This window comes from Dasypus novemcinctus, chromosome 30 (genome assembly GCF_030445035.2).
Source record: "Dasypus novemcinctus isolate mDasNov1 chromosome 30, mDasNov1.1.hap2, whole genome shotgun sequence".
NCBI classification, from domain to species: Eukaryota; Metazoa; Chordata; class Mammalia; order Cingulata; family Dasypodidae; genus Dasypus; species Dasypus novemcinctus.
This window is the reverse complement of record NC_080702.1, coordinates 7,825,749-7,950,461: the sequence shown is the minus strand read 5'-3', so window position 1 is coordinate 7,950,461 and position 124,713 is coordinate 7,825,749. Positions and strand designations below refer to the sequence as shown.

The 124,713-nt window shown below is 42.3% G+C and overlaps 1 long non-coding RNA gene and 2 other non-coding genes across 4 annotated transcripts; 1 reads left to right on the top strand and 2 right to left on the bottom strand.

Moving 5' to 3' along the window:
* Positions 1 to 3,837: 3,837 nt before the first annotated feature.
* Positions 3,838 to 96,691, top strand: LOC131276913 (uncharacterized). 2 transcript variants are annotated; one of them, XR_009184138.1, is made up of 4 exons: positions 3,838 to 3,966; positions 81,127 to 81,260; positions 89,462 to 90,343; positions 93,837 to 96,691. It is a non-coding gene; the product is annotated as an uncharacterized lncRNA (long non-coding RNA). The 2 variants fall into 2 exon arrangements; XR_011647773.1 differs by lacking the exon at positions 3,838 to 3,966 and adding an exon at positions 58,047 to 58,169.
* LOC131276960 (U7 small nuclear RNA) lies at positions 21,196 to 21,257 on the bottom strand. The gene has a single exon (XR_009184175.1). It is a non-coding gene; the product is annotated as a U7 small nuclear RNA (small nuclear RNA).
* Positions 72,815 to 72,876, bottom strand: LOC131276955 (U7 small nuclear RNA). Its single transcript, XR_009184170.1, has one exon. It is a non-coding gene; the product is annotated as a U7 small nuclear RNA (small nuclear RNA).
* Positions 96,692 to 124,713: the final 28,022 nt, after the last annotated feature.

Genomic DNA, 124,713 nt, shown 5'->3' with positions numbered 1-124,713 from the left:
GCTCATGTGACACAGCAGACCAAATTTGTGGGCCAAAAGCTGAGTCAGCCTTAGGCTGTGTCCCTCTCTCTCCCCTTTCCAGGGGCAGTGGATCTCTGGTGACCTCTTTGTGTAAATTTTTCTCAGAGGCCTGAGAATTCTAAAGTCTTCAGTGTGGGGGAGGGTGCCAGCAGTAGCAGCCTCTGCTTTCAACTCAGGGTTTCGCTGTTAGGATTCCTCTCCTTTGTCCCTCTCTGTTCTGGGTAGTGTCCAGCCTTCACCTGCTGTTCCATGCCTAGAAGATCTTTTTCCAGTCCATTTCAGTGTGTACTCCAGCTGCTTTATTGGAGGAGGAGACAGTCCCATGTCTTCCTAGTCTGCCATCTTCCTGGAAGTCTTCACAGGTGTCTTTTTTTTTTTTTAATAATTAATTAATTTCTCTCCCCTTCCTGCCCCCCCTCCGCCAGTTGTCTGCTCTCTGTGTCCATTCACTGTGTGTTTTTCTGTGACTGCTTCTATCCTTATCAGCGGCACGGGAATCTGTGTTTCTTTTTGTTGTGTCATCTTGTTATGTCAGCTCTCCGTGTGGGCAGCACCATTCCTGGGTAGGCTGCACTTTTTTTCGTGCTGGGCAGCTCTCCTTATGGAGTGCACTCCTTGCGTGTGGGGCTCCCCTACGTGGGGGACAACCCTCTGTGGCAGGGCACTCCTTGTTCGCATCAGCACTGCGCATGTCCAGCTCCACACGGGTCGAGGAGGCCCGGGGTTTGAACTGCAGACCTCCCATGTGGTAGGCGGACGCCCTAATCACTGGGCCAAGTCCGCCGCCTTCACCGGTGTCTTTTGACATCTCCAATGAATTCAGCCTCCATGGATCTGCATAAACTGACACTGCATTTACCAAATATACTGCAGGAGCTTCTGATTGATTAGAGGCAACCTTTTTTGGTGAAATCAATTCAATTCCAGGCAATTCATTGTATCACATTTATTCACTAATCTTTGTGGTAAATATAATTATAGGTATGAACATATTGATATCTTACCATTTAACAATGACCACTTAAAATAGTGTATTTTTCCATCCAGTCTTTCTTTTCTCTCTCATGTTTGTTTATTTCTTGAATTACTGGCCCTTAACAGTGGGACCGTCATTATGGAGGGACGCAGAGGGTCAATGCTGACTCCCTCTAAGGTTGCTGTCTAGTTGGAGTACAACAAAGGTTGTGGACACCAGGTGAAGTACCAAGTGGAATCTGAGTTCATACTTGTCAGAGACCCTACTGTGTGACTCGTAGGCTTTTCTTTAAAATTTATTTTTACTTCTCCTTTCCCCCTTGCTGCTTGCTTGCTGTCTGCTCCCTGTGTCCATTCCTTGTGCATTCTTCTGTGTCTGCTTGTATTCCTTTGTTGTATCATCTTCCTGTGCCAGCTCTCCACGGACGCAGGCTGTCAGCTGTGTGCAGATGCGGGTCAGCTTGCCTTCTCAAGGAGGTCCTGGGAAGCAAACCCAGGGCCTGCCGTATGGTAGACGGGAGCCCAGTTGATTGAGTCTCATCCTCTTCCCTGACTCATAGGATTTTAGCATCTGGAGGGTCCGTGGTAACGGTATAATCCAGTGCACTAACTTTTCTTTCCAGTGCCTATGTTGTCGTGGCAGAGCTCCTGGCTGTGACATCAACGTGAGGGTTGACAGAGGATTCTATGTGATGTCTCACAACTCTCAGGATTTTGATCTAATGCAGAGTCAAAAGGCCTTTCCTTTAGTGTTGGACATCAGAAACTGTGCCAGAGTCTGAGGTTATCTGCACAGCTAGCTTCCCTAGGCCCTGTGATTTGGAGGCCACCTTATAAAGATGGACAGTTTGGTCTCTCTGTAGACTCAGGTAATTGTAAGCACATACACAGATGATGGAACCTCCCTTGCATGGTTTCTTTTTTTTGTTATTTTGGTTGTTTTTTTTTTTTTGGTTCCTTTTTAGTTTTTTTTTTTTTTTTTTTTTTTAAGATTTATGTCCATTTCTTTATTTCACCTACCCCCTCATTGTTTACCTTTTCTGTGTCTGTCTGTCTTTGTTTTTTTAATCAGAAGGACCTCTAATATGACAGGGAGGTGCTTAATCACTTAAGCCACCTCTCTTCCCTGCTTTGTTTTTTCTGTCATTGGTTTTCCTTGTGTCTCTTGTTGCATCATCTTGTTTTGTCAGCTTGCTGTGCCTGCCCGCCGTGCCAGCTTGCTGTCTTCTTCAGGAGGCAATGGAAACCTCTTCTCTCTGCTTTGTTGTGTCTCTTGTTGCATCATCTTATTGTGTCAGCTTCCCGTGTCTGTCCATAGTGCCATCTCACTGTGTTCTTTAGGAGACACTGGGAACCAAACCACGCGTCTCCCGTAAGGTAGGCAGGACCTCAGTCTAATGAGCCTTATCCGCTTCCTTGTGTGGTTTCTCCTGGTCCCATGACTGAGTGATAACTGCAGGTCTGTAGTGCAGAGCATTGGAGCCACATGCCTGGGTTCACATTAAGGCCCCTCCCCTTGGAGCACCAGAGCTTGAGCAGGCCCTGTCACCTGGGGGAAATTCATACAGTCACCCCCCCCCACAAGCTCACACACAATCTCACAGTCACCCCACAGAGACTCTCACATCGATTCTCGTAAGCCTCCTCTCAGCCTAACCTGTAACCCCCAAATGAACCGATCCATCCCTCGGGACTGTGGATGGAAGGACAGAACTCCTTAATGGAAAACCTTTCATCATATCCTCATTCTACTTTGAGCCTGGGACCAGGCTAGGTCTCCAGCCTACAACTTGCAGGAAGCCCCCTATTTTATCTGTTTTTCCTGTTACATGCTTTAATGAGCCTAGAATAGTTACCATTTTCATTTACTTTCAAGGTCTCCTACAATGGCAGAAAAGAAAATACAATAAGGATTGGACCATGTTGTGTTGTGTTTGTTCATGGCTTGGGGATTTTAAAACACAGATAGGAAACAGTGGTAAAGTCAAAGACCCCCTGAATAAGCACGACAGATACTTGTGGGTAGTATTGGTATTAGAATAATATTGAGTCTTACCATCCATGGACAATGGATGTCTAGACATACGTTTAGGTCTTCTAAAATTTCATTCACCTATGTTTGCTAATTGTTGAATTGCTTCACCCTTTCATTAAATTCATTCTTAGGTGTTTTATTTGTTAGAGGCTAAATGAATGGATTTTCTTTAAAAAATCTATTTCTTATTATTTTTGGCTGTATAAACAAAACTGACTTTTGAGTGTATGTGTAGTGCAATTCAAGTTTACTTAATGTCTTCACTTGTTCCAGTAGTGTTGTGGATTCTTTGGGATTGAGTATTTAAAACTCTATGTCATCTGTGTATTAGGACAGTTTACTTCTTCCATTCCAATTTGGATGACTATTTTCTTTTTCTTGCGCATTTGCTCTGGCTATAACTTCCAGTATAATGTTGAATAACAGTGATGAAAGTGAGCTAACATCTTGTTCCTGACCTAATGGGAAAGACTTTCAGTCTTCCACTTTTGAGTGTGTTAACAGTGGGTTATGTCAGTGCAGCTGTGAACAGAGTGGAATGTGTTCCCCCAATGACTGTCCACTCAGAGAGCAGCAGAAAGCCCCCAGGATGTGGGGTGCCTGTGAGTGCATTTCTAAAATCCTGGAATATGAGCTAATTGTCTAAGACCTACATTTTTGTGGTTTTGAATTACATATTTCTTACTAATATGCATGTGTTCAAGTTTTAATAATGAGATAATGATAGTATGCCTGAAATGTTTGTGTTCTTAAACTTTAAAAATTCCAAAAACCCTATTAAATGAACTTTTCTTTCTACAGGTTATTTATAAAATAGCACTTTAACTGGAGCAAGAACCAAGTACTCACTGGAGTCCTTGAGGACCATGAGAAGTATAAAGATTATTTTGCGGGATGTTGGTGTATGTTCCTGATGATAGATATAAAGCCATAAGGTGGTAATATTTTATTCCAGATATTAATGACATTGAACCTATGTGATTGTGAATCTAAAGCAATGGAAATTTTTTAAAAATTTGCTGAATATAAACTGCCGTTGCAAACACTAAGTATGTATGAAAAGACTGATATAAAATTAAATAGAAAATTAATAACTCTGTAGGCAAATGACTCAAAGTATAAAAACAAAACATTTCATCATAAAATAAATATAAGAAACTAAAATCTAATGATTGTAGGAATACAGTACATATATACACAAAGAACATAATTTAGAAATGAAATCCAGTGTAACTTACTGAAATAACTTAGATAATTGATTTTGAAAATATATGGACCTTTAGATTTTGGTGATGTGGTAATGTTCTATTCAAGAGAGGAGTACACATAAAAGAATATTCAGTGTCAGTTGGAGAAAGACAAAATAGATAACAAAGGGTGCAATAGAAGTAATGAGAGTGAGGGCCCGTTTATAAGAATGATAGAAGTACAGAATCCAGAAATATCAGGAAGAAAGCTTTCATCCGTCAAAACCTTTCATGAAAAATCTAGAAAGAGAAATCTGTGTTGTTGAGAAAGCTGTTTTGAATCTCACTTTAATCCACAATTTTTTAAAAGTGTACGAATACCAACAGAAAAAAATGCATGTTACTTTCAAGTACCTGTGTAATACAGGGAGAAAAGGAGTAAGTGAAGAGTATCTTACCGCGAATGAAAGCTCTTCGTCATGACTACATGATGTTCTGAAATATACTTTCTGAAAAGAAGATAAAAGGCATTAAGAAAATGAAACAATATATGATAAGACATCATAAGTTGGAAAAACTCATAGTGAATGAGGATACGATAATAAGAACAATGGGAAAATAGTTCAAAAGTGAAATGTAATCTCTTAGGAAATAGGGTGACAAGATGATGCTTAAGTACAAAGTGAAGGTTAAAAGAGTAGAAAGGGCTAAAAAGAAATTAAATGGAGAATGTTAAAATTCGTAAAAAAAACCTTTCTGAAAAGATGAGGAATGGTACAGATGGTCCAGTGTCTGCACCCTGAAGTGCCTGGACCAGGAGGTGGGTGGGGCCGTCCCAGTCCCTAGGCCCTGGCTGGGCCCTATGGTCTGCGTGGGCCTGCATGTGGGTGGGCCTGGAAGCTGCCCCCCCCCCATGATGCTCAGCTGCAGGCTGCAGGCCTTGGCAGGTGGTGTCCAGGCTTCAGCAGCCAGGCCTTGGGTGATGGCTGTGGCTCCCCAGGTGCCAGGCCACCTTGAGCTCTGCAGCCTGGGGATGTTTGTGGTAGGTGTTAGTCCTGTGCACTGGGGAGGGAGCCGACCCTTCTGCTGAGTTTCATGTCCTTTATTGCACTGAACGTCCTGCGGCTGGAGTGGGAGGTGGTGCATTTGTCTTCTGTGGACCTGAGGAGACTCCAGAGCACCGATTTCTAAATTAACGTGGTATGTTCCTGCTTGTCCAGGGCAGTCCTGGTTTATGTCTGTTGTCCTACCTTTTCATGTCACTCCCTCTCAGTAAGAATATCCTGATGTGACTTTATGTTATATGGTCATGTTATTGGGTGTATAATGAAATTTACTTAAGAAAGTTTGACTTAATGACTGAATAACTTAATAATTTAGGTAAAAGTTTAAAAATGGGATGTACGATCAACCACAGATATATATGCTTGTACCTGGCTGACTTATTCATTCAAGGAGGTAAGAGAAATTGTAAGTGGGTGTCTAGGAGGGGGTAGAACTGAGGGAATGGACTGGAGAGAGGGAGGCTTACCTTTAATTGTGTACCTGTTTCAACATTTGATTTGTTTTTTATTAATATGAGCATGTGTTTCTTTTCCACAAAATATAAAATAATAAATACAGATTATGGGGAGGGGTCACTCCAGGCATTTGAAGTATGTCCTGTTATGTGCATTTTCCTTCCAGGAGGCCCCTAGTCAGCTGAACATTCCTAGACAATAGGACAAAATTTTGGTTTTACGTTCATGTCCTTTGCTTTTTGAAATGTCATTAATTATTGATTCAAAAATTTAATGACTATAGGGTTATTCTAATTATACTTTTGTTCCTGTATGAGTTTTGTTAATTTGTATCTTTCAAGGAGTTTTGGGTCATTACATGTAAGTTATCAAACTCTTGGACATAGGGTTGTTCATAGTCTTGTTTGAGTATCCTTTCAATGTGTGGGGAACTAGTAGTGATGACCCCTCTTCCATTCCTGGTATTGGTAATTTGTATCTTCTCTGTTTTATGTTTGGTTAGCATAGAGGTTTATCAGTTTGATCTTTTCAAAGAACAAACTAATGCTTAATCTGGGCTTAGTTTTCATTTTTTGTGAGTAATGTGCAGGAGTGCACTTGCTGGGCTGTATGATAAGTGTATATTTAGTTTTAACGAAACGGGTAATTTTCAGAGTGACTATCATTTTTGAGCAATAAAGAGAGATCCAACTTCTGTGCATTCGCAACAGCATTTGGTATTGTTACTTTACATTGTCTTAATAATGGTGTAATTTGTATTTCCCTGATTGTTAATTATATCATTGCATCTCTTCATGTACTTATTTCCTATCCGTGTATCTAGTGTGGTGAAATGTTTGTTCATGTATTTTGCCCACTTTCTAATAGTAATGTTTTTATGATTGAATTTTGGAAATTCTTTTATTATATTCTAGATGGGAGTTTTATTTTTTTCCTAGAACCATGTCTGGAGTTTGAACCTGGGATCTCAAAAGTGGGAAGCCAGCATTCAACCACTGAGCCAAATTGGCTCGATCAAGTTGTTTTTTTTGTTTGCTTGCTGGTTCTATGCTGTTTTTTTTTTTTTAAAGAGGTATTGGAACTGAAGCTGGAACCTCCCATATGGGAAACAAGCACTCTCGCTTGAGCCATATCCACTCCCAATTTTCTAGATATCTGTTCCAGATATCAGCTCTAGATTTCCTAGATATGTGTTCTTTCTTTGTCATAAGTTTGCAAATATTTTTGCCCGTCAGTAGTTTGCCTTTATAATTTATCATTTGCAGATCAGTATTTTAAAGTTTGTTGAAGACCGACATGTCATTTTTGTTTTTTTATGGATCTCTCATTCAGTGCACTCTTCCTTAGGATTCTGTCTCCATGTTTTCAAATATCAAATAGTTTTGATGATGCCCCAGTATTTCTATTGCCTATTCTGACCACTCCACTGATTCTTCTGCTTCTGTGTAAAAATTAAAAAAAAAAATTTTTTTTTGTTTTTAAAGTAGCTTTAAATGACATAAATGTTCCATCAGAAATATAGGGGATTCCCGTATACTCTACTCCTTCCCCCTACCACACTTTCCCCCATGAACAACATCTTTCATTAGTGTGGTCCATTTCTTACGCAGCTACTGCTTTGTCTAATCCACCATGTATCTTGCTTGGACTACTGTGATAGTTGCCACCTGGTCTGCATTTTTTTTTTTTTTAAAGATTTATTTATTTAATTTCCCCCCCTCCCCTGGTTGTCTGTTCTTGGTGTCTATTTGCTGCGTCTTGTTGCTTTGTCCGCTTCTGTTGTCGTCAGCGACACGGGAAGTGTGGGTGGCGCCATTCCTGGGCAGGCTGCTCTTTCTTTTCACGCTGGGCGGCTCTCCTCACGGGCGCACTCCTTGCGCGTGGGGCTCCCCCACGCGGGGGACACCCTTGTGTGGCACGGCACTCCTTGCGCGCATCAGCGCTGTGCATGGCCAGCTCCACACGGGTCAAGGAGGCCCGGGGTTTGAACCGTGGACCTCCCATATGGTAGACGGACGCCCTAACCACTGGGCCAAAGTCCATTTCCCCCTGGTCTGCATTTTGCTCTGCTCGCCACTGTGTTCCGTTCTTATCTTGTAGCCCGAATGAGCCTGTTAAAGCCTGAGTCAGGTCCTGTCCCTTGTTATTCTTTACTGAACCCCTCATATATTCCCAGCTACAGTAAAATATGAAGCTCTTATACTGGACTACAATGTGTGCACCAAGTTTTACAAACAGTTTTATTGAGATAGATTCACATACCATACAATCTGTGAAAAGTGTCCACAGTTACTTTTAGTATGATCAAAGAGCTGTGCACTCATCACCACAATCAGGTTTAGAACATTTTCTCACTCCAAGAAGTAAAGCCCCATACCCCTTAGCAGTCACCTCTCAATCCCTGTCATCCCTCAACCCCAGCCTTAGCTAACAACTAATCTTACTCCATCTCTATAAATTTATTTATCCTGACATTTTATATTAATGAAATAGTAGAATATGTTAGTACTTTATATCTGGTTTCTTTCACTTAGCCTATTGCTTTCTTAAATTGTTGAAAATTTTTAATAGTGAAGTTGTATGTTTATAGAAAATTCATGTAAAAAATACAGTGTTCCCATGTATCTCTCTATTGACACTTTGCATTAGTGTGGTACCTTTTTTAGGATTGATGAAGGAAAATAAGATATTACTGATACCTATAGTCCATAGTTTTCATTAGGTGTTTTTTTCCATATACCATCCTATTATTAACAACATATAATAGTTTCATACATTTGTTACAATTCATGAAAAAATAGCCTTGTATTTGTACTATTAACCCTAGTCCATCATCCACAACAGTGTTCACTTAAACAATCCCGTGTTTTGGCTTCTAACTTTCCCTTCTAGTAAAGTACATGACCTTAAACTCCTCCTTTCAATCTTATTCATAAACATAATTCTGCACAGTTAACTACATTCCCAATAATGTGCTACCATCATCACTATCCTAAATAGAAATTGTGCACAATTCAAGCATCAACTCTACATTTGCTCCACCCATTCTGTCCCTTGGTAAGTTATATTCTAGAATATTTTCTTATTAAATATTCTTATTTATTATATCTAGATTTATTATATCTAGTTTGTGAGATCATACATTATTTGTCCTTTAGTGTCTGGCTTATTTCAATGAATATAATATCCTCAGGGTTCATCCATGTTGTCACACGCATCTGGACTTCATTCTTTCATAAAGCTGGATAATATTGTGTTGTATGTATTTACCACATTTTGTTTATCCATTCCTCTCTCGGTGGGTATTTGCTGTTACCTTTTGTATTTTGTGCGTTAACATTGGTACACAAATACTTGTCTTAAATCCTGCTTTCATTTGTTTTGGATGTATATCTAGAAGTGGGATTGCCAGGTCATATGTTAATTCCAATTTAACTTTTTGAGTTACTGCCCAACTGTTTTCCATACTTGGCTCCATTATTTATATTCCTGTCACCAGTGTATAAGGTTTGCTATTTATATACATCGTCACTAGCACTTGATATTTTCCAATTTTTACAATAATAGCCATTGTAATGGGTGTGATGTGATAACTCATCATACTTTTAATGTGCCTTTCCCTAATGGCTGATGAATTTGAGCATCTTTTCATATGCTTATTGGCCTTGGAGGTTAGCTGGTGACTGTCTTCCTTGTCCACTTGTCACTGGCTAATTCTTTGATGTGGAAATACCTCCTCACCACTTGGCTGCTTCCTCCTCCTTTGATCCCCAGCTCCAATCTCGTCTCCTCTGACTTGGGTAAAATAATTTTTTTGGGGATTCCAGGGCTGGACATTGAATCTGGGACCTTGTTTGTGGGAAGCTGGCACTGAACCACTGAGTCACTTGGTTTATTCATTTGCTTGTTTGTTTTTAGGAGGCACCAGGAACGAAACTTGGGCCATCCCGTATGGGAAGCAGGTGTTCAACTGTTTGAACCACATCCACTGCCAACATCTTTCTTACCTGCTCTGTTATCCTACCACTGACCCCTCATGTTGTATTTGCTGATTCTTTAGCTTTTGCTCCCTGGATTGTAAATGACTCCTATAAGGTTTACATTCCTCTCTCCCTGCCCTGGGCCTAGCACAGGGTCACATATACAGTCATCACTCACTCACCATTTCATAGAATGAAAAGAGTAGAGGACAGTGCCTGGTGCCTGGCTCTTTCCACCATCTGTACGATGCCTCTCCTGGCAGGGGAGGTGCTTTCAGACCATCACATTTGCAGGACTTGGATGTAGTTGAGACTCGCTGTGGGCTATGAGGTCATCCCAGCTAGGGTGGAATTGTGACTCCTGTGAAGTCATGTTCACAGGGTGTAGCCTAACGTTAGACTTCCCTGTACCTAGATCCTGACATGTACTTGCTGGGTCTCTTCAGGGAGAGTACTTGAGATCTTTGTGCCTGTCGCTCATCTGTAAAATGGTGATTCATAAACATACCCAAGTTTTAGACTTTGTTTTATAATTAAAATCTAATGTTAGCTTGCCTGCCTCCTCAAGCAGTCTCCTTCCATCCTTTATTCCTCCGAAAGGAGAGTCATGGACTCAGTGGGTCCTATGCGTATTTTAAGATAAATTGTCCAGAAATATGTCATATCTTAGGTATATGCATTTTACTATTTACAGAGCAGAGGTGACTTTTCATCCTTTGTTCACTCTGGTCCTAGGGCCTTGATGTCAGTCCCACACTCTCTAGGTGAGATGTGATTTGTCTAAACCTTAATTAAAAGCAAAAATAATCACCAGCTTCAAAACACTAGCTATATCAGATGTGTTTTATTGTGTGTACTAGTGATGACCCAGCCTGTTCCACTGTCAGACTCCCCTTCCCTGGGCCCACTCTCTTCACCCCAGGCTCCCCATCTACCAGTACCTTCCCCCAGGCTGCTTTTACCCTGGGCACCCCATCTGTCCTTTCCCTGGATCCACTATATCTTTTTTCTTTTTTTTAAGATTTACATTTTATTTCTCTCCCCTTCCCTCCCACCCTTGTTGTCTGCTCTCTGTGTCCATTCACTGTGTGTTCTTCTGTGTCCGCTTGCATTCTTGTCAGTAGCACCAGGAATCTGTGTCTCTTTGTGTTGAATCATCTTGCTGTGTCAGCTCTCTGTGTGTGTGGTGCCGCTCCTGGGCAGGCTGCGCTTTTTTCATGCGGGGCAGCTCTCCTTGCAGGGTCGTACTCCTTGTCCATGGGGCTTCCCTACACGGGGGACAACCTGTGTGGCAGGGCACTCCTTGCATGCATCAGCACTGCGCGTGGGCCACCTCCACATGGGTCAGGAGACCCTGGGTTTGAACCATGGACCTCCCGTGTGGTAGGCGGGTGCTCTGTCAGTTGAGCTAAATCCCTTCCCAATCTTGAATTCCCATCCCTTAAAGTCAAAACACATTTTAGGTTTCATCTGTCGTGCTGCTTTCCCCACCATATTAACTGGGACATCAAAACTTTAAAGAGTTAAGTCTGGCTTCATCTGTCTCCAGTTCTACACATCAGTGGCTTCTCTATACTTGATTTACAGAGGATAGATAAATTATATAAAAGAAAAAGAACCAGGTTTTTAAAATTTATTTCTCTCCCCTACCCCCCCACCCTGTAATCTGCTCTGTTTCCATTAATTGTGTGTGCTTCTGTGACCACTTATATCCTTATCAGCAGCACCGGGAATCTGTGTTTCTTTTTGTTGAGTCATCTTGCTGTGTCAGCTCTCCGTGTGTGTGGCGCCATTCTTGGGCAGGCTCCACTTTCTTACGCGCTGGATGGCTCTCCTTAATGGGCACACTCCTTGCGCGTGGGGCTCCCCTACGCCAGGGACACCCCTGCGTGGCAGGGCATTCCTTAGGCGCATTAGCACTGCGTGTGGGCCATCTCCACACGGGTTAGGGAGACCTGGGGTTTGAACTGTGGACCTCCCATGTAGTAGGCGGATGCCCTATCCATTAGGCCAAGTCCACTTCCCAGAACCAGGTTTTATTTCTAAAACGTCTGGAAGACTGACAAGAAAAATGGGAAGGGCAGGAGGCACCTGTGGGCAGCAGTGGGCTCTACTGGCTCCACGTCTGGAGGGGATGGTCCCAGGCTTCCGCTCCTGTCTCAGTAATCTGACTCCTCGGATTCTACCAGATGACAGCCCCAACCCCCAACTTCTGGAGCAAAACTGCAGGAAACATAGAGGAAATGGAAACCTTTGTCTTTGGGGCTCCATTTGGCTCTAGGAGTGCAGAGAACAGGCGTTGATTTGTATAACACTTTTAAAGTTGACAATCCCGGGTCCAGCCTGCAGGAAAGTGGACAAAGCTGCTTCTTGAGGTTCCGTTGGCGCAGGCCAGCATTTGCCTCTTAAAACTTGTCATGGTGGAGCCACACCTGGAGAGAAGTGAACGGGCTGAGGGCCCAAACAGTTGTGTCTCCTGCAAAGCCCTGACTCGTGGTGACAGAACCCTGAAGGCAAGGCTCCTCCTAGTGGGTTCATGAAATTAAAGGCTGGGATGGACGTGAATGTAAATCCAGTATGTCTCTGAGAGGTGCCAGGTCCTCCACAGGAAATAAGGGGGTATGTGGGGCATCAGTACCTTCATACACAGGGTTACTCTTAGGGGTGCTGACCCCTCTGTTGGCCATAGGGTGTTTTGGCTCCAGGGCCCCAGGTCTTTAGGCCTAAGCTTACCCCAAAGTGATATGTGGTGTGGGGGCCCCACTCCTTTCTCCTCTTATACGGAGTGCATCAGTGTTGGAGCTCAGATCTGTGACCTCCACTTGGCTCCCAAAGCTCTTATGTGCTGCTGAAACCTGACCTGGAGACGACTGGGGTGGTGCTGCTGAATGTTGAGCATCGCTGCCTCATGCTGGGGTTGAAATTGGTCACAGCACAGGGTGCGTTGGTGGTGGCTGCAAAGCCAGAGGCATTGCCTGTGCTGGAGGAGAACACGGCGGGGGTGGACCCAAAGGCCAGCTGGAGCCTGGCGTGGCTGCCCAAGGTGAAACCTCTAGGTATCAACCCACCAAAGCTAGCAGTGGTGATGTGCAGGGGTGCCTGGCCTTCAGCAGAGGTTGAGGTGGAAGTTGCCAGGTTTTCAAATTGGAAAGAATGGTCAAAGCCGAGGTTTCCAGGAAGCTGCCCACCAGGGACTCCAAATAGGAACTGGGGCGCTGCTACAGTGTTAAAGGGGAGTTTACACTTTGGGGTCGGGCTGCAGAACCCAAGTGTGTGCAGGCTGGGGGTGTCTGTTGCTGAGGCAGCGCTGCCGCTGGATGTGCCTGAAAGGCCTGGTCAGATGGGAAGAAGCTGGCACTGGAGCCAGCAGGAGGCCCACAGAGCAGTGGAGGGGGGAGGGATGTGGTATTCATCGGGGTGACCCGACGGTCAGAGGAAGGTGGGAAGTCAAGGCTGCAGGTGTGCTGGTTGAGGGGCTGGAAGTGGCTGCAGAAGCAGCCTCTGGAAGGCCCGTGGAGTGAGGGTCCCCAAGGCCCAGTGGTGGGAGGGGTGTCCATGAGAAGGAGTGAGGAGAGTCCACACACACCGGAATTGCTGAGCTCATTCTGAATGTGATGGGATACCTGCAGAGGGAGGAGGTGCTGGGAGCTGTGTGGAACTCAGAACTGGCATCAGTTGCAGCTGTCACAGACTCTGGGATGCACAGGGACTCCTGTCAGGGGTCTCCCCGAAATTGGCTTGACCATGCAGCAGCTGCAGGAGCAGGCTCTGGGCTTCTTTCACAGTTCCCACCTTCTGTGGTGCCGGGATCCAGGGCAGAAGAGGGCCTAGCACACAGCCCAGTCTGGTTGGTATCTGATGGTGGGGTGGCAGCAGGGCTCAGCGAGGTGAAAGAGGCTGAGGGGAGAGGGTGTGCCAGCATGTCAGGTGGGGCTGGGACAGTGAGGAGAGGATGGGTCTGCAGAGTAGCATTTCTTCTGAGGCAAAGGACCCACCGAGGTGGCCACTGCAGTGGATCCCAGGATGAGCCCTGGGCCTGGGGAGTCCTTCCCACACCTCCTCAGCTGTGAATTATTGTGGGGGATGCAGAGGCAGCTGGTTGAGGAGCAGTCCAGGGGCAGGCCAGGGGATGTACTAGAAGGCTCTGAGGTGCTGCATTCTGGGGTGCTTCAGTCTTACCACCCGGGGAACTGTTGATTCATCCAGCGCACTGCTTCCTTTTCCTGGGTCTAGATCCTCAGCAGTGACTCAGTACCCTAGCTGGTGTGTGTGTTTGTGTGTGTGTGTGAGAGTGTGATGGCAGCCTCAGGTGGGCCCGTCACCTGTGTGACAGCAGAGGAATTTTACATTAATGGTGCCTGGACTGTCGAATATGGGTGAGCCATCCCCTAACTTTTTCTGCTCTGAGGTGACCAAAGCCTGATTGATCTGGATATTTCTCGGGGTTTTCATGGAGGCCAAGGAGATAGGAAGATGCCCATCCTCACTCACATTCTTTGTTTATCTGTAGAGCAGCTGGGAGACAGACAGGGCTGGATCTCTCCTCTTCTCAGGGGCGGCAAACCTGGAATGGAGCTCTCTGAGTTCCTGACAGCATTTCCTATGTGCATGGTTCAGAGAGATCCAGGAGTTGTGGGTGGAGCTGCTTTCTGTGCTTTGGCAGGGAGTTTTCTCTTAAGGCCCAGGTCTGGGCAGGAGGGAGGCCAGACCTCCCCTGACTCTCAAAGGCCTAACTCAGACTCTGCAGTCCCAGAGCCATCGGAACCCTTTTTTCATTGTCTTGATAGGTCTTTGGCCTTGTTAGGAGCACAGCTTGCCCAGGGAACTGCACCCCTAGGATTAGGAATGCCTGGTAATTCAAACTAGGGGGCCGTGAAATGGAAAGTCATACGTAGGTTCCTCCAAGAAACCAGACCCCAGTGACGACCACAACCAAAAATGCTGTAAGTTGTGTCTAGTTCAGGGACATCATTTGTTTGTCATTGGTTAGAATTCCTCTCTAGGCCACTAGAATTAGCAACACATATTCAACCATAGCTATTTATGTTCTTTTTCTTTTTTATAAACTTTAACCTCTGAATACTTAGTGTGTGATTTCAAAATGTGTTCTGTGACTGAAAGTACAAAAAGAAAAAACAAAACCAATGTCATGCTCTAGCCAAGAGAAATGAATATTTTTGTTCGCCTAAAATCCCTGTGTGCCACTCTTTTAGCTGCTTAATTGTATGTCCTAGATAGAGGCCATTATGGTTCTCCTGTTTTTGACTTTGTTTGGAATTGTTTTTAGTGTTTGCTCTGGGGATAACTTCTCACATACTAATCAGTTAATTTTTTAACAATTCAAATAAAACGTAGATCCCTCAGAGTCATATAGAATATTTAAACCCTTCCTCTTGGTTATACTTGTCATATGCATTGGCCATCTACTCCCAAAATGGTCTAATTTCTGCCAAATACTCATTCATATATTCATTTAATGGTATCTGTTCCTGAAGTTCAAAATTTTCCTCTTATAATTATTTTTATTCTTCCTGGAGATGTTTCTTTTGCATCTTTATAGAAGCAGGTTGTCTAGTGATGAATTTAGATTTCTCTGTCCTCTCCGTTTTCTTTTTTGCCTTGAATCCTTGGACAGTTTTTGGTGTATGTAGTATTCTGGGTTGATATTATTTTATTTCAGCACTTCAAAGATCCTGTTTTACTCTCTTCTGGCCTCTGTTGGGTCTGAGGAGAAATGACAGGCCTTCAAATTGTTTTTCTCCTCTAATGTGTTATTTTTCTTAGGGTCCTTCAGAATTTTTCATCTTTGATTGTCAGCCGATATTTTAAATGATGTGTCAGGGTGTGATTTTCTGAGCTTCTCAGATCTGTGTATCACAAGGTTGGGTAGTGTTCAGGCTGTTTTAGCCCATATTTATTCTGAACCATTCTGTGTCTTCTCCCTTCAGCATTTAGCGTGAATATTGACTGTCCTACAGGTTTCTGAGGTTCTGTTAACTTTAGTTTAACCTTTTTGCCCTCTCTGTGTTCTTCATTATATCACGTTACTGCTCTAAGTTCCATGTCACTGATTCTTCCCTCTGTTACCTCCATTCTCTTATTTATCCCACCCAGGGAACTTCTGAATTGTGGGTTGTTGTGAACTTAGAAAATGAACATACATAGCATCATACAGGGCTCTCAACCTCACCCTACCACCAATGCCTTACAATGTCAAACATTTTTAATCATTAAAGAGCATCCTCAAAATATTACTAGTAATCAAAATACCTCATGATGGTGTATTTTTCCCCAAACCCACCCTATTATCATTATTTTTATATGATTTATATGTGAATATGCATAAACAATAGTGTGTAGTGGAAGTTGTGAACTTAACAAAGCAAACATGCATAACATCATAAAGGGGTCCCATACATCAGCCCACCGCCAACAGTGTTCATTGTTACGTGACATTTATAACAAAATATGAAAGAATGTAATCAAAATCTTACTACTAACTATAGTCCTTATCTTACATTTGGTGTATTTTTCCTCCAACCTATCCTATTATTGCTTTTAAAATATTTTTTTTGACAGAAGTTGTAAACTTAGGAAACAATCATACACATGTGTAGAATTCCCATACAACACCCCTCTATCAACATACCACTGTGTGATGGCACATTTGTTAAAGATTATGAAATAATATTGGGTTATTATCAGGTTTATAGCTTACATTTGGCACATTTTTTCCATACTCTCACATTATCAACACAGTACATCTTTGGCATATAAGCATGAATATTACGCCATTATTGTTAACCACAGTCCGTAGGTCATTTCAGTTGTATTTATCTCATGGTTCTCCATATTCCCACCCCCCCCTGCAACAGTGATGTATATCTCCTCTAGATCACAAAGGACACGCTGTCCTCTGTACCATCAACCGAAATTCTCATCCACCTCTGTGTTTACTGTGTTAGCCCCTAGATTATTCCCTAGCTGTCTGTCAATTTGCCTTTATATCCCTAGACTACACTTTTCAGTCACATTCCCATTTATATAACAGATGTTAATCACTATAATATATTACCATCAGCTATATATGTTTTCACCCTTTTACAGTACTCTTAATTAAAACGTCTACATAAATTAAATATCAGTAGTCCATGTCAGTCCTGCTCTTATCTCCTTGAAGCATCCACTACCTACTACTGAGTCTTCAAGATACTTTACTACATTTTTTTCCAGAAGCTTTATGGTTTTTGCTTTTGTATTTAGGATTTGGTTCTATTTTGAATTAATTTTTGTATAAGATGTGAGGTAGGGGTCCTTTTTCTTTCTTCTGGCTGTGGATATCCAGTTCTCCCAGCACCATTTGTTGAATGGACTGTTCTCCCTGAACTGGGTGCATCTGACAGGCTTGTCAAAAATCTCTTGACCCTTGATGTGAAGAACTGTTTGTGTTCCTTGAGAGAATCAGTCGATCTCAATAGTTTGGGTAGTCTCGTATTCATGCCCTCAGCATTGTTGCAAGTATCTGTAAATCTGGGCCCTGAAGTAGTGAAGATTGATTGTCACTATGGGCCATGAGGGGAGGAGGGGAGAGGTATAGAATAGATGGAAGCAGGGTAACTAGGGGGCAATGAAATTGCTCCACAAGATCATGTAACGATGGATATAGGACATGTTAATGTACACCAAAAATGTATGCAAGTCTATAAACTAAAGTGTAAACCATAATGTAAACACAGGGAAACTAAAAATTTAGAAATTTTACAGTCTGAAATACAAACCGTAATGTAAACCAAAATGGAACCAGGTTTGGAAGCTATGTTTCAAAATCTATACATCAGCTGCAGCAAATGTAACATGAACATGTAAAAAGATCGTTGCTGGGGAAGGGGGAAAGGGTTTGATATTGGATATATGGGAGTCCCCTCTATTGTGTATGTGAATTACTGTGATCTAAAACTTTTTTGAAGACAAGGTTAAAAATTAGAAAAAAAAATTAAAAAAAGAGGAATGAATGTAGACACTGAGGAGATGAAAGAAAGTGCCTTGCCACTGTACATACAGGGCAACACCTATTACAGTGATGAAAGGCAAAAAGTTAAAAACAAAGCTTTATGATATTTCTTATTTTTATTAATACACCAGTTCATTTTTTCTTTATCTTAATATTTCTAAATTAGTATGTGTATTTCTAATCTTTAAACCCATCAGTTTATTTCATTTTCCTATTAAGTGCATTTGGCAATATATTAGACTTCATTGTTGAAGACATTTTGGACCACAGAGAGTTTCACCTATGGGGAGGGGAGGAGCACTGTTGTGGGTTGTTATTGATGTGGGTAGCATGATTGGGAGGGTGTTCTCCAGGGCATGTATATAGGGGCCATAAAAATGTTCTGATATATGTTGGGTATTTTTATAGTAGTTACAGTTACAAACGACAACTGAGGGAGTACGGAGTTCCTACTCAGGAGAGCTCTGTAACATTCCCCGATGGAACAGCAGTAATCCCCCAAGTGCAACAGCAAAGACCAACAAGGAAGGATGGTCCAACGATGAGCCCTTGATAATGATGACTATGCTTATGAGGCTGTGTGCCTGAAATGTGAACTAGGCCTAGAGCTGCAGGGTGCCTAAGAATTACCTCTTGAGAGCCTCCATGTTGCTCAAATGTGGCCAATATCTAAACTAAACTCAGCACGTAATGCAATACCTTCCCCCCAGTGTGAGACATGACTCCCAGGGATGAGCCTCCCGGGCACTGATGGATTATTACCAGTCACCAACTGGTGATGCAGCTAGAAAGAGACCTTGAATAAAAGGTCAACTCAGACCAACAGAGTATCTCAGCCTTCATATAGGATGTGTTAAAAACTGCTGTTTTACCTTGTATAAAAGGGGGAAATGGCAAAGAGAAATGAGTATATATGGATGACAGTCTTCAAAAAAGAGTTGGGGGGGGGTCATCAGAGTGGTCGTGCTTACGCACACCTCAGCAGGACCCCAGAAACAGCTTCAGGAGATACAACCCTAGGTACTGGTTCTCCTGAAGGCTATGGAGACCCACAGAGTATATGGTCATGGCAGATGGATTTTGAGTTCTTTGCCATGTCAATAGGCCCTACTTTGGAATTTGTGCTCCTGAGAGTGATGGAGCTGGACTCAGATATGACATGTCTACACATGCCTCTTGTGTCACTTTTACTGAGCCTGGGGTTCATATTATGTATGGTGTGTACTCAGGGGACTTGAATCTCTGAACGGCCCTTGTACCAGCTGGGCCCTGAGCCTCAGCAGAGTTGCAATCCCTACTCTCTGTTTCATTGGACTTACCCAGGTCAGCTAACAGGGAGGTTAAGATGGTCAACCACCACACCAGGGAACAAAGAGTGCCTACAACTGCAAGCAGGAGAATTGCAGCCATCAGTCATGAGGAATCTATGCCTCTTCTTTATAAAGAGGTAGAGTGGACATCACCATCCCCAGGGTCCACGGAATGGAGGAATAAAACATGGGTTAGAGTGGACTTAAGTGATATTGTACTATGAAACTATTGTGACTAGTAATAGAAGAAATGGTATCATTGACGTGAAGAATGTGGCCACAGTAGATGCTGTGGGCAGGGAGAGGGAAGAGAGATGTGATGAGCGGGTATTTTTGGGACTTGGGATTTTCTTAAGTGATATTGCAGGGTCAGATGGTGGACATTATATATCCTGCCATAACCCACTGAATATACTGGGGGAGAGTGTGAACTACAGGGTAAACTATTATCCACGTGGTGCAACAGTGCTCCAAAATGTGTTCGCCAAGTGCAGTGAGTGTGCCACAATAATGGGGGAGATTGTTTGTGTGGGAGGAGTGGGGTGGGGGGATGGGGGGTATATGGGAACCTGTTTTTTAATAATATAACCTTTTTTGTGATGTATTTATCTTCAGAAAAATACAGATTACAAAAATGATGGAGGTGGGAGTTGGGGACTAGGTTATATGGGCACCTCTTATGTTTTTTTAATGTAACATTCTGTGTCATCTATTAACTTTAATAAAAAGAAATGTGTTAATAAAATAAAAACCGATCGTTTGTGAAACCATCACTTCATTTCCATTAGTCTGTGTGTCTGTCTTTATTTCAGTGCCATGGTGTTTTCACCAGTATACCTTGGTAATAAGATTTTAAGTCCAGAAGTGAGAGTCCTCCAACTTCAGTTTTCTTCTTTAAAGTGTTCCTGGTATTTAGGATCCCTTAACCTTCCAAATAAATTTGATAATCATGCTTTCCAATTATTTTAAAAATGCTGTTGGAGTTCTATCAGAATTGCATAGAATCTGTATATCAATTTGAGTAGAATTTACATCTTAATGATATTTAGTCTTCTAATATGTGAGCATGGCATTTTCTTCCAGTTATTTACATCTTTTTAAATTTCTTTTAACAATGAGTTGTAGTTTTCTGAATACAAGTGATTTACAATGTTAGGTTGATTCTTAAATATTGGTGTTTTATCTGTCATTTTATTTTACCACTCTTTTGACACTTTTGGTTACTTTTTCTTATATACTCTATATTTCTAGACTCTCCTGATTTTTCTTTTCAGGCTGTAACATATCCTTTAATATTTCCTGCAAAGCTGGTCTCTTGGTTATAAACTCTCTCAATTTCTGTTTATCTGTGAATGTTCTAAACTCACCCTCAATTTTGAAAGACTGTCTTACTGGGTATAAGATTCTTAACTGGAAATTTTTCCTTCACAGTATCTTAAATATATCATACCAATGTTGTCTTCTTTTTATGTTTTTTAAGAATACCCAGTTTACTAGGCGAACTTAACTTTATTGTTAAATATGGGGAATGTGGGAAGCACATGTGACTCATGTGATAGGGTCTCTGCCTACCATAGGAGAAGTCCCAGGTTTGGTCCCTAGTGTCTCCTGGTGAAAAAGAAGAGAAAGTGTGCCTGTATGGCAAGCCATTGTCAGCGTGACGAGCCAAATGTTTGCACTAAGCCAAGTGCCCGTATGGTGAGCCGAGTGTCCTTATGGTGAGCTGAGTGTCCACATGGCAAACTGAGTCCCCACTTGGTGAGCCAAGTGCACATGTGAGTGTCTGGGTGGCATACTGAATGCCCACACGAGTGCCTGTATGGCGAGCCAGTGCCTGCATGTTGAGCTGAGTGCCCACACAATGAGTCAGCACCTGTGTGAGTCATGCAGCAAGATGATGACACATTAAAAAAGAGACAAGGGAAGAGTCAAGGTGAAGCGCAGCAAGAGACCAGGAACTGAGGTAGTAGAATTGACAGGGAACTTCTCTCCAGATTAGAGTTCCCCAGGATGGAATCCTGGTGAATCTTAAAGGACAAAGATGAGAAGAGAATACAAAAAAGAGAAATTGATAAAGAAGATCACACAGCAAATGGACACAGACAGCAATAACAGCAGGGCAGGGGATGGAAAGAAAAAAAAAATATGGGGAAAGTAAGGGTCTTCCAGCAAGAGCCAGAAGACCTACTGAACAAATTCTAAAAGACCTGTAACACTCACCACTCTCTCTTGCCTCCATGGGAACTCTGTACTTAATCTTATTGGGTGTCCCTTATATGTTATGCATTGGTTCTCTCTTGCTCAGAATTCTCTGTCTTTGGTATTTGACATTATAATTAATATGTCTTGGGGTTGTACTCTTTGAAATTATACATAAGAGAGTGCGTTGTGCTTCTTAGATATGTGTATCTATGTCCTTTAATAGGGTTGTGAAATTTTCTACCGTTATTTCTTAAAACATTCCTATTACCCTTTCCCCTTTTCTCCTTCTTGGACACCTGTTACACATATGTTTGCACATCTTTTGTTATCATTTAGTTCCCTGAGACCTTGTTCAATTTTTTCCATTCTTTCTTCCACTGTTCTTTTTTACTTTTGCTTTCAGAAGCTATTTCTTCCAGCTCACCAGTCCTTTTTTCTGCCTCAAATCTGTTATATGAGTCCAGTATTTTTAAAATTTCATTTATTGCACCTTTAATTCCCATAAGATCTCCAGTTTTTCTGTATGTACTTTGAAATTTGTGCTCTTCCAGTGCCATCTTTTTTTAATTTTTTATTAAGTTGTCTTCTCTTTTTAAAAGATACATAGATCACAAAAAATGTTACATTAAAAAATGTAAGAGGTTCCCACATATATCGACTGTCGCACATTCATTGCTTTTGGTGAATACATTTTGGAGGACTGCTGCACCACATAGATAATGGTTTACATTGTAGTTAACACTCTCCCCAGGCCATTCAGTGGGTTATGGTAAGATATATAATGTCCAGCATCTGTCCCTGCAATATCATTTAGGATAATTCCAAGTCCTGAAAATGTCCCCACATCTCATCTGCTCTTCCCTCTTCCTACCCTCAGCAACTACCGTGGCCACTTTCTCCAGATCAATGCTCCAGTTTCGACCATTAGTAGTCACAGTAGTTCTATAGTAGAATACCTGTAAATTCACTGTAATCTGTATTTTATTCCTCCATGCTGTGGACCCTGGTTTGGTGATGTCCACTCCACCTCTGTATCGAGAAGGAGGTTAGAGCCCACATGGTTGATGGATGTGATTCTCCTGCTTGGAGTTATAGGCACTCTCAGCTCCCTGGCATGGTGGTTGACCATCTTTACCTCCTAGCTGACCTGTGTAGTAAGTTCAACAAACCGGAGAGTAGGATTTGCAGCTCTGCTGAGGCTCAGGCACATCCCCAGTCCAGAGATTTAAGTTCCTTGGTATATACCAACCCCAACCAACCACAGGTTCAGTAAAAGTGACATAAGAGGCATGTGTAGAAAGGTCACATCTGAGTCCCAATCCATTAGACTCAGGAACACAAATTCCAAAGTAGGGCCCGTTGGCAAGGCAATGGATATATTAGGCTTCATTTTTGAAGTAGTTTTGTACCATAAGGGGGTTCAAGTATCGCAGGCGAGGAGCATCAGTGTTGTCTTAATATACCTAATCTCTTTAGTCATCTCGTTGAATTTGTTAAGGTGATTTGTTTGAACATCTATGATTAGTTGTCTCAACTCCTTTATGTCATCAGAAGGCTTACCTTGTTCCTTTACCTGGGTGATATCTTCCTGTTTCTTTGTATGGATTGCAGTTTTTGTTGGTATCTTGCCATCTGGCTTACTAGATGTATTTATTCTGGGTGCAGTTTCTCTCCTTAGTTTAGGGTTTTTTTGCCCTTTCTCCCTTGCCAGTTGTGTAGTGGGAGCCAAGGGTATAACTGGTGTTGAACGCAGTGGAGACTCAAGCTGCCCTTGTTTCCCAAGGACTGATGATTCTCCTCCCTTCTTTCTCCTTTGCAGGGTATGGATAGTGCCACAGCTGTGTGGAATGATCCAGGGTGCGCAGACCTAGACTGTAGTCACCTAGAGAGACTGAGGAAGCTTAAAGTCCCCTCCCCTGCGTTGGCAGGGATAGAGCTGCAGGTGTGGGCAACATGCTATGCTGTGCATGTGCAAAATGACCATAGTTGCCCTGGTAGTCTTCCCAGTATTCAGTCTGCCAGCCGAATGTTCCCGCAGTTCTCCAGAGAGGCTGGTGCAGGGCCCGCCAGCTTCCTCCCTGGTAGAGGTGGGGCTGATGCCTAGGCTAGGGCTGCAGGCTGATCTCGGTACAAGAAGCCAGTCCCTACGATCACTATGATTTTCAGCCAGCCCAGCTTCCCCTCATGCTGGGGGCAAAGTCAAAATGGTGTCCACTGGCCTCTTTCTTACTTGGACAGGTTCAAACTTTACCTGTTCTTAGGGTTCTATTTCAGCCAGCCATATTTACTAATCACTAGCTGCAGTTGATGGCCAACCATCCCTTCCTTCTCTGTTTTTTGGAAAGGGAGCTTCCAATTCCAGAATAGCCCCTGAAGCAGTCAGAGTAGAATGATTGTAGTCCTCTGAGGCATTGTCATTATTTTCCTGGAGAGGCTGGTGAAGGGCCCCACAGCCTCCTCCCTGCTGGAGGTGGGGCTGGGGCTTAGCCTAGAGCTACAATCTGCTAAGGATGGAAAGAAGGCTGTCCTTACATCACTGGAATTTTCTCCTTGTGCCAGGGGCAGAGTTAAAATAGTGATTACCAGCCTTGTTGCCGCCAGTGTGCACTGAGGAGCGGCCTGGGGGCCTCCCGAGGTGCCACTCCCGAGGTAAGGAGGAACAGAGCACAATAACACACAGTAACCGCTCTGGAGAGGCAGGCTGGTGGCACAGGTCTGATTTATTAGGGAAGTGCAATAGCTTATAAGGGCTAGGGTGGGGGTTGAGGGGAGTGTGGCATGCGCTGATTGGCTGGGCAAAGGGGACGGAGTGTATAGGTTGCTCGCTCTTGTTGCTGGGGGAAGAAGCAGCTTTCAGATGGGCGAGCCAGCTAGCGCTGGGGGCCATCTCGGTACAAACTGAGCCATTTTGCTAGGCTGAGATGTGCTGCCTACAACACAGCCTCTTTCTGACTTGGATAGGTTCAAATTTTAGCCATTCTAAACATTATACTTCAGACTGCCTAATTTACTTTACTAATCAGTATCTGAAGCTGGTGCCCAGTCTTCTCTTCCTCTGCCTTTTTTGGGAAGTGGAACTTCTGATTGCAGCTGAGGAATAGCTCCGAGATGTCTTATGCTGCCTCTGGAAGATGGGCGCCAGCCTCTAGGGTGCGGAGTGTTCTACTTATAAATCTTCTCTGCAGATGGGCAGTGTCCTCCTTTCATGCTTTCAGAGATGTTGCAGGATGCTCTTCTGGTCTCCTGGAGCCCCCAAACAGGTGCTTTAGTAGATAGCTCAGTGTGATTACTAACTGTCCTGTAGCATGAACTGACTCTCGGAACTCCTTAGATGTTTTATATCTAGCTCTAAAGTTTCCCTTTTACATCTTTTTGTTGTTCGTTTCTTTGTTTTGAACTATTTTTTCTTTCACTCCAAGAAGAGTATTTACCTTTCTCATTGAGCAGAGACTTAATAACTGCTTTGTTTCATCATTCTTTCTGTGGTTCCTTTGGGGCTGTATCTGCTGATTGTTTTTTTTCCCCTGGAGAACAGACCAGATTTTTCTAGTTCTTTATATGTCATGTATGATATGGCATGATATCCTGGTTGCATGTGCTTGTTATATAGTTGTGAGACTTCTGAAAGATTGATTTTGCTAGTTGGAGCCTCTTGCTATTCCATATGAATTTGAGGATCAACTGTTTCCATTTCTCCAAAAAAAAAGACTGTAGAGATTTTGAGAAGTATTGCATTTAATACGTAGATCGTTTTAGGTAATATCTTGCCATTTATTAGGTCCTCTTTAATTTTTTTCAGTAGTGTTTTGTAGTTTTCATTGTACAGATCATTCATCTCTTAGTTTAAATTTATTCTCAGGTATTTTTTTCTCTTTTAGGTGCTGTAGTGAATAGAATAGTTTTTTTTTTTAATATATTTTTTATTTTGTTAGAAGATAAATAGATTACACAAAATTTTATACAGAAACGTAAGGGGAACCCAAATGCCCCACTCTCCACACCCCCCACCCTTCTCCACATTTAACAACTTCTTTCATTAGTATGGTAAATTCACTGCAGTTGATGAACACATTTGGAGCATTGCCACTAAGCATGGTTTACCGTTTACATTTAGTTTACACTCTCTGCCACTCAATTCTGTAGGTTATGGCAGGGAATTAATGTCCTATATGTGTCGTTGCAATGTGATTCAGGACTATTTCATGTCCCAACAATGACCCCATATTTTACACCTCCTTTTCCCTCTCCCTGCCTTCTGCTCCTCTAGTGGCCAGTGTTTCCACATCAATGATAAAATTTCTTCCATTGCTTGAATACCAGTATGTCTGTAGTAGAATACCAGTAAGTCCCCTCAATTCCATATTTTATTCCCCAATCCTGAAGATTCTGGGATGGGTGATGACCAGTCGACCTCTAACTGAGGGGTGGCTTCAATCCTATATGGCCAGTGAACTGGAGAGTAGGTGTTGGAATTAATGGAAATGGTGGTTTTTTTCCTTAATTTTTAAAAAATTTATTGAAGTGTATCACTCATACAGAAACATATGTAAACAATAAGTTTATATTAATAATTTTGAGCTTACAAAGGAAACATATATAACATCATACAGGACTCTTATACCTCACCCTACCACCAATACCTTGCTTTCTTGTTAAACATTTTTCAGTAATGGTTAAAGGGCAACATCAAAATATTTCTACTAACCAAAGCATTTTTTCCCCAACCAACCTTATTTTGTTATCTTTATCTCATTTATGTATAAACATACATAATAAGTGTATAATAAAAACTGTGAACCTATAAAGCAAACATGCATGACATATGTATGGGATCCCATATATCGGCCCTCCATCAATACCTTTCATTATCGTGAGACATTTTTTATAGATTATGAAAGAATATCGAGGAAATTTTACTACTAATTATCCTTTTCTTATATTTGGTAGGTTTTTCCCCAACCCACCCTATTACTATTTTTTAATGTATTTTTATGACAGAAGTTGTAAATTTAGAAAATAATTGTGCACATGTGCAGAATTCCCAAACAAATCCCTCTATCAGCATACCACACTGTGGTGGAATATTGTTACAGATTATATGATGATATCATCCAGTTGTTACCATATCCATAGTGTACATATGGCACATATTTTCCATACTGCACCATTACCTACACAGTACATCTTTGGCGTAAATGCAGGAATACTACATTATCATTAACTAATCAATCCATCTGCCGCTCCAGTTGTGCTTTTCCCATGTTTTCCTCTCCCACCATATTGTATATGATCAAATAGTGATGTGCATTTGCTCCTTCTGACAAAGGATACTTGAATCTGTACCGTCAACCACAATTCTCATCCACCTCTTGGTTTTCTGCGCAATTCAGTTCCTAGGTTATTCTTTAGGCATTTACAAGTGTAGACTGTTGAACGAGGGGCTCATTGGGGTAAGGATGACGGAGACAGACTCACTCCGGAGACGGGTTCATGATGCATGTCTGCTTTATTGAGGAAGTTGCAGCGTTTATATAGCAGTTTGGCTTATGGGGCATAGCTGACAGATGGAGGGCTCACGGGAGGAGGGCGAGGTGGGGCTGGAGACATTTGGCTCAGTGCCGGTGCACCATCTTTTGGGTGTGCCCAAAAGCGTGTGGACTAGAGAGAGTGCTCCTCTAGTTGCTCGCAACACAGCTAGGCTGAATGTCTCTGCCTCTCTACCTACATCTCCCCCTCTGTTATTAACTAGAGCCTACTATACTAATTTCCTTTCTTCAGTTTTTTGGGATAAAGCTTGAAGGCTTTTGTTGATACATCAATAGACAATACATATGACAACAATTAAGATTCCTATTATAAGCCATAGCAGAAGGTTGGGAGGTGATAGGAGGGACTGTACGTGCTCTAGCATTGCAGCTAGTAAAGAGGTGTCTACTCCAGAGGCTCGGGTGTTGTTAATCTATAAGATTTGGGATGTTAATAGTTGGGTAAGGCTGAGGAACTGTGGAGCGTCTGTGTCCACGGGCATAAGAAGAGGCGAATGTCGTACTGCGGTGCAGAGCAGCTGTCCGCGAGTGGAGTTTGCTGTGAAGATCAAGCAAATGAGGAGGAAGAGGGTTTCGGGTGTTGCAGGGGTAGGTGCCATACGTTGGACTTCTGTGCATAATGATTTTATGTTTCCCCATGTGATGCGACACGTGGGATGGGCAGGAGTACGGTGTTGATGGCGTCGTCTCACAGGGCCGCCTTCTTCTCGCCTTTCTTCCAGGGACAGGTTATTTATGTCGCCTGCGAGTTGAGTGACTGTCTGGGGGGTCATCTTCGGCGGCGGAGGATCGGCCATCTCGTTTTTCGGTGGGCAGGGCGAGCTGTATCAATATGCTGGGGACCCAGATGGGCTGGTCTGCGTTTTCTGGAAGGACACAAGCAGACCCTCATCCCTGTACTAGCAGGGGATGGGGCCCATTCCATTGTTGCGTCAGGGGGTCTTTCCAGCGCACCAAGGGCACTGGTGTGGGTATAGAGTGGAGTCCTCCCCAGTGCTTGTTGGCGGGAGATAGACCTTCAGAATTGAAAGAAAAGTAATTTAATGTAATTAGGGCTTTTGTTATGATGTTTTTGAGTATATCCCTAGGGTCCTCCCCCTTTTGTTTTATTATATGTTGTTTCAGGGTGGCATGGGCGTGTTCAACGATGGCTTGACCCTGTGGGTTGTGTGGGATGCCTGTAGAGTGTTTGACCCGCCATTCAGAACAGAAGGATTGGAAGGATTGGGAGGTCTAACAGGGTCTGTTGTCTGTTTTTAAGGCCCATGGCACCCCCGTTTGTAGAATGGCCTGCAACAAGACAGAAGTAGCATGACGGGTACGCTCACGAGAGAGAGCGGTGGCAAACACAAATCCAGAATATGTGTCAATAATTACATGGACATATTTCAGTGTCCCAAAAGAGGAGACGTGGGTGACGTCCATTTGCCATAAGCTGTTATGATGTAACCCCCTTGGGTTGACTCCTTGTGGTTGAAGTGGTCCTAGTGGTAACAGGGGACACACTGCGCGCAGGCGCGAGTTAGATGTTTGCATTGTTGGTGAGAGAGCGAATGAAACAGCCGCTTGAGGGCATGTGCAGACATATGGAATTTGGCGTGTAAAGTGGGTGCTTGATCAATAGCAGGTGCAGTGAGTATTAATGGATTCGTCGGCTTGCTGGTTCCCTCGTGCTAGAGGGCCAGGCAAACCAGTATGTACTCTAATATGTTGTATGTACCATGGCTGTGCTCTATTTTCAAGGATAGCCTTAGTTTGGGTTAACAGGTCATCTAGTTGGGTTTTTCTTAAGCGGAAGACTGCATGTGGAAGGCTATGTAGGGTTTGTGCCGCATATGCACTGCTGGAGAAGATATTTATAGGGATATTCTGACAATGATTTAGCACAAGGAAGAGTGCATATAGTTCTCCGAACTGTTCTGAGCCGTCATGGGGCATTTTGTAATCCGATCCATTTGTTTTTGTTGTTTTAGGAGTACTACATGGAATGACTTATTGGCGTCTGTAAAGACAGGGGTTTCATTTGGGAGTGGCTTGGATGGTGGGTAAGCGTTCTCATGGAAACTGTACGGCAATTGCTCGAGGGTGGAGAGAAGTTTGTGAGCGGGCCAATGATGATCTATTTGCCAAGGAAATCCTGCTACAAGTGTTTGTATTTCGAGGTTGGTTTGGAGGAAGTGGGTGATATGCTCTCCTGTAAGACGCAAGATCAATTTGTCTGGCTCCTGGCCGTAGATGCTTTTTGCTGTGTATCGTAATTTTCTCCCCAGTAGGTAAAAGGCTGTTGTGCGTTAATTGGGGTGTGATTTTGCTGAGACTGTTAAAGGAGAGGTGCACCCAGTATAGGGGCTCATTTTGACATAGAACTCCAGTGGGCGTTCCTTGGGTTGCTAATGCTATGGCAAGGAGAGGTTTATGAGGATTAAATTTGGCCAGTTCTGTGTTTTGCATTTGGGAATTGATATATTTTATGACGTCTTCAGCTTCAGAAGTGAAGACACGACGACTCGTGGGATTGGGGTCTCCCCCTAAAAGGGAAAAGGGGGGGGCTAATTTATGCGATGATAGGGATAGATGTGGTCTGATCCAGTTTATGTCCCTGCAGATTTTCTGCAGTTCACTTAATGTGCAGTTTTGTGTTATTGTTAGAGATGGGGACAAGGGCTTGATGCCCGTATTGATACGACATCCTAGAAAGCTGAAGGGCGATTTAGTTTGCACCTTTTCAGGGTGATTTGCAGTCCCAACTGTTTTAGATTATGGAGTAACACCTTAAAACAGTTTGTTAGATGATCCTGATCAGGGTGTGCTGTGAGAATACCATCTATGTAGTGGATGATTTGGCAGTAAGTTTGCAGTGGTAACGTGGCATTGCCTACGAAATTTTGACATATTGTGGGACTGTTTTTTCATGCCTTGGGGGAGGCCTTTCCATTGGTACCGCTCAGCTGGCAGAGCATGGTTAATTGCCGGAACTATGAAGGCGAAATATGGGCGGTCTTGTTTATGCAATGGGATGGAAAAGAAACAATCTTTTATGCCTATTATAAAAATATAACTATTTTCGTGTATAGCTGAGGGATGAGGGACACCTGGTTGTGGTGAGCCTATCTTTTCCATATGAGAGTTGGTGGCCCGTGGGTCATGAAGGAAGCGCCATTTGCCTGTTGCTTTCTTTTGTATAACAAATACAGGGGTATTAAGGGGGCTGGTAGTGGGCTCTAGGTGCCCGAGGTCTAGCTGTTGTTGGACAAGGATTTTGAGTTGAGTGAGTTTTTCACGAGGCAGGGCCACTGGTCCACCCAGATGGGTTGTTTAGTATCCCATTTTAGGGTGACTGGTAGGGGTTTCATGATTGTCATTAGTGGTGGAGCAGTGGCCTTTCGGATTGGGGGAACTGGTCAGTTGTTAGGACGGTTCCGAGCTGAGGCATTTTGTCTCTGCCCCATAGGGTATTAGGGAGTTGTGTCAACACCAAGGGTTGGAATTGTCCTGCAGTACCATCTGGGTCTGCCCAAGTTAAGGGTTTTGAAACTTGGCGGGAAGTTTTTAAGCCATCCACTCCCTGAATAATGGGCCCGATCTGTAGGGGCCATTCTGGGTCTAGCTCTTTACTACTTAGGACGGAGATATCTGCCCCTGTATCAAGCTGCCCTACTATGGATTTTCCATTGATATCTAGGGTTAACCACGCTTTGTTTTGGGTGATGGGGACCGTCCAATAAATGCCTGGATTTAATGGAGTTTCCTCCCTTACTGGTGGGGCTGAGAGGTGCCCCGCTTCTCATTTAAAGGCAGTAGGGTTTCTCCACAGGCGTTGGTGTGAGACCTACAGTCGCGTTTCCAGTGGAGCCCCTTGTGGCACCTAGGACAGATTGGATTTGGCTTGCCAGGAAAGGATTTTTGTGACTGTTTTTGCGGGCATTCTCTCACAAAATGTCTAGTAGAGTGACAATGGAAACAATTGCCTGAGTTTGATTTGGGGGATACCTTGAGATGCTGGGCTAGGGTGGCCACCAACATGCTTGTGGATAGCGAGCCGACGTCACGACAAGCTAGCACCCAGTCTTCCGGTGTGCCCTTGCACAACGGAGCGATCGCTCTATGGCATTCGCCCTTGGCCCCCTCCCATTAAAGGTCCTTTACTAGCATGTCCGCTGCTGTGGCATGGGTGACTTTTCTCTCTACCGCTTCCTTAACTCGGCCAAAAAAGTTAACAAAGCCTTCATTAGTGCCTTGTACAAGGTTAGACATTTGAAGGGGTTTACCTTTTGGATTTATTTCTTTGAATGCTCTCATAGTGCATAAACGGCATTGACCAAAATATTGGAGGACCCTGTCGCCTGGACAGTAGGAGATGCATATTGGCCCTCTCCTTGTAGGGATTCTGTGGGAATATTAACTCCAGCAGCCACATTTCTTTCTCCCAGTATTTCAGCCTCATCATAATAGAGTGCTTTCCATTGGATATAATCCCCAGTGGGTAATAGAGCGCATGCTAGGTTTTTCCCGTCAGTGGCACAATTAAGGTCTACATTGAGGTTTTCTAATAACATTTGTGCACATGGACTGTTAAGGCCATCCTCTTGCATGACACGGCGTAAAGTGGTGATTGTTTTTTGTTTATGGGGATACCGTTGTGCTGGGCGGGCAGCAGTGGGGTTTACAATAACAGGATAGAAGTGGGGTCATGATTCTGCTCCTGTGTTAGAATGGGCATCTCGTTGCTGGCAAAGCTGGGAGAAGTTAGTTAACCATGGACTGCTGGTAGGAGAGTCTGAGGTTTCACAGGGAGTGCCCATAGCCCAGGCTTCCTGGGAAGCTGGGTTCTGTGGAGGGGGAAGTTGCGAAGTGGGAAGTGCTGACATGGGGAGTTTTGCCGCAGAGAGTTCCTTTGGCGTGGGGACTCCCATAGCAGAAAGTTCCTCGGTAGTGAGTCTCTTTTTTTATTTTATTTTATTTTATTTTATTTATTCATTTTTTAAAAAGTATTCCATTCAAAAAATATGAGGTCCCCATTCACCCCCAGTGCCCCCACCCCACCACTCCCCGCACAGTAACACTCTCCCCCATCATCATGACACATCCATTGCATCTGGTGAGTACATCTCTGGGCATCGCTGCACCCCATGGCCTGTAGACCACACCATAGCCCACACTCTCCCACGTTCCATCTAGTGGGCCATGGGAGGACATACAATGTCCAGCAATTGTCCCTGCAGCACCACTCAGGACAACTCCAAGTCCCGAAAATGCCTCCACATCTCATCTCTTCCTCCCATTCCTCACACCCAGCAGCCACCATGGCCACTTTCTCCACACCAATGCCACATTTTCTTAATTATTAACCACAGTAGTTCATGAATAGAATATCATTAAGTCCACTCTAATCCTTACTATATTCCTCCTTTCTGTGGACCTAGGCTTGGTTGTGTCCATTCCACATCTATGTCAAGAGGGACCTTAGATTCCACATGAATACTGGCTACAGTCCTCCTGCTTTCAGTTGTAGGCACTCTAGGCTCCATGGTGTGGTGGCTGACCTTCTTCAACTCCATGTTAGCTGAGTGGGGTAAGTCCAATAAACCAGAGTGTAGGAGCTGAAGTCTGTTGAGGCTCAGGGCCTGGCTATCATATTGTCAGTCCAGAGATTCAAATCCCCTAGACATATCTTAAACCCCAGCACCAACTACAGTTCCAGTAAAGTAGCATGAAAGGCTTGTGAAAAGAGTCCAGCTCCATCACGCAGAAACACCAGCTCCAAAGAAGGGCCAACGGACATGGCAGTGAACTCCATCTGCCATGACCATAGAACCTGTGGGTCTCTTTAGCCCTCAAAAGAACCAATACCTGGGGTTGTATCTACTTTATCTGTCTCTGAGACTCTGCTCAGGTGTGCATAAGGGCAATCCTTCTGACAACCTCCAGACTCTTTTTTAGAGACTCATTGCCATATAAATTCATTTGTCCTTTCCATTTCCCCCTTACTTTAGGTCAGACAGCATTTTTAACTCCTATTATTATATGTAGACAGGGATGGTAGTGAGTCTCTTATTGGGTGGCTCTGCCTCTTCTTAGCGTCAGGTGGTGCTGGGGGGCCAGTAGCATTGGTGTCTGAGCTGATGGCCCCCACAAATTCCAATAGAGGAGAGTATAGGGCATTAGTATAGGGCGGTGTAGTCGAGCCCCACAACTGTGTGGGGGTTAAGGTCTAAGGCGGCGCTGCTGGGGAGCAGTCTGCAGGCATTATATCAGAGATAGGGGCTGGTTCGTCTTCCGGAGCCCCCGTAAGGCAAGCATGAATGGCTAGGAGCACAGGGATAAGGCTGAGAGGGAATCTTTTGTTTTCATGACCCTCTGCAGAGTGCTCGTGCTTTAACAGTTTAGCCCAGGTCTGAGGGTCCCATAGAGACGCAGTCGAGAGCCAGGGATTGAAGTGGACTATCATATCCCAGAACTGGTTAAGTTCTTTTTCTGATATTTTAATATGCCTATTTGCCAAGAGAGTGTGCAGGGCTCGAGCCTGCGGAGTCCGAGGGGAGGAGGGGAGGTTACCCATGGCAAGGATCACTTACCCAAGTCATAGACAGCAGGAGCATTGGCTGCAACGAGTCCCTGTTCAGGCGCCACTTGTTGAACGAGGGGCTTGTTGGGGTAAGGATGACGGAGACAGACTCACTCCGGAGACGGGTTCGTGATGCACATCTGCTTTATTGAGGAAGTTGCATCGTTTATATAGTGGTTTGGCTTACGGGGCATAGCTGATAGGTGGAGGGCTCACGGGAGGAGGGTGAGGCAGGACTGGAGACATTTGGCTCAGTGCTGGTGCGCCATCTTTTGGGTGTGCCCAAAAGCGTGTGGACTAGAGAGAGTGCTCATCTAGTTGCTCGCAACACAGCCAGGCTGAATGTCTCTGCCGCTTTACCTATAGTAGACTACCGTTTTCAGCCACATCCCCATTTATGAACTGGCTGTTACTAGCTATGTGTTACTATCCACTCTATACATTTCCACACTTTTACAGTAAAGCTAATTAAAACTTCTATATACAGTAAGTATCGGTAGGCCATCTTAGTCCTACTCTTGTCTCCTTTAAGAAACCACCACCTAGTATTTATAGTAAATATTACCAGAGGAATCATGTGAGATCTAGGAGAAAGCATATTAGACTCCTGTAAGCTCTGTAGAGTTATAACAGTAAGAAAAGTAGAGTACCTATAATGAGACAGTAAATTGAATATGGGGAGGAATATAGTGTGAAATAAAAGGCTAGTGTGTTCAGGAGAGAGGGAAAGAGAAAAGAAAGGACAATAACATAAAGAGTCAATATAAGACAAACCAGAACAAAGGTATTAGAAATAAAAAGTCAGAAAAATAGGGGGCCAAACAAAGAGAGGTGTAATGTAAGAGAAACAATAAATGATGGAGGATAGAAAGATGTAGAGGAAAGGGGATAATATTGGTGGCCAAAATCAGTACACACAGAAAAGAGGAAATGGAGGATGAGGAAATACAGCAAATGTGAAGTGCTCCCTGCAGAACCTAATATAAAAAAAGTTTAAAGGAAGAGAAAGGAAAAAAAAAAGGGATGGAGGGAGCAAGTAAGGGAAAAAAAAAGAAAGAAAAAAAAAGGGCCTTGGGGGGATAAAGAGGAAGGAAAAACAAGAAGACAAACCAACAAAATACCAGACAAAATTTCGAGCAAGGAATCCTCTTTGCAGTTAAATAAAATGCTTGGGAATCTGACATTCCCACTTTCTCCCTTCCTCACTTCCCTCTCTCCCAAGGCAGCAGGACAGCTGCCTGAGAGGTCCAGTAGGAGATTCAAGTGGGTCCTCGTTGAACCAGCTCAGCACAGAAAACAATGTCTCTTTAATTTCCAGAGAGAGAGCACCCACACCTGATCAGGAACCCCAAGTATGCTATTGGAATATTTTCTGAATGTAACATTTAAAAAAAAATATGAGGAAAAAGTATATATATAGGGATCAGGGAAGCGGCTGTACCTCAATCGATTGGGCTGCTGTCTACCATATGAGAGGCCTTGGGTTCGTGTCCTGGGGCCTCCTTGTGAAGGCAAGCTGGCCTGCTCCTGTGGAGAACTGATGGCTGGCATCCATGGAGAGCTGGCGCAGCAAGATGATGCAACAAATGGAGACAAGCAGTGAATGGACAGAGAGAGCAGACAGGAAGCAAGATGCAAGGCGGGGGGGATAAAATAAATGATAACAAGTATACACGCACACACACACAAAATAACACCTATCACCAGGTCTTGCAGATATTTTCCTTCATTTTCTTACAGAAGCTTTATGGTTTTTGCTTTTATATTTAGGTGTTTGAATCATATTTAGTAAATTTTTGGATCAGGTGTGAGATAGGGATCCTCTTTCCTTCTTTTGGCTATTGATACTCAGTTTTTTCTGTGCCATTTGTAGAATGGGCTGTTCTCCCAGAGCTGAGTGGGTTTGACAGGCTAGTCAAAAGTCGCTTTTGTGACATGTAAGGGTATGTTTCTGAAACATCAGTTTGGTTTCATTGGTCTATGTGTCTGTCTTTAGGCCAGTACCATGTTGTTTTTACCACCCCAGCTAGGTAATATGATCTAAAGTCTGGCCATGAGAGTAAGCCTCTGGCTTATTATTTATTCTGCATGCAGTTTTTCTCTTTAAATTAGGGTTTCCTGCCCTTTCTCCCTTGCTGGTTGTGCAGTAGGAACCAAGAATGTAGTTGATGTAAGTTGTGGAAGCTCAAGTTTCCCTTTTAACCCCAAGAACCAATGAAGCTTCTTCAAACTTTGTCCTTTGCCAGGGATAGGGACCAAGTCACGGGTGTGTGAAATAATCCAAGTCATGCAGGCCTGGACTGTATTTGCCCAGAGAGCCTGATGAAGCTTCATGCCCCCTTCTCCCCTGCTTGGGGCAGGCATGGAGCTGCATGTGTGGGCAGCAATCTATGCATTACAGGCCCAAGATGACCGCAGTTGCCCTAGCATATTCCCAGTTATTCATTCTGTGCCAACCAAAGGTACCTGCAGTTACCTGGATAGGTGGGGCAGTACCACCAGTTGCCACCCTGACAGAGGTGGAACTGAAGCCTAGCCTAGGGCTGCAGGTTGATCTGAGTGAAAGAAACTATTTTATACCTTCACTGTGATTTTCAGTCAGGCTGGTTTCCCCTCATGCCAGGAGCAGAGTCAAAATGGAGGCGGCTGACCTCTGTCCGACTTGGCAGGTTGATACTTTAGCTGTTCTTAATATTATACTTTAGCCCACCGAATTTACTCATCAATAGCTGATGTTAATGCACAATGTCTCTTCCTCCCCCGGTTTTGGGAAGTGGAGCTTTTGATACCAGCCACGGAATAGCTCCGAGGTGGCTTGTGCCTCCAGTGGAGGACGGGCACCAGCCTCCGTGACGTGGAGTGCTCTATTTAAGAATCTTTTCTGCAGAGGGACAGTCTCCTCCCTCCATTCCTTCCAAGGATGTTGCAGGATGTTCTTCTCGTCTCCTGGAGCCCCAAACAGGTGCTTTAGATAGCTGTGTGATTACTAACTGCCCTTAGCAGGAGCTGACTCTTGGTGCTTACTCTGCTGCCATCCTGCTGGTTGTCCTTGAATTAGATATTTTATATCTAGGTCTAAAGTTTCCTTTCATATCTTTTTTGTTGTTTGTTTCTTTGTTGTGAACTATCTCTTCTTTCATTCCAAGGGTATTTACCTTTCTCACTGAGCAGAGATTTAATAACTGCTTTGTCTGATAATTCCTTCTGTGGTTCTTTTGGGACTGATCTGCTTGATTGTTTTTTCCCCTGGAGAATAGATGAGGTTTTTCTAGTTCTTTATATGGTATGTTATACAATTTGGGATGATATTCTGGTTGCATGTGCTTATTATATAGTTACAAACTTCTGAAAGATTGTTTTGACTAGTTGTGGCCTCTTGGTATTCCATATGAATTTGAGGATCGACTTTTTTCATTTCTACAAAAAAATGCTGCAGAAATTTTGATAGGTATCGTATTTAATCTGTAGATCGTTTTAAGTAGTAATGGTATTGTAACAATATTAAATGTGAAATGTGGACACACTATATCTTGACATTTACTTAGGTTTTTAATTTCTTTCTGTAGTGTTTTGCAGTTTTCATTGTATAGTTCATTCTTTTAATTTAAATTTATTTTCAGGTTTTTTTTTCTTTTAGATGCTATAGTGAATGGAACTAAGAAAATTTTTTTTTCAAAATACTTAGGTTTCACAAAATGTTAAAAAATATAAGGAATTCCCAAATGCCCCATTCCCCCACACCTCACACCCTTCCCCACAATAACACCTTCTTTCATTAATGTGGCACATTCATTGCAATTGATGAGCACATTTGGAACTTTGCCACTTAGCATGGATTATAGTTTAGATTGTAGTTTACATTCAATTCTGTAGGTGGTGGAAGGTATATAATGGCTTGTATTTGTCATAGCAGTGTCATTCAGGACAACTCCATGTCCCAGAAATGCCCCCATATTGTACCTCTTTTTCCTTCTCCCTGCCTTCAGCACCTCCAGTAGCCACTACCTCCACATCAATGATATAATTTCTTCCATTGCTAGAATACCAATAAGTCTATAGCAGAATACCAGTAAGTCCTCTCTGTTCCGTATTTTATTTCCCAGTCCTGAGGGTTCTGGGGTGAGGATATGTATTTCATCTCTAATTGAGAGGTGGCTTCAGTCCCATATGAGTGATGGATGGAACTGTGATGCTTGCAGTTGTAGACTCTCAGTTCCTCTGAGTGGTGGTTGTCCATCCTCACCTCCCTGTTTGTTGTCCAGGGTGAGGCCAATGAACTGGACAGCAGATGTTGCACTAATGGAATTAGTTTTTAATGCTCTTTTCAGATTGTTCTTTCCTGGTATGAAAAAACAAAACTGATTTTTTAAGAGTTTATCTTGTACCCTGCACCTTCACTAAATTTATTTTCTGTAGTAGTTTTCTTATCACTCCTTTGGGATTTTCATTATGGAAGGACATATCATCAGAGAGAAGTGTTAGTTTTACTTTTTCATTTCTGATTTCAATGCCTTTTTCTTTTTTTGCCTAATTACCCTGCCAGGAACTTTGAGTATAATTTTGAATAGAAGTGATAAAAGTGGGCAACCTTGCCTTGTTCCTGATCACAGGTTTCAGTCTTTCATTGCAAGCTTTCATTCTTTCTCATATTGACTACGATGCTCACTGTGAGTTTTTTGTGTTTGTCATGTTTTGGTTGTTACCTTTTTCTATTTTTCTGAGTGATATTATTATGAAATCATGGTAGATATCATCAGAAGCTTTCTTTGTGCTATTAAAGTGATCATATGGATTTTTTCTTAAGTCACCCTTGGTCATGCGGTATAATCCTTCTAATTTATGTTGTTGGATTTGATTTTCCAGTGTTTTGTTGTGATTTTGCTTCATTAGAGAAGTTGTTCTGTTACTTTCTTTTGATGTCTCTGTCTGGTTTGGGTATCACAGTAGTACTAGCCTCATAGAATGAATTAGGAAGAATCCTGACCTCTTCGTTTCTTTTGGAAGGCTTTGTGAAGGATTTGTGTAAATTCTTGTTTGAGTGCTTGGTACAATTCTCTCTAAAGCCATCTGGTCTTGGACGTTTCCTTGTTGGGAGGTTTTTGATTATTCAATCTTTTTGCTTTTATAGGTCTCTTAAGATCTTTTATTTCTTCTTGAATCAGTGCAGGTTATTTTTATGTTTCTAGGAATTTGTTCATGTCCTCTAGGTTATCTAGTTTGTTGGCATATGAATGTTCATAATATTCTCTTATAACCCTTTTAATTTCTGGTAGATCAGTGATAATATTCCCACTTTCACTCCTTAAGTAGTTATTTGCATTTTCTTTCATTTTTCTTCGTTTGGATAAAGCTTTGTCAATTTTATTAATCTTTTCAAAGAACTAAATTTCGGTTTCATTGATCCTCTCAATTGTTTTTCTGTTCTTTATCTCACTTATCTCTACTGTAATCTTTATTATTTCCTTCCTCCTAGTAATATTAAGTTTGACTTATTCTTCTTTCTTCAAGATAGGAAGTTAGGTTATTGGTTTGATACCATTCATTCTTAATGTAGCAATTTATAGCTATAAGTTTCCCTTATAGCTATAAGGGGCAGTGCCTTGCTCCTTCCCATAGGTTTTTGCATGTTTTTTTTTTTTGTAAGAATTTTCTGATTTCTCTTGTAGGTGGGTTTCAGAAAATTATCCTGTTGGATATTTAAAAATGGGTTGTATATTTTTCACTTATTTTTATAATTCCAGTTTTCCTTCTGTTACTGATTTTTTTCTTTAAATATTTCTCCCCCCATACACACTTTGCAGCATTGTTGCTTGCTGTCTACTCTGTGTGTCCTTTCACTGTGCATTTTTCTGTGCTGTGCCTGTATTTATTTTTAAAATTTATTTCCATACACACCCCCCTTGTGGCTTGCTTATTGTCTGCTCTCTGTGTCCATTCACTGTGGGCTCTTCTGTAGTTTTTGCTTGTCTCCCTTTTTGTTGCCTCACCCTGCTGACTCTGGCTCTCCGCTGCTCTTGCGGGTCTGCGGCATTATGCAGCGCTTGCCGATGAGCCTGCCTTCACAAGGAGGCCCCGGCACGTGAACCCAGGACCTCCCATTTGGTAGATGGGAGCCCAACTGATTGAGCCACAGCCGCTTCCCCGTTACTGATTTTTATATAAATCAATTGTGGTAGAAGAGAAGCTTTGTGTCTTATGTCTTATGTCTTAACATACGGTCTAGCCTGGAGAATGATACAAGGATAGTTTAGAAGAATGTGTATTCTTCTGTTGTTGGGAGGCATTCTATATATGTTTGTTAAGTGCAGTTTATTTATAATATTGTTGACTTCCTCAGTTTCCTTTCTGATACTCTGTCTTGATGGTTGATTCATTCTTGAAAGTGGTATTTTGAAGTCTCCTAGTATTATTGTATAACTATTTATTCTTTCAGTTTTGCCAATGTTGTTTCATGTATTTTGCGGCTCCTGTGCATATATGTTGATGATTGTTGCACCTTCTTGTTGGATTGACCCTTTTCTTAGTATATAGTACTCTCCATTTTCTTTTGTTCTGAGTTTGGACTTCGAGGCTGTTTTTTTCTGATAGTAGTATAGCCTCCCTTCTTGTTACTCTTTGTACATAATATTTTTATTCATCTCAGAACTTTCAGAGTATTCGTTTCTTTGGATCTAAAGTGAGTCTCTTCAAAATAACAGGGTGTTTGAAGTATTTTTTTAAAATACATTCTGCCAATATGTGTCTTTTAATTGGTGAGTTTATTGTTTTTCTTATTTTTTGAAGATACTTAGATTACATAAATGTTATATAAAAAATAGTATGGGTTGGAGGAAAAAGACATCAAATGTAAGAGAAGGAATATAGTTGGTAATAATATTTTGACGATGCTCTTGAATAGTTTGTAATAAATGTTTGACACCAATGCAGAGAATTTGTGGAGGGGTGATGTATGAGACCCCTGTCTGATGTTATGTGTGTTTATTTTTTAAGTTCGCAATCTTTACTATACACTTATTGTGTATATGTGTATGAGTGATATACTTCAATAAAAAATATACCTACAAAAAATGTATACGTACAAAAAGTATTGGAAAATACTTTGGTAGTAATATTTTGACAGTGCTCTTTAATCCTTAGTTTAAAAGGTTTAACAAATATGTAAGGTGTTGGTGGTAGGGTGACTTATGAGAGTCCTGTATGATGTTATATACATTTGTTTTGTAAGTTCACAACTATTACTATACACTTCCTGTTTATGTATGTTTGTGGGTGTGTGATATACTTCAGTAAATATACTTTTAAAAATACAGGGTTTTCCCATATATCCCACTCCCTATACCGCTCACGTTTCCCCCCATTAACAACATTCTTCATTAGTATGGTATATTTGTTACAATTGATGAATATATTTTAGAGCATTGCCTCTAAGCATGGTTTATAGTTGACATTGTCATTTATACTTTCTCTCAAACAATTTTAAAGATTATATCAAGATATATAATGGCCTATAACTGTGATTGTGATGTCATTCAGGGCAATTTCCAAGTCCCAAGTATAACCCTATATTGAACCTGTTTTTCCCTCTCCCTGACCTCAGAAACTCCAATGGCCACTGCTTCCAAATCAAGGATATAAATTTTTCTATTGCTAGAATCACAAATAGTCTATAGTAGGATACCTGGAAGTCTACGTTAGTCCATAGTTCTATTCCCATTCCTGAAGATTCTGGGATGGTGATGCCCATTCCACCTCTAATTGAGAGGGGGCTTCACTCCCATGAAGCAGATGAATGGAACTATCTTGTTTACAGTTGTAAACTCTGTGTTCCTTGAGATGTTTGTTGTCCATCTTCATCTCCTTTTTAGTTGTACTGTGTGAGTCCAATGAGCTGTGAGTAGGTGTTTGCAACTCTGTTGTGATTCAAAGCCCAGGTTGGACATGGACAGCCCAAAAAAACTTAGGTCTCTTGCAAGTACACCTTATAATCTATTTATTTTGAAGCAATTACTTTGAAAAGCAGGATTTATTTAGGCATTGTAAATTCATTTCTTTTACATCTTATACCTTTTACCCCTCATTTCCTCCATTGCTGCCGCCTTTTGTGTGTAGTTGATCTTTTGTAGTGAAACAATTTGATCCCATTCTTTTTTTTTTTCTGTATATTTTTTAGATATTTTCTTTGTGGGGTTATGTTGGAGTTTATATTTAACATCAGAAATTGATGATAATCCTTGAATTGACTTGAACTTACTTTCATTTGCAACAGTAATAATAAGAAACTAAAAGTTAATAATTCTTAGATAAAATGCTTATATATATGTATTTAAGAAATAAATTACATTTTGAGACATTTAACTGAAAATACCTTTGAAGCTAATTGATTCTGAAAATATATGCCCATTTAAAGGTAACGACTAGATTTTGGCATGATGACAGTATTTGTTCCCTTTCAGAACAAGAACTTACTATAGGGGTGAAAATCAGTAATCAGATACAGAATGAAATAGAATAGGACAGGTGCAATAGAGGTAGTGAGAACAAAGACCCATATTTAAGACTGGGAGAAATATGGAGCCAGGAAATACCAATGTTAGCTGCCATATTTATGAGCATTTTATAGAAACAACAGGCTGGACAGCTCTGTGAAGTTGGGAAAGGTATTCTGAATCATACTACCTACAGTTTCAAAGAAAAAAACACGTGAAATGACCAATAATAAAAATACCTCATGTCGCTTGACATGCAAAAGGAAATATAGGGCAAAAAAGGAATAAGTGCAGAGAAACAACAGTACAAAGAAATGAAATATCTTCATTTTTGTGTACTTTATGATGTACTTTTTCAAAAACAAGGTATAAGGCATTAAGAAAATGAAGTAAGATATGAAAAGACATCAGATAAATACTCAAAAAATAAAGGGTCATAAATGAGGAAAGAACATAAAAAAAAGGAAAAATTACTTTAAAATGTAATGTAAGCTAGAAGAAATACAGTGAATGATAATGCTTTATAAGAAATAGAAGTTGAAAAGAGAAAAACATATTCAAGAGTAATTAACAGAAATTGTAAAAGATTTGAGAAAAAGTGTCAAAAGTGAATGCTAAGTAAAGAAGAGCCAATATGTGAAGTCCATGAAAAGACAAAACCAAAGCAGAGTCCTGAAACAAGTAAAAACTCTATCATTTTTTTTTTTTTTTTTGGAAATAGAAGGAATGCTTTGAAGCTGCTTATTAAAAGTGTATACTGAGCAGTGAATGAGAATTATGGCAATATGTATTCCATTAAAATTTATGGGCTTCAAGGAAAAAAAATTTTGTGCATTTAGGAAAAAGCCAGTGGCATAATAGAAAGAAAATTACAATCTCATAAAGGTTTTGGAAAACAGTGCATTGTGTCAGTCTTCGTCTCCAAAAAAGCCATTGGATGGATGGCTCAGCAACCTAAGGGCTTGTGTGGAAAGGGTTGCTGTCCCCGGGTAGAAGTTCTCAGAACATCCTTCAATTCCTGTGCCTATTTTGACCAGGTAGTTCTTCTTTTTTTATTTTTTATTTTTTATTGACTTTGTAATAATATTACATTAAAAATATATATGTGAGGTCCCATTCAACCCCACCCCCCACCCCACCTCTCCCCCCTGCCCAGCAACACTCCCTCCCATCATCATGACACATCCATTGGATTTGGTAAGTACATCTTTGGGCACCTCTGCACCTCATAGTCAATGGTCCACATCATGGCCCATACTCTCCCCCATTCCATCCAGTGGGCCCTGTGAGGATATACAATGTCCGGTGATTGCCTCTGAAGCACCATCCAGGGCAGCTCCATGTCCCAAAGACGCCTCCACCTCTCATCTCTTCCTGCCTTTCCCCATACCCATCAGCCACCATGTCCACTTTTCCCAATCCAATGCCACCTCTTCTATGTGGACATTGGATTGGTTGTGTCCATTGCACCTCTATGTCAAGAGGAGGCTCAGATTCCACATGGATGCCGGATGCAATCCTCCACTTTCAGTTGTAGTCACTCTAGGCTCCATGGTGTGGTGGTTGTCCTTCTTCAACTCCATCTTAGCTGAGTGTGGTAAGTCCAATAAAACAGATTGTAGGTGCTGGAGTCTGTTGAGGCTCAGGACCTGGCTATCACATTGTCAGTCCAGAGATTCAAATCCCCTAAATATATCTTAAACCCCAACATTAACTGCACCTCCAGCACATTAGCATGAAAGTCTTATGAAGGGAGATCCCATCTGAGTCCAGATTCATCACACATAAACACCATTTCCAAAGAGGGGCCATCTGCCCTGGTAGTTAACCCCATCGGCCATGACCATAACTCCCATGGGTCTCTTTAGCCCTCAAAGGAACCACTATCTGGGGGTTGTATCTGCTTTATCTGTCTCTCTGACTCTGCTCAGTTGTGCATGAGGGCAATCCTTCTGCCAGACTCCAGACTCTTTTTTAGAAACTCATAGCCATATAAACTCATTTCTCCTTTCCATTTCCCCCTTACTTTAGGTCAAACAGCATTTTAAAGTCATGTTATTTTATGTAGACAGGGATATTCTGCTGATCCGCATTGAACCTTCCGTATAAGGTCATTTTCCAGTTGCATCATCAGTTGGTAGTTGATAGTGGTCCCTCGTTGCCAGGGAGGCTCATCCCCGGGTGTCATGTCCCACGCTGGGGGGAAGGCATTGCATTTACATGCTGAGTTTGGCTTCGAGACTGGCCACATTTGAGTAACATGAAGGCTGACAGGAGGAAATTCCCAGGCACAATGTTGCTCTAGGCCTTGTTCTAATTTTAGACTTATCAGCTCACAAGCATAGTCATTAGCATCAGGGGCTCACTGTTGAACCCTCACTCCCTCCCGGTCCCCGCCGCTGCACCTGGGAGACTGTCGCTGCTCCCCTAGGGACCACGACAGAGCACCACTGGCCAGGAACCCAGTACCCCCCTTGCTGTGGTTTTTAATTGTTACCACTATGAGTATATCCAAACATTACCATGCACCCTGGACATATGTTCTGTACAGCTCCCTGTCAGCCATATATCACCTGTCAATGGCATCCCATACCAGTATCCCTCCATTGCCATTGTTGAAACACTCTGTGATCCAGAACGCCCCGAAATTTGAAGCCCAATATAATGTCAGGGTCCCTTACTAGGGAATGGCATATAGCGATGGGTTTAAAGGTTAGATAAAGAACACGTGTTTACTTGGAAAAAATTCTACATCCTATCTTTTTTTTTATTCCCCCCTAATTATTCAGCTTCTCTTCACAGGAGCCCTAGACCACAGCAATGCATATATATAATGTACAGCACTCCCATACATCCACCACAAAACCTTTTCCCTTCCACAGTGCTACTCTTACACCCTATTCACATCATATTTACTTAACGTGATGTATAGAGTCTGAGACACTAGCTTTCTAACAAGGTGACATCTGTGCTTACATTATGGTGCAATCTTTAGGATACAGGTTTTTACATTCTTAGTTATCCTATGTTTTACAGTATGGTTTACATTATCAGTCTGTTATCTCCTATATGTTATGGTGTAATATTACATGTTTTATATCCATCCTTATGTACTCTCAAGAAACTCCTCTCTTACCCCCCATTTACCTTGGTTCCACACATTTAACGTCCATTTTCCCTTCCACCTTGGTGCCCCCACAGTGACAGCCAACCTCCGTTTCCTGAGGAGCCACTTCCAGATATAGATGGAATAGTGTTCAGGGCCTAACTTGCTCAACTGCCCCAATGCCCTGGGAGCCACCCTTTCTCTCGAGGGATACGGTTCCCTCTATTTGATGGCATTAGTCCTCCCCAGGATGTGGGTCCACCCCCACTCTCACTACTTGGGTTTCTACCCCATGGTGTCACCCACTCTGGCAGAATGAGCATTTAGACATTCCCCACGAGCCCGTCCTGCATCAGACCCTCCCCTCCGAGCATTCTAAACAGGTAACCCTCTTTATTATATTTTGATATGATTTTCTCAGCATTTTACTCTCCACCAATACCTGACCCTCTCCTGTGTTCATATGCTACCCCTCTCTCCCCCCACTTTGGGGCAATGTTACCCATCCGTCCCTCCCCAGCCATCCTCAAACCCGCAAAGCCCCAACCAAAGGCAACCCCTTGCCCCCCTTTTATCTCTTCTTTGTGTTCATACTTACCACCATCTCGTCTTAAATTCCACCCCTGCAGACATCGGCTCACATCCTTCCTCCACCCTCCGATTTCCTGTAAGCCTATCGTTCAGTCTCTTGCTATCTAGGGCAGCTTGGTTATTCCATATCATTGAGGTCATGTAGTATTTGTCCTTCAATGTCTGGGTTGCTTCACTCAACATAAGGTTCTCAAGATTCATCCATGTTATCACATGTGTTTGTAGTGTGTTTGTTCTTACAGCCGAGTAGTATTCCATTGTGTGTATATACCACATTTTATTGATCCACTCATCTGTTGATGGGCATTTGGGTTGATTCCAACTTTTGGCAATAGTGAACAATGCTGCTATGAACATTGGTGTACATATATCGGTTTGTGTCCTTGTTTTCAGTTCTGCTGGGTATATACCCAGCAGTGGTATTGCTGGGTCATATGGCAAATCTATGGCTAGTTTTTTGAGAAACCGCCATACTGTCCTCCAGAATGGTTGGATCCTTCTGCATTCCCACCAGCAGTGGATGAGTGTTCCCCTTCCTTCACATCCTTTCCAGCACTTGTATTCTTCTGTTTTTTTCATAGCTGCCAATCTTATGGGTGTAAGATGGTATCTCATTGCAGTTTTGATTTGCATTTCCCTGATAGCTAGAGATTTGGAACATTTTTTCATGTGCTTTCTTGCCATTTGTATTTCTTCTTCGGAGAAGTGTCTGTTTAAGTCTTTTTCCCATTTTTTAAATGGGTTGTTTATCTTTTTATTTTCAAGATATAGGAGTTCTTTATATATGCAAGTTATAAGTTTCTTATCAGATATATGATTGCCAAATATTTTCTCCCACTGTGTGGGCTCCCTTTTTACTTTCTTGACAAACTCCTTTGAGGTGCAGAAGGCTTTAATTTTGAGGAAGTCCCATTTATCTATTAGTTCTTTTGCTGCTCGTGCTTTTGGTGAGATATTCATAAATCCAAGGAAATGGAGATCTTTACTACCTCTACCTGCATATCAGAGGAAAACAGAGATGGAAACCTTCACTATTTACATATCCTTTAATCCCTTCGGATGAAAAGAAACGTCTTCTCCTGCAGCATCCCAAGAAGCCGTAAACTCCCTCAACCCCCTACCAGTACCTTACTCAGACCCTCAACTCCCTCCTACTATCATTTCCCTGCCTAGGAAAGTTCTTATAAATTGAAGTCCCCCATTCCCCCTTCCAGGAGTGGGCTGAAGTCTGTCTTCAGATCCCGACTATGCTGGTGGGGGGACTGAAGCCTGTTCTTCAGTCCCCCTCCATTGGGAGAGCTTCTCAAGAAATACATATTCTGCCTGTGGTCATTCAGTCTCTGTGTCCTAGCCGGTTTTTCTCCAACAGAGACTTTCTAGTTTTCTTATGAATTTTATTGGTCACTAGTGATGTTGAATGAAGTGTCATACCCTTGCTTATGCTTAACTCACTGCAGATCCTATGATTTAGGATATACAGGGGAGGGGAGATGGTCAATTATTTGTTCTTTCAGAGACCTCTACTTCCTTCTGAGAACGCAAGACTGTACCCAGCCTGAGTGAAAATCCTCCAAAGGAGAGACACGGCACTGCTGTTAGAGATATTCCACATCCTTGCCTCTGAGTCCCCAGGAGACTTCCAGAAAATAGTGACCCTCCATTAACAGGGAGAATTACAACCTAAATTTCTGTGAACCCCAATATCCCTGAGGATTCCACAAATTCCTACCTGAGCCACATCTCAGTGAAAACCCTTCTATTATAAATTAATCTTTCCCAGTCTCACAAAGGAGAAAGGTGATTGTTTTGTCTATTCAAGTCTGATGCCATATAAATTTGAGAATTGGTTTTTCCATTCCTGTAAAAAAAAAAAAAATGGCTCCTGGGAGTTTTTTTTTTTTAAGACTGATTTATTCCCCCCCACATTGTTTGCTCATCTTGTTTTAGGAACCAAACCTGGGCCTACCATATAGCAGGCAGGAGCCTAATCACTTGAGCCACCTCTGCACCCTGCTGTGATTTTTATAACTATTTTGAATCTGTAGTTCCTTCTGGGTAGTATTGATAGTAGAACAAGCAGTCTTATCATCCTTGAACAATGAATGTCTTGCTATATGTTTAGGTCTTCTTCAGTTTCATTCAGAAATGTTTGCTTAGTGTTCCAGTATTTCTATCCTTTCATCACATTCATTCTTAGGTATTTTATTTGTTAGCCTGCTAATTGAATGGACTTTGAAAAGAAGTCCATTTCAGGTTTTTTATTTTGCTGTACTATATAAACAAAACGACTTTTTTGTGTGTATCTCATACGATCCAAGTTTGCTTAAAGTCTATATTGTTGCATTAGTTATGTTGAATCTTTTGAAATTATGTATTTAAAAGCTTATGTCAGCAGTGTATACAGATAGCTTTACTTCTTCCATTCCAATTTGGATGACTTTATTTCTTTTTCTTACCCATTTGCTTGGCAAGAGCTTTAGATCCAGTGTTGAAAAGCAGTGATAAAAGTGAGCTAACTTACCTTGTTTGTGACCTGATGGGAAAGATTTTCAGTATTTCACTATTGAGTAGGATGTTAGCCATGGGTTTTTTAGATGAGTTGTGAACATAGAAGAATGACTTCCACAGATGACTTAGGCAGCAGCAGAAAGTCCCCAGGTTGTTGGCATCCTGCAAGTGCATTTCTGAAATCCTGGAATGTGAGTTAATTGTAGGATACCTACATTTTTATGGTTGAAGAACTTAATTCTTACTAATATCCATATGTTCAAGTTTTAGTAATAAGATCATGGTAGACAATACCTGAGATATTTTGATGTGTTCTTAAATTTTAAAAATTCAGTGAAACCAATTAAATGAACTTTTCTTTTAGAGGGTATTTATAAAATAGTACTTTTTTTTTTTACAGTCTATGTAAATATTTTTTTTAATATTTATTTATTATTATTATTTTTAATTACATTAAAAAATATATATGAGGTCCCATTCAACCCCACCGCCCCCGCCCCCCACTCCCCCCACAGCAACACTTTCTCCCATCATCGTGATACATCCATTGCACCTGGTAAGTTCATCTCTGAGCATCACTGCTCCCCATAGTCAATGGTCCACATCATAGCCCAAACTCTCTCACGTTCCATCCAGTGGGCCCTGGGGGGATCTACAGTGTCCCGTAATTGTCCGTGAAGCACTATCCAGGACAACTCCACGTCCCGAAAACACCTCCATATCTCATCTCTTCCTCCCGTTCCCCACACCCAGCAGCCCCCATGGCTACCGTTCCCACACCCATTCCACATTTTCTCTGTGGACATTGGATTGGTTGTGTCCATTGCACACCTATGTCGAGTGAGGGCTTAGATTCCACATGGGTACTGGATGCACTCTTCCCGCTTCTAGTTGTAGACACTCTAGGCTCCATGTTGTGGTGGTTGACCTTCTTCAACTCCATGTTATCTGAGTGGAGTAAGTCCAATAAGTCAAAGTGTAGGAGCTGAAGTCTGTTGAGGCTCTGGGCCTGGGTGTCTTATTATCAGTCCAGAGATTCAAATCCCCTACATATATCTTAAACCCAGCACCAACTACAATTCCAATAAAGTAGCATGCAAGTCTTGTGAAAAGAGATCCCCTCTGAGTCCATTTCCATCACGCAGAAACACCAGCTCCAAAGAAGGGCCATCTGTCATGGCAGTGAACCCCTTCTGCCATGACCATAGAACCCGTGGGTCTCTTTATCCCTCAAAAGAACCAATACCTGGGGTTGTATCTACCTTATCTGTCTCTTAGACTCTGTTCAGTTGTACATAGGGCTATTCCTTCTGACAACCTCCAGACTCTTTTTTAGAGACTCACAGCCTTATAATCTCATTTCTCCTTTCCATTTCCCCCTTACATTAGGTCAAACCGCTTCCCGAAGTCATGTTATTATATGTAGACAGGTTAAAATAGTACTTTTAATGGAGCAAGGGCACATATTAAGCACAATCCTTGGGGATCATGGGAAATATAAAGATTACTTTGGGGGGTGTTGGTGTGTGTGCCTGATGATACATGTTATGCCATATGGTGGTAATATTGTAGTCCAAATATAAATGACTCTGAACCTATGTGATTGTGAATCAAAAGCAGTAGAAATTTTAAAGAATTTGCTGAATTTGAACTGTGATTGCTAACACGAAATGTGTAAAAAAAATAGATTGATATAAAACATAGAAAGTTGATAACTCTTTAGTTATTATAAAATACGAGAAACTAAAACTAAAATCTAATGATTGTAGGGATACAATAAATATAAATATAAAAATTAAGGTAATTCACAAATGAAATACAGCATAAGTTATTCAAGTAACATAGATAATTGATTTTTAAAATATATAGACATTTATGGTTAAATGATTTTGAGAATATATAGACATTTATAGGGATTGACTAGATTTTGGCAATGTGGTAATTTTTCTCTTCAGTAGAGGAGTACATATAACAGGAATATTTGGTAGCCAAATGGAGAAAGAAAATAGGGAACAAAAGGTTCAATAGAAGTAATGAGAGTGAAGACCTGGTTTTAAGAGTAGTAGAAGTACAGAATCCAGAAATGTCAGCAAGAAAGATTTCTTACTTTAAAACATTTCATGAAAAATGTAGAGAGAGAAACAGATCGGTATTGTTGGGAAAGCTGTTTTCAATCTCCTTTCTGTCTATATAATTTTTTTAACTATATAAATACTAACCAAAAAATCCACATTATTTTATTTTCAAGTACCAAGGTAATAATAGTGAGAAAAGGAGTAAGGGCAGAGAAATGCACAACAAATGGTGATCTACATTATGTGCTGAAATGTACTTTCTGAAAAGTAGATAAAAGGCATGAAGAAAATGGCCAGTATATGACAAGATATAAATTTTATAAAAACTCAGAAAATGAATGAGAAGAAATAAGAAAATTGGAAAAATACTTCAACCTGAAATGTAATCTCTAAGAAATAGGGTGACAAGATAATGCTTAAGTACAAAGAGAAAATGAAATGCCAAAAGAGCTGATAACACACTAAGTGGAGAACGTTAAGGAGTTGGGAAAAAAACCTGAAAAGGTGAGGAATGGTACAGATGGTCCAGTGTCTGCACCCTGGAGTGCCTGAACCAGTCCCTAGGCCCTGGCTGGGCCCTGTGGTCTGGGTGGGCCTGCATGTGGGTGGTCCTGGAAGCTGCCCCCCCTCCCATGATGCTCAGCTGCAGGCTGCAGGCCTTGGCAGTTGGTGGGTGGTCCTGGAAACTGCCCTGCCTCCTCCCATGATGCTCAGCTCCAGGCTGCAGGCCTTGGCAGTGGTGGGTAGCCCTGGAAGCTGCCGCCCTCCTCCCATGATGCTCAACTGCAGGCTACAGGCCTTGGCAGTTGGTGGGTGGCCCTGGAAGCTGCCCTGCCTCCTCCTATGATGCTCAGCTCCAGGCTGCAGGCCTTGGCAGTTGGTGGGTGGTCCTGGAAACTGCCCTGCCTCCTCCCATGATGCTCAGCTGCAGGCTGCAGGCCTTGGCAGTTGGTTGGTGGCCCTGGAAGCTGCCCCCCCTCCTCCCATGATGCTCAGCTGCAGGCTGCAGGCCTTGGCAGTTGGTGGGTGGCCCTGGAAGCTGCCCTGTCTCTTCCCATGATGCTCAGCTGCAGGCCTTGGCAGTTGGTGGGTGGCCCTGGAAGCTGCCCCCCTCTTCCCATGATGCTCAGCTGCAGGCTGCAGGCCTTGGCAGTTGGTGGGTGGTCCTGGAAACTGCCCTGCCTCCTCCCATGATGCTTAGCTGCAGGCTGCAGGCCTTGGCAGTTGGTGGTGGCCCTGGAAGCTGCCCTGCCTCCTCCCATGATGCTCAGCTCCAGGCTAGGCTGCAGGCCTTGGCAGTTGGTGTCCAGGCTTCAGCAGCCAGGCCTTGGGTGATGGCTGTGGCTCCCCAGGTGCCAGGCCACCTTGAGCTCTGCAGCCTGGGGATGTTTGTGGTAGGTGTTAGTCCTGTGCACTGGGGAGGGAGCCGACCCTTCTGCATTAACGTAGTGTGCTCCCACTTGTCCAGAGCAGTCCTGGTTTATGTCTGTTGTCCTACCTTTTCATGTCCCCCCTCTCACTAAGAGTGTCCTGATGTGACTTTATGTTATATGGTCACGCTATTCCGTCTGTTATGGAAATTTCTTTAAGAAAGGTTGACTTAATGACTGAATAACTTAAAAATGTAAGTTAAAAAAAATCGTGCAAAAAATAGGCTGTAATATCAGACACAAGCATTTTTGTGCCCAGTCGGCCTGTCCAGCAAGGAGGTGAGAGAGATTGGTAGGTGGGTGTCTGGGAGGGGGAAGAGCTGAGGGAGTAGGGGCTAGATGAGAGGCAGGCTTACCTGTCATTGTGTAGCTTTTTAAACAATTGATTTTTCTTAAAATGGGTGTGTTTTTTTCCCACAAAATATGCAATAATAATAAAGATTATGGAAGGGGTCAAGACAGGCATTTGAATATGTCTTGTTTCGTGAATTTTCCTTCCAGGAGGCCCCTAATTAGCTGCGTATTCTCATACAGTGTGACTAAGTTTTGCTTTTATAGTCATGAGAAATATTGGTATGTGTTTTCCATTCCTTTAATATCTTTATCTGGTTTTGCCATTAGGCTAATGTTGGCCTCATAGAGTGAGTTAGGAAATGTTCCCTCTGCTTTGTTTTCTGAAAGAGATTGTGGAGAATTGGTTTCATTTTTCCTTAAATGTTTGGTAGAATTTGCCAGTGTCTGAACCTGGTCCTTTCTTTTTTGGAATGTTATTAATTATTGATTCCAACTTTTAATGGCTCTAGGACTGTTCTGATTATATATATATTCTTGTGTGAGTTTTGATAGTTTGCATCTCTCAAGGAATTTTGAGCCATTACATCTAAGTTATAAAATTATTGGACATAGGGATGTTCATATCTTGTTTGAGTTATCCTTTTAACGTCTGTGAAACCAGTAATAATGATCCCTCTTCCCTTCCTGGTATTGGTAATTTGTATCTTCTCTATTTTATGTTTGGTTAGCCTAGAGGTTTATCTGTTTGATTAAATCTTTTCAAAGAAAAAACCGATGCTTTAGTTTGGGCATAAGTTTTCATTTCTATGTGATTAATGTGCAGGAGTACACTTGCTGGGCTGTATGATAAGTATATATTTAGTTTTATAAGAAACTGCTACCTAGTTTGGCTTTTTTTATGCCCCCCCCCCTTGTGGCATTTTGCTTGCTGTCTGCTCTCTGTGTCCATTCACTGTACGTTCTTCTGTGTATTTATTTTTATTTTATTTCCCTTCCCCGCCGCCTTGCGGCTTGCTTGTTGTCTATTCTCTCTGTCCATTCACTGCATGCACTTCTGTGTTTTTGCTTGTCTCCCTTTTATTTTGTTGTGTCACCTTGCTGAGTTGGCACTCAGCTGTGCTTGCGGGCTCGGTGGCACTCCACAGTGCCTGGGCTGGAGGCTCTCCGCAGCGTGCAGGCAAGCCTGCCTTCACAAGGAGGCCCCGGGTTGCAAACCCAGGGCCTCCCATATGGTAGATGGGAGCCCAACTAACTGAGCCACAGCCGCTTCCCTGCTAACTAGTTTTTCAGAGTGACTGTACCATTTTACATTCCCTTAAGCAATGTATGAGAGAGTCAGTTTCTCTGTAATTTCACCAGCATTTGGTATATCACTTTTTATTTTAGTTGTTTTCATAGTGTATAGTTATGTATGATAATAGTGTAGGCTGCATGTCTCTAATAGCTAATTATATCAAGCATCTCTTCATGTACTTATTTCCCATCCATATATCTACTATGGTGAAAAGTTTGTTCATATGCATTGCCCATTTTCTAATAGAATTGTTTTCTCATGGTTGAATTTTGAGAATTTTGACATTCTTTTAATTTATTCTAGATATCTATATTGTTTTGTGTGTGTGTTTGGTACTATGGCCAGGAATTGAACCCAGGACCTTGTAAGTGGGAAGCTGGTACTCTACCACTAAGCCATGTTTTTTTCTTTGTTTGCTTGTTTTTGTTTAGCAGATATTTGGAACTGAACCCAAAACCTCCCTTGTGAGAAACAGGCACTCAACCACTTCAGCCACATCCAGTCCCAATATTCTAGATACCTGTTCCATCTATTCTAGATATCCATTCTTTCTTTGTCGTAGTTAAATTTCCAAATATTATTCCCTGTCGGTAGTTTGCCTTTATAGTTCTTTTGCAGATCAGTAGTTTAAAGTTTGGTGAAGACCCATGTATCAATTTTTTTTTTTACGATTTCGGTCAGTGCACTCTCCCTTTGGAATCTGTTTCCATGTGTTCAAATATCAAATAGTTTTGATGATGCCCCAGTCTTTCCCTTGCCTAGCATGACAACTCCATTGATATTCTGCTTCAGTGTCATAATTTGAAGCAAAAAAAAAATTTTTCTCTATTTTTAAAGGAGCTTTAGATGACATTGATGTTGCTTCAAATATGGGGAATTCCCATATATCCTACTCCTTCCCCTTAACACCCTTTCCCCGTGAATATCTTTCATTAGTGTGGTCCATTTGTTTCACGTGATGACCACATATTGAAGCATTGCTACTAAGCATGGTCTGTAGTTTACATTATATTTTACACTTTGCACAGCACATTATTATAAGTTTTGAGAAAATGTATGAGTTGTGTCTGTTATTGCTGTATTATGCAAAATTATTCCAGTGTTTCAAAAATGCCCCATGTTAACTCTTCTTCCCTCTCCCTCCCCTCAGAACCTCTTGTGTCCACTGTCTTTCTATCAGTGTTACAAGTTCTTCCATTATTAGAATAATAATGGTCTAATTTAGTCCATAGTTGCATTCCTCCTGTTTGTTTATTCTTCTGTCTTTTGGATTTTGTGATTGTGTCACTTTTTATTTTTTTATTTTATTTTATTTTAAGATTTTATTTATTTTATTTATTTCTCTCCCCTTCCCTCCCTACGTGTTCTTCTTTGTCCGCTTTTGTTGTCAGCGGCATGGGAATCTGTGTTTCTTTATGTTGCATCATCTTATTGTGTCAGCTCTCCGTGTGTCCCCCTTGGGAAATCCCCAAGCATTCCCAGCTTACAGTAAAATGCAAAGTTATTATACTGGACTACAAGGAACTCCAGAATGTGTGTCCAAGTCTTTAAGCAGTTTTATTGAGATACAGTCACATACCATAAATCTATCCAAAGTGTGCAGTGACTTTAGTATAATCACAGGAGTTGTGCATTCATCACCACAATCAAGTTTAGAACATTTTCATCATTCCAAGAAGAAAAGCCCCATACCCCTTAGCAGTGACCTCTCAATCCCTCTATCATTCCCCAGGCCTACATAACCACTAATCTAATTCCATCTTTATAAATTTATTTTTACATTTTATATTAATGAAATCATGGAATATGTAGTACTTTGTGCCTAGATTCTTTCACTTACCATAATGCTTTCTTAAATTATTGTAATTTTTTTAATTTAGGAAAGTTGTATGTTTACAGAAAATTCATGTAAGAACAGTTTACATTAGGTGTATTTTTCCATATACCTTCGTATTATTAACAACATGTAATAGTGTCATAGATTTGCTATAATTCATGAAAGAACAATCTCATGTTTGTACTATTACCTGCAGTCCATCATCCACAGCATTGTACATGTAGTTAAACAATCCCATGTTTTGCCTTCTAACTTTTCTTCTAGTAATGTATATGACCTTAAAAACTTCTTCCCTTAACCACATTCACAAACATGCTCCATAGTAAGGTCCTACCATGACCACAATCCATTTCTAAACATTTACAATCAACCTAAATAGAAATTATGCACAATTTAAGCATCAATTTTCCATTCTCTACCCCCATTCTATCCCTCGGTGATTTATATTCTGGATTATAAGTCTATGAGTTTGATTATTATAATTAGTTTTTACCAGTGAAATCATACAATATTTGTCCTTTTGTGTTTGGTTTATTTCACTGAACGTAATGTCTTCATGATTCATCCATGTTTTCGCATGCATCAGAACTTCATTGCTTCTTACAGCTGAATCATGTTCCATTGTATATATTTACCACCTTTTGTTTATCCATTCATCTGCTGGTGGTTATTTGACTTCTACCTTTTGTCTATTATGCTCTGAACATTGGCATACAAATACCTGTCTGAATCTCTGCTTTCATTTCTTTTGGATATATGTCCAGAAATGGGATTGCCAGGTTATATGGTAATTCTAAGTTTTTACTGCCAAACTGTTTTTCACAACCAATGCATTACATTTACATTCAGACCAACAGTTTATAAGGTTTCCTGTTTATATGCATTCTCATCAGCACTTCCTAATTTACAATTTAACATAATAGCCATTTAAATGGGTGTGAAATGATAACCCATCATGCTTTTCATGTGCCTTTCCCTAATGGCTAATGGACTTGAGACTTTTCATATGATTATTTCCCATTTGTGTATCTTCTTTGAAGAAATGTCTATCTAAATACTGTACCTACTTTTAATGGGTTTGTTTGTCATGCCCAACTACCTTGGAGGTTACCCAGTGAGCCATGCTCTCTCTTCCTTCTCCACTTGTCACTGGCCGTTTCCTTGATGTGGAAATAGCCTCTAACCCCTTGTCTGCTTCCTTCTCCTCCTTTGATCCCCAGCTCCAGTCTTGTCTCCTCTGATTTAGGTAGAAATTTTTTTTGTTCTCGTGGTACCAGGGCTGGGCATTGAACCTGGGACCTTGTATGTGGGAAGCTGGCACTGAACCACTGAGCCACATAGGCTCCCTTGAGTTGATTTATTCATGTTTGCTTTTTTGTTTTTAGGAGGCACCAGGAACCAAACTTGGGACATCCCATGTGGGCAGCAGGTGCTCAACTGCTTGAACCACATGCACTCCAATATCTTTCTTACCTGCTATTACCCTAACAGTGACCCCTCAAGTTGTATTTGCTGATTCCTTATCTCTTGTTCACTGGATTGTCAATCACTCCCAAAAGGTTTACATTCATCTCTCCCTGCCCTGGGCCTAGCACAGGGTCGCATATACAGTCATCACTCACTCACCATTTAATAGAGTGTAAAGAGTGGAGAACAGTGCCTGGTGCTTGGCTCTTTCCACCATGTGTACAGTGACTCTCCTGGCAGGGGAGGGGCTTCCAGACTCACATTTGCAGCACTTAGATATAGTTGAAACTTGTCAGGGGCTTTGAGGTCAGCCCAACTTGGGTGGAATTTTGACTCTTGTGAATTCATACTCACAGTGGTATGCCTAAAGTCAGACTGCTTCCCTATACTTAGATCCTGATATATGCTTGGTGGTCACTTCAGGGAAAGTACTTGAGATCTTTATGCCTATCCCTCATCTGTAAAATGGTGATAATAAAACATCCCTAATTTTTAGACTTTGTTGTATAATTAAAATCTAATTTTAGCTTGTCTGCCTCCCCATATAGCCTCCTTCCATCCCTATTCGTCTGAAAGGAGAGTGATGGACTCAGTGGGTCCTATGCTTATTTTAAGATAAATCGTCTAGGAATATGTCATATCTTAGACATATGCATTTCAGTGTTTACAGTGCAGAGGTGACTTTTCATCCCTTGTTCACTCTGGTCCTAGGGCCTTGATGTCAGACACACACTCTATAGGTGAGCTGTGATTTGTCTAAACTTAATTAAAAGTAAAAATAATCACCAGCTTCATAACACTTAATATATCCCATGTATTTTATTGTGTGTAGTACTGATGACCCAACGCATTCCACAGTCCGAGTCCCCTCCCCTGGGCCCACTGTCTTGGGCCTCCACCTGTCTCTCCCCCTCCCCAGGGCCCTCTTCACCCCAGGCTCCCCATCTACCAATCCCTTCCCCCAGGCCCCTTTTACCCTGGGCACCCCACCTTTCCTTTCCCTGGATCCACTATATCACGAGCTCTCATCTCTTAAAGTCTTAAACACATTTTTAATATTTATGGGTCAGGTTTCTACTCAGGTTCCATCTGTTGTGCTGCTTTCCCTACCCCATTAGCTGAGACATCAGAAACTTGAAAGAGTTAATCCTGCCTTCATCTGTCTCCAATTCTACAAGTCAATGGCTTCTCTATACTCGATTTACAGAGGATAGATAAATTATGTAAAAGAACCAGGTTTTATTTATAAAAGATCTGGAAGACTGACAAGGAAAATGGGAAGGGCAGGAGGTACCTGTGGGCAGCAGTGGGCTCTGCCAGCTCCACATCTGGAGGGGACGGGCCAAGGGCTCCTCTCCTGTCCGAGTAATCTGACTGCTGGGATCCTACCAGATGACAGCACAAACCCTCAACTTGAGGAGCAAAACTGCAGGAAACACAGAGGAAATGGAAACCTTTGTCTGTGGGGCTCCAGCTAGCTCTAGGAGTGAAGAGAACAGGGTCTATTTATGTAACATTTTTAAACTGGGCAACCCCAGATCCAGCCTGCAGGAAAGTGGACAAGGGTGCTTCTTGAGGTTCCCTGCCTCAGGCCAATATTTGCCTCTTTAGACCCTGAGATGGTGGAAGCCCACCTGGAGAGGAGTGAATGGGCTGAGGGCCCACCAGTTCTGTCTTCTGCAAAGCCCTAACTCATAATGAGAGAACCCTGAAGGCCAAGCTGCTCTTGGTAAGTTTGGTGGGAATAAAGGTTGGGATGGACATGCATGGAAATGCAACAGGCCTCTGAGAGGTTCTGGACCCTCCACTGGAGGTAAGGGGGCCCTGCCAGGGCAGGCCCCTGGGTATTAGGCAGCATGTAGGGGCATCAGTGCCTCCAAACACAGGGATACTCTTAGGGGTGCTGGCCCCCATGTTGGCCATAGGGTGCTCTGGCTCCAGATTCCCACAGCTTCAGGCCTCATATTACCCCACAGTGATTCGTGGTGTGGGGGGCCCCACTCCTTTCTGCTCTTACACTGAGTGCATCAATGTTGGAGCTCACATCTGTGACCTCCACTTGGCTCCCAAAACTCTTAGGTGCTGCTAAAACCCCCAACCTGGAGACGACTGGGGTGGTGCTGCCAAATGTTGAGCATCGCTGCCTCATGTTGGGCTTGAATTGGTCACAGCAACAGGGCATGGTGGTGGCTGCAAAGCCAGAGGCACTGACTGTGTCAGAGAACACTGCGGGGGTGGACCCAAAGACCAGCTGGAGCCTGGCGTGGCTGCCCAAGGTGGAACTTATGTGTATCATTCCCCTAAAGCGCCACACAGTTGTGCGGTGCTGACCGGGGTTGGCTAGCCATGAGGAGAGGTTGAATTGGGAGCTGCGAGGTTTGCAAACTGAAAATGGTTAGAGCTGATGGCTCCATGAGGCTGCCCACCAGGAACTCCAAATAGAGATGGTGGGTGGCTCTAGGGGTAAAGGGGAGTTTACACTTCGGGGTAGGGCTGCAGAAGCCAAGTGTGTGCAGGCTGAGGCAGTGCTGCCACTGTGTATGTCTGAAGGGCCTGGTCAGATGGGAAGGTAGTCATACTGCAGCCAGCAGGAGGTCCACAGAGCAGTAGGGGTGAAGGGATGTGGTATTCATCAGGGTCCCCCAAAGTTTGGAAGAAGGTGGGAAGCCAAGCCTGCAGGTGTCCTGGTTGAGGGGTTGGAAGTGGTATAGAAACAACCCTTGGAAGGCCCTTGGAGTGAGGGTCCCCGGGCGAGGTGGTGGGAGGGGTGGCCATGAGGAGGAGTCAGGAGAGACCACACACACCGGGATCACTGACCCCATTCTGAATATGATGGGATAACTGGGGAGGGAGGAGGTGCTGGGAGCTGTGGGGAAGGCAGAACCGGCATCAGCTGCAGCCATCACAGAGACTCGGGGAGGCAGAGGAACTCCTCTCTTCCCTTTCAGGTCTCCCCGAAATGGGTTTTACCATGAAGGAGGAGGACCCTCGGCAGCAGCTGCAGGAGCAGGCTCTGGGCTTCTCCTTTCACAGTTCCCACCTCCTGTGGGGCCGGGATCCAGGGCAGAGGAGGGCCTAGCACACAGCCCAGTCTGGTTGGTATCTGATGATGGGGTGGCAGCAGGGCTCAGCGAGGTGAAAGAGGCTGAGGGGAGAGGTGTGCCAGCACGTCAGGTGGGGCTGGGACAGTGAGGAGAGGACGGGTCTGCTGAGCAGCATTTCTTCTGAGGCAAAGGACCCACCGAGGTGGCCACTGCAGTGGATCCCAGGATGAGCCCTGGGCCTGGGGAGTCCTTCCCACACCTCCTCAGGTGTGAATTATTGTGGGACACTGCAGGGGCAGCTGGTGGAGGAGCAGGCCAGGGAAAGTACAGGAAGGTTGTGAGGTGCTGCATTCCGGGGTCCCTCAGTCTTGCCACCCGGGGAACTGTTGAATCATCAGTGCACTGCTTCCTTCTCCTGGGTCTAGATCCTCAGCAGCGACTCAGTACCCTAGCTGGGGTATGTGTGTGTGTGTGCACACATGATGTCAGCCTCAGGTGGGCCCCTCACCTGTGTGACAGCAGAGAAATCTCATGTTAATGGTGCCTGGAACTATCAGATGTGGATGGGCCATCTCTTAACTTCTTTCTGCTCTGAGGTGACTGGAAGCCTGATTAATCTGGATCTTTCTCGGGGTTATCATGGAGGCTGAGGAGATAGGAAGATGCCCATCCTCACTCACATTCTCTGTGTATCTGTAGAGCGGCTGGGAGACAGACAGGGCTGGACCTCTCGCTTTCTCAGGGGCAGCAAACCTGGAATGGAGCTCTCTGAGTTCCTGACAGCATTTCCTATGTGCATGGTTCAGAAAGATCCAGGAGTTCTGGGTGGAGCTGCTTTCTCTGCCTTTGGAAGGGAATTTTCTCTTAAGGCCCAGGTCTGGGCAGGAGGGAGGCCAGGCCTCCCCTGACCCTCAAAGGCCTAATGCAGACTCTGCACTCCCAGAGCCATCGGAGCCCTTTTTTCATTGTCCTGAGAGGTCTTTTGCCTTGTGAGGAGCACATCTTGCCCAGGAAACTGCACCTCTAGAGTTAGGAATGCCTGAGAATTCAAACTAGGGGGCCATGAAATGGAAAGTCATAGGTAGGTTCCTCCAAGAAACCCAGACACCAGTGACGACAACAACAAGAAACTCTGTTTCTACTTCAGGGACATCATTTGTTTGGCATTGGTTAGAATTCCATTTGGCCACTAGAATTAGCACACGTTGTCAACCATAGCTATTTATGTTCTCTTTGTTTTTTGTTTTATGAACTTTTATTTCTGAGTACTTAGTATTGATTTAGAAATAAAGTTCTGTGCCTTAAAGTAAAAAAAAAAAAAGTCATCCTCTAGCCAATAGAAATGAATATTTTTGTTCACATAAAAACCCTTTGTGCCACTCTTTTAGCTGCTTAATCGTATCTCCTAGCTAAAGGCCAGTCTGGTTCTCCAGTTTTTTTTACTTTGTTTGGAATTGTTCACAGTGGGTGCTCTGGGGATAACTTCTCACATACTAATCAGTTAATGCTTTAACAGTAGATGCCTCATAGTTATATAGAGTATTTAAACCCTACTCTTGGTTATAATTGTCATATGCATTCCATGTACATGCAGTTTGGCCATCTACCCCCAAAATCGTCCAATTTCTGCTCACTATTCATTCGTATATTGAATTTCTGTTCCTGAGTGTGATGGCATTGGACTCAGATGTGAACTTTCTACATAAGCCTCTTCTATCACTTTTACTGAACCTGTGGTTAGCACTGGGGTTGGTGTAGGCCCTGGAGACTTCAATCTCTGAACTGGCCATGTTCCAGCCAGGCCCTGAGCAGAGTTGCAGTTCCTACTCTCCAGTTTGTTGGACTTGCACAGGTTGTTGGACTTGTACACGTTGGCTAACAGGACGGTAAAGATGATCAAGCACCATACCAGGGAACTGAGAGTGCCTACAACTCCAAGCAAGAGAATCGCATCCATCAACCATGTGGGATCTAAGCCCCATCTCAATAGAGTGGTGGAGTGGACATCACCAACCCAGGGTCCAACAAGAGAGAGGATTAAATATGGATTAGTGTGGACTTACTGGTATTCTACTATAGAACTATTGTGACTAGTAATGGAAGAAACTGTAGCATTTATCTGGAGAAAGTGGCCACTGTAGTTGATGAGAGCAGGGAGAGGAAAGAAGTGATGTGATGTGGGGGCATTTTTGGGACTTGGAGTTATCCTAAATGATATTGCTGAGACAGATGCTGGACATTATATACCCTGCCATAACCCACTGAATGTACTGGGGAAGAGTGTAAACTTCAATGTAAACTATAATCCACGCAGTACAGCAGTGCTCCAAAATGTATTCACCAAATGCAGTGAATGTGCCCCAATGATGAAAGAGGTTGTTGATGTGGGAGGAGTTGGGGGAGTGGGTTGTGGGGTGTGTGGGAACCTCATTTTTAATGTAACATTTATGGTCATCTGTGTATCTTTAAGAAAAACAATTTAATTTAAAAAAATTAACAGTTGTGAAATACATTATCATATATACCCAAGATACTCACCATCTCTGGTCCTGAAGTCCGAAGTTGTCCTCTTATAATTATTTCTCTTCTATCTGAAGATGTTCCTTTCACACCTTTGTAGAGCAAGTTGTCAAGTGATGAATTTATATTTCTCTGTCCTCTCCATCTGTCTTCTTTTTTGTCTTCAATCCTGGGACAGATTTTGCTGTATGTAGTATTCTGGGTTGATTTTTTTTAATTTCAGCACTTTAAAGATCCTGTTTTACCCTCTTCTGACGTCTTACTGGACCTGAGGAAAAATGACAGACCTTCAAATTGTTATTCTCCTATAATGTGTCATTTTTCTTAGGTTCCTTTCAGAATTTTTCATCTTTGATTATCAGCTGTTCTTTTCAAATGATGTTTCAGTGTGTGATTTTCTTAGCTTCTCCAATCTGTGTGTCACAAGGTTGGGTAGTGTTCAGTCTGTCTTAGCCCATATTTATTGTGAACCATTCTTCTCCCTTCAGCATTTAGCATGAATGTTAACTGTCCTACAGCTTTCTGACGTTCTATTATTTTTTTAAGATTTTTTATTTCTCTCTCCCTTTCCCCTCCCCCCAGTTGTCTGCTCTCTGTGTCCATTCGCTGTGTGTTCTTCTGTGACTGCTTCTATCCTTATCAGCGGCACCAGGAATCTGTTTTGTTGTTGTTGTTGTTGTTGTTTTCTCTTTTTTTCTTTATTTTTTTAATGTTACATTCAAAAAATATGAGGTCCCTGTATACACCCTACCCCTTGCACCCCTCTCCTCCCCCCATAACAATCTCCTCCATCATCATGAGACATTCATTGCACTTGGTGAATACATCTCTGAGCACCACTGCACCTCATGGTCAATGGTCCACACCATAGCCCACACTCTCCCACAGTCCACCCAGTGGACCATGGGAGGACATAGAATGTCTGGTAACTGTCCCCACAGCACCACCCAGGACAACTCCAAGTTCCGAAAATGCCCCCACATCACATCTCTTCCACTTGCTACCCCCAGCAGCCACCATGGCCACTTTCTCCACACCAATGCCACATTTCTTAAATCACAATAGTTCATGAATAGAATATCAGTAAGACCACTCTAATCCATACTTTATTCCTCCTTTATGTGGACCCTGGAATGGTTCTGTCCACTCCACATCTATATCTAGAGGGGGCTTAGATTCCACATGGATGCTGGATACAATTCTCCTGCTTTCAGTTGTAGGCATTTTGGCTCCCTGGTGTGGTGGTTGACCTTCTTCACCTCCATGTTAGCTGAGTGGGGTAAGTCCAATAAACTAGAGTGTAGGAGTTGCAAGTCCATTGAGGCTCAGGGCCTGGCTATCACATGGTCAGTCCAGAGATTCAGGTCCCCTGGGTATACATTGAACCCCAGTGCCAACTACAGATCCAGTAAAGTAACAGGAGAGGCTTATGGACAAAGATCATATCTGAGTCCAGCTCCATCACACAGAAACACAAACTCCAAAGTAGGACCAACTGACATGGCACTGAACTCCATCTGCCATGACCTTAGAACCTGTGGGTCTCTGTAGCCCTCAGGAGAACCAGTATGTGGGATTGTATCTGCTTTATCTGTCTGTGGGACTCTTCTGAGGTATGCATAAGGGCTACCCCTCTGATAACCTCCCGGCTCTTTTTGGAGACTCATAGCCTTATAAACTCATTTGTCCTTTCCATTTCCCCCTTTTATTCAGGTCAAAAAGCATTTTTAACTCCTGGTATTATATGTAGACTGAGATATTCTGCTGGTCTGAGTTGACCCTTTTATTCAAGGTCATTTTCTAGTTACATCATCAGCTGGTATTTGGTAGTAATCCCTCAGTGCCAGGGAGTCATGACCCACACTAGGGGGAAGGCAATGCATTTACATGCTGAGTATGGCTTCGAGACTGGCCACATTTGAGCAACATGGAGGCTCTCAAGAGGTAACTCTTAGGCACCCTGCAGCTCTAGGCCTTGTTCTTATTTCAGGTGCACAGGCTCACAAGCATAGTTATTAGTATCAAGGGCTCATTGTTGGACCTTCCTTCTTTTTTGGTCTTTGCCATTGCACTTGGGGGATTGTTGCTGTTCCTTTAGGGACTGTGATAGAGCTCCCCTGGCTAGGAACTCAGCACTCCCTCTGTTGTTGTTTTTAATTGTAACCACTATGAAAATATTTTTATGTACCCTGGATATATGCCCTGGAGAACTCCCTACCAACCATGTGTCCCCTGTCAAAAACATCCCACACCGGTATTCCTCCCCTGCCATTGTTGAACTTCTCTGTGATCCAAAACATCTTCAAAAATGAAGCCCAATATATTGCCAGGTTCCATTAATAGTAAAATGGAATATAGTGATGGGTTTAAAGGTTAGATATAGAATACATATTAATTTAGAAAAATTAAGGTAAAAATAATTTGAGATATCAAAAAATTAAGAGATGCAATAGCTTTGATTTTCATGTTTTGCCTTCCATCACTGCAATAAGTGTTGTCCTGTATGCAAATTGGCAAGGCAACTTCTTCCATCTTTTTCTCAGTGTCTATGTCCATTCTTTTTTTTTCTTAATTATTAAGCTTGTCTTCATAAAAGTTTCATATATACAATATACAGTACTCCCAGATATCCAACATAAAAGCTTTTTCCCTTCCTCAGCAATAATCTTTTTACATATTTATATTTACTGAAACTGTTGTACAGATATTGAGACAATAGCTTTCAAACAAGGTAACATTTGGGTTTACACTGTGGTTTATATTTTAGACTATACAATTCTCTAAATTTTTAGTTATCTTATGTTTTATGTTATGATTTACATTTTAGCCTATCAGCCCCTATACATTTTTGGTGTAATTTAACATGTCTTATATCCATCCTTGTGTAATATTGTGGAACACTTCTATTGCCCACACAATTACATTGATTCCATCTATTCAATACCTCTTTCCCCCTCCCCTCAGGGCCTACAATGACAGTCAATCCTCATTGCTTCAAGGGCCATGTTCAGAGATACTTGCATCAATGTTGAGGGCTTGACATGCTCGACTGCCCTAACACACTGGGAGCCACCATTTCTCTCAAGAGATACAATTCCCTCTATTTGAGAATATCAGTCCTCCCCAGGATGTGGGTATACCTTCATTCTTATTATATGGGTCTCTATCCAATGATATAATCAACTATGACAAAATGAGCACTCACACACTCCCTAGAAGCCTGTCCTGTGTCAGATTATCCCCTTTAAGCATCTAAAACAAGTACCCTTCCTTATTATATTTTTGAAAAAGTTTTCTCAGCATTATGCTCTCAACCAAATCTCTGACAATCTCCTATGTTCATATGTTTGTCCACTCTCCCCCCAATTTCTTGGGCAATATTACCAATCCTCCTATCCCTGGCACCCCTCAACCCCGCAGAGCCCCCATTTTATCCCTTCCCTGTACAAATACTCCTGTACAAATACTGACCTCCAGCTTATCATAGATTTCATCCATGTAGGTGTCAGCTTACATCCTTCCTCTACCCCCAATTTCCTGTAAGTCTATCATCCAATCTCTAGCTCTCTGAAGCAGCTTGGTTTACTTATTTCATATCATGAGGTCATGTAGTATTTGTCCTTCAATGCCTGGGTTGCTTCGCTCAACATAAGGTTCTCAAGATTCATCCATGTTATCACATGTGTTTGTAGTATATTCATTCTTGAAGCTGAGTAGTATTCCATTGTATGTATATACCACATTTTATTGATCCATTCATCTGTTGATGGGCATTTGGGTTGATTCCTACTTCTGGCAATAGTGAACAATGCTGCTATGAACATTGGTGTTCATATATTGGTTTGTGTCCTTGTTTTCAGTTCTACTGGGCATATACACAGCAGTGGAATTGCTGGGTCATATGGCAAATCTATAGCTAGTTTTTTGAGAAACTGTCCTCCAGAATGATTAGATCCTTCTGCATTCCCACCAGCAGTGGATGAGTGTTCCCATTTCTCCACATCATCTCCAGCATTTGCAGTCTTCTGTTTTTTTCATAGCTGCCAATCTTATCGGAGTGAGATGGTATCTCATTGTAGTTTTCATTTGAATTGCCCTAATAGCTGGAGATTTGGAGCATTTTTTCATGTGCTTTATAGCCATTTGTATTTCTTCTTTGGAGAAGTGTCTGTTTAAATCTTTGCCCATTTTTAAAATGGGTTGTTTATCTTTTTATTTTCAAGATACAGGAGTTCTTTATATATATAGGTTATAAGTCTCCTATCAGATACATGGTTACCAAATATTTTCTCCCATTGTGTAGGTTCTCTTTTCACTTTCTTGACAAACTCCTTTCAGGTGCAGAAGGCTTTAATTTTGAGGAAGTCCCATTTATCTATTTGTTCCTTTGTTGCTCGTGCTTTGGGTGTGAAGTTCATGAAGCCATTTCCTATTACAAGGTCCTGTAGATGGTTCCCAGCATTGCTTTCCAAAGTCTTTATGGGCTTACCTCTTATTTTTATGTCTTTATGAGTTGGTAATCCTCTTTCACTCTTTTACAAATGGATATCCAGTTCTCCAGGCACCATATTTTTCTTTTTTATTTATTTGTTTATTTATTTACTTACTTAATTTCTCTCCCTTCCTCCCCCCCCCCCAAGTAATTGTTCTGTCTATTTGCTGCTTCTTTGTCCGCTTCTATTGTTTTCAGTGGCACGGGAATCTGTGTTTCTTGTTGTTGAGTCATTTTGTTGTGTCAGCTCTCCGTGTGTGCGGCGCCATTCCTGAGCAGGCTGCACTTTCATGCTGGGCGGCTCTCCTTACAGGGTGCACTCCGTGTGCATGGGGCTCCCCTACATGGGAGACAACCCTCTGTAGCACGGCACTCCTTGTGCACATCAGCACTGTGCATGGGCCAGCATGGGCCAGGTCCACACGGGTCAAGGATGCCCAGGGTTTGAACTGCGGACTCCCACATGGTAGACGGATGCCCTAACCACTGGTCCAAGTCGGCCACCGAGGCACCATTTGTTGAAGATGCCATTCTTTCCCAGTTGAGAAGGTTTGGTGGCCTTATCGACTCTTATATGACTATATATATGAGGATCTATATCAGAACTCTCAATTTGGTTCAATTGGTCAGTGTGTCTATCCTTGTGCCAATACCATGCTGTTTTCACTACTGTAGCTTTGTAGTATGTTTTAAAGTCAGGTAGTGTGATTCCTCCCATTTCATTTTTTTTTTTCAATATGTCTTTGGCTATTTGGGGCCTCTTTCCTTTCCAAATAAATTTCATAGCTAGTTTTTATAGTTCATTAAAAATGCTGTGTTGATTTTTATTAGGAATGCATTGAATCTGTAGTTGTGTTTTGGTAGGATAGACATCATAATAATATTTCGTCTTCCTATCCATGAACAGGGAGTATTCTTCCATTTATTTAGGTCTTCTTTGATTTCCTTGAACAGTGTTGTGTAGTCTCTGTGTATAAGTTTTTTACATCATTAGTTAAATTTATTCCTAGGTACTTTATTTTTTTTATTTACTCTTGTAAATGGTATTCCTTGATTCCCTCCTGAGCTTTCTCATTATTGGTGTAGAGAAATGCCAGTGATTTTTGTGCAGTGATCTTATAACCTGCGACTTTACTAAACTCATTTATGAGTTCTAGAAGTTTTCTTGTAGATTTCTCAAGGTTTTCTATGTAGAGGATCATGTCATCTGTAAATAATGAAATTTTGACTTCTTCTTTTCCTATTTGGATGCCTTTTATATCTGGTTCTTGCCTCAGTGCTCAAGCAAGTACTTCTAAGACAATGTTAAATAGAAGAGGTGATAGTGGACATCCTTGTCTTGTTCCTGATCTTAGAAGAAAAGAATTTAGGATTTCACCATTGGAAATGATGTTGGCTGTGGGTTTTTCATATATACGCTTTATCATGTTCAGAAAATTTCCTTGTATTCCGATCTTTTGCAGTGTTTTTACCAAGAAAGGGTGCTGTATTTTGTCAAATACTTTTTCTGCATCTATAGATATAATCATGGGAATTTTTCCCTTCACTCTGTTTATATGGTGTATTACATTGATTGATTTTCTTATGTCGAACCATCCTTGCATACCCAGAATGAATCCCACTTGGTCATGGTGTATAATTCTTTTAAGGTGTTGTTGAATACAGTTAGCAAGTATTTTGTTGAGGAGTTTTGCGTCTAGGTTCATTAGAGAAATTGGTCTGTAATTTTCCTTTCTTGTGGTGTCTTTGTTTGGCTTTGGTACTAGGGTACTGTTGGCATCATAGAATGAGTTAGGCAATGTTCCTTCTGTTTCGATTTTTTGGAAGAGTTTCAGCAGGATTGGTGTTAGTTCTTTCCGAAATGTTTTGTAGAATTCACCTGTGAAGCCGTCTGGCCCTGGGCTCTTCTTATTTGGTAGGTTTTTAATGACCGATTCTATCTCTTTACTTGTGATTGGTTTGTTGAGATCATCAATTTCTTCTTTCATCAATATAGGCTGCTTATATGTTTCTAGAAATTTGTCCATTTCCTCTGAATTGTCATTTTTATTGGAATGTAGTTTTTAAAAGTGTCCTCTTATGATAGTCTTTATTTCTGTAGGGTGAGTGGTGATATCTCCTTTCTCATTTCTTATTTTGAGTATTTGCATCTTCTCTTTTTCTTTGTTAGTCTAGCTCAGGGTTTGTCGATTTTTTTGATCTTCTCAAAGAACCAGTTCTTGGTTTTGTTTATCTTTTCAGGTGCTTTCTTATTTTCTATTTCATTTAGTTCTGCTCTTATCTTTGTTATTTCTTTCTTTCTTCTTCCTGTTGGGTTACTTTGTTGTTTTTTTTACCTAATTCCTTCAAATGTGCAGTTATTTCTTCAATTTTAGCTCTTCTGTTTTGATGTATGAATTTATGGCTATAAATTTCACTCTCAGTACTGCTTTTGCTGCATCCCACTAGTTTTGGTATGTTGTGTTACCATTTTCATTAGTTTCAAGGTAGTTATTAATTTCTTTGGAGATTTCCTCTTTGACCTACTCTTTTTCTAACTGTTTGCTGTTTAATTTTCATATCTTGGTGTGAAATCTGGGCCTGTGGCCCTTGTAGATTTCCAGCTTTGCTCCACTGTGATCAGAGAAATTATTTTGTATAATTTTCGATCTTTCTGAATTCATTAAGCCTCTCTTTCTGGCCTAGCATATGGTCTATCTTAGAGAATGACCCATGTGCACTTGAGAAAAATGTATATCCTGCTGTATTCAGGTGTAATGATCTGTATATGTCTATTAGGTCTAGCTCCTCTAATATACTGTACAAAGTTTTTGTTTCATTATTGATTCTCTTTTGAGATATTCTGTCCCAAAGTTGATAGTGGTTTATTAAAGCCCCCCACTATAATTGTGAGGCATCTATTCTTTTACTTAGTTTTTCCAGTGTTTGCCTCGTGTATTTGGAGGTACCCTTGTTAGGAGCATAAATATTTATGATTGTTCATTCTTCTTGAAAGATTATCCCTTTCATTTATATGTAGTATCCATATTTGTCTCTCACAACTATTTTGCATTTAAAGTCTATTTTTTCTGATACTAATATAGCTACTTCTGCCTTTTTTTGGTTATTGTTTGCTTGTAAGATTGTTTTCCAGCCATTCACTTTCAACCTCCTTGAATCCCTGGGTCTTGGATGTGTTTCTTGTAGGCAGCATATAGATGGGTCATATTTCCTTATCCAATCTTCCAGTCTTAATCTTTTGATAGGTGAGTTTAATCCATTGACATTCAGTGTTATTACTTTCAAGGAATTATTTATGTTAGCCGTATTTTCTTTGGACTTGTGTTTTTCAACTTTGCTTGGTTTTTTTTTCTTCTCTTTTTATTGTTTTTGTTGCTCTTACACTCTCTTCCAACTCTGCCTCTCTTGTTTTTTTCTTTCTTCCTGCAGAACTCCTTTTAGTATTTCTTCAAGGGTAGGGTTCTTGTTGGCATAGTCTTTTAATTTCTGTTTATCTGTGAATATTTTGAACTCTCCCTCATTTTTGAATGCTAGCTTAGCTGGGTAGAGTATTCTTGGTTGGAAATTTTTTTCTTTTAGTGCCTTGACTATATCATACCACTGTCTTCTTGCCTCCATGGTTTCAGATGAGAAATCAGCACTTCATCTTATGGGACCTCCTTTTATGTGATAGCTCCCTTTCCTCTTGCTGCTTTTAGAATTTTCTCTTTGTCTTGAGCATTGGATAATTTGACAAGTATATGTCTTGGGGTAGGCCTGTTGTGATTTATAGTGTTTGGGTGCATTGTGCTTCCTGGTCATGTATGTCCATCTCCCTCAGTAAATTTTGGGAGTTTTCAGCCATTATTCCCTCCAACACCTCTTCTGTCCCCTTTCCCTTATCTTCTTCTTCTGGGATGCTTATAATATGTATGTTTGTGTGTTTTACATTGTCATTCAGGTCCCTAAGTCTCAGCTGGATTTTTTGTATCTTTTTATCAATCAGTTCTACTGTTTGATTTCAGATATACTGTCTTCCACGTCAATAATTCTCTCCTCTGCCTCTTCTAATATGCTATTTGCTGAGAGTATATTTTTGATTTCTTGAACTGTGGTGTTCATCACCATCCATCTGTTATCTCTTTGTGTATGACTGAAATTTCTTCTGTATTCTCTCCAAGTGTTTTCTTCATATTGTTAATCTTTTCCTTTACATCATTAAGTTGGTCTCTAATATATGTTTTGAGAGCTTTAATTACTTCTCTGATGTTCTGCTCCTCTTCCTCGTTTTTAATTTGTTCACTGGATTTGGCCATGTTTTCCTGAGTATTGGTTTGGTTTGTAGTTTTTTTTGCTATCTGGTCATCATTTTATCTTGATGGGTTTAATCAGTTCCTTAGCTTCTTTGTCAAGTGTTGGGGATTAATTAGTTGTTGTTCATGTGTGTTATGTCTTCTCTTTGTCACTTTGTTCTTCTTACTCTATTTTCTTGTTGCTGGCTAAGTTCACTTTGAGGGAAAATATAAGGGCCAGGGAAAGCAAAATGAGTAAGAAAAGAAAATGTGTAAAGTAGTATTGGTAATAAATGTTAACAGAGCAACAATGTGGGATCTGGGAGAATGGATATTAAACTCATGTAAGTTGTGTAGAGTTATAGCAGTAAGTAGAGTACCTATAATGAGACAGTCAACTGCATATTGGGTGGAATGTAGTAAATTAAATGGCCAGTGGTCACATGAGAGAGAAAATAGAGAAAACAAAAGAAAATAATGTCAAGAGTGAATAAAAGACAGAAAACAGAACAAAGGTATTAGAAATAAAAAGTCAGACAATTTGGGGGCCAAAGAAAGGGAGGTGGAATATAAGAGAAACAGTAGATGATGGAGGATAGAAAGATGTGGAGGAAAGGGGATAGTGTTGGTGGCCAAAATCAATACACAGAGAAAAGAGGAAATGGAGGATGAGGAAACACAGGAAATGTGAAGTACTGCCTCTAGCACCTATTATATAAAGAAAATACCAATACCATGCTGTTTTCACCGTATACCTTGGTAATGTGATTTAAAGTCCATAAGTGAGAGTCCTCCAACTTCACTCTCCTTTTTTAAGGTGTTTCTGGTATTCATGATCCCTTACCCTTCCTAATAAATTTGATAATCATGCTTTCCACTTATTTTTTAAATGCTGGTGTAAGTTTTTATCAGAATTGCACTCAATCTGTATATCAATTTGAGTAGAAATGACATCTTAATCATATTTAGTCTTCTAACACATGAGCATGGCATGTTCTTCCAATTATTTAGGTCTTTTAAAATTTCTTTCAACAATGATTTGTAGTTTTAAGAATACAAGTAAGTGCTTTACAGTGTTTGTCAATTTGATTCCTAAATATTGGTGTTTGATCTGTCATATTTTATTTTCACCACTCTTTGACACTTTTGTTTACTTTTCTGATACACTTTTCATTTGTAGACTCTCTTATAAGCCTCTCTCCTGTTTAGTCTTTTCAGGCTGTCACATACCTTTTAATATTTCTTGCAAAGCTGGTCTCCTGGTTATAAACTCTCTCAATTTCTGTTTATCTGTGAATTCTAAACTCCCCCTCAATTTTAAAAGACAATCTTGCTGGGTATAAGATTCTTGGCTCAAAAATTTCCCTTGCAGCTTCTTAAATATGTCATACCAATGTGGTTGTTGTTTTTTTAAAAAACACCCAGTTTATTAATGGGAACTTAACTCTATTCTTATGTATGGGGAATGTGGGATGCAGATGTGGCTCATGTGATAGGGCCTCTGCCTACCATATGGGAAGACCCAGGTTCAGTCCCTGGGGTCTGTTGGTGAACAAGAAGAGAAAGTGTGCCTTCATGGCAAACCAGTGCCCATATGGTGAGCCCATTGCCTGCATGCTGTGCCATGCGCACATGTGGGTGCCCACTTGGCAAGCCAAGTGTCCATGTGGTGTGCTGAGTGCCTTCCCAGCGAGCCAGTGCCCACGTGGTGACCAAATACCCACATGGTGAGGCAGTGCCTGTGCAAGTGAGTCATATCCCAAGATCATGAAGCAATAAAAGACAAGGAGATAGTCAAGGTGAAGCACTGCAGAGACCAGGAACTGAGGTGGCACAATTGACAGGGAATCTCTCTTCACATCAGAGTTCCTCAGGATGAAATCCTGGTGAATCCTAAACAGGAAAGATGAGAAGAGAAGACAAGAAAGAGAAATAGACACAGATTATCACAAAGATAAAAAAGAAATAGAGACAGATTATCACACAGCAGTAACAGCAGGGTGGAGGAGGGGAAGAAAAAACTAGTATAAAAAAATATGGGGAATGTGAGGGCCTTCCAGCAAGAGCCAGAAGACCTACTAGGCAAATTCTCAAAGAGCTGTAACACTGTCTTCTTGCCTCCATGAAAACTCTGCACTTAATCTTATTGGGTATCTCTTATGTTATGCGTTGCTTTTCTCTTGTTGCTCTCAGAATTCTGTCTTTGGCATTTGACATTTTGATTAATATGTCTTGGTGTTAGTCTGATTGGATTTATTCATATGGGACTATGTTGTGCTTCTTGGACATGGATATCCATGTCCTTCAATTGGGTTTCAAAATTTTCTACCATTATTTCTTCAACTATTCCTTCTGCCCTTTTCCCCTTCTCTTCTCCTTCTTGGGCCCCCTTTACACATATGTTTGCACATCTCTTGTTGTCATTTAGTTCTCTGATACCTTGTTCAATTTTTTCCACTCTTTTCCATCTGTTCTTTTTTACATTTGCTTTTAGAGGCTATTTCTTCAAGCCCACCAATCCTTTCTTTATCCTCCTCAAATCTGCTGTTATATAACTCCAGTGTATTTTTAATTTCATTTATTGTACCTTTCATTCCCATAAGCTCTCCTATTTTTCTATGTATGCTTTCACATTCTTCTTTTTGCTTGTCCAGTGTTATCTTAATATACTTAATCTCTTCAGCCATCTCATTGCATTTCTTAAGGAGATTTGTTGGAACACCTATGATTAGTTGTCTCTATTGGAGATTTGGACCTGAAGGATATGGGGGATGAAAGAAAGAGAAAAAGAGAGAGTGAAACAAAGAGAGAAAGAACGAGAAAGAGCTGGGATCAGGGGGTCTGCGAGTAATGACTCCTCAGACAACTTTATTTTCTACATGTGGCATTATATATACTCAAACTGTCGAGATAACAAGCAGTGTAACTACACATTAACAAGACTCGTAAATTAAAGAACTTATCTCAAAGTACAGAGATTTAGTATTCCTTTCAAACTACAAAGTGCATTTGCTTGTATTTCTCTCTGCCCCGGACAGCTCTGTCCTGTTGACTCAAAAGGCTTAATTGCTGCATTCCTATGTTAAAAGCATAGCCATGGAAACAGCACGTCTCCCTTTGTGAGACCACCATGCCTCAGTTTCCAACAGTCTCATGGATTGTTCTTTTTTTTCTTTTAAGGAGGTACCAGGGATTGAACCTGGGGCCTTGTACCTTGTACATGGGAAACAGGTACTCAACCACTGAGCTACGCCAGCCCCCCCCCCCCCCCCCCCCCAGTTTCCAACAGTCTCAACTCCTTTATGTCATCTGGAGGCTTACCTGTGCCATATCTTCCTGATTCTTGGGATGGATTGCAGTTTTTGTTGGTGTCTTGGCATTTGGCTTACTATGTGTATTTATTCTGGGCATGTTTCTCTCTTTAGTTTAGGGCTTTCTTGCCTTTTCTCCCTTGCAGGTTGTGTAGTAAGAACCAAGGGTATAGTTGGTGTTGAACGCTGTAGAGACTCAAACTGCCCTTTCTTTGCCAGGCACTGATAAATCTCCTTCCAGCTTTCTCCTTTACATGTTTGGATAGTGTCACAGCTGTGTGGAATGATCCACATTGTGCAGGCCTAGACTGTGGTCACCCAAAGAGACTGACATAGCTTAAAGTCCCTTTCTCCCTGCCTAGGCAGGGATGGAACTGCAGGTGTGAGCAACAAGCTATGGTGTGCATGTGCAAAATGACCATAGTTGCCCCGGTAGACTTCCCACTCTTCAGTCTGCCAGCTGAATGTACCTGCACTTACCCTGAGAGGCCCACCAGCTTCCTCCCTGCTGGAGGTGGAGCTGATGCCTAGGCTAGGGATGCAGGTTGATCTGGGTGAAAGAAGCCAGTCCCTATGATCACTATGATTTTCAGCCAGCCCAGCTTCCCCTCATGCTGGGGACAGAGTCAAAATGGTGTCCACTGGTCTCTTTCTGACTTGGACAGGTTCACACTTTACCCAGCCAGATTTACAGATTTAGGTGAAATCGGTGGCCAATCATCTCTTCCTTCTCTGTTTTTTGGGAAATGGAGCTTCCAAATCCAGAATAGTTCCAGAGGCATCCAGAGAAGAATGATTACAGGCCTCTGAGGCATGGCCTGTATTTTCCTGGAGAGGCTGGTGTAGGGCCCCCCAGCTTCCTCCCTGCTGGAGGTGGGGCTGGCGCTTTGCCTAGAGCTGCAATCTGATATGGATGGAAAGAAGCCTGTCCCTACCAGCACTGTGAATTTCCCCTTGTGCCAGAAGCAGAGTTAAAATAGTGGCTACCAGCCTCTATCTGACTTGGACAGGTTCAAATTTTAGCCATTCTAAAGATTCTACTTTAGACTGCCTAATTTACTAATCATTATCTGAAGCTGGTGCCAAATCTTCTCTTCCTCCCCCATTTTTGGGAAGTGGAGCTTCTGATTCCAGCTGAGGAATAGCTCCTGAGGTGTCTTGTGCTGTCTGTGGAGGATGGCCACTGCCTTCCAGGGCGTGGAATGCTCTACTTAGGAATCTTCTCTGCAGATAGGCAGTCTCATCCTTCCCTTCTTTCAGGGATGTTGCAGGATGCTCTTCTGGTCTCCTGGATCCCCCAGACAGGTGCTTTAGATACCTTTGTGTGCTTACCAACTGTTCTGTAGCTGAGCTGACTCTGGGAGCTCCTTACTCTGCTACCATCTTGCTGGTTCTTGAATTTTAGATGTTTTATATCTAGATCTAAAGTTTCCTTTTACATCTTTTTGTTGTTTATTTGTTGTAAACTATCTTTCCTTTCATTCCAAGAGTATCTACCTTTCTCATTGTGCAGAGACTTCATAACTGCTTTGTCTGATCATTCCTTCTCTGGTTCATTTGGAACTGTATCTGCTGATCATTTATTGCCCTGTGTTGGAGATTTGGACCTGAAGGGTATCGAGAATGAAAGAAACAGAAAAGGGAGAAGGAAACAAAGAGAAAGAATGAGAGAGCTGGGATCAGGAGGTCTGCTAGTAATGACTCCTCAGACAACTTTATTGTTCACAAAGGGCTCTATATATACCCCAGTCCACATGGGTAGAAGCAGCAACATGCAGTTAATCATCAGCATTACTCATAGTCTAAGGAATTAAAAAAATCTTACCTCAAGGTACAAAGTTTAAGTGTTCTATTTACTACACAAATATCTGCTCATTTTTTCTTTCAGCCTCTTACAGCTTCATCCTGTTTGCCGGGAACTCTTAGTTACCACATTCCTTAGATTGCAAGTGTAGCCATGGGGACAGCACGTCTCTCCTTGGGAGGCCACTGTGCCTCAGTTTCCAACATCTCCCCCTTATTTTTTGTCGAGGTGACTGTTCCTGTCTTAGCTTGCCCTCTTCTGAGAGTCTTGCCCATCATTGACTACCGGCCAAGCTCTTCAACTTGGGGAATTTATTGAAGTGCTTTTGCTAGCACCAGATTATTCACATGTCCCATGGCTGTTACACTTTGCAATTTTCTTCGAAAGCACTGTCTGGCACAGGCGAGAATCATGAGCAACAGAACAAATATGATTAACCTTATTCCTAAAGCTGACAGGAAATGCTGTGATTTCCACCAATTACCTGGGTTAAATTTTGTAATATGTGAAATCATATCTGAGAAAATATCCTTATCATTGGATACATGAATTTGATTTTAAGACATTTCTAATGTTTTTCTTTGTAATTCCATTATTTCCAGAGAGATATTACTTTTATGGCCTAATAAATGATTCTTAATTTTTTCCATTCTATATCTGATGAATTATATGCAGAGTCATATGGAAATTACTTTCATTCCAATCACACCTCAATCCACTTAAGTTTAAACTATACAATTCATTTCTAATATGCAAAACAGCAGATTCTAAATCATTAACCCGATTATTTAACTGTTTATCAAAGTACTCTTGGCTATGCTACAAATCACTAGCATTTTTATGCCAATCATGCATGTATTGTTGAGTCTGTACTTTCACGTAAAGCTACCATAGCAGTAGCAGCAGCTGCAATGATTCCAATTAGTCCCAAAATGCTTATAATAAGCAGTCCAATAAAGCATTTAGTCCATTTCAAGAATTCTTGACTTTCAGAAGACGACTGCCAAATCTGGGTTATTCTCACCAGTATCCAGATGCATTTTTTTCTTCTGGCTATCACTGTTGTTTCTTCATCGATGTTTGCCTTTTCAGTGGAGCCACTTTGCCTTTTCTCGGGTTTCAGTGGTAGGACCCTGGATCTTCACAAAAGCATCTGCATCAACCATCCTAAATGGGACGTTGTGGAGTGGGTGGGGACATGACAGTCACCTGTTATTACTAGCAGGTATCCTGGATGTTTTTTCATAATCTGAGCGTGATTTGCAACAGTCTATCATTTCTGTTTTGTTTTTAGTATTTGCAGTCCACCCCTGGATAGGCATGGCAGTCTTTAGAGTGACCAGACACTATTGGGTTAAGTCTTTCACTTTTAGCAGGACCTCTTATGCTGCACACAATTGCCTTTTTTATATTTTGCTTTTGACTCTTCTCAGAATTGTGATTAAAATCCAAGGGTTACTTGTTTAGAATTTTGCTCTTGCCACAAACTCTGCCCAAAGCCAATATGGGTGCTTGCTACATCCAATTCATAGGCTAAGTTATTGTCCACAATTTACCTTCCTTTTATTATTATTAAAAGCAGCTTCCTGGAGGCTTTCCTACTTCCATGAAGGACATTTCTCAATTAATACATACAGTGGGTTTTAACATTTGAGCTAAATGAGAGATGAATGATTTTTAGCACTTCAACATTATTACAAACTCTATTAACATGAGAAAACATTGCATTCCATCAGTTATAACAAGAGGGCATAATTTCATCCCACCCAACCAAACCACATTTAGGAATTTGATAGAGCAGCAGGGAATTTGCCACCTGTCCCAATTGTTTGCTTAGTTCAGGCTCTTAAGATAGTGTCTCTGATGGGTTTTTTTATTCTGAAAAAAGGGTTACTGGTTAACATAATGTCATCAGTAGAGTTTCAGCCACTAATTTTTTCTATGCAGATAGATTATTATCACCATGCCAGGACAGATGGTTGGGCTATGCACACAGCCTTGGGGAGGCACTGCAAAAGTCCATTGTTGACTTTTCTACAGGTAGGAGAATGCAGGCTGGCTTGACTTGCCTAAGGAAATACTAAAGAAAGTCTTACCATGTTTTAAAACAAAGTGATAACACAGCTGGACATAACTTTTTGCAACAAACTAGCAATATTTGTGACTGCTGCATACTACAATGTTGTTACTTCAATTTATGATAAGTTTCTGTGGCACACACCTTTTTATAATAATTAACACCATAATTAACTATATTATACTTCTGTTTAATATTATGCTGAAATATTGGTTAATTTATACACTCTTAAGTACTCATTTGAAACTTTTACTCATACAACTTTATTTAAAAGAGGGTTAAAAAAATCCTGTTAATTTTATAACACTTTTAAACACCTTCTATTTAACTTATATTAAATGAACTTAATTATTGCTTTAATTTTTCTTTCAAGGTAAAAGAACAAATCTCTTGTAATTAGTTTGGAATAAAAAGAAAGTAGATTTAACCATTATTTTCCTTTAAAAGAGATAAGACCTTTTCTTCCTCAAACACTGAGGAAATGATGAGGTTAAAGCACAAGAAGCTATTTTGATAAAACGGACTTTCTTTGCATACTAATTATGAGGATAGAAACTTTTCATAAACTTTTACCAAAACAAATGATTTGAGAGACTTTGAAAAAGGACAGTTTTTATCTTTGCATTAATATACGACTTGATATTAAACCTTTTAAAACTTTATAGACAGACCCATTAAATTTTATTTAACTTTAATCATAAAATTTTTTTTCCACAAACCTTCTACACTTTCAATATTCATTCAGGTTTTGACCCACATTTTACTCTTTCCCAATAATCAATCATTTTATCTTAGGACAAAATTATTACTATTATTTTTAATAATAAAAACACATTCTATATATTCCACATACTAAGTTACCAGGCAAACTTCTTACAACCTATAATTGCCATCAACACTAAACAAGCTTGTTAAAATAATTAACTTTTTTTCACTTTAAATACTTAGTAGCATGTAGTACTGAAACAGTTTCCTAGAAGCAAATTGGCAGGGGAGGCTGGCCACCAACAAGTTTTCCTGTTATAAAATTACCTTTTATTATTAGTATTGTCATTTCAGGTTTTTTTTAATAATGACTTTTTGGAATTAGCCACTTAAATACCTTAATTTAAATAATGCTTCATTAAACTTCTTATAATTATTTATAACCATATAGACTATAACTATATTATTTTAAGACAAATTTTACCTTCACAGAACACAATCCCTTACTTAAAGTTACCACAATACCTTCTATAACTTGCAACATGCATTTAAGTTCCAGGAGTTTACGAAAATTAGCCATTCTATTGTAGGACAAAAACACACCTTTTAGAAAAAACATTAAATTTCTGTCAGCATTCCCACAAACTTAACCTTTTTTTTTTTAAAGATTTATTTATTTATTTAATTTCCCCCCCTCCCCTGGTTGTCTGTTCTCTGTGTCTTTTTGCTGCGTCTTGTTTCTTTGTCTGCTTCTGTTGTCGTCAGCGGCACGGGAAGTGTGGGCGGCGCCATTCCTGGGCAGGCTGCACTTTCTTTTGCGCTGGGCGGCTTTCCTCACGGGCGCACTCCTTGGGCATGGGGCTCCCCCACGCGGGGGACACCCTTGCATGGCACAGCACTCCTTGCGCGCATCAGCACTGTGCATGGGCCAGCTCCACATGGGTCAAGGAGGCCCGGGGTTTGAACCGCGGACCTCCCATATGGTAGACGGACGCCCTAACCACTGGGCCAAAGTCCGTTTCCCTTAACCTTTTTTAATATTCATTTAAGTTTTACATCCTTCATTTTATCCTGTGAAGAAAAATATTCCTTTCAATCTAGGCAAGAATAACCTTTTATGAAAAGACTTACAGTAATTTTGTTAATCAAGACTTACAATTTTTATAGTTGTAGAGATCTTATTAACATTTAAACATGTATTAATATGAGCACTTATTTAATTTTTGGCCATTTGAATAGAGCTCTTTTGAAATTTTTTAACTTATTAATTTAATTTATATTAGCATCCGGAGGTATCAAAATATACACTGACATTGAACAGACAGACAAGCACAAAACAATTACAACACATTAACAGAAACATACAGTTTACAATAGACTCATAATTCTTACTTTCTTGGCATTGCTGCTTTTAAGTTCTCTGTTATATCACATCTTAGATTGTACTTTTTAAAATTTATTCTGGAATCCATGTTGCCTGTAACATTCAAGCTTGTGCTTGGAACATTTTTATTAGTTATCAGCAATCAGTTAAGATAACTTGAGCAGCATAAATGTAGTTAAGTTCTTATTTAGCAGTTTAGACAGACCATTAACACACATTTTTGGATTATTACTCTGTAAGACTATATTGAGCACCTCAAGCTCCTGTTCTTGTTCTTATTTACTTTCTTTCAGATTTACTTATGGGCTAAAGCTGCTGCTATTTGGTGGCATAAGGCCCATACTGATAATGGAATGAATTCCTTTTTTTTTTTTTTTTTTTTTGATATGCCCTTCATAAAGCTTTCATTACACATCTCCACTGTTTCAAATTTAAAATGTTACGTCCCTGAGGCTGAAGCCAGCAACAATGCTTTTGTATTAAAGCTAACAATTCTAGTAATTTATAGCTTTTTACAGGCACCCCATTAACTTTCCCTAATGCAAATGAATAATGCTTCCACACGTCCCATTTGATTACCCATTACCCCGGTGACTTCGCGGAAAATGTTACTTACTTTAAAGAAGACTTGAGTCACTCTGCTTTGGATGTCACACGACCCTCGACGAGGTCTTTTCTGCGGTTTCTGATACTGATTTGGAAGACTCACTAACTTCTTTGGGCCCCACATTGGGTGCCAGATGTTGGAGATTTGGACCCGAAGGGTATCGGGAATGAAAGAAAGAGAAAAGGGAGAAGGAAACAAAGAGAAAGAATGAGAGAGCTGGAATTAGGGGGTCTGTGAGTAATGACTCCTCAGACAACTTTATTGTTCACAAGGGGCTAATGACTCCTCCGACAACTTTGTTGTTCACAAGGAGCTCTATATATACCCCAGTCCACATGGGTAGAAGCAGCAACATGCAGTTAATCATCAGCATTACTCATAGTCTAAGGAATTAAAAAATCTTATCTCAAGGTACAAAGTTTAAGTGTTCTATTTACTACACAAATGTTATGTGCTCATTTTTTCTTTCAGCCTCTCACAGCTTCATCCTGTTTGCTGGGAACTCTCAATTACCACATTCCTTAAATTGCAAGTGTAGCCATGGAGACAGCACGTCTCTCCTGGAGAAGCCACTGTGCCTCAGTTTCCAACACCCTGGAGATCAGGTTTTTCTAGTTCTTTATATATCATGTTTTATTATATTGGATGATGTCCTGGTGGCATGTGCTTGTTATATAGTTGTAGACTTCCAAGAGATTGATTTACTAGTTGGGGCCTCTTGTCATTCCATATGAATTTGAGGATCAACTTTTTCAATTTCTACAAAAAAATGCTGTAGAGATTTTGAGAAGTATTGGATTTAATCTGTGGATCACTTTAGGTAATACTGATATTGTAACAATATTAAATCTGAAAGATGGGTGTCACATCTTGCCATTGAATTAGGTCTTTAGTTTCTTTCAGTAATGTTTTGTAGTTTTCAGTGTACAGGTTATTCATCTCTTTGGTTAAATTTATTCTCAGTTGTTTTTTCCTTTTAGATGATATAGTGAATGGAATTGTTTTTAATATATTTTTTGTTCTTTTAGGAGATACATAGACTATACAAAATTTTACACAAAATTATAAGGGGTATCCAAATGCCCTACTCCCCATACCTTCCACCCTTCCTCACATTTAACAGCTTCTTTCATTAGTGTGGTACATTCACTGCAATTGATGAACACATTTGAAGCATTGCCACTATGCATGGTTTATAGTTAGCATTTAGTTTAGACTCTTTCCCACTCAATTCTGTAGGTTATGGCAGGATATATAATGTCCTGTATCTGTTATTGCAGTGTCATTCAGGACAATTCCATGCCCCCCAAAAGACCCCATATTACACCTCCTTTTCTCTCTCCCTACCTTCTGCTCCTCTAGTGACCACTATTTCCACGACTGATATAATTTCTTCCATTGCTTGAATACCAATATGTCTATAGTAGAATACCAGTAAGTCCCTCTATTCCATATTTTATTCCCCAATCCTGAAGATTCTGGGATGGCAATGATGACCACTCGACTTATAATTGAGAGGAGGCTTCAATCCTATATGGCCAGTGATCTGGAGAGTAGGTGTTGTAATTAATGGAATTGTTTTTGTTTTTTTTTTTAATTTTTAAAAAAATTTATTGAAGTGTATCACTCATACATAAACATACATAAACAACAAATGTATATTAATAGTTATGAACTTACAGAAGAAACATATATAACATCATACAGGACTCCTACACTTCACCCTACCACCAATATCTTGAATTCTTGTTAAACATTTTCAAGTAATGATTCAAGAGCCTCCTCAAAATATTTCTACTAATGAAAGTATTTTTCCCCTAACCCACCCTATTTTATCTTTATGTCATTTATATATGAACATACGTAAACAATAATTGTGTAGTAAAAAATTGTTAACATACAAAGCAAACGTGTAACATTATACCAGGGTCCCATATATCGACCCTCCATCAATACCTTGCATTGTTGTGAGATATTTGTTATAGTTTATGAAAGAATATTTTCAAAATCTTACTATTTATTATAGTCCTTTTCTTACATTTGGTAGATTTTCCCCCAAACCCACCCTATTATTATTTTTAAATATATTTTTATGACAGAAGTTGTAAATTTACAAAACCATTGTGCACTTGTGCAGAATTCCCAAACAAAACTCCTCTATCAACACACCACACTATGGTGGAATATTGGTTGCAGAAAATATCATCCAATTGTTACCACATCTATAGTGTACATCTGGCACATATTTTCCATACAGCCCCATTACCTACACAGTACATTTTTCACATAAATGAAAGAATATTATATTATTACTGCTAACCATAGTCCATCTGCCACTCCAGTTGTGCTTTTCCTGTGTTTGTCCTCAGTCCCATATTGTATATGATCAAATAGGGATGTACCTTTGCTCTAGCCAAGGAAGGACACTCTTGCATCTGTACCATCAAACACAATTCTCATCCACCTTCGGTTTTCAGTGCTATTCAGTTTCTGTTATTTTCTAGCTTTCTGTCAATTGGCATTTACAACCCTAGACTACCATTTTCATCCCCATTTATGAACTGGCTGTAACTCACTATGTGTTACCGTCCACTCTGTACATTTCCACACTTTTACAGGAAAGCTAATTACAACTTCTACATAGATTAAATATCAGTAGGCATCACAGTCCTCCTTTTGTCTCCATTAAGAATCCACCACCTACCACCAGGTCTTGAAGATATTTTCCTTCATTTTCTTCTAGAAGCTTTATAGTTTTTGCTTTTATATTTATGTTTTTTGAACCATATTTAGTAAATTTTTGGATCAGGTATGAAATAGGGGTCCTCTTTCTTTCTTTTGGCTATTGATATTCAGTTCTCTCCACACCACCTCTTGAGTGGGCTGTTCTGCCAGAACTGAGTGGGTTTGACAGGTTAGTCAAAAATCACTTGACCATACATGTGAGGGTATATTTCTGAAGAATCAGTTTGGTTCCATTGGCCTATGTGTCTTTCAGGCAGTTCTATGTTGTTTTTATTACCGTAGCTAGGTAATATGATTTAAAGTCTGGAAATGAGAGTCCTACAACTTCACTTTTCCTTTTTAAAATGCTTCTGGCTCTTTAGGACCCCTTAACCTTCTAAATAAATTTGATCATCATATTTTCAATTTCTTTAAAAAATACTGGTGGAATTTTTATCAAGATTACATCAAGTCTATATATCAATTTGAGTAGCATTGACATCTTAATTTTAATTCATCTTCCAATCTGTGACCATGGAGTGTTCTTCCACTTACTGAGGCCTTTTTTGTTCCCTTTAAACACTGAGTTGTAGTTTTCTGAATGCAAGTGCTTTCCATCATTGGTTAAGTTTATTCCTGAATATTTGTGTGTTATCTATCATATTTTATTTTCACCACTCTTTTACACTTTTAGTTACTATATTGATAAAATCTTCATTTCTAGACTCTCTTCCAGGCTTCTCTCTCCTTCCGTTACTTTTCAGGCTCTAGCACAATCTTTAGTATTTCCTGAAAATCCAGTCTCTTGGTTAGAAATTCTCTCAGTTTCTGTTTATCTGTGAATATTCTCAACTAGCCCTAAATTTTGAAAGACAGTCTTCCCAGATATAAGATTTTTAGCTGAAGGTTATCCTCTTTTAGTATCTTAAATACATCATATCACTGTCTTCTTGTTTCCATGGTTTCCGGTGAGAAATCAGCACTTAATCTTTTTGGGTTATCCCTTATAAGGTATACATTACTTTTCTTTTGCTGTTCTCAGAATTCTTCCTTTAATTTGGCATTTATTCTGATTAGTATGTGTCTTGGAGGTGGTCCATTCAGATTTTTTCAGATGGGAGTACATTGTGGTTCCTGGACATAGATATCCATGCCCTTCAATAGGGTTAGGAAATTTTTTCCCATTATTTCTTCAAATACTCCTTCTGTCTCTTTTCCCTTCTCTTCTCCTTCTGGGACACCCATGACACAGCTGTTTGCATGTCTCTTGCTGTCATTTATTTTCCTGAGATTGCTTGATTTTTTCCTTTCTTCATCTGTTCTTCACTTTTAGAGGCCATTTCTTCAAGCTCACCAGTCCTTTCTTCTTCCTCCTCAAATGTGCTGTTATATGATTCCAAAGTATTTTTAATTTATTGCACCACTCATTTCCATAAGGTCTACTATTTTTCTGTGTATGCTTTAAATTCTTGTGGTCATCCAGTGTCCTTTTAAGATCCTTAATCCCTTTAAATTCATTTAGGAGATCATCTGTGATTAGTTGTCTCAATTCCTTTATGTCATATGGAGGCTTATATTGTTCCTTTAACTGGGCCATAGCTTCCTGTTTCTTGGTATGGATTGTAATTTTTTGTTGGTGTCTTGGTATCTTGCTTACTATTTATTCTGGGTGCAGTTTTTCTCTTTAAATTAGGGCTTCCTGCCCTTTCTCCCTTGCTGCTTGTGTGGTAGGAGCCAAGGATGTAGTTGGTTATGTAAGCTGTGGTACTCAAGCTTCCCTCATTGCCCCAAGGACCAATGAAGCTTCTCCTAACTTTCTCCTTTGCCAGGGGTAGGACAGAGTCACACGTGCATAGAATAATCCAGTTCATGCAGGCCTATGCTATAGTTTCCTAGAAAATATTATGAAGCTTCATGTTCCTTCCCCCCCCCCCCCCCCCCGCTTGGGATGGGCATGGAGCTGCAGGTGTATGTAGCAGTCTATGCATTATGGGCTCAGGGTGACTGCATTTGCCCCAGTAGATTTCTGATTATTCAGTCTGTGCCAGCCAAAGGTACCTGCGGTTACTTGGACAGGCTGGGCCAGTCCCACCAGTTGCCACCCTGACAGAGGTGGGACTGAAACCTAGCCTAGGGCTGCAGCCCAATCTGGGTGAAAGAAACTAGTTCCTGCCTTCACTGTGATTTTCGGTCAGGCTGGCTTCCCCCCAAGCTGGGGGCAGACTCAAAATGTTGGATGCTGGCCTCTTTCTGACTTGGAGAAGTTCAAACTTTAGGTGTTCTTAGGGTCATACTTTAGCCAGCCGAATTTACTAATCAGTAGCTGATATTGGTGGTCAACCGTCTCTTTATCCCTGTTTTTGGGAAATGGCGCTTCCGATCCCAGCTACAGAATAGCTCCAGGGGCAGCTTGTGCTGCCAAAGTAAGATGATTACCAACTTCAGTGGCATGGCCTATAATTTCCTGGAGAGGCTGGTGCAGGTCCCCCCAGCTTTCTCCCTGCTGGAGCTGGGGCTGGGGCTTATGCTAGAGCTGCCCTCTGGACTGGCTGGAAAGAAGCAGGTCCCTACCAACTCTGTGATTTCAATTTACCCCACTCCACCCCCTGCCAGGTATGAAGTTAAGATGGCAGCTCCTGGCTTCTTTCTGACCTGGACATGTTCAGACTTCAGCTGTTCTTAGGATTATACATTAGCCTGTCTAATTTACTCATCAATAGCTGAAGTTAATGCCCAACCGTCTCTTCCTCCCCCATTTTTGTGAAGTGGAGCTTTCAATTCCAGCCACAGAACAGCTTCTGAGGCAGCTTGTGCCTCCAGTGGAGGATGAGCACCAGCCTCCATGACATGAAGTACTCTACTTAATAGTCTTCTCTGAAGAGGCACAGTCTCCTTCCATTCCTTCCAAGGTGTTGCAGGATGTTCTTCTGGTCTCCTGGAGCCCCCAAACAGGTGCTTTAGATAGCTGTGTGATTACTAACTGCCCTTAGCAGGAGCTGACTCTAGGATCTCCTTACTCAGCCGCCATTCTGCTGTTTGTCCTTGAACTGGATATTTTATACCTAGGTATAAAGTATCCTTTTATGTACTTTTTGTTTGTTTCTTTGTTGTGAACTATCTTTTCTTTCATTCCAAGAGTATTTACCTTTCTCTTTGAGCAGAGATAATAACTGAGAAAAATCATAATTCCTTTTGTGGTTCTTTTGACACTGTATCTGCTGATTGGTTTATCCCCTGGAGAATAGATGAGATTTTTCTAGTTCTTTATATGTTATGGTATATAATTTGGGGTGATATTCTGGTTGCTTATTCTTACATAGTTAGAGACTTCTGAGAGACTGTTTTTGGCTAGTTTGGGCCCCTTGGTATTCCATACGAATTTGAGGATGGACTTTTTCCATTCCTACAAAAAAACGCTGCAGAGATTTTGATAGGTGTTGCATTTAATCTGTAGATCATTTTAGGTAGTAATGATATTGTAACAATATTCAATGTGAAACATGGACACACAATATCTTGCCATTTATTTAGGTCTTCTTTAATTTCTTTTTGTAGTGTTTTTCAGTTTTCATTGTATATAGAGTTCATTCTTTAAATTTATTCTCAGGTATTTTATTTTTTCAGATGCTATAGCGAATGGAATTTTTTTAAAATATGTTTTTTATTTTTTTCAAAGATACTTAGGTTTCACAAAATGCTACAGAAAAAAATATAAGGAATTCCCAAATGCCCCACTCCCCACACCTCACACCCTTCCCCACATTAACAACTTCTTTTATTAATGTGGTACATTCATTGCAATTGATGAGTCCTTTTGGAGCATTGCCAGTAAGTATGGATTATAGTTTAGATTGTAATTTACACTGAATTCTGTAGGTTATGGCAGGATATATAATGACCTGTATTTGTCATTGCAGTGCCGTTGAGGACAATTCCATGTCCCAAAAGTTTCCCCATATTATACCTCTTTTTCCCTCTCCCTGCCTTTAGCACTTCCAGTAGCCACTGTCTCCACATTAATGATATAATTTCTTTCATTGCTAGAGTACCAATAAGTTTGTAGCAGAATACCAGGAAGTCTTCTCTGGTCCATATTTTATTGCCCAGGTTCTGGGATGGTGATAGCTATTCCACTTCTAATTGTGAGGTGGCTTCAATTCCATATGGCTGATGGATGACACTCTGATGCTTGCAGTTGTAGACTCTCTCAGTTCCTTTGTATGGTAGTTGTCCATCCTCTCCTCCCTGTTAGTTTACCAGGGTGAGGCCCATGAACTGGAAAGTAGATGTTGCAACAAATAGAATAGGTTTTTAATGCTCATTTCAGATAGTTCTTTCCTGGTATGGAAAAATAAAGCTGATTTTTTAAGGGTTTATCTTGTACCCTGCAACTTTACTAATTTTTTAAATTTTCTGTGGTAGTGTTCTTGTGACTACTTGGGGAATTTTGATATGAAGGAACATACCATCAGAGAATAGTGTTAGTTTTACTTTTTTATTTCTGATTTCAATGTCTTTCTCTTTTTTTGCCTGATTACGCTGGTTAGAACTTCCAGGATAATTTTGAATAGAAGCGGTAAAAGAGTGCATCCTTGTCTTGTTCCTGACCTCAGGTTTCAGTCTCCCATTGCAAGCTTTCATGCTTTCTCACATTGACTATGATGTTAGCTGTGAGTTTTGATATTTATTACGTTGTAGATGTAACCTTTTATTCCTATTTTTCTGAGTGGTTTTATTATGATATCATGGTAGATTTCATCAGAAGCCTTCTCTGTGGCATTCAAGTGATCGGATGGATTTTTTCTTATGTGAAACCACTGCTGCATTCCTAGGATGTCACCTTTGGTCATGAGTTATAATCCTTACAAGTAGTTTGATTTACTTTTCCAGTGGTTTGTTGAGATTTTTTGCTTCTGTATTCATATGGGAAGTGTTTCTGTTGTTTTCTTTTGATGTTGCTCTCTGGTTTTGGGTATCACAATAATACTAGCTCCATAGAATGAGTTAGGAAGAATCCCGACCTTTTCATTTTTTTTGGAAGAATTTGTGAAGGATTTATGTTGATTCTTGTTTGAATGTTTGGTACAATTCTCTCTAAAGCCATCTGGTCTTGGGCCTTGTTGGGAGGTTCTTGATTATTCAATCTTTTTGCTTTTATAGGTCTGTTAAGAGCTTTTATTTCTTCTTGAGTTAATGCAGGTTATTTTTATGTTTCTAGGAATTTGTCGTGTCCTCTAGGTTATCTAGTTAGTTGGCATATGAATGTTCATAGTATTCTCTTTTTTTTAACCCCACCACCACCACCCCAGTTGTCTGCTCTCTGTGTCCATTTGCTTCGTGTTCTTTTTTTGGTCCACTTCTGTTGTCAGTGGCACAGGAATGTGTTTCTTTTTGTTGCATCATCTTGCTGCATCAACTCTGTGTGTGTGGCGCCATTCCTGGGCAGGCTGCACTTTCACTCTGGGTGGCTCCCCTTATGGGGTGTACTCCTTGCGCATAAGGCTCCCCTGCATGGCAGGGCACTCCTTGCGTGCATCAACACTGCACATGGGCCAGCTCCACACAGGTCAAGGTAGCCTGGGGTTTGAACCGCAGACCTCCCATGTGGTAGATGGATGCCCTAACCACTGGGCCAAGTCCGCTTCCCATAGTATTCTCTTATAACCCCTTTGATTTCTGTTAGGTCAGTGGTAATGTTCCCATTTTCATTCCTTTAATAGTTATTTGCATCTTTTTCTCACTCATTTCTCTTTGTCTGGGTAAAGGTTTGTCAATTTTATTAATCTTTTCAAAGAACCAAATTTTGGTTTCATTGATCCTCTCAATTGTTTTTCTTTTCTTTATCTCACTTATCTCCACTCTAATCTTTATTATTTTCTTTCTCCTACTAATGTTAAGTTTGGCTTATTCTCTTTCTTCAAGATAAGAAGTTAGGTTATTGCTTTGATATTATTGTTTCCTAATGTAGGAATTTATAGCTATATGTTTCCCAATCAGCAGTGCCTTACTCCTTCCCATAAATGTATTGCATGGTGTTGTTTTTTTTTATTCTTCTCTAAGAATTTTCTCATTACTCTTGTAGGTGGACTTCAGAAAATTATCCTGTTAGCCTCAAGGTTTGATGATGCATTGGAAGCACACAGGAGAAAGGGCGCTCCTTGCCCAGGTGGAAGGACACAAGCTTCTCTTCTGGCTCCTCTGGCCAGGTCGCAGTGAGGACAACCTGCTCAGAGATCTTCTCAACCCCAGAAGGATTCCTGTCAAATGCTCTTAGAGCTGTGGCCAGATGTAGGGTGGACCCTAGAAATAGCCGTGAAATAGGCAGTTACCACAAAGATGGTACAAAATCCCTAGGGAGCTCCACCTCTGTAGGTGCTGCTTTGCCCTTTGGTGTGTTTGGAGAAGGAGACACCACCACCCATGGAGCTGGCCATAGAGTTGACACTGCAATTTGAAGAGGAAAAGGGTTCCCTACCCTGACATCCTTTCCAGATGTCTTTTAGAAGGCAGAAAATAGCCTCAATCTTTTCAGATGACAAAAACCTAAACCTACCACCTCAAAACCAGGAAACTTTCGTAGGTAGTGGTTCAACTGATGCCTCATCTGAAGTTTCTCTTACTCCTGGGCAACCCCAGCCCTGGAAATCCTGCCTGGGGTAACCACCCACGCTGTCTGCTCAGGCTCACAGGCATCCACTCCCATATATCCTGACTTTCTGGCTTGGACTCCCTGGAATCCTGAGCCTCAGGTTTGACACGAGCGGGACAGGACAGCCATTTAAATGTCATTTTCATGTGCAGGAAGGTCATTGGGCCCTGGAGAATCAAAGCATCCTGGTGCTGGGGAAAGCTCCCGTGGGGATGATCCATGAAGTTTTGCAGTAAATTGTCGAAGGCACTATGAGAGGAGTGGAGACCACCGATCAGAGAGGCCTTCCCTGGCCACCCACATTCCCTTCTGAAGGTAACCATGTGTGTGTTTCTGGAGGGCTGCTGTGTATGGCCTGCATGTCCTGCACCCACTCCACAAACTGTCAAACTGGGCAGTAGTGGACTGTCCCACAGCTGGGGACTCAGGACTCTTATCAATCATAGAAGGCTTATGTCCAATATTTGAATGAATCTTGCCTACATCAGAGACCCTTGACTCATATCTGTCAGTCTTCCCTGCCCCCAATACAGAAGAAGTAGTGCAGTGACTGCTCTACTCAATGTTCTGCATCAAAAACTAGGCGCTTTTAAATGCCTGGTGAATGGGGAACTCCTGCCCATTTTCCATGTCCTAACTGTACCTCAGCCTGAGGCCGATGTAGGAAGACCTGCCTTATTCAAGCAGGCCTCTGAGTGTCTCATCCTTTTCCTACCATTTCTTTCTTAGTATGGGCACTGCCTTGTCCCACCTTGCCTACAGCTCAGCTCCCTCAACAGAACATCCAGGCAGAGTGATTAGCAGTTTGCTCAACACATCTAGTTCCCTGGGACCATGGATCCCATTTGTAGGATGGTTCAGGTGGGGAAAAATCAAACCAAGAAGGGAAATATCAGATCTCTGTGACACATGAATAGGACCTCCACTCCTCAACCTCCACATCCACTGCACATTTCCAATGCAACTGTGGAGTTTGGAGTCCTTTGTTCTGACCTGTGGGCCACTCACATTTTTAATTGGTATACCGTTTTCGCATCTCCTTGAGAGACCAGGAGGACTTGCCCATACTTACAGAGAGCCATGACTGCATCACACCAACTTGCTGTTTATATCTCATGCTCAAGAGATCAAGTGTAGGTGTCTGACTCCCTAGTGGAATGCAAGCTCAAGAGGCAGGGAATTTTTCTGCTTCATTCCTCCAACGAAGCTAAATTTTTCAATGTCCCTACACATATAGGTAGCCAGAATATATTTGTCAGTTGAGCTCCATGATCACCTTGCCCATGTCACAGTGGGTCTGGGGTGACCCTCTGAAAACCCAGAGAACTCTGCTAACATAGGAATTCAGATGGGACCTCCAGGATGGATTCTGCAGCATTCTTTGTAAATGGGAAAGAGGCCTGTCCCTTCCAAGAGGGTGTTCAAGGCTGTGAAACATGATCCCCACCAGGGGGAGGAAAACAATCTGATAAGCCCCTGAGCCTCTATCAGCCCATCAGACCTGGGTCAAAGTATCATAGCTAATGTGCTTAGGTTCTGAATATGAACCTGCAGTGTGTGTCCACTCACTCGCACCACCTGAGGAACGAGGAGTGATGTGACAAGGGAATCGACAGACCAAACGAACAACAAATGTGGAATGAGTCATGGATGTAGAAGGGGGCATGGTTCTCACGTGGTGAGGAGCTGGTCCAGGAACAATTGAGTAGGCCTTGAGAATTGATGATGCATTGGAAGCACACAGGAGAAAGGGAACTCCTTGCCCAGGTGGGAGGACACGAGCTTCTCTCCTGGCTCCTCTGGCCAGGTGGCAGTGAGGACAGCCTGCTCACAGGTCTCCTCAACCCTAGAAGGATTGCTGTCAAATGCTCTTAGAGCTGTGGCCATATGTAGGGTGGACCCTAGAAATAGCCATGAAATAGGCAGTTACTGCAAAGATGGTGAAAAAGCAGTCTATAGGTGCTCCTTTGCCTTTTGGTGTGTCTGGAGAAGGAGAGACACCACCGCCATGGAGCTAGCCATAGAGCTGACACTGCAACTTGAAGAGAAGGGTTCCCCCACCCTGACATCCTTTCCAGCTTTCTTTTAGAAGGCAGAAAATAGCCACAATCATTTCAGATGGAAAAAACCCAAAGCCACCACAACTAAACCAGGAAACTTCTATAGGCAGTGGTCCACCTTATTTCCCTTCTGAGTTTCCTCTTATTCCTTGAGAACCCCAGCCCAGGCAGATCTTGCTGGGTTCTCCACCCATACAGTCTGCTGAGGCCTACAGGCACCCACTTGCAGATATCCTCACCTTCTGGAGTTGACTATTGATTGCAGAAACTGAAATAGATAACGGGCATAATGGGACATCCCTTGAAATATCAAGCCACACATATATCTATGGAGTCCAGCCAGTCCTTGTAGGTAAGAATGACCTGGGCCTGAGAAATTCCCCACTGGCATGGTCCACCCTTGTTTGGAATAGATAGCCGATGGCACTGTGAATGGAGTGTAGACAACAGATCAGACAGGATTTCCTTTAATCCCATTTTCCCTCTCAAAAGTATCCAAGTGTGTGTTTCAGAGGGCTCCTCTGCATAACCCTGCCCATTCCCAGACCCTGCACCTACTCCCAAAATACTGTTATACATGGCTAAGGCTGTTTATCCCCTAGCTGCAGACTGCTGGCTATTGTCCAACCTAGTAGGCTCGTGTCCAATATTTGAACGAGTCTTACTTATGTCAGAGACCCTTCACACATCTGTCTTCCCTGCTCTCTGTACCGAGGAATCTGAGTTCCAGTGGGCAGGGGAGGGAGTGACTACTTCCCTCTTTGCACTGTGTTTCAAAAAGAGGGGCACTTAGTACCTAGTCAGTGGGGCCCTCTACCCCACATTCCCATGGTCTAAGTGTATCTCAGCCTGTGGCCCAGTCACCAAGAGCTGCCATATTTTTTGAGTGCCTATGAGTATAATTCATCCAAGTCTTATTTTCCTCTTAGTGGCAGGAGCACAGCCTAGCTTTTCCTATAGCTGAGAACCCACGACAGAACATCCGTGCAAACTCTAGCATTTTGCTCAACACATCTCCCCGGGACCATGGATTCTGTTCAGATGATGGGGCAGTTTGTGACAAATGAAACCAAGATGTAAATCATGAAATTTTGGGGACACAGGGATCTGTCTTGAGCTTCCCAGGGACTATCCCCACCTAAACTTTCTGACTTGACTGTGGACTTTAAAGCCCTTGTAGTTTATGTATATTCTACACACATTTTCCTTAGGTCCATGAGTCTTCCTTGTACTTGAGTGACCTGGAGACTTTCTTATCCCTAGAGAGACATTAAGGTTTCACACCTAACATTCATGTTCTCCCTGTGCTTGTGAGGTCTAGTGTATTTGACTCCCTGTGGAATGAACCCCAAGCAGCAGGGAATTTTACTCCTTCATTCCTTCAACTACTAAATTGTGTAATTTCCGTACATACATAGTCACTATTTATTGATTGAGCCCAATCATCACATTCCCAGAAGTCAGATTTGGCAGCTTCTACTTCTCCAGCCCCCTCAATGCATTTTGACAAGACCTTGGTTGAAGAACTCCGAGACAGATGTGTCAATCTTTAAAAAAGGGAAATAGGTTTGTACTATGACCTGTTGTAGTTGAGGACTGAGTCAGAGCCTGCTCCCTAGGTGAGTGGAAAATCATTCTGTCCATCCCAGGCTCTCTAACAGCCCATCACGCATGGACTAACTTGGTCAACACTTCTATATCTCCTCCCACTCGATCCTGTCAATAACTAGTAGCTGTTTGTCCTGCAGCCCCGTACTCATCCAAGGAGCCACCTGAGGATCAGAGAAATGAATTGACCTCCAATGTCCAATGGCAATGTCTGGCAAACTCGAGGCCATGGAAGGGGCATCGTGCTCACCTGGGGATCGTTTTTATCAGTGTTTGCTTGGTGGGGAAGACCACTTTCATGTTCCCCAGGATGTTGGATCAGTCCATACTCCCTGCCCAATTGGTGCTGCTCCATTTTCTTCTTGCTGGATCTGAAACTTGTCTGCACCAACCTGGGACCTTTCATCTCAGCCATGTCATTTTCACACTGGCAGGTGGAATGTTGGGACAAAAAAGGACATGCAGTCAGCAGCTGTAAAATGTCCAAAAAGATGGTTATGCCTGAATTTCAAACCGGAAATCACTGACCTCAAGTGACTGTGGCAGGAGGTGTATCATGGGTGCCACTTAGTGACAGGGCAAAGGGAGACCAATCCTGGATTCAAGTAGTTAACTTCAATGACCTCAAATAGCTTCATTCCTCTTTTTCAAATGAAAGAGTTTTGAGGATGTGAGACTAAGGCAATACTAGATTCTGTAAGGGCTAAATTCCTGGAGATTCCAGGATGGGAGGAAGACTCTGGATTGCCCAAGGCAACGAGCTGATATGACAGGGAAGAGAAATTCCAAATGGTCTTGAAAATATTCAAGTGTAGATCGCCTTCCAATGGGGCAATTGTAAATATTATTCTGCCTTGCTGTCACCAGATGGACAAGTTTTGAGACTATTCACACCCAACATGAGCTGACTGCAGGGAACCACCAACCATCACTGTCTGCTTTTGGATGCCTGAATTGTTTCAAGGAATTTGGCCCCAGCCATTAAAACTCTAAATGTGTATAATGTTTGAACAAGCCAACCCAGTTCTAGTAGCCCATTCTGGGTGATCTGGAACTATTAGACTAGTCAAAGTCACATGACACTCCTTGAAGCCCAGTTGAAATGACAAAAGAAAGGAGTCCCATCTAGGTCTAAGGGCATGAAGGCTGAACTTCTGAGGTTCCTAGCCTCCTTTTGGAACATGATGCAGCCCTACCACCTGACCTGGAAGAGTCACAGTATTGAGCTCCGTTGGATGGCAAGTTACACAAAAATATGTATTTTATTGTAATCTTCTCACCACTTTTTAGGTAAAAACAACCTAGGAAATGAGAGGATGCTTAGGGATGGAGAGCCAGTCTAGCTGAATGCAGGCAGAAAACATGGGGATGGGGAGAACCTAGGAACAGGTAGAGTAAACAACCAAGGCAGGATCCAAAACAAAGACTGTTGTGGTTTAATGTGAAGGTGAATCATCATAAAGGGCTCTTTTCTGATATCCAACCAACATTGCACCTGGTCACAAATGGGGCTGAGTTTGGGGTGGTGTGCATTCCTAGATTCCTAATGGTGTGGTCCTGAGTTCCAACAGAGGGAATTCCTGGCAGGAAACCTGCAGATTCTGCCAGGGTAGGATCTAGGTCCTGAAGTCCCCTGTCTTGACCTTGACCTGGGTGTGGAGAACCCCTCAGCTCCCATTTCACTTCTTGTCTCTTTCAGCTTCTGCTGGTGGCAGTATGCACCAGCACCCTGCTTAGGTGTTGATGACACCGACATCCTGCTCTGAGCTGGTCTTGTGGGTGGGGCTCTGCAATGGTAGAATCATCAGCAGGGCTACAAGGCATCAGGACCCTGACTGGTTATCACCAAGAGGAGCAACCACACATGAAGTTCTATTTCCAGATGAGGCAAAGACCCTATTGGTATAGACCTCTTCCCAGGAGAGAGATGACAACTCTGCAGATCTGGATCAATGTCTGGGCAGAGGGGCACCAACCCCAGGCTTCTCCTCCTGTCCCTGCCAGTCATGAACTGGACAAGAACACAATGAGCCCAGCAGGTGTCCACCCCCAATCACCTCTTTCTGCCCAGCCTGGTATCCTCTATACACCCATCCTGGGAGTGGAAGGTGCTGAGGCTGCTCATAAGAACAGTGTCAGCCTGGCCTGCATCCCCTGCCCTGGTTCCATGGGTTACCTTTGATTTCCTCCTGGCAAATGGCCAGATTCTTTGAGGTTGAAGGTTGAGCCAAAGTCTGCAATGTTGGATCAGGCTTTCGTTGTGGGGTTTCCTGTGGCCAAGGCTGCAGGCAGGCAGCAACAAGAACATTTCTTGAGCATCTAGGCCTGAGTGAGCTGTTAGGTTAGTATCTAGAATGTGGGCACTTGGTTCCTGGGGTTCCAAGTTCTCTTGGGTTCTGTCTCCAGGGAAGTGAGGTAACTTCCTGCTTCCCCTTCTCTGTGCTCTCTTCCTGGATAACAACTTCCCAATGTCCCCTCTGGGCTGCTGACTCTTTACCCCCCTGACCTATTGAATTTCCCAAGTGTACAGAATTTCACCAATACAGTCCTTCTTCCTGCCTTGCTGAGGTCTGGGGGCATCAAGAACTGTCTAAGGAGATTGAACTTGGTACACAACCGTCCTGCTCCTGCCTGATCTGTGATCCTGGACATGTCTTTCTGTTTCTCAAGGCTTCCGTGTTGGAAACCAAGGTGCAGTGGTCTCACAAGGAGACATGCCGTTTCCTTAGCTATGCTTGCAATGTAAGGAATGCTGTAATTAAGAGTTCTGGGCAAACCGGTTGAAGCTGTTAAAGGCTGAAAGAAAAGATGAGCACAAACCTTTTGTAGTAAGTAGAACACTTAGACTTTGTACCTTGAGATAAGATTTTTTGAGTTTCTTAGTAATGCTAATAGTTAACTGCTTGTTGCTGCTTGTCATGTAGACTGGGGTATATAGAGAGCCCCTTGTAAACAATAAAGTTGTCTGATGAGTCTCTACTCACAGACCCCCTGACCCCAGCTCTCTCACTCTTTTTCTTTCTCATTTCACTCTCCTTTTTCTCTTTCTCTCATTCCTGATACCCTTCGGATCCAAATCTCCAACACTTCCCAAGTTTACCCTGCTGCACAATGGATCAAATCTACCTGATCCTTCCTTGGAAAAGGATCAGGTAGCTCAGAGAAAATTCCTAGAAAACTTGAGGACTGGTCACACCTGTAGCCAATGTACATATTAAGAGAAGGAAGAATTTACAAGATGGAGTGGGAAGCAGCAGGGAACACAAGCAAAACAGGGCTGAGTTCTGGCAGTGTAATCTTGAGAAAGTCATGACCACCTTGGCTTTGTGTCACAGTCCATGCCAGGACAGGCTTTAAATTCTGTGAAAAGCAGTCTTAGTCACCTTCAGGTGTGAGACCTTCCAAAGACTTCCTGTTCCTTTCAGTTTCAGATTCAAGGCTCCTGCAAGGTCTGACCTGTCCCTGGGCCCCATAGATGGTCCTGTGCTCTGCTGCATCTAGCACAAGTCATCAGTTCCCCAATCCTCCAAGCCTGTGTCTGTTCAGTAGGACACCTAGGGTTTAGAACACATTTTCCAGCACCCCAGAATACCATGGTTATCAATAGAGAACCAAGGCCAAATAATCCTCCCAGGCTGTGGCACACTTAGGGTCACCCATTCCAAGCACCCCAATTTATAGAGGAAATTGAGGACTTCTTTCCAGTAACCTCCCTCTATATTGGGAGTTCATCTTAATTCCAGGTGCTCAGAACAGTGGAGGGAAGACCTCACTTCTGTCCTCTCCTGCTTACTCTGGGCTTGTCCCTGCCCAGGCAGAACCCTGGGAACCTCTGAGATTCCACTGCCCATCAGGCTGGCATCTCCCAGGCATGGGGCTATGGATACGTCGACAGGACAAAGATGTCCTGCCCCATGGCAGAGCTCACTCTAACCCCTCTGGCTCCTTGCCACCTCCCTGGTTCCAGGCCTACTCTGACTCCCAGGACATTGTCCCTACCCATTTGGTCAGTGTGTGTGTGTTCGGGCAGTGCTCGTGAAGCCATTTGGGGATCCTGAGAAGAAAAGAGCTTCATATGGGGAGAAACAGGCAGGGGTCCCCATTATTTAGGGGCTGTCCTTTTCAAAGTTTCTATGCAAGAGAGTTGGGCCCACACCTCAAATGCCAGCAGTATCCAGGTCCTCTGGATTGTGCCCACCATGTGCTCCTTGGGCTTCGCCTTTCTCTGGGACTGTTCCTTAATTGAAAAGTGAGGAGTTGAAAATGGATCTGGATAAGAAGGTGCTCAGTAAGGACAGGGCCATCCTCCCCCAGCCTTGGAGGAGGTAGGTGAGAATGCCCTTGGGGCACTCAGGGTACTGAGCTCCAAAAGCCAGGATGTAAAGGACAGCACACAGGGTGGTCGGGCTCATGCCCAGAGTCCTTCCCTAGACAGAGGAAGGTACTTGCAATGAGCCCCTCTCTGGGCATGTGCAAGGAGCCAATGGCTGCCTGCCCAACCCCCAGGGCCTGCTCTGTGTCAACTCCCCCAGGGAACCCAGAAACACCCCAAATCCAGTGTGATCTGCCTGACCCTGGACCCGGTCTGAGTGGAGATTGGTGTCCTAGGAGCCTCAGAATGCACTGCCTGTGAGATCCACCAGTGGGCGTGGATCTGTAAACCTTCAGTAGTCAGTGACACCAAGAGGAGGGCAGGGCAGGACCCCTTCCTCCACCATCTTCTGCCAACCCAGATGGTGCAGTGAGGGTGGGAGTTAGCCCTGGAAGGAGGCCAACCCTTGTGCTGCCCAGAGTGGGATCTCCTCAGTGTCTATTGGCAGGGAGCCCCTCTCAGCCCAGCTCTGTTCCCCATTTTGTAAAGAAGCCCCAGGCTCCAGCACTCAAAGACCCCAGCTCTCAGGAACTGGGCCCATCCTGCAGGTGGAACTGGGAATCACTGCTCTGTGCCATCACAGGTAGGTGCCTATGCTAACACTCAGGGGCTTTTCCAGGGCTGGAGACTCCCTGGCCAAGTGGCTCCTCAGTCCAGGCCCTTTAGGCGTGCATTTGCCCGGCCTTATTCCTTACACACCCTCATGCGGTTGAGTCACTCAACACATAGCCTTTAAGGAAACAGGCTCTGAAAAGTCACCACATTTTGGAGGTAGATCTGAAGTGCCCAGGGTGAAGGAGACTCTCGTGTGTGCTGGAGGGGAACCTCAATTTGGGCCATCTACCTGATCACACGGGGCTCTGATGCCCAGGGGAGGAGATAGGGGACTTGAGTGCGTGGATGGACAGGGGTCCCAGTGCAGCATGCTGGCCTGCCGCAGCCACATCTAGCATAAGCTGGGATGAGGGCCTACCTCAGGGCCCTTCTGGGCACTTGGGGGCTTCAGTGGCTGCCTGCCTCCACCCAGAGGTGAGCATGATGGCTGGAGGCCCAGAGCAAACTCCTGGTCAGAGTTGTCATTCAGGACAAAGTGGTTACCAGAAAGGTCACATTTGGGGACCAGCGGGACACTGCCCCCAATCCCACTCCCCTGGAGTTTCTTGTCCCTGTCACCATTGTCCACAGTGCTGTAGAAAAAGGGAATCTGAATTTCCATCATTTCTCAATGGATATTTTTTTAACATAAATCACCTGTCCATCTTTAAGGGTCCAATCATACTACAATACTGCAATTTATTCTACTCATATAATTTTAATATTAGAAATGCCTTTTATTGGGTTTCCATTTTTAAAGCTGAGTTATAGACAACAGAGAAAGCAAACAAAATTGCAGAAGAGAATGGTAAAGGCTACAAACCTGGATTTTTCTATCAGCTGAAAAGCTGGGAGAAGGAAGGGTTGGGGGCAAAGCTAAGCTGTGAACTAGTCTCCTTAGCTTCCAGGATAGGGAAGCAGTTGAGCCTGTGTAAGTTCATGAATCTAATGATGGTTAATTTCACATCAACTTGAATAGGGAATGTGATGGTTTGATGAAAAATCATGTTCTTAAAGCTGAAGTATTCCTGTGTGTGTAAACCTATTTTAAATATGACTTTTTGATTAGGTCAATTCAGTTAAGTCCTGACCCAGACATTAATCTTCTTACTGGACTCTTTTTTTTTTTTTAATTCATTTTTTAAAAATATTACATTCAAAAAATATGAGGTTCCATTCAACCCCATCGCCCCCCACCACCACCACTCCCCCCACAGCAACACTCTCTCCCATCATCATGACACATCCATTGCATTTGGTAAGTACATCTCTGGGCATCGCTGTACCTCATGGTCAATGGTCCACATCATAGCCCATACTCTCCCACGTTCCATCCAGTGGGCCCTGGGAGGATCTACAATGTCTGGTAATTGTCCCTGAAGCACCACCCAGGACAATTCCAAGTCCCGAAAACGCCTCCCCATCTCATCTCTTCCTCCCGTTCCCCACACCCAGCAGCCACCATGGCCACTTTTCCCACACCAATGCCTCATTTTCTCTGTGGATCTTGGATTGGTTGTGTCCATTGCACATCTATGTCAAGAGAAGGCTTAGATTCCACATGGATACTGGATGCAATCCTCCTGCTTTCAGTTGTAGACACTCTAGGCTCCATGGTGTGGTGGTTGCCATTCTTCAACTCCATGTTAGCTGAGTGGGGTAAGTCCAATAAATCAGAGTGTAGGAGTTGAAGTCTGTTGAGGCGCAGGGCCTGGCTATTATATGGTCAGTCCAGAGATTCAAATCCCCTAGATATATCTTAAACCCCAGCACCAACTACAATTCCAGTAAAGTACCAAGAAAGTCTTGTGAAAAGAGATCCCATCTGTGTCCAGCTCCATCACGCAGAAACACCAGCTCCAAAGAAGGGCCAACTGACAAGGCAGTGAACCCCATCTGCCATGACCATACAACCTGTGGGTATCTTTAGCCCTCAAAAGAACCCATACCTGGGGTTGTATCTACTTTATCTGTCTCTGAGACTCTGCTCAGGTGTGCATAAGGGCAATCCTTCTGACAACCTCCAGAGTGTTTTTGGAGACTCATAGCCATATTAACTCATTTCTCCTTTCCATTTCCCCCTTACATTAGGTCAAACAGCATTTTAAACTCCTGTTATTATATATAGACAGGGATATTCTGCTGGTCCGTGTTGAACCTTTAATTCAAGGTCATTTTCTAGTTGCATCATCAGCTGGAACTTGGTAGTGATCCCTCGGTGCCAGGGAGGCTCATCCCCAGGTGTCATGTCCCATGCTGGGGGGAATACAGTGCATCTACATGCTGAGTTTGGCTTTGAGACTGGCCACATTTGAGTAACATGAAGGCTGTCAGGAGGAAACTCCTAGGCACAGTGCTGCTCTAGGCCTTGTTCTTATTTCAGGTGCATAGGCTCACAAGCATAGTCATTAGTATCAGGGGCTCACTGTTGGACCTCATTCCTTCCTTGTTCTTACCGTTGCCCTTGGAGGACTGCCACTGCTCCCCAAGGAACCACGACAGAGCACCCCCGGCCAGGAAACCAGTACCCCCCCCAGCTGTTGTTTTTAATTGTTGCCACTATGAGTATATCCAAACATTACCATGCACCCTGGCCATATGTCCTGTATAACTCCCTGTCAACCACATAGCACCTGTCAATAACATCCTATACCAGTATTCCTCTGCCGCCATTGTTGAACCACTCTGTGAGCCAAAGCTTCCTGAAAAATGAAGCCCAATATAATGTCAGGATCCCTTACTAGTAAAATGGAATATAGCGATGGGTTTAAAGGTTAGATATAGAATACATATTGATTTAGAAAAATTCTACATCCTATCTTTTTCTTTTCTTTTTCCCTAATTATTGAGCTTCTCTTCACAAGAGCCTTAGATCACAGTAATTCATATATACAATATACAGTACTCCCATACATCCACCATAAAACCTTTTCTCTTCCACAGCGATATTCTTATAACTTATTCATATCATATTTACTTAAACTGATGTACAGACTCTGAGACAATAGCTTTTAAACAAGGTGACATCTGTGCTTACATTGTGGTCCATACTTGAGGATATACAGTTTTCTAAATTTTTAGTTATCCTATGTTTTACATTATGGTTTACATTATTAGTCTGTCGTCCCCTATATGTTTTTGGTGTAATATTACATGTTTTATATCCATCTTGTGTACTCTCGCGAAACTCCTCTCTTACCCCCACATTTACCTTGGTTCCATCCATTCCACATCCATTTTCCCCTCCCCTTGGGGCCCACAGCGACAGCCAATCGCCATTTCCCAAGGAGCCACATCCAGAGATACTTGCAACAGTGTTCAGGGCCTGACTTGCTCAACTGCCCTAATGCCCTGGGAGCCATCCTTTCTCTCGAGAGATACAGTTCCCTCTTTTTTGATGGCATTAGTCCTCCCCAGGATGTGGGTCCACCCCCACTCTCACTACTTGGGTCTCTACCCAATGGTACAACCCACCCTGGCAAAATGAGCATTCAGACATTCCCCAGGAGTCCGTCCCGTGTCAGACCATCCCCTCTGATCATCCTAAACAGGTAACCCTCTTAATTATATTTTGATACGGTTTTCTCAGCATTTTACTCTCAACCAACACCTGACACTCTCCTATGTTCGTATGTTGCCTCTCCCTCCCCCCAAATTTTGGGCACTATTACCCATCCGCCCATCACCAGCCCCCTCAAACCCGCAAAGCCCCACCCAAAGGCAACCCCTTGTCCCCATTTTCTCTCTTCTTTGTGCTCATACTTACCTCCAGCTCATCATAGATTCCACCCCTGCAGACGTTGGCTCACATCCTTCCTCCACCCCTGATTTCCTGTAAGCCTATCTTCCAGTCTCTAGCTCTCTGAGGCAGCTTGCTTATTTCATATCATTGAGGTCGTGTAGTATTTGTCCTTCAATGCCTAGGTTGCTTCATTCAATATAAGGTTCTCAAGATTCATCCATGTTATCATGTGTGTTTGTAGTGTATTTGTTCTTAAAGCCGAGTAGTATTCCATTGTATGTATATACCACATTTTATTGATCCACTCATCTGTTGATGGGCATGTGGGTTGATTCCAACTTTTGGTGACAGTGAACAATGCTGCTATAAACATTGGTGTACATATATCGGTTTGCGTCCTTGTTTTCAGTTCTCCTGGGTATATACCAAGCAGTGGTATTGCTGGGTCATATGGCAAATCTATGGTTAGTTTTTTGAGAAACCGCCAAACTGTCCTCCAGAATGGTTGTATCCTTCTGCATTCCCACGAGCAGTGGATGAGTGTTCCCATTTCTTCACATCCTCTCCAGCATTTGTATTCTTCTGTTTTTTTTCATAGCTGCCAATCTTATGGGAGTAAGATGGTATCTCATTGTAGTTTTGATTTGCATTTCCCTGATAGCTAGAGATTTGGAGCATTTTTTCATGTGCTTTTTAGCCATTTGTATTTCTTCTTTGGAGAAGTGTCTGTTTAAATCTTTTTCCCATTTTTTAAATGGGTTGTTTATCTTTTTATTTTCAAGATATAGGAGTTCTTTATATATGCAAGTTATAAGTCTCTTATCAGATAGATGGTTGCCAAATATTTTCTCCCATTGTGTGGGTTCCCTTTTTACTTTCTTGACAAACTCCTTTGAGGTGCAGAAGGCTTTAATTTTGAGAAAGTCCCATTTATCTATTAGTGTTACTGGACTCCTTTATAAACAGAATGACTATGGACAGAGAACAAAGGGAGAGAAATGCAAGGAAGTCAATAGCTGTAAGCAACGCCACGCAGAAGAAGGCCTTTGCATGTACAGGGGAGTCCAGCATGATGCAACCAAGCTTTGGGGAGACTGTATCACCTGATGATACCTTGATTTAAACATTTTCATGGCCTCTTCACTAAACTTGTAAGCTAATACATCCCCATTGTCAATCCAGTTCTGGTATATGGCTTTCAGCCACCAAGCCGACCAGAACAGTAATGGTGTCCAGTGGTTTGATCAAACAAGCACTGGTTTGATTGTTACTATGAGGATACTTTATGGCTTGAACTCATTAGTCAGTTGATTGCATCTGGGCCTGATTATGCATACAATCAAGACAAGAACTTGCCTTCAGCTTTGAGGGAAATCTTATTCCATCAGCTGAAGACATTAAGGGAAGAATTGATGGTTGAAGCAGTCAGAAAGAGACAGGCAGCTTCTCCAGGAGAATTCTTTATCAACTTCATTGGGTTTTTGACTTACTGCCTGCCATATGGAACTTTGACTTGCCAATATCCACAGTTACATGAACCAATTCCTCTTTTAAAAATTCTCTCGGGAAACGGACTTTGGCCCAGTGGTTAGGGCGTCCGTCTACCATATGGGAGGTCCGCGGTTCAAACCCCGGTCCTCCTTGACCCGTGTGGAGCTGGCCCATGCGCAGTGCTGATGCGCGCAAGGAGTGCCCTGCCACGCAAGGGTGTCCCCCACGTGGGGGAGCCCCACGTGCAAGGAGTGCCCCCGTGAGGAGAGCCGCCCAGCGTGAAAAGAAAGAGCAGCCTGCCCAGGAATGGCGCCGCCCACACTTCCCGTGCTGCTGACGACAACAGAAGCGGACAAAGAAACAAGATGCAGCAAATAGACACCAAGAACAGACAACCAGGGGAGGGGGGGAAATGAAATAAATAAATAAATCTTTAAAAAAAAAAAAAAATTCTCTCAATACTTATGTATTTTTTATCTAAAAATATTTTTGGCTAAAGCAGACTTTAGTCCTGAGAATGGTTCTGAGAAGCAGAATCTTTAAGATTTCTGAGTTGAATCTGACAGTTTGGAATTGGTTCTCTAATATTATTTAAGTTTGCTAAGAGCTGCTGGGAGCAATATACTAGAAATGGGTTCGCTTTTGCCATGAGGACTGATTAGGTTAAAAGACTGTAGTTCTGAGGCCATGAAAGTGTCCAATCAAGGCATCATCAAGAGACCCTTTCTCCCTGAGCTGCAGCTGTGGGCAGTCACACACATGGTGTGTCTGCTTGCTGCTCCCCTCTCTACCAGGCTCATTGCTTCAGCTTCTGTCTACAGCAGCTTCCTCTCAGATTCTATGTTCCTTTTATTTAGGCTTCAGGCTCCTGGGGAGGTCATCCTCAGTTTCTGGGTTCCTCTCTATCAAGATTTCTTTGGAATCTGTGGCTTTTTATAAACAACAACAGTAAGGGGATTCAGGCCCAACCTGAGCCACACAAGCTAATCAAAGACCCTTGTAGCAGTTTAGATACGGTTTATGAATTCCAAACATAGATTTGCATTATATTTATAAACTGATCTGTTCTTCTGGGCTAGTGATACCCTTATTGTATGAACTTCAGAAGTTTCAGTTTTACTTGAGTAAATTATGACTAGGACTTTGATTGGGCCACATCACATAGAAAGCAAAAAAACAGAGGAGACAGTTGGGGTTTTTGAACCTGGAGATCAGGAAGTAAATACACAGTGAGGCAGATGCATGAGGAAAATGACCAGGATCCATTAGACATGGTAGAGCCCCTGGGAACACAGACAAGCCTTTTTCCTGGTAGTCTAGAACTGTCCTTGTGGACAACACAGCAACTGAGCCTAGAGAGAAACCAGCCCTGGGAGACATACAAGACCTATCCCAGTCTACAGCTGATATTGGAAGAAGCTGGGACCACAGTACCTTAAGGGGAAGAGGAAGCCTGAACACTTGCACATGTCAGCAGTCATCTTGCTCCAACAAGTAGCAGTAGACTTCAGTGAGGGAACTAACCTATGCTTTATGGCCTTTGTGAATATAAGCTCCTATCCCAAATACATACCCTTTAATTTAATCCAAACATCTCACCTACAATAAGTTTATATACATAAGAATGGATTAGTCCTAAGGACATGATTTTCTGAGTTCCACACAATATCAAATGGTCACTCACCACCCTCTGGATCTTAGAAATACATATGAGGGAAGTGGAGTTGGCCCAATGGATAGGGCATCTGCCTACCACATGGGAGGTCCGCGGTTCAAACCCTGGGCCTCCTTGACCTGTGTGGAGCTTGCCCATGTGCAGTGCTTATGCGTGCAAGGAGTGCCATGCCACACAGAAGTGTCCCCTGCATAGGGGAGCCCCATGCGCAAGGAGTGTGCCCTGTAAGGAGAGCCACCCAGCATGAGAGAAAGTGCAGCCTGCCCAGGAATGGCACTGCACACAAGAAGAGCTGGCGCAGCAAGATGACACAACAAAAAGAAACACAGATTCCAGGTGCCGCTGATAAGGATAGAAGCAGTCACAGAAGAACACACAGTGAATGGGGGGGGGCGTGGAAGGGGAGATAAATTAAAAATCTTAAAAAAAAGAAATATATATGCAAACTACATTCATTCCACCACAATATTTCAAAAGACTTAACTCATTTTAGTAGCAATTTTAAGTACAAAGTCTCATCAAAATCAGTAATAGGCATAAAATGTGTCCTGGGGCAAAAATTCTCTTCTGATGTGGACTGTGAAAGTTAAAAAATAAGTTAACTGCCTCCATTATACAAATGAAGGGCTTTCATTAAATAAAAATTCCCATTGCCATAGGAGAAATTGGAAAGGAAACGGGTCACAGGTCCCAAATAGTTCCGAAATGCTGCAGGGCATATTCCATTAGGTTTCAAAGTCTGAGAGTCAGCTCTAGAGCTATGGTTTCTCCTCCTCAGGGCCTGATGGTGCTGCAGTCCCACCCACCCTTTCCAAGGCCTTGCCCAGTGGCCATGTTCTCAGCTCCACCCCCATCAAGCATCTGAGGGCATCAGAACTCTATAACCCACCCTCTGAGAACACGTGGATGACAGGCTTCACCCTCTCTAAAGCCTGGGAGGCAACACTCTTCCAACAGTGGGGCACAATCCCCCTCTCTCCAAGCTCTGGGGTATACTCGCCCTTTCTGCACACATGGGTGAGTTCACACTCTGAGCTCAATAAGATGTCTTTACTTAGAACAAAACTTCCATAGTACTGCCATTGTGGTCATTTTCCTTCAATGTCTCTCTTTTCTATCTCATTTAATTCAGATGGGCAGAGCCTCCATTTCACACAGACCTCACAGAAAATGTGCTGGTTCCACATTGTATCAGTCAGCAAAAGGGGTGCTGATGCAAAATACCAGAAATCTGTTGGCTTTTTTAAAGGGTATTTATTTGGGGTAGGAGCTCATACTTACAAGGCCATAAATCACAAGTTACTTCCCTCACCAATGTCTGTTGCCACGTTTTGGAGCAAGATGATTGCTGACATCTATAAGGGTTCTGCCTTCCTCTTCCCCTTAAGGCTCCATGGTCCCAGCTTCTTCTAATCTCAGCTGTAGGCTGTCTTTCTCCCAGGGCTGGTTTCTCTCTGGGCTCACCTGCTCTGTTCTCCATAAGGCCAGCTGTAAACTGTCAAACAAATGGCCCTTCTCTCTACCCAGGGCCTCTGCCTGTCTAATGGAGCCTGTTCTCTTTCCTCATGTATCTGTTTCTCTGTGTATTTACTTCCCAGGCTCCAGGTTCAAAAATTCCAACTGTCTCCTCTGTCTTGTTGTTTCCTCTGTGATGTGGTGTCAGAGTCACGGACCCAAAGGGTATTAAGAATGAAAGACAAAGAGATTGGGATCAGGGGTTCTGAGAGCATTGATTTCTCAAGCTCATCAGACAAATTTATTAATATCAGGGGCTTCTTTATATACCCCAAGTAATCGTGAGAACCAGCAACTATCCTAGCTAACTATTTCCATAACTTCATTAATGAAAACACAGTGCACAGTGGATAAGATAGTAACTAAAGCCCAAGATGTTCTATTATGTTATTGAAACAAGTATACTCATAAATCTTTTTGCCCAGGTTACTTGAGATATCAAGTCTGGGTTCTGCTGGAATGTTATATTTCCCAGAGAGATTAGCCACCTGCACGTATATCTCCAGGGACAGCATGACCCAGTGGTCAGAAAGTAACTTGCTACCATGGAAACAGCATGCCCTTGTTTCCCACAATGTGGCCCAATCAAAGCCCTTGTCATAATTTGCTCAAGTAAAAGTGACACCTCTGAATTCAATACAGTCTAAGGGTATCACTAGCCCAGAGGCACAGACCAGTTTACAAACATAATCAGTGTTTCATTTTGAAATTCATCAATAACGTCAAATTGCAACACACATGTAGGAATCAAGGTGAAGCAGGCTAGATCAGGGAATGAAAAGATGAACCTGGGGCCTGGCAGAAAACCACAGCTGTGAGGCACATGCCCTGGGACCCTCTCTGAGGGAAGGACCTTGTGAGAACTCCCCATTTGGAACAGGATTTTGTCTGGGATCAAAGGAAAGCTCCAGATATTTTTAAGCTGCCTGTCATCTGAATTGATGGGTGGGATAAGTAATCAAAACAGCAAACTGCTGGGACTCCTCCCCTGAACAAAGGGGGAGGTAAGTAATGGCTTAAAAAGCCAGCACAGAGGCTAAATCAGCCTTCCCCTTCCCCCCTTTTTCTCCTTTCTCACTCTGCCTGGACCAGCATGCAAGTCCACCTGGGGACTTGTAATCTGCAATGGGGAGTTGTAATCTGTAAACCAGCCCTTTTTATCCTTTTTAGCCCCTTTTCCCTCTCTCTGCCTGGATCAGCCCACAAGTGTACCTGGGACCCATAATCTGTTATTTTCTTTCTCTTCTCTCTTTTTCTTAATAAAATACTGGCCTAATGAAACTGGCATGTTCTTAAATTCTCTTTTGTAACATAGCCGAGAACCTAGAGAAAATCTGGCAACAAAGCATCCAGGCTGTCTATTGGAGATTTGGACCAGAAGGGTATCAGGAATGAAAGAAAGAAAAAGGAGAGGGAAAGAAGGAGAAAGAAAGAAAGAAAGAGAAAGAGTGAGAGAGCTGGGATCAGGGGGTCTGTGAGTAGAGACTCTTCAGACAACTTTATTGTTTACAAGGGGCTCTCTATATATCCAAGTCTACATTACAACAAGCAGCAATATGTAGTTAACTATTAGCATTACTAAGGAACTCAAAAGATCTTATCTCAAGGTACAAAGTCTAAGTGTTCTACTTACTACAAAAGGTTTGTGCTCTTCTTTCAGACTTTAACAGCTTCATCTCATTTGCAGGGAACTCTTAATTACCACATTCCTTACGTTGCAAGCATAGCCATGGAAACAGCATGTCTCTCCTTGTGAGACCACTGTGCCTCAGTTTCCAACATCTCCCCCTTTTTGTTTTTGTCGAGGTGACTGTGCCTGTCTTAGGTTACCCTTCTTTTGAGAGTCTTACCCATCATTGACTACTGGCCAAGCTCTTCAACTAGGGGAAGTTATTAAAGTGTTTTTGCTAGCACCAGGTTATTCGCATATCCCATGGCTGTTACGCTTTGCAATTTTCTTCAAAAGCACTGTATAGCACAGGCGAGAATCATGAGCAACAGAACAAATATGATTAGCCCTATTCCTAAAGCTGACAGGAAATGCTGTGATTTCCACCAATTACCTGGGTTAAATTTTGTAATATGTGAAATCATATCTGAGAAAATATCCTTATCATTGGCTACATGAATTTGATTATGAGACATTTCTAATATTTTCCTTTGTAATTCAATTATTTCCAGAGAGATATTATTTTTACGGCCTAGCAAATGATTCTTAATTTTTTTCCATTGTATATCAGATGAATTATAGGCAAGAGGAGTAATACAAAAGTTGCTTTCATTCCAATCACATTTCAATCCCCTTAACAAGTTTAAATTATACAATTGATCTCTGATATGCAAAACAGCTGATTCTAAATTATTAACCCAATTATTTAACTGTTCATCAATGTGCTCTTGGCTATGCCATAAATCACTAGCATTTTTATGCCAATCATGCATGTATTGTTGAGTCTGTACTTTCATGTAAAGCTACCATAGCAGTAGCAACAGCTGTAATGATTCCAATCAGTCCCAGAAATGCTTATAATAAGCAGTCCAATAAAGCTTCTAGTCCATTTCAAGAATTCTTGTGCCATATGTGGCAATAACTGACTTTCAGGAGATGGCTGCCAAACTGCCTCATTCTCATAAGTATCCAGATGCCTTTCCTTCTTCTGGCCATCACTATTGTTTCTCCATTCTGCAACACACTTTCTGATAGACGTGTATACAAGGCACCATTTTCATAAAACAATGAGTCATTCTTAATAGTTATCTTACCAATTATGAAAACAAAATGGATCTCTAACAGGCTTTAAGATGATATGTTTGATTAAGGGTCAAATACTCTTTTGTCTTATTTCTATTTCCCAACCATTCATAAGTAGGGGCAATTCCAAGAAATACTTTCCACAAATTCTTTTGTAGGTTATGACTATGAGTGTCATTAGCCCAAGGGGCTGGTATCCATTTTCCTTTGTAATGTTAACAGTTCCTGCCACAATAGCATAAAGAGACAGCAAACAGGCCCAAAGTTCATAGGCAGACACAAGCTGCAAGTTCACAGTTCCAGAATTTGTAAAGTTAATGTGATGCGTTGCTGCAATTGCCACAGATCTCAGTGAAGTATTTTAATCTCTGGCCATATTTCCACATTTCCCCCTTTTTGTTTTTGTAAAGTAATGAATACAGCTCAGGTGGTTTTTTGTTGTATTACTCCCCAGAGGGTTTGTATCGTGTATCTGAGGGCCCATTCCTCTCAAGAGCAGAAAGGATCTGAAAGGATCTGATGTCACAGTCAGTGAAGTGTGCACAATGGACACTCATGGGTGAAGTCCATGAGCTGTTGGTAAGTAACAGGCAGCTGGAACTGCTGGGCTAAAGCCTGGTACTTGTGATGTTCACCTTTCTGGTGGAGCCACTCTGCTTTGGATGTCTCACTTGATCCTCAGCAAGGTCTTTTCTGTGGTTCCTGATACTGATTTGGAAGATTCACTTCTTCAGGCCCCATGTTGGATGCCAGCTGTCACCTAGTGAGACTTTCTTCCCACAGATCCTCCTGGATAACTGCCCTTCCCATCCTGACTTACAGTGAAGTGACTGATTGCTTCCCTGGTCAGTGAAATACTCACATGGGGTCTATTCTCTGGGGACTCATTTTCCAGAAGCTCAGAATTTTTCAAACTAATAATTTTTGGTTACTTTGTCCCCAAGACTTCCGTTCTTAGCTTATCCCTTTCTTCCTACAGGTTACTATAAACAGGAAGGAGAAGTCAGGCCACATTCCCACATTTAGTTTGGAAATTTCCTCAGCTAAATATTCAAGTTGATCACTTTCAAATTATGCCTTCCTTCTAACACCTGGAGTCAATTTTGCCAAGTTCTCTGGCAATTTATAGCAGGGTTTATTAACAGGGGATCTGTAAGCCTGAATTGAAATTAAAAAAAAAAAATTCTTGTGGGGATGTGTTGGTGTGGTTGTGATACATTTATTAAATAATACACAATGTTGTGTGGACTTAGTGAGGGGTCCATGGCTTATGCCGGACTGGCAAAGGGATCTGTGGAACAAAAATGTTAAGAATCCCTGCTTTAAAGCAATGATCACCTTGTTTCCAACTTGCAATAATGTATTCATTATTTTGAAGGCCTCTTCAGAAGTATCCTTTGCATCCATATATCTAACAATCCCTTCAAAGCATAAGAGGCTTTTCCTATTAAAGTCTTACAAGTCTTCCAAAATCAACCATTTAATCATTTATAAACCTGTTCACACCTTCTTGGTGTTTGCATAGCAGCATGCACCCCACTCTCCTGGTATCAACTTCTCTTATAATTTGCTGAAAGCTCCTTGGAACAATGTACCAGAAATGGGCCTGCATTTACAGTGCGGATTTATTAGGATAAAAGCTTAGAGTTCTGAGTTAGTGAGTGCATCCAAACCAAGACATCATCAGGGGATCCTTTCTCCCTGAGCTGCAGCTAGGGGTCATCAGGCACATGGGTTGCCTACCTGTCTATCCTTTCTCCTCTGGGCCTTGTTACTTTCAATGCCTATCAAAAGTGGTGTCCTCTCAGTTTTTGTATTCTCTTGATTTCAGCTTCTGGCTTCCAGAGTCTTCTTGCTCAGCCTGGGTTCCTTTCTATATCTGCAGCTTCTTTATTATTATTATTATTATTTTTAAGATTTATTTTTTATTTATTTAATTCCCCTCCCCTCCCCCGGCTGTCTGTTTTCTGTGTCTTTTTGCTGCGTCTTGTTTCTTTGTCCGCTTCTGTTGTCAGCAGCCCGGGAAGTGTGGGCGGCACCATTCCTGGGCAGGCTGCACTTTCTTTCACGCTGGGCGGCTCTCCTTACGGGTGCACTCCTTGGGTGTGGAGCTCCCCTACATGGGGGACACCCCTGTGTGGCACGGCACTCCTTGCGCGCATCAGCACTGCACATGGGCCAGCTCCACACGGGTCAAGGAGGCCCGGAGTTTGAACCGCGGACCTCCCATGTGGTAGACGGATTCCCTAACCACTGGGTCAAAGTCCGTTTCCCATTATTATTATTATTATCTGTCTTTTTATTCCACCATTTATAAAGGACCTGGTAATAGGATTAAGACTAAAGCAGAATCATGCAATCTAATTAAAGGCCCTTAACTGGCATGATTTAATCAAAAATTCCATCCTATTATTGGTTTGTATGTACATGATGATTTTTTGAAGTCCAGAAAAGCTTCAAGCTGCTGCAAATATGAGGAAATTAAATAGCATTAAAGACTGTGTCCAATGATCAATTGAATATGGACACTCCATGCATGAAATAACAATAGAAATATGCAAAATATAACCAACAAACAGTGCTACTTTGCTGAGAACAGCTCAGCAATAGGTGGGCTCAAAGGGACGGTGATGCAGAACTTAAGACATAAAAGGAAAGAAAGAAAAACACAAGAGAGGAAATAAAGATGGGACCAGGGGACTCACAGCTTCTGGAACTGAGTGCCTTGACCCTGGTTTCCATATTATATTTATTAGAAATTACAAAGCAGCTGCTTTCCATGTTTACTTTCAAGTCTGTTTGTTAATAGAACTGCAACATTTATAATACTAGGGAACAGGCCATACAAATTTCAAATGCCTCCTCATGCAAACAATTGTGCTGACAAGACAGTGTTCTGTCTAGTCAAGACCCAGTGTTCCTAAGCCCACACTTCTTATCTGCAGTATGGAAACATTCTAACTTCAAGCCAGATTCCCACGTTCAAATTCAAGCTATTTTCCCACAAATCAATTCAGTCTGACCTCTGCAGTGAGGTGGGGTCCCGGACCCAGGGGACAATGGGGGTGATCATCAATCTCAGCATCTCCATTTCCATTTCTCTGGCCCATCTTCCCTCCCTCTCTGGATCCCTCTCCCAGATCACATGACAACTGTGGGTTGCACACCCTAAGGGTCCTAGAAATGGGGGTAGGGAAGGACCCTGGGCCTCTCCCTGATTGCAGAATTTTCTCAGCCTTTTAAGGCTTTTGCTCTTGATGCCAGATGCCTAGAATACCATGGAACCAAGACGGTGGTCAGAACAGTCATGGTCACTTTCCTTGGTGGTGCCATGATTATGTGCTCATCCAGGGAAGTCACAGATGCTGCCATGGCCCCACCCAGGAACCCATGACATTTGTCAGCAGGCCTGCAACATGCAGCCTTCATGGCTCTCTTTAGTGGCCTTTTGAAGACTCCTCAGAGAATCCATTTCTGAGAAGGCTTATGTTCCCAGGGGTGTTTTCCTTCCTCAGAGGAGCACAGGGCACACCAGCCTCCCAGAGCTTGCCTGGAGACCACTGGGTGTCACTCTTCCTCCCCGAGGGTGAAGTCCACCTGCCCTCTCCTCCAGGATCTCCACCACTGCACCACTAGGAGCTTCTCAGGGACCTCCCTCAGGCCTACTCTTTTCTTTTCCTAGGTATGTATTTATAAGTACCAGTCACTTCCCCATGTGAAAATTTTCCCAAAATGCATATTCCATCAACATCTGTTACACCTATTACTTTTTCAAATGCTGAAATGAGTAGACTGCCACACCAGGGGCAGTGGAAATCAGGGTTGCCCCTCAGAAAGTGGTTTAGCAAAGGGAATGGAAACCACCACCTGTTCATCTTGAAGTCAATGAACTTGCCCACGGGATAGCATCAAAGACAATAACCCACATGGTAGAGCAAGCCACGTGCCCAAGAAGCTGTCGCTCCCAGCAGGGGCCATGGAGGCGACCACCTGGTCGGCAGTTCCACCACCGACCAGCTGTGACTGCATTGTCCCTCTTCTTCCTCATCTGACAAATGGTGGTGGTGATGGTGGTGCCACCCTGAAGGGCTGTCATGAGAATGAAGAGTTTACACACCTAAGGAAGGCCCTGGGAGGATGTGCTGGAACTGGTGGTGGTGGCAGGGAAGGTGTCACTTCAGCAAAATAATGGAGTGAACTCAAAAGTCCAACAGTGGCAGAAGAGCCAAGTAAGGCACTGTACACACACTTGGTGTGTCATTTACATTTAAAATTAATATTGAGGGAAGCAGATTTGGCCCAGTGGTTAGGGCGTCCATCTACCACATGGGAGGTCCATGGTTCAAACCCCTGGCCTCCTTGACCCATGTGGAGCTGGCCCACATGCAGTGCTGATGTGCACAAGGAGTGCCCTGCCACGCAGGGGTGTCCCCCGCATAGGGGAGCCCCATGTACAAGGAGTGCATCCCGTAAGGAGAGCTGCCCAGTGCAAAAGAAAGTGCAGCCTGCCCAGGAATGGCACCACCCACACGGAGAGCTGACACAACAAGATGATGCAACAAAAAGAAACACAGATTCCAGTGCTGCTGACAAAAACAGAAGTGGACAAAGAAGACGCAGCAAATAGACACAGAGAACAGACAACTGGGGTGAGGGGGGGGAGGGGAGAGAAATAAATAAATAAATAAATCTTTTTTAAAAAATAAAATAAATATTGACTCCAAACCACCAGAGAACAATATAGCCATTACCTCTTGCCTAAAATTTTGTGGTAACATGGAAAAATAATGATAATGGGATGTTTACTATTTTTAAGTATATCAATTTTATGTAAGTCTGGAATAATGATAAGTGGCATATAAACATGAATTGTGGTCTAGAAGGAAAAAAAATGAACAAACATTTTGAACACTTCTGAGGTGAAGAAGTTATAGGGATTGTTTTTCTTTGCTTTTGAGCTCCATGAGTCTGACTGATGTTTAACAATGATCATTCAAGTAGTCTCTTAAATTTTTCTGTTAAAATAGTTGCTATAATTTGAATTTAGTTAACTCAATTCTGATACGTCACAGGTATTAACCATGGACCTGTAATAGCTGGTGTAATTGGAGCTCAGAAACCACAATAAAGGTATCTGGGGCAACACTGTAAATGTGGCCAGTAGAATGGACAGCACTGGAGTCCTGGATAAAATACAGGTAATTCCATCTGCTCTGACATTGTCGACTGTGTCTGTTCTATTGGAACCATAAATAAGTATTCTAACGAGGGTAATATTAAAGCAAAGGAAAGAAAATACACCTGGTTACTTAGTCAAATCTTTGTTATTGGTAAAATCTTAAATAGTTTCTGGAGTAGCTAACCAAAAAAAAATTGAAATAATATAAAAGCTATTGCATGGCTGAAAACAAATGTCAGAATAGCCACTGACACGGCAGATGGCAACCTTGAGCAGGAAGTGCAGATGAGGTGCATCCTCCTTCTTGCTGGCCCCAGCACCCTGCAAGGAGATTTGCAAGGGTTCCCCCAAAAGCACACGTGACCCCTGCCTTTCTGATCTGGGGTCTGAACTGGGAGGAAGAGTGAAGGAGCAGGCTGGGAGCAGTGACAGATATGAGATGGCAGTTCTGTGTGGGCCTAGCAGGAGTGACTGGAAATCTCTCAATCCACTCAAAGGAGAGAAAGGGAAATCTGACAAGTTAAAAGTGGTGATTGGAGAAAAAGCTATTTAATGTCAATATTCCTATTAGTCATTAAATCTATTGTAACCATGGTTAAAAGAGCTACAATGATAATAATAATATTGTAGGAAAATAATGTTTCCTTATTCACTTGAATGATCACACACAAAAATAGATCTATTAGAATGACGCTGAAACTGTTTCCCACTGCTGAGATGTAAGGGTGGGCAGCCTGCAATGGGATAATGACAGAGTCAAGGGGGGACAGGAAAGAAGACAAGGGAGGGGTGGCCATGACAGCAAATATTCCCCAAGCCTGTTCTTTAATTTACTCTACAACCACTTCCTATGCAGCAGCGAGGTAGCCACTGAGCTTACAGCAGTGAGCAAACTGGGCTCATTTCTGTCTTCAGACAGCATATATTCTATTGAAGATGAGAGAGAAGCAGTCACAAGTCTATGTACAAACGAGCCACTGAAAACTGTGACACATGCCATAGCCAGGGGCCTGCCCCAGTCTGACTCGCAAAGGCCTGAGTGCTGGCCACTGGGCAGCCTGCCGCCCATGGTCGGGGGGAGCCACTGCTCAGCCCACCATGGAGGGGATAGCAGATGGGAGCAGAGCTAGCTTCCCCTTTCCTTCTGGCCACCGTGCTTGAAGGCCAGGTCTTTGCCCCACCTCTCCTGCCCATCATTTCCTCTCTCCATCTGGGTCCCCTCATTTAACCAGGTCCTGGTGGCCAGGCTCTAGATGTCTCTGCATGAGCACACTAGCCACTCCCATGTCTGGGGCTGCTCCCACAATCCTGGCCACCCCAGGCCCTTCTGCTGGGCTGGAGAGAGATGCCCACAGCAAGAGCGCATGCTCCCCTGGCCCAGCTGTAGGACAGCCTCTGCCCCACCACACACCGGGATATTCCCAAGCAAGAGGGTCATTCTACCATCCTTCACAGCTCGCCAAGCAGTTTGCAAGCTCTTGGGGTAAGACCCAGAAGCTGTTTAAGAGGGGCTGGCCAGGAAGAGCACTTGCTCCTGCGATCATAAATCCCCCATGGGTCAGCATTTAAAGTGGGATTAAGCTTGAGGAGGTCTCCAAGAGGAGACTGGCCATCACAAAACCCCACGCCATTTATTGCCCATCAACCACCTGGACTGTCCCGTGCACTTTGTCCCTCGGGAGGAAATAGGACAGGCTCCTGCCTGCCCTGAATGGAGCATGTGCAGGCCTGGGTGAGGGCTTCATCCAGCAACCAGAAGGTTCATCTGAGTCGGTTTTCTTCTCCTGAGGACGGAGCTCGCTCTCAGCTCCAGTAGTCTCCCAATTCCATTTCTGTGCAAAAAAGAGGAGCGATTTTTCAGGAAAAAAATGGAAAATGAGGCTGAGACCATTAAAAGCTTCTGCTGGGCCTGAGGAGCAGCTTCTTGTGATTAAAGAGAATTACACTCCTGCAGTGCTTTCTGCACAGAAAGCCCCTCTGCTTCCCTCAGCCTCCTCAGGGTGGGCAGCCTCCTGCTGGCCTCATGCTGGCCATGAGCACCTGACCCAGTTGGCGATTTGGTGTCACTGATACCCAGGGATAGGTAAAAAAAATTCCAATCCATAAGTGACTCAACTGCAGAATTCACCTCAAAGGTTCCACAGGGTGTTTCCCTCTGTGCAAGGTCAGAAGCCAAGTACCTGTAGAACCCTGAGGCTGACTGCCCCTGAGAATGCCAAGGATGAGAAAACACCCATAACCCAAGCTTCTTGGCTATCTCCATATTCTTTCCATTCTCCTGTAATGCCCAAAGACCTTCTTGTGCTCTGACCTCAAGCTCCACCTGGCCTCGAGCTCCACCTGGCCTTGCCCTGGGATTTGAGCCCCATCTGGGGGCTGGCAGGACAGAAGTTCTGGCACCAGAGTCCCCCACCTTCCATGCCCTTTTCTTGCCCACTCTGCTCACAGCTGGCCCTCAGGTCTCCTGGCAGGAAGATGGAGGCCTCTCTTGCTCTGTCCACAGGCTGCTCTTGACATTGAGACTTCTCCCTTGTTTGAAGGAGTCCCTGGCTTTTGTCCTGGTTCTCATATTCCCAGCTGCTAACCCATGAAGATGCCGGTCTTAAGTCTCTCACAGTCCCCACATCTGAGGAGGCTGGCTCACTGCTGCCGCCACTGCCCGGCCCCTCATCACTGTCACCTGGTGATGCCAGGCACATTCCACCCAGCAGAACCCACCACAAGCTCAGGCTGAGCCTGCACAAGGCTCCATGCAGGCCAGTGCCTCCCTCCAGGGGATTCCACACATCCAATCCCAGAAATCCCACCACCATTTGACCCAGTAGCAGGGGTCTCCTCATGGTGCAATGCCAGGAAGCAAAGAGTCTTGTCACATTGGCAGGGTGTGAGTGAGTGGCTCTTGTCTCCATAACACCCGAAGTCGATCTGTGAAATGAGGAAATTTACATCTGACTTAGCCTGTGCATGCTAAAGTGAATGCAGGGATGCAAATGTGGCTCAGGCAACTGAGCTCCTGCCTACCACATGGGAGGTCTGTGGTTCAGTTCCCAGTGCCTCCTAAAGAAGGCAGCAAGCTGGCATGATGGGCAGGCACAGCAAGCTGACACAATGAGATGGTGCAACAAGAGACACAAGGAAAACATAATAAGAGATACAACAAAGCAGGGTATGGAGGTGGATCAAGCAATTAGGTGCCTCCCTCCCACATTGGAGGTCCCAGGTTCAGTTCCCAGTGCCTCCTAAAGACACAGCACACAGCAAGAGCAAACAATGAGGGGGTGAGGAGAAATAAAACAAATCTTTTAAAAAAATTATACAGAATTTTAAAAAATAATAATAAATAAACTGAATGTAAACTCCTTTAGCTCTTCTGACTTTAGGTCATTGATTCCTGTGAGTCCACTTGCAAGAATGGACTTGGCTTCTTCTCAGGGTACTTTCTCCCATCTATAGTTAAATCTATTAACATTTATCATTTATTGTTTCATGAACCAGCATTCATGACACTTTGTAAACACCATCAGCAGTCCACTTTTTAAAAAAAATGTACTTTCATTTGCCAGGATTCTTCACCTTAAATTTGAATCTTTACATGCTTGAAATCATAGCACAGACCTAGACTTAACTCAGCTTCTCTTGGTAGGATGGCACGGCATCATTCTGTTGTCCCATCCACAACAAATGGCTCATGATAGCCCACAAGCCTACTTAACCCTGGAGATTACCTGTATTTGAGTTTTTTTCCAGTTTTTCTCTATCACAACACTGAATTTAAGGACAGCCTTTGTCTTCAAAAAGAATTTCTTCTTGCATATTATTCCTGCTTCCTCTAATTTCTCCAAAGTGGAATTAGCCAGTCAGTGTGAACAGCCTCTTCATCCTGGTAGTGAAATGGCTTCTCAAAAGGGTTGTGTTAATGTCTAGACTAAACACCTCTTTGTTTGTCCATGTGGCCTGCAGGTTATCAAGGAAATGAGCCTCATTTTGCAGACCTTGGGCTACACATGCATGTGCTGGGGAATAATCAATGTGAAAGGAAAGGGGGAACTGAAGTCACATTTTGTGAACACAGAGATGTCACGGTCACTTTCCCAGAGCAATGTGGCATGCTGAAAGACACCTTCATGCACAGAGGACCAGATGTTCAGGAAGGTTCCACACCCTTTCTAACTGTCTCATCAACCCTTCATTTCCTATGTGCATGCTCTGTCCTGTCCCATGGAGCCTTTTAGACTTGTTCCTGTGACCCCAGTGGCATATCATTTGGTGTCTGATGTGTGCCAAGATGGTTTTGCCACTTGCACTATGCTTACTTCCAAGCAAAAGGGAAAGGAACATGATTTCTGGGAGAAAAGAATTCAAGGAACTAACAAAGATGATAGAGGTGAAACAAACAAAAACTCTTATGGCAATAAAACTAGGGGGTGTATATTATTTTCTGATGCATTTAACTTTCTGGAAAATAGGATAGTTCGCCAACTGCATCTGTTAGTCAGATATTGAAACACAGATTGGTGAATAAATTGACTCTGTCTCCCTACATGGAGTTTAACTGTATTTGCACACATCTCATCTGTGGCTGTCCATGGGCCCCAGTTGGGATCTGTGGCCCTTGTCACCTCACTCTGTTGTCTCGTGCCATCGGCACATTGTCATCCATTACCAGAATTATTCCTCACAACCTAGGATGTTTTGTACCAAACATGTCTGATGTTTTGATGCCATTGTCTTTTGTTAGGTTAATTCATTAAAAATTTTTGGTTTTTTAGTGCCTGTATCTTTTTTTTAGTCCTTTCTTCTTTCTCCTGTGGTTTACTCCAGAATTCAGGTTTGGTTTTTTTTTTTTTTTTTTTTTTTTTTTGCCCTTCTCCCCTTTTTACATCCATTTTAGTTTCCTACCTGCTGAAACAAATACCACACAATGGATTGGCTCATGGTTTTGAAGCTAGGAAAACTCTAAAACCAAGGCATCAGCAAGGTGATGCTTTCTCCCAGAAGATCATGGTATTCTGGGATTGACTGCTGGCGTTCCTTGGTCCTTGCCTGTCACATCACATGGCAATGCACATGGCAGAGGCTTCTTTCTCTTGAAGTTCTTTTGACTTTCAGCTTCTGGCTGCTCCCTGACACTCCTTTTCTTTTGTCCAATCTCCTTTCCTTATAAGGACTTCAGCCACGTTGGGTTAAAGCCCACCTCCTTCAGTGCGGACACCTTAACTAACATCATCTTCAAAGGTCCTATTGACAAATGGGTTCACACCCACAGGACCAGGGGTTGGGACCTGAGCCTGCCTTTTGTGAGGACATGATGCAATCCCTAACAACCTCACATTGGCAGTTGTTTCCAATAAAAGCTCTCCAGAAGCCAATATTGAGGTATCCCTGGGTAACTCAGATCAGGACAAAGTTTTTATTCAGATAATTGAGAATGTAGCACCCCAGAAAGAAAGAAAACAGGCTCCATGTATCTATTGACCTAGCATTAATTATAGCATCTCTGGAGAATATTTTTAGGAAAAACAGTATTTTAATGCTGTGGCCATTTAAGATTTTGTGGACTCGAGAAAATCCTGTCCTTAGAGCTAATCCATTCCCATGTGTGTAAACCTACTGTAGGTGGGTCTTTTGATTAAATTACTTCAGTTAAGGGCCTTTGATTAGATTGCATAGCCCAGGGAAGGTCTTGATCCTCTTACTGGAGTCTTTTTTTAAATAAAACAGAGGACTGAAATGCCACAGATACAGAAAAAGCTGCAGAAACAGGAAATGCCCAGAAGCTGAGAGGGAAGGTGCCAGGAACCAGAAGCTGAGAGGGAAGGTGCCAGGAACCAGAAGCTGAGGGAAACCACTCTGACCAGAATCTGAAAGCAACAAGGCCCAGAGGAGAGCGGAGAGAGGAGCAGTCTCCACCACTGTACCTGATCACCCCCAGGGGCAACTCAGGGAGAAAGCATCCCCTGATGAAACCTTGAATTGGACAGTTTCATAGCTTATCATTGTAAGCTTTTAAGCTAATAAATCCCCATTGTAAAAGCCAACCCCTTTCTGATATATTGCCTTGGTAGCCTTTAGCAACCTAACACAAATGGTCAAAAGATTCTCTACCAGCAACAGCACCCATTTTAATTTCCTAGACTGCTCAAGCAAATACTATGATATGGGTTGCCTTAAACAATAGGAATTTAAAAGAAAGCCCAAATCAAGGTCATGCTTTCTTTCCTAAGATTGTGGTGTTCTGGGCTGGCTGCCAGCAATCCTTGGTCCTTATTTGTTTTATGGCAAGACACATGGCAACATCGCCTGGTCTCTCCCTTTTCTTCCAGGTTTCACTGATGTTGAACTTCTGCTCTGTCTGTGGTTTTCTTTGTCTGAATTTCATTCTTTAGTGAATACATTTTGGGGCACTGCTGCACTGCATGGATTATAGTTTACATTGTAGTTTACACTCTCCCCCAGTACATTCAGTGGGTTATGGCAGGATATATAATGTCCAGCACCTGTCCTGGCAATATCATTTACCAAGTCCCCCAAATGCCCCTACATCTCATCTATTCTTCCCTTTCCCTGCCCTCAGCAACTACCATGGCCACTTTCTCCAGATCAATGCTACAGTTTCTTCCATTACTAGTCACAATAGTTCTATAGTAGAATACCGGTAAGTTCACCCTAATCCATATTTTATTCCTCCATCCTCTGAACCCTGGGTTGGTGATGTCCACTCCAATTCTACATTGAGGGGGGCTTAGATCCCATGTGACTGATGGATATGATTCTCTCTCTTGGTGCTGTAGACACTCTTGGTTCCCTGATGTGTTGATTGACCATCTTCACCTCCCTGTTAGCTGATCTGTGCAAGTCAAACTGGAGAGTAGGAGCTGCAACCCTGCTGAGACTCAGAGCCCAGCTGGCACATGGCCAGTCCAGAGATTAAATTCTCCTGGGTATATGCCAACCCCAGCACCAACTAGTAAAAGTGACAGAAGAGGCATGTGTAGAAAGATCACATCTGAGTCTAACTCCATCACACTCAGGAACACAAATTCCAAAGTAGGGCCCACTGATCAGGCACTGAACTCCAGAGCCAACCACCATGATTGCAGAACCAGTGTATCTCCATAGCCCTCAGGAGCACCAGTACCTGGGGTTGTATCTACTTTGGCTGTCTCTGGGATCCTGCTGAAGCATGCATAAGCACAACCTCTCCGATGACCAACCAAGTCTTTTTTGAAGACTTAGCCATATATACTCATTTGTCTTTACCATTTCCCTCTTTTGTTCAAGGTCTTTTTCTAGTTGCATCACCAGTTAGTGATTGGTAGTAATCCCTTGGTGCCAGGGAGGCTCATCCCTGGGAGTCATGTCCCACAGTGGGGGGAAGGTAATGCATGTACATGCTGAGTTTGGCTTATAGAGTGGCCACATTTGAGCAACATGGAGGCTCTCAGGAGGTAACTCTTAAGCACCCTGCAGTTCTAGGCCTACTTCAAATTTCAGGTACACAGGCTCATAAGCATAGTCATCAGTATCAAGAGCTCATCATAGGAGCCTCCTTCTTCACTGGTCTTTGCCCTTGCACTTGAGGGATTGTTGCTGTTCTATTGGGGAATGTGACAGAGCTCCCCCAGTTAGGAACTCAGCACTCCCTCAGTTGTCATTTGTAACCGTAACTACTGTGAAAAATATCCAACATATATTTGAACATTTTTTTGTACCCTACATACATGCCCTGGAGAGCTCCCTCCCAACCATTTGTCCCCCATCAATGACACCCCACACCAGCATTCCTCCCTGCCATAGTTGAATCCCTCCATGGTCCAAAATGTCTTTAAAAATGAAGCCTAATATATTGCCAAATTCAATAATAGGAAAATGAAATTGTAGTGATAGATTTAAAGATTAGAAATAGAATACATACTAATTTAGAAAAACTAAAAGTAAAAATAAGTTGGGGTATTAAAAAATGAAAAATATCATAAAACTTTGTTTTTCACATTTTGTCTTTAATCACTGTAATAGGTATTGCCCTGTGTATACAGTGGGAAGGCAGTTTCTTTCATTTATTCCTCAGTATCTACATCTTTTTTTTCTAATTTTTTTCTCTCTCTATTTTTTAAATGTTACATTAAAAAAATATAAGAGATCCCCATATACTCTCCAACTCCCTCACCCCACTCCTTCTACATCAGCAACTTCTTTCATCATCGTGGGACATTCATTGCATTTGGTGAATACATTTTGGAGCACTGCTGCACCACATGGATAATGGTTTACATTGTAGAAAGTTTTAGATCGCAGTAAAGCCACATATACAATATAAGTGACTCCCATATATCCAACATCAAACCTTTTTCCTCCTTCCCCAGCAATGATGTTTTTACATGTTCATGTTATATTTACTGCAGCTGATGTACAGATATTGAAATGTAGCTATCAAACATGGTCCCATTTTGGTTTACATTATGGCTTATATTTTAGACTGTACAATTTTCTAAACATTATGATTTACATTTTAGCCTATAGACTTTTATACATTTTTGGTGTAATTTAACATGTCCTATATTCATCATTGCACAATCTTGTGAAACACTTCCATTGCCCCCCAGTCACCCTGCCTCCATCCATTCTTTTCCTCTCTCCCTCTCCCCTCAGGTCCCACAGTTACAATCAATCTTCATTGCTTGAAGGACCAGATTCACAGATACTTGCAACAATGCTGAGGGCTTGACATGCTAGAATGTCCTTTCCCATTGGGAGCCACCAATTCTCTCAAGAGACACAATTTCCTCTATTTCAGAACATCAGGTCTCCCTAAAGCTCTTTGTGCTCCAGGCAAATGAAAACACTTCTGTGAGCTAAAAATGCAAATCAGAAGCCTTAGAGTTCATTTCTGTCAGGCCAGTGAACAGTGACATCCATAGGTGAGTAAAAATACCCATCCTCAAGGTTCTCCTAAACACTTAAGGCTTGTAGGAAGTCTTCTTTCATTAAAAGCACTTTAGAGGAAGCAGATGTGGCTCAAGCAGTTGGGCACCCACCTACCACTTGGGAGGTCCTGGGTTTGGTTCCCAGTGCCTCCTAAAGAAGACAAACAAGACAGTGAGCTGCCATGAAGGGCTAGCATGGCAAGCTGATACAACAAGATAACACAATGAGACAACAAGGAAACACTACAAGAGATACAATGTGTCTCAAGACAGATGTGGCTCAAGTGGTTGGACACCTTCTTCCCATATAGGAGGTCCCGTGTTCCATTCCCAGTGCCTCCTAAAAAAAAAAAAAAAAAAGATGAGCAGACACAGAGAGCAGACAGTGAGTACAAACAATGAAAGGGTGAGAAATAAATAAATAAATAATAAAATCTTCTGAAAAACACACACACCTTAGGTTCACACCCTTTAAAATAAAATTTCAGTATTTCAAAGCATCTGTTTAGAAATGACTAGGCTTTGTCTTGAATCCTCTATGTTATTCTTTTTCCAAACTCAATGTGCAATTCATAAAGGCAATAACCACTCCACTTCCCTTTCTCTAGATATGTCTAAAAATAGAAAAAGCATCATTGACTAATGGTGGTAATTTGATAAAGTGAAACAAATTATTTTAATCTAAGAATATGTTTCTGTTTGGTGTGACTTTAATGGGCTTATTTATTACCTTTAAGTTGAAAACATCTCATCTACAAAAATACATTTAATTT